The sequence below is a fragment of the Balearica regulorum genome, chromosome 13 (assembly GCF_011004875.1).
Source record: "Balearica regulorum gibbericeps isolate bBalReg1 chromosome 13, bBalReg1.pri, whole genome shotgun sequence".
NCBI lineage: Eukaryota > Metazoa > Chordata > Aves > Gruiformes > Gruidae > Balearica > Balearica regulorum.
In genome coordinates, this window is record NC_046196.1 from 15865992 (window position 1) to 15994686 (window position 128695).

General features: G+C 41.1%; 3 protein-coding genes and 1 long non-coding RNA gene across 8 annotated transcripts; 3 read left to right on the plus strand and 1 right to left on the minus strand.

Moving 5' to 3' along the window:
• Positions 1-22955: 22955 nt before the first annotated feature.
• LOC142603674 (uncharacterized) lies at positions 22956-37530 on the minus strand. The gene is made up of 6 exons (XR_012837562.1): positions 36982-37530; positions 32616-32691; positions 30438-30564; positions 29780-29950; positions 26580-26801; positions 22956-23093 (listed from the first exon to the last, which is right to left on the minus strand). It is a non-coding gene; the product is annotated as an uncharacterized LOC142603674 (long non-coding RNA).
• Positions 37531-37720: 190 nt separating this feature from the next.
• CNEP1R1 (CTD nuclear envelope phosphatase 1 regulatory subunit 1) lies at positions 37721-44622 on the plus strand. 2 transcript variants are annotated; one of them, XR_012837649.1, is made up of 7 exons: positions 37721-37838; positions 40067-40138; positions 42378-42451; positions 42794-42903; positions 43028-43082; positions 43339-43439; positions 43871-44622. XR_012837649.1 is itself a non-coding variant. In XM_075765980.1 (6 exons), the coding sequence occupies exons 1-6, from the start codon at positions 37814-37816 to the stop codon at positions 43378-43380; spliced, it is 378 nt and encodes a 125-aa protein (XP_075622095.1). In that variant the 5' UTR covers positions 37721-37813; the 3' UTR covers positions 43381-44622. The 2 variants fall into 2 exon arrangements, 1 of the variants encoding a protein (XP_075622095.1); XM_075765980.1 differs by having other exon boundaries at positions 43339-44622.
• Positions 44623-44683: 61 nt separating this feature from the next.
• On the plus strand, positions 44684-68539 carry HEATR3 (HEAT repeat containing 3). Of its 4 annotated transcripts, none has more exons than XM_075765977.1 (15): positions 44684-44817; positions 46781-46953; positions 47736-47823; positions 48770-48882; positions 50709-50818; positions 51562-51702; positions 52457-52740; positions 53465-53555; positions 56577-56734; positions 57662-57744; positions 58002-58138; positions 60591-60679; positions 61493-61636; positions 61739-61915; positions 62857-68539. In XM_075765977.1, exons 1-15 carry the CDS (start codon positions 44737-44739, stop codon positions 62974-62976), a joined length of 1989 nt encoding a protein of 662 aa, XP_075622092.1. In that variant the 5' UTR covers positions 44684-44736; the 3' UTR covers positions 62977-68539. The 4 variants fall into 4 exon arrangements, with proteins under 4 accessions (XP_075622092.1, XP_075622093.1, XP_075622094.1 ...); XM_075765978.1 differs by lacking the exon at positions 44684-44817 and adding an exon at positions 45149-45317 and having other exon boundaries at positions 58044-58138; XM_075765976.1 differs by lacking the exon at positions 44684-44817 and adding an exon at positions 45150-45317.
• Positions 68540-71011: 2472 nt separating this feature from the next.
• On the plus strand, positions 71012-114996 carry TENT4B (terminal nucleotidyltransferase 4B). Its single transcript, XM_075765255.1, has 12 exons — positions 71012-71695; positions 93208-93331; positions 99048-99094; positions 101928-102048; positions 103059-103166; positions 106365-106493; positions 107774-107987; positions 109437-109563; positions 109665-109768; positions 111510-111697; positions 112264-112428; positions 113721-114996. Exons 1-12 carry the CDS (start codon positions 71154-71156, stop codon positions 113898-113900), a joined length of 2049 nt encoding a protein of 682 aa, XP_075621370.1. The 5' UTR covers positions 71012-71153; the 3' UTR covers positions 113901-114996.
• The last annotated feature ends 13699 nt before the right edge of the window (positions 114997-128695 follow it).

Consider the following 128695-nt stretch of genomic DNA (forward strand, 5'->3'; position numbering starts at 1 on the left):
AAATGTTTTTTGTGGCAGAAATTTAAACTGGTTTGTTCTGCAATATCCACATCAAGGAAACCCATTGTCGCCGCGGTGCAACAGCCTGCCCAACAGCAGGATCAGGGTGACTGCTTCAGCACCCATCCCTCTCCTGGGACCCCCATCCCATGCAAGGTGCTGCTTTCACTCTTGGCTTGTCCTGTGGGCCAGGGCCAAGCACCTGCCCTGAAACAGGGAACGAATTTCAGTCCTCAAGTACACTCAGTATTAAATAAAATGACTTTCGATGTCACCACAACTTTCAAGTCAGCTGGCAAATTGTGGTTATACATATGAGAGCAGTCACAGATGTACCATTTCAGCAGCAAAAACATAGAAACTAAAATTAATTTTTACTGCACCACATTGTGATAAACAGACATCATGTTAATTTCTGGAAACCTTCAGAATAGTAAACGCATTTGTTCTTTTTGCACATCCTAACATCCTCAAATGACTTGAGATGGCTGTTCAATATATGTGGCTTGGCAGAAAATAAAAGCTAGAAGAGAAGATATAATGCTCTCTTTTTCCAAGACATTCCCAGGTCAACCTCTACACTTGTTCATTGGGGTTTTTTCTATATACCTTTCATTTGCAATTACCAGCCAGGGCTCCAGCACAGTCAGGCTGTTCACCCATACACTTGCAAGAGCAATTTCAGTGCACAGATTTAAAGGTTACTTTTGAAAACAGGTCTAGCAAGACTGAGTGTAATCTCCTTAGTAGGGCCAGGCAAAGCTCTTGCAAGCTACTAACAAGCACAAGCATTAGGCTAAATATCTTACAAACACAATTTAAATACATCAGGGTTTCTGTGCAAGATGATGGTGCTGGAGCACAAAGAATGTGAGAGCTGGAGGAAGACACAAGGTACCTACGTGCTGTCCCGCTCCCTGCGGAGGGGACCAGATTTGTTTCACCTCTGTGCAGCTCTGAGAAGCCAGCTATGATGGCATTAATGCCAGCCACCAACAAGGCTGGGTCGCCTCACACTGGATGGCAGCCAGCACACGCCCAGGAAGCGGGAAGGTGCCAGTCCAGCCCCAGTTACACTCTCATTTTAACTGCTGGAGTTCCCTTCAGTGGGAGTGAGGTGAAACCTTTGAAAAAGAGCTTGAAGGAGGTGGGGGAGCCCCAGACACAGCCCCCATCCCTGCTGAGGAATGTGAGTGGAAAAGTCACCAGTGGGTACAGCCATCAGTGGCAGCAATGCCAGGCACCAGCACAACCACTCACCCACCGTGAGCTGAAGAAAGTCTAGAAGAGAACAGCAAAAACCATGAGCAGCTTAAAAAACATCACCTAGGAGCACAGATTTAATAGCATGACTGTATTTGGTCTACAGGAGAAGAGGCTCAGGAAGGACACACTTACATTCTCCCTGGATGTAAAAGGTTTTGCAACGAGGAGCGAACCAGTTGTGCTCCAGGTCTAGGGCAAGGAAGATGCACTCTAATGGCAGCAGGGGAGATGTGAGCCTGGCATTGAGGAAGAACTTTTCCATTAGAAGCACAGGAACAAGCCATCTGTGGAGATGCTCCAGCCCTTTCATCTTTGTTTTTCCCTACCAGGTGAGGTAAGGAGCTAGTGATAGTCTAGATATGCCTGGTCCTGTTTCACAGTAGGGAGATGGACTGAACTGTTCCCAAGATCCCCATCAAACCTGCACTCCTGTGGTTATCTGGTCCTAAAGCTTCCCAAATCCTTTCATGTCAAAGTTTATCAACACAACTGTTTTAAGTGGATAATCCGCTCAAGCCCTGCCAAGCCAAGGAGCGCATTTCAGAGTGTTACAGGCTCTTCGTTCAGGAGTTTTTAAGACTGGCAGGTTCATGTGCTTTCTGGATAAGCAAGGTGGCAGAGACAGACAGCCAGATGTGAGGACATCACCAGCAATGAGCTCCAAAGCTCACCTCACACAATTTACATTTCCCTGCAAAATTCAGGTGCAGCCCCAGGTAGCCAGAACACCCCACTACCACCACCGGCCAGGGGCCAAGGCTTTATGAAGGAAAGGGATCCTGAGGTGGCTGGGAGGTTCCACATGTGCACAGGTGACAGGCAAACATGACAAATTTGGAAAAGAGCTGATAAATCCTCCTCTCCTTAGCATGGTTTTCTGGTTTGCCTTTGCAAGCTCCAGCAGACTGCCTCTCACATACAGTATAAACGAGTCTGCATTTTGGGGAGGATCACTGCAAATGAGCTGAGCATCTGGATCTCCCACGAGAGTCAATGGCAATCGCAGGTGCTCGACTCCTCTGGAAATGGACGGTGGTTTACCTTTCCTCCCATAAGGGCAAGAAGTTAACAGGGAAGCCAAGACAGTCCTTACGTGCTGCAAAGCGCATTTACAACCTGATGGACAGGGAGCAAACACAGAGGACTCCCGGCCTCTGGGTGCCTCCAGCCCCCAGGTGCCCACAGAGGAGGGGCTGCAGCTGTCACCACCAGCGGTCCTGCCACAGGAGGGGAGAGCACACTGCCTGCCCACCCACCCCAGCACCCCTCCCTGGGCCAGCACAGCCATAGTCCTATCAGGCACATCCTGCAGCTTCTTCTAGCTGTGATAGATCTGTTCCAAAACCACATTTCCTCTTTACAGAACTGTTTAGTGGTTCTGAGTAATTATTCCCTGTGATGCTATTTTCCATAGTTTTAAGAGCCAGTGATTTATTTAACTGCTGTCCATCTATTAGATTTTCATCTCCTTAGGAACACAAGCATCAAGAATGGAGACGGTGCAGGCTCCCTGTGATTGTACATGAAGCATCGGCAATAAAAACTTGAAGCAAGTTTTCATCTTCTGCTTTCTTGAGAACGGACATCCATTTGTCAAAAGGCATTATTATGAAGTGATACCTTTAAGCACTGATATTGACTCACTGTCTCTGTGAAATCTCTTCTCATCTCTTTCTAACAGAGCTGAACACAAAGCTGGCACTGTCTCCAGGGAGCAATTCAAATAAACTTTTAAGCTAGTACCAGTGCCCAATGCACCTCCTTCCAGGACTAGCAAGACTTCAAGAAACTTGCTGGGAAGAGCTGTGCAAGTGCTGGTGCGGCAGCTGCAAGATGCACTCCCCTTTGGTCCAGAGGGGATGCTGCTTTGGGGGCCATCATACAACATCTGCGCAGTGGTCACCCAGGGGACGAGTTATCACTTTCACCTACATGCAGATCTCCCAGGAAACAGAAAAACACCTTTTGCAGCACAAAAGCGCCCTCAAAATTAAGAAATTGAGCTGAAAAGGGACATAGCGTTTCCAGGACCTGCAGCCAAAGGAGGTGGCCACGCAGCAGAGGACAGGGGTGGCTCACAGCACACAGGTGTGTATTTTCTCCCCTTTTTCTCATCAGCAGAACAACCCAAAGCCTCAGCAGAGGAATAGAAAGCCAAGAGGGGGGCAAACCTAAGTTTGCCATCTGCTCCAGGCAGGCCGGGATAATTCGGTTGTGTAATGCTCTGCACTTTCTGCCATGTCCTTTGCATGGGCAGTGCAGGCAGGCTGCCATCCCCAGTGGCAAGGAGCAAGTGCACCCACGCACTGAGAGCCCATATTATGGAAATGTCAGTGTGTGATCATAGGCGGTCTCCTGTCACAGGGGCAGGAAAAGTTTTGGCTGTCTTTTTCCCTTGTCATCTCTGCCTGCCGTTATCCCTCCTTGCGCTGGAATAAGGAGGTCAGCCAGACCCACACAATTAGAGGAAATTGTATAAGGCTGACCTCGTACCCTGCCAGGTCCTTTCAAGCATGGGCAGTCTTTATCAGTAGCAGCATAGAAAACACAGAAGAGATGTGCTTATAGGTGGGAGAATGAGATTGTTAAGACATTTTCCCCTCACTCTCCACAAACTAAGATAGTACCTCTGCCACTTGGGTGAACTTAGGTTATTCCCACTCATATCTGGCAGCCCGTGGTTTCCTCCTTCATCTTGACTTCTGCTATTTTCATTCTGTGATGTCTGTACTTTTGCACTATTGGGAGTGGATTGTGTGTGGATCACTAACTTTTGGACAGGTCAGCTATCTCAGCCTGAGCACCACTAGATGGATACTAATAAGAGGAAACGAATACATCAAAGAAAATTCTCTCTTTTTCTCCTCATATCCCTCTCCCAGGCACGCTGCTTTCTTCTGCTCTTGTTGTTGCTGCCCTTTCTCACTCTGCATTTATGCTCTGATTTCTGCAGATGGTGCTATACCAAGATGAGGTGAAGACTGACTTTTAGGTCTGCTAGAACTACCCGAGTGAGCCCACGTGGAGCCTCCCTTTCAAAAGGGACAATGTAAAAGAGATAATGGATGCTACAAACTGCACACAAAATTTAACAAAACAATTAAAGCTGTGGCTGTTAGGAAACAAGTGATGGCACTGTGAGGAACGCATCAGCAGAGTGTGGAAGCGGCTGTTTGAAGGAGAGATCTAAACCCTGGAGCACGTGGGGGCTTCCAGACCAATTAAGTCATTTGACAGCTAGACATGGCTGTAGCTAATATTTGGCCTAGATGGATCTAGATAAGTGTACCATGTTTATCACTTCCTTGGCAGATGATGAAGTACAGGAGCCCCGTAAGAGCTGAGCAAACACCCCTTCATTTTGCACAGCTTTAGGAGACCTGAGAGTAGAAACCTGGGGGTTGCTGTGGTTGTTATAATAGTGTTTTTCTGAGGACATTGTCCAAACGTAAGATCAATTCCTCTTCATTTGTAAGCTGGTACAGGACATGGCTGACCATTTATCCATAACAACTTCACACTTACCCTACCTGCCAATAGATCATATGTTACCAAACCCAGTGACACTAGTGAGTTGATTATGCAGAAGTGTTGGGGACCAGAGTCTCTGGCAGCACTGATCATGGCTGGAGATGTACACGTCTCAGCTGCATTGGCATAGCTGTCTCTGAGGGCCTAATTTGGCCAGCAAAATCTTTGCTTCCAATGGCAATCCCTAAAAAGGAATTGCTCCAGCCTGACTACTGTGTTGGCTCACAATGGCCACAGTTAGGAAAAAACCATCCCTTTACCAGTAAGAGAAGCAAATCATAGGGCAGAAGGACTGTGCTGGGCAATAGCTCCCATTTCTGCTTCACTGGCAGATTACAGAAGACCAGGCTCTAAGAGTTGGCTCTGGGACCTTTAAGGAAGTCTACCTACATTGGGACTCAGGACACTCTCCCAAAGCAGTTTGGGTTACCTTCTGTCCTGGTTTCAGCTGAGAGGATTGATTTTTCTTCATAGTAGCTAGTGTGGGGATACGTTTTGGATTTGTGGTGGAGACAGCATTGATAATATAGAGATGTTTTTGTTCTATGGATTTATTGTTGAGCAGTGTTTACACGAGGCCAAGGCCTTTTCTGCTTCTTGCACTGCCCTGCCAGCGGGATGGCTGGGGGTGGACAAGAAGTTGGGAGGAGACACAGACAGGACAGCTGACCCAAACTGACCAAAGGGATATTCCATACTATATGACGTCATGCTCAGTTTATAAGGAGCTTGGGGGAAGAGGGGGGGGGGCGGCGGCGTTCGGAGCAATGGCGTTTGTCTTCCCAAGTAACCATTACGCGTGATGGAACCCTGCTTTCCTGGAGATGGCTGAACACCTACCTGCCCATGGGAAGTGGGGAATGAATTCCTTGTTTTGCTTTGCTTGTGCGCGCGGCTTTTGCTTTACCTATTAAACTGTCTTTATCTCAACCCATGAGTTTTCTCACTTTAACTCTTCTGATTCTCTTTCCCATCCCGATGGGGGGGAGTGAACGAGCGGCTGCGTGGTACTCAGCTGCCGGCTGGGGTAAAACCATGACACCTTCTTTGGAAATACACAAAGCCAAAAATTCCTCACGTGGCAAAGGTCTGCCAGGCTACTGAGGATTTGGTATGACCCAGGGAGTAGGGTGGCAAACCTGCTGATTTCCAGCAGCGGTCTCAGTTTGTGGGGTAGTTAAGAACACACAGAACACTTGACTAACCCCTTCCTGATCTCCCATTTTTTTGTTGGGTTTTTTTTTTTTTATTTTTAAAATTTCCCAAATTTAAGCAACAGCCATAGCAACAGTGGTGTGGCACAAGGAACAAGGGTACATGTACATGAACTCTACCCAGTCCAACCCAAAGTGCTCACCCTGCCTCAACCACATTATTAACAGGCCTGGGCACAGCAAGCAGTTGCTGGAGGTGCCGTGATCTGCAAAGGAGCCCTGAGACACAACTCACACCAGAGAGACGTTCCCAAGCTTGTGATTAGACACAGTGGAGAGAAGCAAACCAGAAGTGCATGACAAATTAATGGCTTTGCAATTTGTCACTACACCAATGGTGCGAGTTTGGGTATGCAGATCAGCCTGGTACCAGCCTCAAGGTACACTGGGCAGATAATATATGCAACACATGCTTGAAAGACAGACTTTCAGAAATAGCTTTCAAATCTGTTTTCAAAAAGCATAAGGCCTTATTAAACTGATTCTTTAAATTAGCTAAGCATCATTTGTACTATCTCAGTAACTGAATGCAGAAACACTGCGGTTTGGTGCCCAGTTACTTCCTAGACTCCTTTATGCACAGGGTATTTGTTTAAAGCTGTTTTAATGACCATACCTGCCTGTGCTAAGTAAAATGGAATGATCCTTCCATTAGTGCAACTTGGAGATGGTATCTCACTTGTGGTTTCTGTTTTTCAGATGCATTAATAACTACAGCCCATATTAAATCCCAGCATGAAGGACTTGCTCCAGGTTTGGTTATTAAAAAGCCAGTGGGAAGCTCTGCTGACTCCTGCAAAGACAGCCTGACCCCCGCACGCAGTGGCAGTGGGAGATGCACCCAGGGCTGGTTCATGCAGCCCTGTGTCCCCAGGGCACTGCTGCAGCAAGCCTGGGCATCTCCTCGTGGAGCTACATGTCACCTTATGGACATACCCTTCAACAGGCAACGTGTATATAATTCTAAATACACATGCATGACCTATGGCAGCACAGGCTGGCAGGGGCATGGCTGCAGGTCAGCGTACTGGCTGCACTCCCAAGGAGGGCACTGCCAGCCTGTCCTGTGGCCATACGCTGGTAGAACCCGAAACCTCATGCCCATGCCGAGGCTGGGTGAGCAGCCGGTCACCAGCTCGTGCTGCGGCCACCTGCCATCACCCACTTCAGCATAATGGCCCAGCAGCCCCAGCCTTGGCTCCGTGCTCTTGGATCATGTTTGGGTTTCCAAATACACTTTTCATGCAGTATTTACAAGAGCAAACACACCAGTCACCTCTGATACCACTTGTTTTTAAAACCTCATTCGATATTTGTATGTGGGGCTGTATTTTCCCTGGTGGTTTTACTGAGAAATTATGGTAGATTTTCATTTTTCCAACACAATTATTTTCCTGAATGTTTTCTGGTAGCTGAAAAGTAGTGCATGAGGAAAAAAAAAAGCAACAACAACAAAAAAAATCAAAATCCTAAAGACACCAGGTCAGGAAACATCCTCCTGCATAGCGGGGTGCTCCCACCCTTTTATCAAGGAGCTCACAACCGCCCGCCCACAGCAGATGTCTCAGCCCAGCCATCTTCCTTCGGTCATGATCTAACATTGCTATTGCACCAAGTGTGAAATTAGGGTACCACAGTTCGCTGAAGAAGGTGATGCCCAATTTTGTCCACAGTGCTGGCGGAAGTGTTTCTAGCTCCAAAATTTTTCTGTGCACACGAACGCTTGCTGCCTAAAACAGGCAGGTCGATGCTGTTTTTCAGACATCTCTGGTGAGAGATGAGGCAGGTTGAGATGTGCAACCAGAAATGATTTTGGCGCAGGTGCCAGGGAGACCTTACCTCAAGGACTAGACCTCGGATGAAAAACCATCTCTGATCCCAGCGGTACCTGCAGGAAGCATGGCTGGCCTCGGCTGTCACCGTGCTGCCAGATCAGGCTGCTGGCTACCACAGTCCTTCACTGCCGAGGCAGAGACAAGCCAAAACTGATGAAAACTAACGCAGACCATTTTGCCCCAAAGCAGTGTGGGAACACTCATACATTCCTGTACATGATTGGGGTCCCTCTGGGGAAAGGGACATCAGGGAATGGGAACATAAACCCCACTGCAAGATGTCATCACCCGGGATTTGCCCCCATCCTATTGAACCACAGGTCACCATTTGTAGCAGTCATTTTTGGAGGAATTGGCTGTCTCAGGGCTGCCCACAGCAAGTCCTTGCCATCCTGCTGAGCCCCCGTGGCAGCACAGCGCTCCCACCCGCCTGCGCTTGGCCACCCCCGCGTCTCCGAGCTCACCCCGTTTGCTAACATCCCCATTAGCTGGTAATGACTAACATTTAGAAAACATATTTCCTCCCACATGGTTCCAGAGGGGTTTGCAAACTGAGCGACAGGCGCTCGGCACAGGGACTGCTCTGCTCTCTGGGGCGAAGTGCTGCAGCAGCTCCAGGGTGCACTGCAGCCCAGAAGCCCCATCCACCAGCACTGCCAAGGGACAGTGATGTTGCCAGCAAGGGGCTTGGCACTGGAGACAGATTCCTGCACACAGAGCCACCTCTGTGGGAGTGATAGTCCCCAAACCAGACCAGCACCTCCAGGCATCATCGGGTGCTGGTGTCCCCAGGCAGCACTGCATCTTGGTGTGGTTGGTGCTTGGTGGATGAAGGCTGCCCAGGGACCACCAGCACCGTGGGGGGCTTTGCATCATCGGCACCCGCTGCCCGACACCTGCCACGGAGGCTGGGAAAGCCAGTGAGACAACAACCGTGACAAACTTCTGCTACTTTCCTAATTTTCTAAATGTCCGGCCATTAAGCGTTTATTTCGAATTCCTTGCCACAGAGTCATTACGCATTCAGGTGGAGAGGAAAGTGAGCTCTGCAGGAGGCTGACAGTAATTCTGCATTAGTTAAGCATTAGCTGACAGATGTACAAAGCAAAGCCATTACTCCCGTCAGCTGCTTTGCCCCGACTCCTGTCCCTGTTGTGGGGCTCCTCCAACCAACAGCTCCAGAGCACGGCATAAATGCAGGGACGAAAGCCTGGTAAGGCGGGGGTGGGGTGGGGTGGGTATGCGTGTCAGTCGTAATTAGAGGTGAATGAAAGCGGGGGGAAGGATTTTGTCTGGAACACAGTTTGGCAAAGTGTTACCATTGCATTTATTTATTTCAGTGCTTCTCTGTTGAAGCGATGTCAGGGACACGTACCTTTCCGAATGCGCACAGGCCATTTAGAGTAAGCATGCCAGACGTAATGCTTGCATAGACTTCAGGCTGCTAAATACTAACCAAATTTGAATTTATTTGAAATCCAGCCCATTAGTAATGACACTGTGAAACCACAAGAACTCCCTAGAAAATTTGGCCTCCGAATAGCTTTTACTAAATCACTTACTACATACTAATCACTAGGTACTATTAATAGGAAAAGAAAGACACGAAGAGATCACTGGGTACCTTGCACTGAAACAGCGAGGATCCAGAACTGTATAAGAGAGCAGTGCTGCTTTTCTGCAGAGTAAACTTTAAAAAACATTAAATATATAGAAAATCAATGCAAATTACAATTCCCTAGATTACTGTTGTTGGGTAGAAAATCAAAGATACATGAAGCAAATAAATTAATTCGCTGTGGTATTTCTGTATACCTCCATCATCAGCCTGAGCCCTGCACAAGCCTGAGCGCTGTCCCATCACTGGAGACAGAGATCCAACGGTTAAGAAACATGCTCAGGGCTATTAGGAAGAAATTTCCAGTGCAGCAGAAAAATCCAACTCATGTCTCAGACAAGCCCTTGTCTGACAGGCAGAACAAGTCCTTCCTATCGCATACTACTTAATGCAAAATTATGTCCAGGAACCTAAATAGCATGTTATAAACTGCTTAAAGATATAAAGACAAAAACTCCCCCAGCCCTCTATTCTTGCTGTTTACCAGATAATGTCTATGTTAAAAGGCTTTTGCACAAGCAAGTGCAAAGGCACAGTGAGAACAGGACCTGCACTCCTTGTATGCCAGCCTGTGTGCAGTCCCCCACAACTACAGAGAATCAGGTACAGGAAGAAGTGAATGTACCACTTATGATCCTGATGACACTCAGTTGAATACTTATGTTCAAACATCCGAACAAGATCTGCTGAAGTTTCAGTGTAATTAATTCCTCCCCATACCAGTTCTTGCTATTTTTGCACCCAATACTGTCACTGCTGTGCAGTTTCAGTCATTTTCCTCTCTGAGGACGGACAGTATCAGGAGTGAAGATGCTTGCCTTTAATGCATCTCAGAAGAGTTTTTGTCTGTTTTTAGCTTCTTCCACAAATGGGCCGTACAACAAGAGGGAAGCGAGGATGGCCAGTGCAGCACCGTGAGCCGTGGTGCCTCAATGGCTACATGTGGCCAAGCCCCCTTATCATACTGGGCTACCTGCAGGGCTATCTTGGGGACACTCTGCCCCAAGTCCAGCAGCTCAAGCCAAACCAAACCCTTTCTGTGAACTAAATGGATAGCATAAGAAAAAAGAATGATGAATTTTGAAAACTAGAAACATCCTTTTGTATCTCTTCAGTTTTAAGTTTAAATCTAATTCACAGATGAAAGACCCTATAAGGCCCATTGTTCCCTTTAGGATCTGTATGGAAAGGCACAGAACAGCAAAGCTCATACCCACTGGACTTTCCAACAGTCTTGCAGTGCTTCTTGCCCAACACATGAAGCCCATCTCTCTCTCTCCTGTCTTCAACTACTTGGACATCACCATCTTTTAACGTCTAGCTTCAATATTTTATTGCCCTGTACCTCTTTCTGTTAAATCATCCTTTCCCATTTCCCTACCGTCCGTTAGACACTCCCCTTAATAAATTATTAAAGCATGTATTTAGATCACAGAAGCAAAGAAATGAGATTACATTGATCCACAGCAATTTGCTCCCACACTGTTTCTTCATGAAACAACACCCCTCTTGTGCTTCATTCATGTCAGTCCTTAATACCAAACTCTCACCTCCAGCACTTTCATCAGCTCAGAATGTGGCTAACTTGGGAGATGGGGCAGGCATAGGGCAGGGACACCCTGCATGGTGAGGATGCCTGGGGGCCGGCATGGCCATGTCCCTGATGGGCAGGTATTTTGCAGGACGAAAGGAGGCCCCCACAGAGAGGGTTATCAAACTTGGGAAGGGGTATTTCCTCTTTCTTGCATTCTTTTCTCTTTAGCAGCATTTTTCTTAAAGAAGAGACCAGATGGATTTTTAATTATTTTCAAGACTTTCCTGAAATACCAATGTCTCTGTACAGCCCTATGCACTGGCACAGGGGACTCGTGGTACCCTCCCAGGGACAGTGCATTGCCACAGATTCATGATGGTAGTGGCATAACTGTGTCCCAAGGTGCTGTGGTGGGGACATGCAGCATTTGGGAGCCCCTTCCACGGCATCAGGAAGAGGTTGTAAGGGAAATTCTATCCATTTCTTATCCATAGACAAAAAATTTTTAAACTCCCCCAAACGCGGTCCTCCTCCAAAACACTTTAGTTATCTCATCCTGCTGTGTCTCTTTTTTGACAGAACAATTTAATTTCAAACGGAAACCAACAAAACTGTTAGAGAAGTGTCACCTGCAGGGTTCCAGGTTCCACAGATAAACACCACTGGTACCAAAACCAGCCTGTGCCTCCAGGGACCTCATAGTTCTGCCATCAGGAAGGATCAAGGTACCCCATCCCATGGGGAAAGGCAGATTGGGGTGACCACTAGGACCCCCCCGGCTCTTTCTGCACGGGATGGGGGCCTGCACAGGTGCCAAGGAACACGGCTGAGTCCATTGCCAGCTCCCGAGCTAGGTGCTGCCCTGCTGGCTTATTGCAGACAATACACAACATGGGCAAAACCTGCTTAGTTTAAACAACTTGTCTCTGTGGGGAAATTCATCTGGATCCATCTCGGTGTATTCAAAGCAGAAGAGCTATTTCTGACCAACTGAATCCATTATCATCCTTATCCAAAGCTCTAAAATTAGTCAAGGCTGAAAGTACAGATGAACGCTAACATTAATCAGGTAACTTAGTTTGTGCCTAAGCACAGGAGGTGACTTTGCACACCAGTGGGACAGGGAATTATTTTCCACAGTGAAAAACTATTCCACTTCTGAGGGGATGCGGTTTCCCTGGGCAGACAGACCCAGGACGTTGGCATGAGGTGTCTTGCTCTGCCCAGGCCAGCACACAGTACACCAGCAGCATAGAAAGGTCCTGCCTTTGTGGGACTTTGGTGCCAGGTCTCAGCCCTTTGCAAGGGAAGATGCTGGATGTGTCAACCTCCCCAGCAGCCCCAGTGCACCCCTCAGCCAAGTGACCTCCCAATCACAGCCCTACTCCACTCTGTGGAGAAAGGAGCACGTATTTTTCTCCTAAGGGTTCTCAGTTCCCCCATAAGATATTTAAATTATCCGTTTCATTATCAAAATCAGCAAGAATAATCACACAGCTGTACAAAATTGCAGCAGCCAGGGCACCTCACTTGCACAGAGCCCAGCACCATGTGGCTGGCTGCCCCACACGGCACTCATGCTGCAAAACCTGCTAACGCTAATTTTGTTAACTTCCCACATCAAAAAATGAAATTAAACTCTTTACTTCAGAGCCTCATTTGAGGCTTGCAAGCAAAGAGTTTTCAAGCCTGCTTTGCCACTGTGGGAAGGCAGGAGAGAACCTGATGTGCAAAGGGGGCTTTTCCAACTCGGGGAAGTTTGGGAAAAAACAGCTGTTGAAGCGCTGCTGCATTTATCAAATCTTTCAGTAGCATATTTAGAAGATTCTTAATACATGAGCCAGCCTGTGTTTGCTACGTGTTATCATAGCAAATCAAGGTAACACACAATTTTCTACAGGTTCTGCAACGTCTAGGTGGGTGCTCCTGGACACCCGCCTGTCGGTCCCACTGCCCCTAAACCCTGGGGTCACCCACCTGGGGCAGGTTGGGGCAGTGGGCAGAGGCAGGGGTATTTGTTTCTGATTTGGGGGAATATTTGTTTGTTTGTTTTTAAAACTCAGAGGCAGCTGGCAAAGAACATTCCCCTTTCTGACCAAAATCCATTTCAACATTTGAATGGAAATTTCCACCTTTTTAACCAAATTTTTCATTTCATTACGTGTCCTCTTATAAACACTCCAGGTAGGACACAGAACAAAGAAACAGTAAGGAAACCCAGGAACAACTTTCTGCCCCTCTCCTCACCAGTTGAGCTACGCAAGCTTTCAGTGGCAGAACAGAGACAGAACACAGATGCAGGGAGAAGACTTTTGATTTTTTTCCCCAGATAAAACAACTTTAAATCAAAACTCTAGCTTTAATCAAGTGAGGGATAGCGATTTTCCTAGCCTTGTGGTATTACTGAGCCTTCCTGTGCCTCTTGCTGCCAAAGCACGGGTGCAGGCTGGCCAGGGAGCACAGCCCCTGCAAAGCTGCTCTCTGTGCCCTGCCTGAAGGCTGTGGCCCCCATCCAGCTCTCGCCCATCGCATCCCTGACCCACCACGCACAGCTCCGTTGATTCAGATTGCTGCTTTCAAACATACGGGAAAGGGATTGTGCGAGATACCCCTCAGTGTGGGGAAGAAAGTTCTCTGCAATGGAGCTCTACTTTTCCTTTTTGTTCTTTCCTTAATCATCTGCCAGAATAAGTTTCATATGAATGGATAAAAATACTGTACAATACAACGGTACTTATACAGATCGGTATCAGTGAAACGATCAACAACTTTAGCATATTTTTCTGACATAAACATCCCGACCTACGTGACAACCGTCCTGACCTCGCTGAGCAAGACTCAGATGCATTATTTTAATTTCTCTTCTTGCTCCCTCCCCCGTCCCTTCTCTTTTTGAAGGCTTCCAGAAGCAAACGCCGACCCACAACGCCAGGGTCCTGCAGACCCGCCCCTCCCCTGCCAGCACGGTCTCCCTAAGCCTTCCTTCCCCGCGCTCTGTTGCTGGCCGGGCCAAGCCCCGCCGCACGGACACCCTTCAAACAGCCCTGCCGGGAAAAACAAGATCTTACACCGCGGGATTTCAAACGCTGCCGGCGGCTCCGCCACGGCCCCCCCCCCCCCCCCCGCTGCCGCCGGCGCGACCCCCCGCTGCCGCCCGGGCCCCGAGGCCGCAGGGGCCGGCTCCGCCCCCCCGCCCCGCCGCGCGCTCCCCGGTGCGCCGCTGCCCCCTGGCGGCCACAGACGGCAGCGCCGCAGCGCTCCCCGCGGAGGCCGCGCTGGCGGAGGGGCCGTGGGGCGCCCGCGGAAAGGGGGGTGTGTGTGAGGGGGTGTGTGTGTGTGTGAGAACACTGAAACACCACCGCCGCTCTGCCCGGCCTGGAAAGAGGCGTGCGGGGCCAGGGAAGGGGGCACAAGGAGCGGGGCTCTCCTCTTTGTCCGGCTGCGAGGGGGCTTCTCCCTTCCCCAGGGCTGCATCCGTGGGCTCTGGGGAGCCAGTACACCCACTCGCGGCTCTCTGAGGACACGGGTGGTCTCTGGGTTTCACGCAGGTATCTGTCTCCACCAGCAACAGCTCAGGCAACTCAGCATCTCTGGGCTTTCTCGAACCCCTGAATAAAGCCGAGCCCACAGGGGTGCTGCTCCAGCCCGGGAATGCTGTCAAAGACTTTTAAGATAACCCTCAAACTTCCCATTTGTCCTAACGAGCCGCTCGCATCTCCCACTCACTTTAAAAGTCACAACTTTCCCAACCCTCATGGCCCCTTCCCACAAAGCTGGATAGCTGGTACTGGGGCCCCTGCGAGTAGGTCAGCTGGAGGAAGCAGAGCACAGAGAGGTATGTTTGTGGGTGAACAACTTAAACTTACAGAGCAGTTTGATGTAGAAAGGGCTGTTTTTCCCTTCCCTCACCCCTTACATCACTGCTTTAGCACTCAAGGCATGTGGCATGACTTTGAAGGAAAGGCTCAGCGCTGAAGAAACCATTCAGCAAGCTCAGGAAAGGTGTGACAACCAATAGGAAAGGCAGGAGCTGCAGGCAGAGGTGCTAGCTGTGACTGCTAACCAATGGCAGGAGTAATTAATAACACACCTCAGCTAGTGCCAGGGATGTAAGCCCAGAGCTGTTAGATTATCTACTCTGCCTGTTCACCCAGATTACTTCTGTAAAGCAATTAACTCCTTGGAGCACTAAACTGTAGTAAAAGCATCAGAGAAACCAACATATCAACAGTGGCTTAGGCAAGTCCCTACAAGGACAGAAGGAAAAAAAAAACCCAAAACAACAACAACCTCCCCCCCCCCCCCCAAAAAACCCCAACCCCACCCAAACCCACCCAAAACAAAAAAAACAACCACAAACCAAAGACAGTTGTTGATTCAACAGGTAAATCGCTGGAACTTGGGGCACGTTGCATCCTTGTCAGAAATGGTACCAAGGTTCCCAGTTATTAGATGTCTTTCCTCTGCCAAGGTACCTGGACACTCGTATCACATCCAATCATCTTTTTGTGAGAAAAATCAATCTCTTAAAACTTAACACCATGAGGCTTGTTTTCACAGCCACAGCTCGTTTCTGTGGTCTCTAATAGGCTCCCAATGTATCTCCAAATCCTCCCTAAAATATGGACTCAAAACAGGCAATTCTAGTATTTTTTCTTCTGAAAACAGCACTAGTAAAAGTCTTCTCCCTTCTGCTAATGGAACCAAAAGAAAAACAAGCCATGCAAGGATTGTATTTATTGCTTTCACTGCAGCACAGCACTAAGTCTTCCAGCTGCAGCGGCAAAGCACCATCTCCCATCTGAAACACAACTTGCCTTCTTTGTACCCAGATGTGCAGCAAGAGCCAGCTCTTGCCTGTGGCTGTGTTTGCTGATTGAGTCCACTTAGCCAACTGAGTCAGACAGAAACAAAGTCTTTGTTATTTACTACTTTGCTGCTTCGCTGTTTGAAAGTTTCACCAGAAAAAGGGTTTCTTTCACTTAGAAGTGCTCAATCGACGGCACACAGGCTGTGCTTGGCTTGACAAACCAAGTCATCCTGCCCACAGCCTGTCTCTGCACCCAACCTTTCCACACAGTTGTCAGTAGCAGAAATTTCAGTAAGATTTAAACCAAGAGCCTAAATGCTTACAGCAAAAGATGAAGAGGATTGAAACCTCACAGCTTCCATGAGAAACAAGTTATCTGCTGTTGCAATTTCAGTGTAGCTCACAAGAGGCAGCAGATACATTTCCAAAAAGAGTTTCTATTTCCATTCATCCTATTTGCATTGCGTCTTGCTTCAACACATCTAATTAGTTTACACAAATTACACAATCTAGCAGTCTTCCCTCCAAAAGTCAGAGGAGACCCAAGCAGACGTTACTACACCATTTCACAGCTGGTTTGCACTGAACTGCATAGGAAATTGCTACTAAACAAAGTAAGGCAATACAGTAAAGCAATACTGCTACTAAATAAAGCAATACAATGATGCTTCTGATTGCTTTTCCTGCCCTAGGAAGACTCACAAAGCTTTATAGATACAGAACAAAGCATTCAGGTATTAGGACATGTCCAAGTTGAAGGTGTATGGTCCACCATGAGGTCTCTTCAACATCCATGTGTAATATTGCACACTCCACAAGACTGCATATTTATACAAAGATACACCACATCTCTGACTATTTATTTGATAAGGAGTAATGCATCATTTTATTTACCACCAGGTTTTTTTTATTTGTTTTGTTTTTTACTATAGGGAGTATAACTATAGGAGTGCCTTCAGTTACCACCCAGAATTTAGCACACACTGCACGCAGCCTCCTGCTTCCTCCAACTTTTTTCTGACATTTGTCCCTTGTCCCTGAGGTCAAAAGAGTCAGAGGATTTGGGGTACCCATTGCCGGCATACCAAGTTGGGTACTCAAAATAAAGAAATCCTTACACAAACAGGAGTCAGTTACAGACACTTTTTACACGGTTTGCCTAAAGTTACACAGAAAAGATATGACAGGCAAAAAACTCCAGGAAAAGCATCATGATTTTTGTGATCTCTCAGCTCTCAGGCTTAACACAGCCTTAGAGGATTACAGTCTGTTGCTGACTTTTATCTATGAGGAGCCTTCCAACTTCAGCAACACCCTCTGCCTTTATTACATAAGGGGGTTTTGGTTTTAGAACACCCCAGATATATTGAGACAAACATTCTGCACAAATAAGCGAACAATAATCAAACACAACAGAGGACAACCATACCTAAGGAATACAGTGCAATCATTGTACACATCAGGGACGGGATTGAACTGGAGCCTCAGTTCAGCATCTTCTAAATATTTGATATTGCAGCTTTAGCATTGTTAAGGTAGCCCCAATACATAAAACCAGCACTGAACACAGGTTACATACCTTAAATCAATCAGAACTCAACAGTTCTCAGTTACTGACAATTAAGTTTAAGATTTAGCCAGCAAATCAGGAATTGTAATTACAGAGAATGCCAGAATTTGGCAGTGAGCATTTCTGAACGATTAGTTCTCACTGAAGGGATATTAAGAAGCTGCTAAGACATCAAAGTGGCTTAAGTACTGTCAAGCCAACACTGTACATAATTTCATTCATAACAGACCTGAGAATGGAAATTTCCTTCCATCTACATGTTCCACTTACATCCCCAACAGTGTTATACCCCATTAAACACTATAAAAGGATGATGAGGAAGAAGTACTGATGAGGAAAATGCCCAATAAAATATGTACTTTTACAAACATCATCAGAAAGTTTACAACACACAAATGAGCACAAAAGAAAGGATAAGGGCTTTAGACTCACACCATTTATTCAGCCCACAGACCAAGGAAAACCAAGCACCGTGTAAATAACTTCTTATCACAAAAGGAAGCCTCTTCTTGCCTTCTAGCCACACAGCACACTCATCTTTGGCAAAACTCATTAAAACAAAAAAGGCAAAATAAAAACTTATGAAAATATTTGTGCACGCCCAACCCTAAGTATCACAGGTAACCATGAAAAAACAGTCTAAGAAAGAATACAGAATTAAGAAACACTTAAGAGAACTGTATCTAAAACATTAAAATAGTTAATCATCAAGCTTTCATCATCATGTGCTCAGATACTAAAGCAACACCACTCATCACTCAGCAATTAACAAGCCAAGCAATATTTGTATTTTTCAACACATCTGTTGCAAAGACCAAAGTTTACTGCCACCATACCACAGTCAGGTACATAACTCCCAGCCTCCCTCTTCACACTCTACATTTGGAGAACACTAGAAATTGTCCTCATAAATCAGTAACTTTTCTTTCTCAATCCCACAGCTCATGAGAGTGCTTGAGGGGGACTGAGCAGGCAGGTTTCTCCACAGCCCACCCAGAATTCACACCAAATCTGGGCACTGTGAGGCACAGAAACAGCTAAGCCTGCTGTGCCCAGGTTTCTCCACAGCCTTTTAACAATATGCATAAGCAAAACTGCATTAATTGGCGCTTGCTTTTGTGGTTTATAGATTACTTTAGACAAAAGTATCATGAAGAAGTGCTTACCTGCAGCAGGGCCCTCCTCCTGACACACTGCCAGCAGCCCTGCCAGGTGGAGCAGATGAGCTGCCCGCCCCTGGCACAAGGCTCACCTGCCCATCACTGGCTGCCAGCTGGTGAAGCAACAGGATAAAAGAAGACACAGGCAAAGGGAGCAGAGCACTTTCCTCCCTGATCCGCAGCAGGTGGAAAGCACACCACACTCCTTTTGCCCATGGAAATAAAGGCAAAGCAAGGGTACTGTTTCCTCCCCCTTGGTTGGGCTGCAGCAGCTACTGGACTCTCTGTGGCACTTTGATCTGCTCAGGCAGGAGAGCGGCTTCAGATGCCTCTTTGCCCTCCACAATTTGTGTTGAATTCTCAGACTCACGGTGAAGGGCTGGCAGCAAGAGCTCTCTTTCCCCCTCAGCAGCTCCAACCAGCAAGGCTCAGCCCAGCCGGGGAGCTGGGCAACCTCCTGCTCCTCTGCCGCCTTAGGTGCATGGCACTAGGGCAAGCATGCGACTGAAATGCGGTCATGATGTTGGTACACCGCAAAAAGAAGTTATATGTCCCAAAATACACATTTTAAATGAGGAAGTCACTTTCTCTTGCCTTGGCTACTCAAACTTTGCCAGACTTCTGCAGAACCGCTACAGCTCAACAATAACGTTTTCATTTACTCCAGATACAGCATTTAAGTTCAAAAGCAGGTCAGAATAGCGCTGGTATTTGTCTGAAAAATACTTTAAATCCAAGTTTTCTGTCAGAAAAGTAAATCCAGCTAAAGATGTAAGAGTGCAAGATGAAAAATACAGTGCCTTTAAAATATATCACCACATGAGCCCTGAGGACATCTAAATCAATGGTAGTACTGGCAATATGAAAAGCATTCAATAATTCAAGCACTCTGGGCCGTATGTCAGCCTTAACTACAGATGAAAGTTATCTTTCCTTTTTCTACTTGATCACTGGAGCAGGATTCTGGTTAAAATCTCATCTGAAACATTTTCTTCTTTGTAAAACATGACATAGGCCTTGAGTGACTACTGCACAACTAAGCAGCTTAGAAAATAAACAGCAGGTTGATCAAAGGATGCATTGAAAGCAATTTGGTGTCCACAACACGCCTCCTGCGGGCCTCAGACACCCGTCACACTTTGTACTCATTCCCATACTCAGGTGTAAAATGAAGTTTTGAAGACTGGGATTCAGACAACTGGTAAAGCTTCAGTCTCCTCCACTCCCACGGCCTGAGCAAGGCTGCTGTTTCACACAGCCCTGTGCTCCCGTACCTCTGAGGAAAACAGAGACACCTCCAGAAATTCAGAGATGACTGAAAAGTGAGCAGCGAAGGCAGCCAAGCAGGAATTCAAGGTGTCTCCTTTGCTTTTCACAACCGGTGGCCTAACTCTGCGCTGGAGCGCTGGTACTCCAGGCCTGAGGAGACACCTCCCCTCCCGGCTGCACTGCGTGGGCAGCAGCACTGACCCTGCCAGGGACTGGCGCTCCACCTGCACAGCAGCCAGCTCTGGGACCCCGCTTCAGGTCAGTAACACGCAGATCAACCAGCTCCCCTACGCCACACCTCAACAACCAGGCTGTTTCTTCCATTAGGGAAGCAACATCAGCTGTTTTAAAATGCAGTAAGACTTCAATATTTACCTGGTCGAGGTTCAGTTTGCCTTTTTTCTTTACTCACCTGTCTGGTGCTGCACATCACTCTGTTCTTGCACGCTCCCCAGTACTGTGAACACTTGTTAAGAACCATTAGCCTTTTTAACCACTTTAAAATTGAGCATACCTCACCCGAACACCTCATTGAAGGAGAAACAAGCATTTTTATTTGTCTGTAATAAACTTTGAGACCATTTCTGAGAGTCAGCAAATAGCAGGTTAAAGAAAGAAGTATCTAAACTACTTGAAGCTGCTCAGAAGTTTCCTCAGGAAAATAAATTCCAAGTTTGCAATTCATTTGGTTGACAATGTCCTACAAGGCTTGGGTTTGGGCTTTTGTGTTTCAGGACTTTGTTTTTGTTTAGGGTTGGTTGTGGGTGTTTGTTTTGTATTTAGATGAGTGAAGATTCAAACATAGTTTCCTTTGTGTACAGACATGCTGAGTTTAGAACTTTTGGGGTTTATTTTTCTCTAATTTCACATTTTCTCTCAAGAAGTAAACATCCACAGAAACACTCCACTTTTATCCAAATAGAGGTGTAATCTAGTTTTGCCTTGGTTAGCTCCCTTAAATTTCTTTGTCCCATGTGAAGTCAGAGGCTCAAGGCGATTCCTAAAATGGCAACCTAACACCTCTTTTTGCTTCCTTTTACATGCCTCATTGCTGTTGTCCACAGTATAGGTATCTACCTCTTGTCCTTTATTCCCTTAGGACATGTAGTTTTAGCACCTTGCCCAGAAGGAAGGATGACAGTTTATGCACATGAGGTGCCAGCTCTACACCCACAGCAGGACCTGCAGGAACACCAGAGCAGCATGGCAACTGCCCAGTCCCTGCCCTTGAGACGAGAGATTTTACACCATGACAGGTAACTTTAAAGTTTACCTAAACCCTCAAGTGTTAAAAAAGAAAAACCCCTTAAATGATACAAGTTATTGCATTTAATCCTTTTGGGGGAAGTGGGGAATGATTTTGTGATTAAGGACCTACTGTGGGGCTCAAGAGAATTAGTTCAATTCCAGGCTCTGAAACAAGCTTCCAGGTTCCCCTGGGAAAGCCTAGGCAATCTCCTCTCTCACATGGACACCAGCAGGGTAATTTATAAGTGCATGCAGCCCTCAGACAGCATAGTAGCAACAGCCAAATAAATGCTTAGGTAGGAGTTAGGTGGGCTGCAATCATTTTGAAGACTGGTTAGCTATCAAGAAGGCACTACCATTACACTATCACTTACCACAGAACTTAATGGTTTATAAAAAACAGATATTTGAGGGAATCTTGAAAAATAATAATTTATATTACTTAGTCTTGGGCTCACAGCTAGTTCCTAATTGTTTTAGGTAATGCCTTGAATGAATGAAAAAACTGCAAGATAAAACTAAGTTGGCAGGCCTTGCAGAAAGACACTTAGTTCTCAAGCACAGGACTATTTTCCACAGTTTGCACTGCAGGGGAATTTTGCTTAAGATCTATAGTTGGTATTGTTTCTTGGCAAAATTAAATTTATGAATTGATTTAATTCATAGAATGAACAAATTCAATAATGAAAACTCATCTGGCAACAGTTATGACAGAGCAAATCAAGAAGCAGAAAATCTTAACACTGAAGTCACTGTGTAAGCTTCTAGATAGCAAAGTGCTCCACTACACAATCCACAGCAAAAGGATTAGGCAGCCTGTCTTGCAAAAAGAACAGTAAGATTGAATTACTCTGATATACTGATAAGCCCACATATTAGTCACAACAGTTCTTTGCTATTCAGTGCCAGCTGACATTTTCCCCTACAGCTACAAAAAGCAGCTGTCATACACCCATATCAGAAATATATAAAATAAGAACAACTTCCCATTTTTAAAGACACTGCGATCACTTTAAATCTGACTCCTTTCTGAAAGAGTATTGTGCCTATTATGGTTGCAAGTAATACCTACAATGTATTTAATGCATTGCAGAAGTTACTGAAAATAACTTATGTGCTTCATATACATCTAAACTATTTTCTTTAAGTAATTACCTCTTCCAGAAGATGGAAAAATCCAAAGTTTCAAGATCAGTGTTTCTGGCATTGTTTCTTTATGTTCTATCCATAAGCAATAATTTAAGTATTTTTGCAGAGCAGCTACCATTTATTTTGCACATATTAAATCCAAGTAGACTTAATATTTCAGTAGAATGGCTGTTAAATTTTTTAAATCTGATATTTGATTGGCTTGTATGTAACTACAGATTAAGGTGGTTCTTCACACTAATTTACTTGATTGCTTTTCTAACTACAAGTATTTCAATATTTTCCTTATTTTTTTCCACTGTTAAAATTGCAAGTTAATGGAAGTGTAAACAGTTGAAAATAGAAAAAACCCAATCGCAAGCAAATTCAATATTCAAGACACCAATATAAAACTGTTTCAAAGCTGTTAGTTAGGCAAGCGAGTAACACCAACAGTTCTGGTTGAGGCTAAAGTCAGTCCTTTCACCTTCATCTCCCTGTAAGGTAAAATGCAGAACAAACTGATGGTCTTTCCATAAATTTAAAGAAATTCCATCCATCCCATCCAACATGCACTGAAACCCAGGTCTGACCAGACCTACCCATTCTAACTTGAATAGTCAGATGAAGTTCAGCCACAAAGTGAAACTGGTGACAACTGTGTAAAACAGGTAGCTTTATTTTGACTGTTTACCAGCTTTTAGTTTAATATTACAAGAGTACAACAGTGACATTCATGAACATTTAATTAGAAAAGCCTTCTTAAACTTCCCAGAAGTTCTCACAGGCTGGAGTGTGACAGAAGGTGCAGTGCATGCGTGGTTACAGGACTTCTACTATTGCCAACTGTGTCAGCAGTGTCTTCTTAGTTAAGCTCCCCATTGGTGCTGTACTGGTTTAACATGAATAGCTGTGACAAAAACAAAACAAATACTGTAAGACAGTTGTTTCTGTATCTGGTCACCCTCTCCACATTTACTTACATCTAAAAGTCACTTCCCCTCTTCCATCACTGAAAGGTCAATTGCCATCTCAATTTTTCATTTTACTGTATTAAACCTAATGATTGCTATAAACCTTTGATTGTTCCATATCCTCAAATAGGTAATCTAACACTTAAATTCTCACTTCAATGCAAAATATAGTCTAATATCCTATTCCTTTTAAGTATCCTGCATACCTGATCAGGTTTCAGGCAAGGGCTCACTGCAAAGCTAACATACTCCTCCAGCTGATACTGTACTGCAGAGCTTGTTAAAATGAAAAGGTACATCCTGTCCTAATGTCTGATGCAGAACCACGTATACTCATTTTACCACTGATGACTGCACATCTCACCAATTTTTGTTCCTGTCCAAGCAATGTTTCAATATGAATTGGCCGCACACTTCCTCACATCCAACCTAAATCATCTTTACTGCAAATGAAAGTAATTACTGCTTATTCTATCTACAATGAACATAGAGAAAGTTATCTCTTCTTTATAGCCTCAAAAGAATGCACTCATGCCAAGAGGAAGAGCTTTCAGAAAAACACACGATTCCTCCAATAATCTTTTATAGTTCTGATAACACCATTCAGATTATGTCAGCTCACAGCTACTGCGCACTCTCCAATAACTCCATAGCCCCTGCATGCCTAATAAGCAGTAAAAACATCCACTTTCATTTCACAACAGAAAATCACATCGGTATATTATATTTTATATGTCTATAAAATAGAGGTATGGCAAATTACACATTTAACCATCATGGTTGGTTATTACTGCAATTCCTACCAAGGAGGAAAACCTTCATTCCTTAAAAAGACTGAATAATACACTCAGAGCAACAACCAGCTTGCCTTGCAATCAAATCAATGTGATATGTCACTCGTTTGCTCCTCTCTAAGCACTGGCTTTCTACTGCTAACAAGCTCAAGCTAACTATAAGCCCCTTCCCTCCTCTCCCTCCCCTTGTGTTAGAGCAGAGGTTTTGGAGCAGCCATGGTCACAACAGCCAAATTATTGACCAATACCAAGAAGCTCCCAAGTACAGAAGGCAGCTCTGACAGCCACTGTAGCTACATCACCAGAAACCATTACCTGCAAGAGATATCAGTCACCATGGGTCTAATCCTCTTTTAAGTTAGTGGAGAAAATTGTTTTCAGTGTCTTGGTTTCCTTCTCCCACACCATCTACAACAGCAAAGGCAAAGCCCTACAGAAAAGCTAGCTAGCCTTTGTACAAGCCAGAAGGTGTTTCCTTCAAGGTCCACAACTGTGCGAGCAGTGCACATGTCTGCTTAGCTGGAGTCATTAAGTACTTCTTTTAAACTGATTGTGATCTACCTTTTCAAATCTACTCTCAGTGACCAATGGGGATCCAGAAAATTATTTTTTCCCCAACCTGGAAGAGTTTAAAATCAGAACTTCAAACTCAAATAGTGATGTAAGAAAATTAGTTATTTCTAGTTTAGCTTTCATTTGTTTCTCCCGTTGTCTTAGAAGTCAGGCCTTTTTTCCCTCTCCCAATAAGAGATATTTGAATCAGGAAGTATGCATTATTTTTGTTTTACATTTACAGCAGTATCTGATTTTTTCTACCTTTTAAAAACTCTAAATACTCTAATTATAAAATACATTATTGTATTTCTATTGTGAATAATGTTTCATTTTGCTTGGATGACAACAGTAACAACCACACAGGCATCTATGTGTCAAGTACCCTAGTTATTATGAAAAAGCCAAAGAGACCCACTGAACTTGTATGCTTTAGAAAGCAGTATTAAATATTTCAGTATTGAAACAGTAACCTTTGGGCTGAGACTGGCTTAAAGATGGCCATTGTTTTAATTATTTAACTGAAATAAATATCTCCAGCTAGAATAGATGTATGGTTGTCAGCATCGTGAAGGTTTTAACTGGAAGTGATGTACAGTTATTAAAGCAAACAGCTACAGAGTTTTGCCACTCTCACCTGGCACTGGCAAGAGGCCAGGTGTCCCTCCAAGCAGTGGCCATTTCACAGGTTGATGTCAAGAATATCCCAGAAGTCCAAATCATTTATAGCAGGTGCTAAAAGAAGAGGTGGAAGACTAGCCTTCGCATCTGACAGTCCTGTTTGGAAATGGGTTTTGGTTTTTATTGTCAACTGTTTTAAAACAGTAAAATCTGCTCTTAACTGTGAGGGTCTAAACACCAGGCTTAAGAAATGCCAGTTGCCTGCCTCAGAACAGGTATAGAAGTAAGCATTGCAGACAAAGCAGTGACGCCACACACTAACAGCTACAAATGCCTTAGCCTTTATCATTCATAGTGCCCCTACTTGAAAAGACATACAGCCACTGAGCTACAAGTATAACCTTCCTGTACATATTTAACACAGCATACTGACCTGCTGCGTTACTCATCTTAGCATGAGCACACCACAAAGTCAAACTCTCCCTAAAAGTAATGTTAGCCTGCACACACAAGTTAAAACACAAGCTGACAAATTAAGTACAATTGCTGTGGAAAGTTAAAGCCAGATTTTCTCAGTGATTTTGTCATGACAAACATTAGATGGCATCTGAGGCTGGTTCTAAGAAGGATTTAATCCATGACTATAATGTAGGTCACTAGTTTTGATACAGTTTGTCTCTAGTATTCATTCCAAGGAATAAGACTCAGCACTAACATCAATAGCTGTCAAGAGCATACATGTGGTTTTTTTACACTACCATTTAATAAAAGAAAATAATCCAATTAAGCAGATGTCACAAAATTTTTTGCTGACTTCCTTATTTCAATCATTAAAGCAGTACTTAATTCACAACAAGGCACCATACTCTAATCCTGTGCATCCAGAAATATTCATGTTTAAAACCTGAACCGCCCTCACCGTTTCTGCTGCCCTTTTGGTTTTCAATGAGCTTCAGTAACTCAAAAGAATTGCAACCAACTTGGTAACTAAAAAAGAAAGCTTTATAGAATGGGAAAAGTTCACAATAGGGGAGGAAAAAGCCTTTCTAAAATAGCCAGGTGTTCACCTCAACCCATACCAACTTCAAACAGATGCAAGGACAGTAGCTGAATCTGATTTCAGACTAAGGACATGAAAGATGAGCTTTATATTCTTATGCTTTTATAATGGTAGAACGAATTCATTTTTAGATACAGAACAGTATACTCCCCTACTCTCCTATTCTTTCACATAAAGTTTGCTCTGAAAATAGCACAGCTGAGTTCCAGTCTTTCAACTATTATTTGATCACTGCCAAATATTTGCAAGTTCATATTTTTCTGCATCCCACCCATCTACTTGATTGCAGTTCACGTAGTATCTACTATGTTTTGTTCTACTTTTATGAGTAAATGTACTGTGGCAAGTGATCAAGTCAATCATGAAATCAGGATGAATTGCTTTGAAATACAAACCTGAAAATAGCATTAAAAGAGCCCCTGACAGTCTATCACCCAAATGAAGGTTTAACCTGAGGAAGAGGTGACTGGCTGAAGACAGTAAACCTGCTTGGCAGCAGAAGAGGTGGAGTTTTACTTGAGGTATGGGTGGCAATGCTTGTACATGGCCTTGCATCCTCATGACACATTGTGTCTTGAACTTCAGTTGAAGTATCAGTTCATTCAACAAGGCTTAGTCTAAATGAAGAAAAGCGGTAAGCAATTCTTCACAAGACATTAAGAGCACAAGTAGAAGCCTGCAAGAATCTCACTATCCCCTTATCACAACAGGATCCAAGTATTTTCTGTAGAGTAGCTCTTAAGATCAAAACAGCACCGATATTCCAAGTCTATAACATATATGTGGCTGGCTGTTTCTTTTGGAGATGCTTTGCTAGATTTTAAACTTTAATTGAAATAGGTTTATACGCTGTTACATTACTGAATGGATATTGCTAACTTAATGCATGTATGTTCACAGTGTTATTAAAACTTAAATACTCAACAGCATTAGGAGATGATCAAATATTCACTTTGCAACCAAAACCTGTGAGAGCAATTGCTCATTAAGGAACTTGTGTATATGTCCTTATAACACATCCAGTTCTGTGAAGAATATATGCACCCTACCTCAGGATGCACATGCCCATTAATACACACTGACATTTTATACATGAATTTTTGATCTTCAATGCCTATCATTTATTTACAGATTATGTGGAATGTACCAAGCTTATATCAGATTTAAAAGGATTCTTGAAGTTCTGTTTCAGTGGGAAAAATATTAATACCTTCAATCATATCTCTTCTGCTCTTTGCATAGTCACTGAGTTCAACCCCACTCAATCCAAGTATTTCCCCACACTTCACAGAAATGTGTCTAATGCTCAGAGACACACTGTACATCTCACAGCTCCCGTGCCAGGCAGTCATCCAGCAGATCAGCTGCCTTGTGTGAAACCCTGGTATGCTCCTGTTGCTCATGCTCAGCAAATATATTCCCAAAAGCTTTAACTACGCAAGCCAATGCATCTGACAGGCATGCTATGACGCACTACAGAGAAGAAATAGCTGGCTTTATCAAGCTTGTGTTTTCATCTACTTCACACATTTACAAAAAGATAGAATATAACTGTCAAGTCTGTGCAATATAACTGAGTGATATTTTTAAAGCCTTCGGTTCAGTATTGATACAGCTCTCCTGTAGCTGCAAAGGTCAGTTTTGTTTTAGCACCAGTATATGAACTTCATTGGAAATATAAATGAAAAGTTGTAATTTCTGCTTCCCATTGTCAAGACAATATTGGTCATTCATGATCTAAAGCTAAAACTGAGATAAAGATTCCCAATTCCATACAAAGACTTTTACAGACATCTATACCTGAAATAGGATTAGTACAGATTTTTTTTCTTAATTTCAGAATACTTTTTGCCTAACTAGAGAACTGGGCAGTTACTTTCCCTCCAGGAAAAAGCACCTTTTTACTATTGTTTTCTTGATATAAGAAAAGAAAAACTTGTAAATTTACAATAAAATCTGAAAGATACTGATAAAAACTTTAAGAAGGATTTTATTGATTCATTTACATCGAATCAATGCAAATGAAGTTACTTAAAATTTCTATATAACTTCCTATCATTAATTATATCTGACAGTTTGTTGCATGCATTTTATGACATTTAAGGAGCAGCAATTGAGGACAGATGTTTAATCACTCCATGTATTATGATTTATTATAAATTCATGTAACTATTTCAAAGATGTCTCATTTTAACTAGGTCAAATTTTGTTACCAAGTGCAAAAGTTGAGCATTTAAAATTTTAATGGGTTGAGAGAAATTCAAGCCATGGTTCTGAATGGGGACTATTTTAAGTGACATCTCTCAAACAAGCTATTGTTTTGACAGAATAATGAAGCATGATTACAGTGCAAGAAGAAAGTGTTACATCAGGCTGTTCAAGAATACAAAGACAATTTTTAGCTTCTTGAGTGCATGTGCAAGATCTGACTTAAGGTGTATTATTAAAGCAACATACTTGGTCTTAAAACATCTGAAAACAAATTGATTTGTCAGCTTCAACTATTTCAATTGTTTCAAAAAAATCAGAAGTCAATTTACAACCTGCTCTGATTATCCCACACAATCATTGCATTTCACACTTATTAACCAACCCAGCTGCAGCAGCTGTAGTTTTTCCTATCTGAATTTCAAGTCTTTCTACTACTGACTAAACATTTCAATAGAGCACTAAACCATGATAGTGGCAGAGAATTTCCAGCTCACATTTGAGGAGATTATGTACCACTACACTTCTGCAACACTCCACGAACAGAAACAGAAAAATCTCTCATGTATTCCCAGAGAACCAGAAGGGGATATGTCAAATACAGAGATCAGTGAGGAGGAAGGGAATTAATATTGCATTTACAGCACCAGAATCCAACACAAAAAGCAACTACCATAGCTTAAAATAGTTTTGTTGATTCTGTTATTAGAAGACATGTGAAGGCAGAATATATGGTCCATTTCCTGTAAGTTTCAAATGGATTAAATACATAGGAAAGTTATGCCAATAACAAATTTGGTATAAAACACTCTGCTATGAGGAGGGAGAGAGAAATGAAAGTTAGAATATCAAAGCAGCAGTAAGTAATTCAAAGGAGCTACAGTTTAGATTTCCAGTTTTCTAGACAGTCCTCTTACAAGAACTGATTTGTGTATTTGAGTTGTTAAGATCTCCATATTCAACTAACTTTTCCAGGATTAGACACACACTTGTGACAAAAGTTTGGTCTTCTGTTTAACAGAATGTTACTCAGAATTCATTTCTTCTCAAAGTATTCTTCTAGTTTTGATTCAAGTACTAAGAACTAGAGACTAGACAAAATAAAGTTCTGTGTACTTTAAAGAGCACCTAACTTTCTGTGCACCATGGTGGCCTTTAAAAGAAAAAAGAGAAGTTATGATTGGGTTAAGATCAGACTTAAATCTCAAGTAAATTTTTAAGAACCTAGACAGGTCCCTCTCATGGCTCTCATACTGCAAAGCCTGAGAGATGCATAAGAAATTTTAAGATGAACTAGAAGTAGTAGGAAGATTCAGAAACATAGACGTGATCTTCAAACATTATCTACATATTTGCAGCGTCACATTTCTGAATGTGTTACACTTACCTATGTAATTACCACCTCTGTAATAGAATTAGCTGAAAAAATCTTAATAGCAGCCTACTTTTTCTCCTTGCTGATGGCAACAATGACAGTCAGAAGGCATCTCATTCTTTCTGCATCTGTTGGTAACACTGCAGGTATAGCTTCTCTCTACAATCACCCTGGTGCAGTCATCTGCAACCAAGTGAAAAAAATCAATTAAGCAACAGCACAAACTGCAAAACTATATTAGAACATAACCAAGTCTTCACTATTTCATTTAACAATACCATCAAAATTGATAAAAATAGTTCATTGAAGCAAGGTGGGTTTATTCCTTTTCTTTTTCCCTGAAGAAGTTTGTTACAGACATGCAAGAAGGCATAAGAAGCATGGTTAAACTTGGCTGCAGATATCTCAGAATTAATCTGCTGAGAACAGCCCATTCATCTATTCCAAGCCACAGAGGATTACTTTTGTCCCATCCTCTCCTGCACTTTCTTTCATTTTGATGCTGAGACTCAAAATCTCACTGCAAGGGAAGGCAGTGAGACTAGGAAAACCCACCAAACTGCTTGGTTTTTGCTATAGCCAGACACTAGGAGCTAAACAAACATTTTTCAGCTGTGTTACAGAACACCTTCCCTAAATACTTTAAGAGCCACATTGAAAAGATACTTACACTGGACACACCAACATAGAAGTCACCAGAAATAAGCTTGCTTATCTCCAACATATAGCCACCTTACAATTTTTTTGGATCTGCAAAATACACACACAGTTCTTCTTCACAGGATGTTCTACACTCCCTAAGTAACTCAAGACATTTTTGTGGGTAAATATTCATTTTCCTCTCTTGAGCCGAGTGTAGCATGTTCACATTGCTAAGTCTCAAACACAAAAATCTTCTAGCTCCTAGTTCCCTGTCACATATCACATCTCACAGCTCCACCCCAAATAAGTGGACACGCATGAGCTAGAGCCCTGAGAAGTAAGCCCTACTGTCACAACCTGCTCTACAGCCTCAGTGCCAGATAAACCCACCAACTACCAGAAAAGATAATACTATAAGCAAATTTTTGGAGGGACACTGAGGGATATTATAAACTTGTCTATCAACTAGAGATGACAGTGCGTGCTCTAAGAAAGAACAGGAGCTAGTTAAAATTCTTACCTTTTTAGTAGTACCGGTATCTCACACTAATCTTCTTTCCCTGTCAAATGCTTATTTGCTGTCCAAATAGCTCCTCAAAGCTACAGAGAGAAAATATTTTGAATGCACTCTTCTCCAAGTTAAAATAAAAAGCCAGTTCATGCATATAGGCCTGGCACAAAGCTTTAACCCCAGACTTTAAATAATCTAGCCTTCTTTAGAAGGCTACCTTCTTCACCATTGAAACTTTCTTTTAGCTTACCAATTCAAAGACTTAATCAAAATGAGAACATTTAAAACAACCAGCAAAATCATTAGCCACACTTCAAGAAAGCATTTTGGCAAGAGAGATTACTCCAACATACCACCTACAGACACCTGTGGACTACCCAGTTAAATTGCTAAATAAAGTATATATCTTAGTAAGGTCCTTTTGCTCTTGAAATGAAAGTATCCTACTTTGAAAACCACTCCATATTTTGGATTGTAAGCACTTGCAAGATCTTTGGTAAACAGACAAGACAGAATGGGTGAAATAAGGTTTAGATTACATCCCTGTTTTTTATATCCATGTATTTTATTACTATTCTATGGATCAGAAAATAATCAGTAGTAATTGGTAGTTATTTGTTGTAACTATTTGTAATAGTAAAATATGGACAGGTTCATATGGTTCATTTCATATGGTTCTTACATTTAAATTTAAATTTTGAGTAACAATTTAAGCCAAGAAAACCCATAGATATGAAGTATTTTCTTTTGATTTTACATCACAGGTGAGAGATTAAGTTGCAAATAGAAGGCCAACCTGTTAAAATTAGGCCAAACAAGTTAGTTTTGTGTTCAGTACAGTGATATTTCTTCCTGTCAAACTGTGCATCTCATTCTTTTAAATAATCCCCAGCAGTTCATTAAAAAGCCTCACTTATCTTCCTACAAGAGTCACTATATCAAAGGTTCTTAAATGACCACATCACCTAACCCCATTGCAACATTTTCCTGAACTGTGTTAATAACAAATAACATGAAATTTTCTTAACCATAGCTTGAGCTAAGTTAGACATTAAAACTTTTGAGAACTTTCCTTCAAGCTTATTTTTAGAAGTATAAACCAGGAAAATCAAAAAGATAGAAAACAGCCATTTTCAGGCAATTTGATTATGCACTCAGCATCTTCTCTATAGCTAGATTTAATTTCTAGTGGAGAGTAAGTTTCCCTTACCACTAATAGAAAGAAGAATTACTTAAGGAAAAAGGTAACTAATTACAAAATCCTCCAAAATTGCAGGATGACTCCAGAACAGATAAAATATGCACTCTGAAAAATAGGAGAAAAGTCTTGTTTGCTCTTGAAACAGAGAATATAGGACAACATCAACTTTTCAAAAAATAAGTATCTAGAATCAAGCCTGTACACCTTAACAGCTGTCAATTCAAAGCATTACAAGAACATCCACTCTTTTTGCCACAGACTTAAACCCAGTAGCCAGGTACCCATGACAGTGCTTTGAAATTCAATCTCTGAACAGCAGAGTCTAGAATTTGGTATGCTTTAAGGCATCAGGTATTTTTATGTATTTATATTACCAGATGATTATTAAAATTAATATATATTCCAGGTACAGCATTACAAATATTTTTCTGTTAAACACATAGGATGTTCAAAGCCTTAGAATAATTTCTATTTATGTACTGAAAGTTTCTTACCTATTTAGAGCTTCAAAGTCCTTTGAATAATCATCTTGGGAAGGATGACTTCTGACATAATTCGTAAGGATTTATTCTGAAAGAGGTAAGAATATGAGGTTAGGCGTATATTGCCAGAAAAGTCTTTTAAAAGCTAGAATAATCCAAAGTGTTAAACAATGATAAAATAAGCTCATTTAATAGATTTTCACATTTGTTTTTTTAAAGAGTGTCATTGTATCAAATAAAAGCAATGTACTATTTCTCCTTCACTACTCTCATTAACAAACTAGGGAGATGTGAAAAGGTCATGTTTCCTTGTTTGGTTTGCTAACCTACCTAATGCCTTAAGATACAGCAGCACAGTCAGCTCCTCCTGACATTGTTTAAAGAAAGCCTAAAAGAGTACACTGACATCACAACAATCATCACAAAAATTTGCAATCACAGTGGGACATTTTAAGCCGAGATTTCTGCTTACACAAGATCCTTCTAAAGCTTTTGCTTCATCCATTTTCCCTTGAGTAAAGGGGTACTGAACAGTTTATAGTAGGAATAGAAGTGCTTTCGTTAAGCATCAGCAACCTAAAGGATCTAAGTATCTTACATTAATATTGTGTTTATTTGCTTCCCATAATAAGATGGGGCACTTATACATCACTTACATTCTCAATTAAGCATGTTTTTCAATTACAGTATTGAATATAGACTTTACTGAAAAGCTACATGTGAACTTGCCATAAGACAAACTTGTACATACTTCTTTCTTTGGCCTTTACCAAGAGATGTCTTTCATGAGTACAGATTTGTTAGGAAAGAAGTCAGTTTTATCTTCCCCTCCCTTTTTTTTTTATTTCTAGTGCAGTGGTTCTAAGGATTCTCCAAAAGAGAGCTCAGATATGTTGTGCTTTATTTGTACTAATTGCTGGACTTCCCAAAGATCCTATGTTCTAAGACAAGAGACAAAGGACAGTGCAGAGGAAGATTATCTAATGCACATACTAAAATAAACAAACATATGATAGCCCTAGGGATGTTTTTTAAAGGTAGTGATAAACTGAGGACAAATAATTAAGGACAAAGAATCCATTTAGCTTCTGTATTTGATCTAGAAACATTGTTTTTTCCCCCCCTCAAAAGATAATTAACCAAAAACCTCAAGAGAAATTATCTCCCACTTCTCTGGTATAACTACAATACTATGCAGAGAAAAGCAAGGGAAGTTCACATAACAGAGGGATCATCATGTTATTTCAGAACATGCTCTTTTGGAAGCAGGTATGGGATGGAGCAATGCAAGAGAAAGACATATCCAGACTTGCAGGCTTGATGTTGTTTTGTTTTTTATAAGGACTACTTATGCTTGGAAGGAATCGCTGTTTTGCAGAAGTAGTATCAAGCATTAAGAGTACAGGACAAGCAGAGAGCTGAATGCAAACAACCCTCAAAGCCCCCGCTGTGAATGGGATCTCAAACTGAACAAAAAAAATGACCCAAAGCATAGTTGGAAACAAGAAGAAATACAGTATATACTGGCAAGCCAACAGGGTATATGGCTCATCATTTCAAAAGCCAAACTTCCTTCTCCCATGTCTAGCACAAAGCAGACTGAGCAGAAGAGTTCAAGCAAGTGATCAGATGCTGACCTTCAGGAAACCATCAGCCATATGAATGTAGCTGTAACAGCACCACAACCTGTCCTCCTGCACTCTGCATCCATCACAGCTGGTATTAACACCTGCAGGCTACATTAGTCAGTCATGGCAGCTGCCAGCCAGGGAAGGAGATGGGGACACAGCCATGGGGAATGACCAGGCAGATAGCAACAGTGGCCTCACCACCTCTGTCTACCCACAGTAAGGATGTGACACTGCTATATCCAAAAGGAAAGAAACAAATTCAGCTTTCAGTCATGGGTTCTCTACATTGTTAAGAGCAGTTTGGTTTTCCTATGAGCCTTTATTATTATTATGGTGTAATACCTTTGCCATAAATCTAAGATTTTCAAATAAAATATCCTTGCTCTAAACACATAACTTTCAACCTGAAAGTCAATAAAAGAAAACAACTGTGTCACTCAATATTATCACATGAGGAAACACATTTGAAGAACTAAGGTACTCCCCTCAAAACAAAGAAAAAGCAGATGAAAACATCTCTTAGCTTTTTAGAAAACCAAACAAAGTGTGGGAGAATATGAGGAATAAGAGAAGATGCTGAGAAGACACTACTTGGGAATTAAATAGGAAGGACTAGGAACTGGAAAAGTTGAATAAATACACTATTCAAGACTGAACAAGAATCCTATCATAATACAAAAAATGGTAAAAAAGTGAACAAGAAGTTGCTGAGGGCATTTTGCTTAATTTGATATTACATGCCTAATATCCAAAGATTCACTTTTTTCATATACTGCTTCATAGCAACATTTCTGCTACATATTAATCACTTCAGAAGGCATGCAGTCTACCTGGATCTGTGCCTGGGCTGAAAGTCAAGAAAGTTTGGAGATTAAATAATATCAAAGACAAACAGCAAAGAACAGTCACTACAGACTAATAAAACACTGTGCTAATCAGAGCACAGAACTTGCACAACATTCTTTTAGGCTACCTTATAATGTGTTAAGAGGAACAATAAACTAAAAAAAGGAATTAAGTTATCTTGGATATAAGAAGCCTGTCTTCTGAAGTGCTAGAAGGAATAAGAGGGAGAGTTTTACTACTCCTAAGTACACAACAGCACACAAAAGCCTCACTCCAGTTGCAGAAAAGAACAGAGGAAGACAAGCTAACTTTACCAACTACTGAAATTAAAACCATTTTTAGCATCTCAAGTCATAACTTATCATATTCAGTGTGGCAGAACAAGCATCAAACTACAATTCTAAGAACTGAAAATGAATCTTCTATTACATCAAGACACACAAAGTTGTATATTTCTACACTATGCATACATTGTGTAGAGATGATCCTGTGGGTTTTGCACAGATGCCCAACAAAAGGCTCTCTTTTCTACTGAAGATGCTGCTCTTTGATAGAGCTTGTCTTTCAGGATGAACTTTGAAATGTTTTCTATAGGCCTGCTACAGAAAATGTAATGAGAGAAAAAAATTTCTGATCAGAATTTTTGTTGTCTAAACGAAGAAGTCCTGAATACAGATCTCCTTACACAAACCCCTCAGTAGTTCTGTGGATAAGTAACACTTCCCAGGGAAAATGAGATGGAATGAAAAAAGGACAGTTTCTTGATAAGATTTTAAGCTTCCAAAATCTACTTAGAAAAGGAATATAAGCATGTAAACACTGTCCTCGTATCACTAAATATCAGTTAGGATAATAAACTTCAAACTTAGAAGGTAGTTACTACAATAAACTGATTTATGAAAATACAGGATTAATAAGTTCAAAAAGACTGAATTTTTAACAGCCTTAGACATTAACACACTATCTCTGAAGTAACATGTTGCCTCAAGAGGGAGGGACTGTTTAGGGGAAGACAAGCAGAAGGGATTATGTAGAGGAAAACATGCAGGAGAAGGCTGGACATGCAATCAAACTAAGAAACAAGTGACCCATCCCAATTATCTCTGATAGCAGATGCTGCAAACAGATGCTCTCACATTATGCTCAATGTACAACTGTGAGAACTAGAAACAGATACTAAAGATGCTGAACTCAAAAAGATGCATCCCTTGCACCTCAAAAAGAGATATTTGAGATATCATTCTAGGCTGACAAAGCATATTTCTTCCAGTCATCTCTGCAGTATGAAGCAATCCAAATGTACAGTAGGCCTTTTTGCTTAAGCTGTTAAATTTAAGGCTTCACAGGTGTTGGTATAAAGAGATATCAAGGATTATTAACAGATGCAATAACCCTAAGAATCAGTTCATTTGAGTCATAGTTGTAGTATGACAGTTATACTGTCTTGTCTCATTTACCTCAGCTAGTCTCCAAGTCAACAGAATTGCCCAGAAGACATTAAAAGCTACTCAGAAAAACAAAAAAAATCAGGGAAATAAAAGCATTGAAGAAGTTTTATATTACAAACAATAAAGGAATTACAACTTACCTAACTATTGCAAGGGTTATTGCTCTCAATTTTTTTCCTGATGTAGGTTCAGCTTGTAAGTGCCACAAATCTTGAAAGCTTGAATAAAAACCAGCTTTAAGGTATCTGTACCTGTTCAGAAGTAAATCTAATAGCTGGAGCAAGATAAAAGAGATCAGCACATCAACAAACTTACAGAAATAGAAATAGCCTAGTGCAAATTACTTTCTGATACTTTCAGGATGCTAGAAATCTCCAAAGGCTATCCACAGCACTCCACTTTCAGAGTAGCATCTAACTTCTTGGGGTCTGATGAATTTAAGGTTCTACCAACTGCAAGAGTAGAGTTGTAGTAAGGAAGAAAACATCTACTTCCCAGACCCCAGTCTTTTGATTCAGTGGACTATTCTAGTGCTAACACCGGCTGTAGTCTTCCAGTGGGACACTTACCACCTGTAAACCCCCGACCTTTAAGCACTGCTCTCGGGCACTCGCCGTTCGGGATGTCGCCGCCCCCTCGGCGATGCTTGCAGCCCAAGCGCAGCCGGGACGAGCGGGGCCCGCTCAGGCGGTACGGCAGAGGCCCCCCGCACGCCGCTGGTGCTGCCCCCACCTAGAGGCCACCCCTCCGGTGCCACACCGCTCCCCGCCAGCGGGCGGAGGCACAGCCGCCCGGGGCCGCCACCGCTTCAGGAAAACCCGCTCCTAAAAGGAGCCGGGGCGGGGCGGGAAGAGCGACGTGCAGGGACACCTTGCACCCCTTCTACCACCGGGAAGCCGCCCTAGGAGGGCCCAGGCACCACTAGGTTTATGAGCCTCGCATCCTGAGGGGACTAAAACTCCGCAAAGCCCCCAGAACTTCCCGCCAGGCGCTACCGCGTCTGCCCACACTCATGGCCGCCCCGCCAGCAATGGCCGCTCCCAGCTCCGCACCGCGCCGCCGCCGCCCTCAAATAGCTGGGGGCCACGCCTGAGCCACGCCCCTTCCCTCTCCATAGCCAATGCGGACGGCGCTTACTGAGAGGGGCGCGGTGGGTGGAGGCTGGCCAGTAGGGCGCGGTGTTGTTGTGGGGGCGGGGTCGGTCAGTGTGCGGGGCGGGCTGGGCGGCGGGCGGCCGGTGGCTGTGGGGGGCACGGCCGGCGCTCGCTGCCTCCGCCCGCCCGCCATGAACTCCCTGGACCAGGCTGAGGGTGAGTGTGGCGGCCTAGAGCGAGCCCGGAGCCGCTTCTTCGGCGTGCTGGGAGCTTCCGGCTCCGTGCTGGGGCTGCCCGAGCGCGCCGCCTCGTCCCTCCGGAGCGGGCCCCACCGCGGCGCTGCCCTGAGGGGGGCGAAGCGGCCCCAGGAGGCCTCGGCTCCCTCTCCGCTCCGCTCCCGGGGCCGGCGCTCCTCCTCGGCCCAGACAGGCGAGCTGGGGCGGGGTCTCTGGGGCCACCTCCACGTCCTGCGGCTCGGGGGTAGGCGGCTGCTGCTGCTCTCCGCCCGCCCCGCTGAGGCGGAGCGCGGGGCCCGCAGGGAAGGCCTGTGCTGAGGGGCTCCGTGTGCGGCCCGTCAGCCGCCTTCCTTCCCCGGGGAGGAGGGAGCTGCCCTGTGGGCTTTCCCTTTCGGTGCCGCTTCTCGACATGGCTTCTCGACTTTAGCTTATTAAAATCCGCTGGTGCTGCCGTAACTACTTCCCCACTCATGGTTTTTACGTGAAATGCATTGAGTCCCACCTAGCACACTAGGCATTACACTATGCCAAGGCTCCTCTTGCATTTGAAGAACGTGACCTCAATAGCCCTCTCTTGTCTGAGAACGTTGATGGTTTGGGTTACAAGTTCTTTGAAGTTACAATTTACAGGATGTCAGAACCCTGAAAGGAATTTTTAGGGTCCCAAAAGAAGACTGGTAGAGATTTTTAAAATGCACCAGTGCCTCAGACTTAGCAGGTGTTTTGTAGCGTATCTTAGAGGTAGATGTGTCAACAAAAAATGATAGTCCAGTGTTGTCGCAGCTTTGTTGCTTCGTCTGTGCAAACTGTAGGAATCTAAGACGTGTGCCTTGCTAGTTACAGCTGCCAGGTACCAAAGTGATAAACTCAGAGGAGGTTCTTAGAATTATCAAAAAATAAATTAAAACTGTAAGTTCCTGTTTTCTCAAAGGTTTTTTTCCCCTATTCTTTATTTTAACATTGTCTACATTATATGAGTGTTTTCTTGAGAACTTTGTTATCAATAGCTTGATTTTATTGCCTACAGGGTGCTATTTCTCAAATAGCAGGTTTTCATGTGATGCCTCATATTCCCCCTCTCGCATCAGTGACTAGTTGTAGGGGTTTGTGCTAGTCAGGGAACAGTTAATTAGCTTTAATTGCTGGCAGTGGTTTAGCTTCCCCAGAAGGGAGGTGGAGGACAGGCCATAACTACTGGGCTGTTGGCAGTAATTAAGACTAGTTAGCTGTTCTGTGGCTGAAGTCAAGATGCTGTAATCTTCCCCCATGAATTCACCTGTAAACCGCTTGGGAGTAAATTTACAGTTTGGAAAACTGCATTAGTAATGGTCATAATAGGTATGTTTCTTCTAATCTTATTCTCTAATTGCTTTATTATGGTAAATAATTTAGCAATAGTTGCAAGTTGCTAATAAAAACTCCAAGCAGAATTCTAGCTTTGACTGGAATGTTGTCAACTATTGACCTTGTTGAACAGAAGCTTAAATCTAACAGACTTCAGGTGAAACAGCTCCTTGTAGACAAATATTAGGTGGCTAAGATTTTTTTTTTAAACAAATTAGGAGCATGAACTGAAATGGTGCTTGGCATTTAACAGCAATTTCAATGGAAAGACCATTGAAGAATGATGGCAATAAGAAGAAAGATCTATTTAAAGAAAGAATTAAAATAAGATCATTGGGCTAGTGTTTGCTGTGGATTTTTACATATATCATGGCACTAAAAGTTTCTATAAAGTCATGAAAGTCATGCTGCTGCAAATAATCCCTTGAACAGCTAGCAAATGGCCAACTTTTTTTTTAATTACTATTATACAGATAGTAGAACTTAATAGTTTCCTGATGTAGTTAATACTTCAAAATGTGATACTTTTTTCTGTGTGGAGGGGCTATTTAAGCTATTCTAAATCTAAATCTAGACTTTAAAGAGGTCTGAAATGCTCTGATTTCTCAACTATATTGATTTTCTTTTTCCATAAGTGGGAATGTTTCTTGCATTTAGTATAACTCCATCATTGTACTTTTTAGCTAAAGTTGTGTGAAACTACTACTGTGCTTTTATTACATCTAAATGATCATTGCATTGGTTTTCTCTGCCTGTTTAAGAAATGGGTGCGCACAGGGGAAAAGTGAACTCCTTTTGTCTTTTACATTAAAATTTGACTAAATAGATGAAGATCTAATTGTGCTTGATATACATCCTCCCCAGATCTCAAAGCTTTTGAAAGAAGACTTACTGAATATATTGCATGTTTGCAACCAGCTACAGGACGTTGGAGAAGTAAGTTTGATGTTCTAAGGGATAAATAGGATTCTCTCTTTCAAGATTCTTAGATTTACAAGTGTGTATCTTTGATTTATGTTTGCCCAAACAAAAGTCTGTGCTTAAACTCTGTAAAATTTCTGTGGCATACATTCAAGTGCTTTGCAACAAGAGAATACAAGATAGCAAAATAATACTTTAGCCAGAGCTAGAAAAATGAGGTCGAGATTGAATTGGCTCAAGGCTGAATTATTCTGGAAATAGTTGGGACAATAAGTTGTATTTGCTTTTGTTTTGGTTTGTTGTTGGTTTTTTTGGGGTTTTTGTTTGTTGTTGGTTTTTTGGGGGGGTTTGTTTGTTTGTTTGAAAGCTTGGACTTTCCAAACAGCCACTATAGTTACTTGAACTAAATATGACTGAGTGAGATAGACCCTATAAAATTGAAAGTGAAAAAGCTACAGCAGTGTGCCATAAGGGCAGAATATATCCTCATCACTGTTCTAACAGGAAAGTTTGAAGGAGGGAGGAAGGCAAAAAATACCGCAGATATGCTGCCAGCTTTGGGATTAGCAGTCCACGGTGGAAACAGACTGCTTTTTTGTTGTGAGATTCTGCTGAAGTTTCCATACTCAAAGAATACAGACACTTTTTCAGAACGTATAAAATAGTGTCTTTTCTCCTGAGAGGCCAAGAGGTTAATTTCAAATGAAGGAACTGGAAGAATGACTACTTAAAAAACAAAAACAACAAAAAACCCCACCAACCCCAAAACACAACCAACCAAACACCACTTCCGGCCCCCAAACTTCGTTTCAGAGCAATTGGGAGGGAAGCAGATATTTGTAAGTAGATTTGCCCAGCTTGTGCTCACCTAGTGTAGGAATGTATTTGGCTTCCAGAATTGCTATTTACTATCAGATATAATTAAAAAAAAAAGGAAACTTCTAAGCATATTTAAATAAAGTATTTAATATGTGTTCACTAGCTAACTTTTTTCCCTAACTGCTTGTTTTCCTAGTTTTGTAATTCACATAAGAGGGACTTTTTACTTCAATTATAATGGAGTATTTAACTCAATGTTAACTTTTCTTCCTGTTAACCTGGAAATAAAATATTTATATAGCGAAAAAGCTCTATGTTTTCAATAGATCTTTTCCATCTTTCTTTGGAAAACATAACTTGTTAGGGTTACTTTTAAATTTTGTAACATCAATAAGGAATATGGAACTCAATAGTAAATTATAGCAGCCTTACAAACCTGAAAGTAGTATTTCATGAATATCTGGGGTTTGTTTTCACATTTTTTCCTATGATCCTAAAGGCTGGTAAGTCTGGGTCTTCTCTTTTTTGTGCTGGGTTTTTTGTTTTCCTTTTTGTTTCCCCTCCCTCATGGTAAAAGACTTTATTTGCATCCAGAACTTCAGGCTCCACAGAAAACATTCAGAACTGCCAAATGTCCAATGAAAGCTGCAAGGCTTTATGGGTGTGCAATAACATATGAGCTTTCTCTATATTTGTTCTGTTTTCTTTTTCAATCCACCCCTGTTCTCCAATCCTTTGTAGCCTCTCAAAATCAGTCTAGTATCTTGTGTTAATTGAATATGTATCTAGCATTATCCATTTATAGTGAATTGATTATTTTTCCTAAGCCATTCTGGAGGTGTAGAGGTTTTTGTTAATCTTCATGTGCTAATGCTAACATGCCTTCTGACTCCTGTTTAAATTTTGTGGGTATTTTTTTCTCCGTGTCAGCTTTCCTTGCTTGTAATTGCATTGTATTGGGATGGGGAGCATAACACAACTTAAATGTGCCACTGAAACTGCTGGTTCTAATGCCTCAGGCTTTTCTTAGGTAGAAGGGCTAGTGAGATAGCTTTAGTTCTGCTCTGCAATTTAATGGTGCTGCATTTCTGTTGCCCAGGCATTTGGTACAACTCTTACTCTAGTCTTCCACCTCATATTTTTTGCTAACTGAGTTATTAGAAACTTAGATTTCTTCAAAGCACCAGGATGTTTTTACTTGACAGAATTTAGATTTTGGTACCTATTTGTCCTGTCCAGGAAACTTGTACAGAATCTTTATGGTTTCACATAATAGCAGTTCCTTTGCCTACTTTAATTTCTACCTTCCAGGTAGAAGCTTTTCCTCCTTCAGAAGCGAGAGAAGAAATAAATGCTTAAGAGCTGCTGATGAAAATAAATGCTTTTTAATAGGAGTGGGCATACTGTTTATCACTCTTGTTCTTTTCTTTATCAGTGATTCTGATAGTGGTATCAGTCTGCACAGCAACTGGTGCTTGGAACTGGTTAATAGACCCGGAGACACAAAAGGTAAAGATCATGCTAATCCCGCATGTAGTCTATTTCATAGCTTGGTGTTACAGTCAAATGGTACAGTATTTTGAAAACTGAAAGGCTAAAGGTGGTTCTCCCATGAAACTGGGACATCAGTTTTAGTTAAGCTCTCAAGCCATCTGGAATTGCTGTGGAGTAAGTCCTGGTACAATGCCTACCAAAATGGTACACCTTGAATGCTTATCTGAATAATTGTTCACAAGTACTTAGAAATGGCTAGGAGAAGTTTTTTTGTTTGTTTTAATTAAGTGAACTAGGCAGCAACTTTCTGTATGTTTTAGAAAGTACGTAATGGGACTAATCTGATTTCTTTCCTAGGTGTCATTTTTCACATCACTTTGGAATCACCCATTTTTCACAATTAGCTGTATTACCCTAATAGGCTTGTTCTTTGCTGGAATACATAAAAGAGTGGTGGCACCATCAATGTATCCTTTGATTGTGTTGGTCAGGTTAAAAGTGGTGTAGTTACTGCTGTTACTGAAGCCTTTTTCAGTTCTTTCTTACTCTGTGTACAAGTGTTAGCTGATTTCCTTGACAGAATCCACACAGTATAGCAGCCCGATGTCGAACTGTTTTGGCAGAGTATAATATGTCCTGTGATGATGTAAGTGTCAGTGGTTCATTGCCTAAACCTTGTTTTTAAAAAAATGCAAATAATTTGAAAAGGCACACAGTTTGGTTTTTTTTTTCTGAACAGCACTTGTATACACCTTAACAAATTCTGTGTGTCTGTAAAACTGGAATGTAGAATACTTAGTATTGTTCTGTGTGCCATTTTAACCTTAGCCTGTAAAATAGAACTTGACGTGCAATTGTTGGGCTCAACTTTCAGGGTCTAACTTTTTTTTTCTGTCTTGCAGACTGGAAAATTAATTTTGAAACCTAGGCCTCATGTTCAATAAGGGCTGTCTTCCTTCAGTTTTTTCCACTGCCATGGAAACCAAAAATGACCTTTTTTAAGGTAGTATGACAGCAAAAAACACAAACAGGACTGGTTGTCACTGCCTGGGAGTGAAAGTCTTACACAGTTGACAGTGAAAGTGTGCAATATTACTTTCTTGAATATTTATCCAAATTCTTTGTTATCATATTATCAGTGCTTTTGCTACTTCTGATTACCTCTTTTTCAGTATTAGTGTCACTTTTTTACTTCAGCTAGAACAGAACATACAGGTGAAGTATGTTAATCGGCTATGAAGTTGAACTTGAAAATCAAACCTCATTTGTGTTATGTGTCTTTGTAAGCTATTGTAAATAGCAGATCAATGCCAATGTTCGGGAAAAGAAGTAATATTTGCTGTATGGATTTTTTTGTTGTTGTTCTTATGAACAGTATTGAAAGGAACACTTACCATTCCCATGATGTTTTATTAGCACACTTACTCATTACAGCTGTCCTTGTCTCCTGGTCACTCTTTTTGGAAGTGGTTCAAAGGCTTGCAGAAAGACTGTCTGTCTGTGCTGGAGAAAACTGGTCTTACTGTTTAAGAACTTTGCAACTATATCAAGGATCACATTTGTCAAGTTGTGTATATATATATATAGTGCACCGGCCACTTTCATTGTGGTCATATGTAGCTCCTTGTTTGATCTGCTTCACAACACTGCTATTTTAAGATTTTAATATTTTAAAAATTGTCTTAAATATGCTTGTATCTTCCCGATTGTAAGGTTGTACTGTATCTTAAGTCCACATGATCATTCTGAGTGGATTTTTACGCTGTGATAGTCTGAATATGAAACTAGTATTGCAAATGTATAAATTCAGATTTGGTGAAGAAAATATAAAGAGTGCCACAATAAAATAACAAAATTTGTTATTCAGAGTGTTAAAAACAAGGTGTGGATGTTATATGCGTAAAGTGTAATTGTAAAGAGTTTTAAGAGTTTAAGTTGTTCAAGGTGCCTTTTTAATTGTTTCAAACTCTTTTAATTGACTAAAACTGCAAAGCTGTTGCAACTTCCGTAACTCCTACTACAAGGTAGACTGGCTTTTAAAGCAACCTATTGATGTACCTATCAGTTGAGACATTAACAATTGTCTCCTGTAATTTTTCCAGGAAGTCTTCTGCCCATCCATTATTTTTAATTGCTGTATATTTTGTAGGTAAATGTGTATAAAATAAATTCTTTGTATAAACAGATGTTATCTTCTTTTGTACTGTGCAAATACAGACCTCAAAGGAACACAGAAGAACTTCAGAAGTTTATAGCTGAAGTCTGTAACTTTCATACCGGACCAACATTTCCTATATTTGATGTGGTTCTTACACTCTCAGATACTGACACCAGAGAGAAAGTCCTTCCAGTTTTCCATCCTACAGCTCAATCCTGCCTCTGTAAGTGCTGTTAGAGGGAATTGTTTCATTCGACATTTACCTGGTTTGAGTTTCTGACCTGGGGAAACGGCCAGAGTGGACGTGATGCCCTCGAACCCACGTGAGGATACCGGTGACGCTTGGGTTACAGGGCTGCTGGCGTACCTGGCGCCTCTTTCGCTGATCTTGCCGGTCGGTGCGACGGGCTGCGTGCGTGCCAGGGCAGGCGTTGCGCTGCCTCTGTAGTTGGAAGACTCGTCGCCTGGCAGTAGGCAGTCCGGCTTGAGGGCTCTTGAGGAGCGGAGGCGAGGGCAGCCGCCCGGACGGGAGGCCGGGCCGGGGCTGCGCCTGCGCGGGGCCGCACACGTGGGTGCGCCGGGCGGCGCGGCGGCCGCGGAGCCATGGGGAAGAGTCGGGCGCGGCGGTTCCGCAGGGCCCCCTTCTCCCCCACCGGCCCCGAGCAGCGTCGCGACGGGGAGGGCGATCCCGAGGACGAGCCGGCCGCGGAGCTGCTGGAGAAGGTGCAGGCGGGAAGCGGGGGCGGGCGAGGGCGGGCTCGGCGCGACCCCCAGCCGGGGGAACGGGGCTGGCGGGAGCTGTGCTCGCCGCTACGGTGGGGGTGAGGCGAGGGCTCGGCCCTCCCGGCGGTGTCGGGTGAGGATCCGGGTGTCCTCGGGCGCGGGAAGGAGCGGCGGAGCGGTGCGGAGCGGAGCGTCCCCCGCCGCCCGTCCCCGCTGCCGCCGCGTCGCTTCTCCGGCGTCACGGCTGCGCCCGCGGGCGGCTCGGCAGGGAGGGGCGGCGGCGGTCCTGTCCCGGGCAGGCCGGCAGCTGCTGCCGCTCGCCCCGGCACCCCGTCCGGCCTCTTGTTCTCTTTCCTGACCGGTTCCAGAGGGGCTGTGCGGAGGGCTGCTCTGTGCCCCTCGTCCCAGGCGGCGCTTTGGAGCAATTCTTGCAGTGCTTGGCTTCAGTCTACCCCACTGGAGAGTTTTCCTCCAGGTAGCCAGAGCGATGAGTCCAAGATCCACGTGTAAGGAATAACTGATAGAAAATGCTGAAAAAGACTGGGTTTGGCCGCATTCCTGGTTTTGGTTTAAGTATTACAGATGAAAACTAGTTTAAACCTCTTCCTGTGCATGTGACTTTAGAATCAGAAGTAAAAATCTGCTTTCCCTTAAGTAAATAAATCCCCTTTATTTGCTTCACCTAATTGAACTCATTGAAGGAATCACTGCTTGATTATTCTTCTGGACTAACCTATTTAGTCTTCAGAAAAAACAGAAAGAGTAAAAAAAAAAAGCACAGGTGAGGATGAAGTGAAAGACCTCTATCATTTTCAGCGAGGCAGGACCTGATGTACCACTCTTCTCCACTCTGCTCTTCAGGAGATGTTTATCTTTTCTGTTAGGTTTTCAACAAAATCCATGACCTTCCAGGATAGGCACTTCTGCTGTTTTATTATTTTTATGGTTCACAAGTCTTACATCTCACCTAAACCTCTGTTACAGCACAAGTCAGCGTTGTCTTGTGGATGTAGAGAATGCTTGCTCCTTGTCTTTAAGCAGATGTTTTTAGTCTAAAAGCTATCGTGGTTTTTTGTATTTTTTGATTCTTCAGTTTGTCTTTATGGTGGCATATGTTGTACTTCCTTGATGCTATTCCCCCCCCCCCTTTTTGTCCATTTTTTTAAAACATGGTAATTGAAAGTAGATATGAGGTCTCACCAGTGCCAATTAGTGTCAAATTTGTGTCTGAACTATGGCTGTCTTGTTAGAACACCCAGAATAGTATTTATCTAGTCATATAGTTAACACACATAACCTAGGCAAAGATTTATAAACTTCCATGGAAGTTAAAAGCTCTTGATTCTATTCAGGAGCAGTAAAACAGGAGCTATGGTGCTAGGCCTGCAAATCAAAAGGCAGATCAGTCTTTTCATTCCTACCTTTTCCCTCCCCACTAATCTGCCCTGTTTGTGCCTCCCCAGCTGCAGCATCCAAGCGCAGAAGTGAGAGAGTATGCCTGTGCCAGCATTTCCAAGTTGTTGCAGCAGAAGCATGTAATCCCAGCCTTTCTGCAGAGAGATGTTGTCCGGTGTTTAGGACCGTTGTTGATGGATCACAGTTTAGCTGTTCGCGAGACAGCTGCAGGTGCTCTCCGGTAAGCAATTGTTAATAAACAGAGTTAGAATGAGATACCCCTGGCTTGGTAAAGAAAGAGTGGGTTTTGCTGTTAAAAGCCATGAACTTGAATGCCAACTTCTCTTGCTTCAACTCTGTTTTGAGTAAGTATGCCTACGTCAGTCAAAGTCCCTGAAAGAGGGGCTTTTCTTGCTCCTGTAGGTGCCATGAGACTTTAATCAGGAGCAGCGTTTAAGTTAGTTACTACTGTCTTATCTACTCCCAGTGGAACGTGCTGCTTTCCATCCTTATGTTAGGGGGGGAAAAACCCAGTAGTATGAAGGAATACAGGGAACTTGAGTGCTGTTAGTATGGCATTTTGTGTCTTGATAACGCTGTAGGAGCAGTGGGTTAGTTAGAGAATGCACTCAGCTGACTTTTTGAGAAACTCGTCAGTATTGAAGAGCAGCATTTTGAGTTGGTATTCTGCAGTCAGACCTACAGCTTTATTTGTACAAAAATGTAATGCTAATACCTGTTAACATTCATATTGTATCTTACACTGAGTAATACCTGCCAGTAGTAATGTTTTAGTACAGATAAGCTTTCTAGTTGTGCTAGACAAGTGAAAATATTTTTTTTTTTTCCTAACACCAAAGTTATTCTGTTAGGAAGATAAAACACTAAAGTTACTGATTAAGCAGATCGATTTTAAAACAAAAAATACAATGATCTTTAGAGAAGAATGCTGAATACATGTGGTTTTTTACACATTCCTGGAAAGTATTTTATCTGATCCAAAGCATTTATTTTTTTTCCCAGAAATCTGAGTGCTTGTGGGGGATTTGAAGTCTGTGATGACATGGTGACAAAAGACATCATGACACCTCTTGTTGCACTTCTGAAAGAGGTGTGTTTATTTTTATTCTGATTTTAAAACTGATCTAGCCATTGAATTATCCCATTTTCAAAAATAGTTCAATTTATGTAGCTATTATGAAGATAAGTTACGTGAAAAATCTTTTAAAAGAACGTTTCAGTAGGTTCAATAGTATGAAAAATATTCCAGAGATTCCAAACGACTTGCTTCTGCCTCCTGACCTGCTAACCTGGGCCCATGGTGAGGTTTGCTGCCTAGGATGAATTTTGCATAAATGGTCTGGAGATTTTGGGTCTGGAACATCAGTCAAGTCTATTCTAGGATCTAGATCCAATGTTTATGTTGCACCATTATTCTAGTGAGGGCTTTTTTGGTAAGCAATTTTGTCTAAATGAAAGCTTGGATTTACAGTTGGGTAGTTATTGCTATTGTAGAACAATCTGTACTGAATACCTATTCTTTGTTTGATCCAGGCGTTGCAGTGCAGTTTGGAAATTGCATTGAATTCTGTCACCTGCTGTCTTTGTATGAACAGCCTTGAGCAATACCATCATTTTCTGTATGTTTCTTCCCCATTTTAAAATGTGGGTAATAGCATTATTGTAAAGCACAGCAAGATATTAGCTGAATTAATCTTTGTGATTAGAAAGAACTGTTGAAAATTGCATACAGGCTGTAGTAGCGAGAAGCAGCATTTTGGGTTCTAAAATTGCGAAGTGTTTCTTTATTAAAAAGCTTCTGAAGATTACTGAATGCAAAGCAAGTACTGTAAGAGTCTTTTTACAAGAGGAAAAAAAATATCAATGATTCATTTCCATTGTAGCCTGGTTCTCATAGAGAATAGGAAACTAGTCAGGTTTTCTGGTAATAAACGCTTCATGAGAGATGTCTCTATTCACTCTGCTGCTAAAGTTTTGGTTTTGCTTTTCTCTTGGCTTGTTTGTTTCCCAACCCTGGCTCTCTTGTTTGGTTGTAGTGTAGCACTGGACTAGATGCTAACCAGCTCTCTCCAAAGAAATGCAGGGAGATGAACAAAAATTATATCGAAGACATAGCCAATGAGGCTATTAACTTGCTGTGGAATGTATGGTAAGTGCTGTGTAAACACTGGCCTTTTAGAAGACCTAAATTAAATTGTTCCTGAAAAAGAGCATGGGAATTGAAGCAGAAAAGAAATGACTGTCCTTGCATGGGAAGATGCCTGCAGCAGGGGGGTTGGAACTAGATGATCTTTAAGGTCCCTTCCAACCCAAACCATTCTATGATTCCATGTATTCATTTGCCAATTCTGATTTCTGATTGTGTTGCTGCTACGTGTGGCTTGCTTAATAAATGGCAGACTCTCATCTGATCTGAAATACAATTCTACCGTAAATTACTTTGTATGCTTTTAGAATCCTTCACATAGAAAAGTTGGCCATTAGCTTTAGGAGAGTGACAAAAATGTCTTTCTATTGGTTGTTCATCCTAAATACAGATACTGGTTTCTGAACATGTTCTGTCGTAGTCTCCTGCACAGTTTGGGTTGTGGTGTCCTGCATGCAGTTCCTGTAGATCCTTATCATGATACGGCAGATGGAGAAAATTAAATTCTGATCAGTGGACTCCCGTGCTCTGGGAATATGAGGAGTTTTTTTACTACTTCCTCCCTCTGCAGGTCATCCCAAAAGCTTGTATTATATGTTTGGACAAACTGTCCCTTAATGACTGAGGCACTGATAAAAATCTACTTAATTAGGTGAGAAAGAATGTGAATTGTTCAATTAGTAGTTTCCATTGGAAACACCAGGTGAAGAAAGAGAAATGGCAACACTATTAATACAGAAATGGCTATAAACATTGAAGTGATGCAAACCTGTTCTGAAAGTTCTCTTTGAATTGTGTGTTGTTTCTCTTCATTTTGTAACAGCTCCATGTCATTATATGCTTTGGTCCATACAGAATTTTGTTTTGTACTGTGCAGTATTTCAGCGGAGCTGCCTCTCTGTATGGTATGGCTGCTGGCCTGAGGCCTAATTTGTAAATTGGGGGTTTTTTTAAGGGATTGGAATCTAGAATAGTACAGAAACTGCTTGACACAGAATACCCTTTGTAACTCTGACTCAGCAATGTTTTGTGTTCATTTTTTTAATTGCTTTTGTAGAAATAAGAGCTTTGGAACATGAACTATAATCATTAAGTGTGCTATAAATCACTTCTGTATTTTGAACTTTGTGGCAATGACCGTGAACTGCTGACTCCATTGCTAGGTTTGGTACTGATAAAATTGGGGCTGGCATTGATGCTGAGACATACAAATTTTTTAAGACCCTCATACCTAATTAGTTCCCATGCTTTTTTAGTTTGAATTTGTTTTGTATCAATATATTAGTTTAAAAATGCAAATAGCTGTGAAAACTTGAAGAAACACAAATCCCACTGTTGGATAATTAAAGCATTTAGCATTTATTTAGCATGTGTTTCTGAATTCTGAAGAGCAGTCACTTTCTGGAGTAAGGAAGTACTGATGTGAGAGGCAGCAGCCTACTCTGTTGTCAGTGGGTTTGTGGATGAAGTCTTCATGGCTGCAGAAAGCCCTGGGCTGGCTTTGTAGCCCTATGAGCTGCCTTTTATGCTCTGGCTGGCTCTGGCTGCGTGAGACTATACTTAGGCTCCCAAATAAACTCCTGGATACTGTGTGTGTGAGGAAGCAGCTGGCAGGAGCCAGCTTTCCTTAAAGGTCCAGGTTATTGCAGTCACTCTCTCTCCATTTTATGTAGAGTTGATCATAACCTCGAAAACGAAGGATAGCTCTTTGACCAATGTGTAAATCTTAGGTAGGTTTTTAAACTGTGAGTAATAGTGAGTTACTTAAAATGTTGTTACAGTAATTTTTTCCTGGGAAAAGTGTTTTATTAATCTTTTTCATGCATTAGTGAATGCAACAATACTGCAGTATCCATATTCAATAAAGAAGGATGTCTGGAGTCTGTGTTACATTACATGAAAAAGTTTTCCACGAATGTGGATCTGGCTATTTCAGTAGGTAAGTGGTAAAAAGAGAAGATAATGATTTAAAGATTTTTTTTTTTCTTTACTATATGAATGCAACACTGATGTCCCATCCGTTGCATAAGGCACCTGCTTTAGCATTACTTAAACTTTACACTGAATGTAAGACTTTGAATTCCTTCCTGAACAGCAGGTCATTCAGAAGGTGACATCTGTTGTGCTTGTTTTCAGTCCAGAGGGGAATGGCTTATTGATAGTTACATGGGAGGAAAACTTTTGTGGAAAGCAAGCTCTGGATGGAGGCTGTGTTTTTAATTTTGTTTTCTGGTTTTGATAATGAAGGGTTTAATTTGTAGAGCAAAGGACATAGTCCGTCTAAAAAACCCCCAAACAGCTATCACTTTCAATGTGTTTTTACTAGTAGCATTGTTATAGTCTTATAATGGTCTTACAGGTGTATGTGCTCGCAACGTATTTTGGTGTTTTCCCTAGTCAGAATACAATGGAGAAACTGGATTTTGAGTAGCTGAGGTTAATACAGCTGGTCCCGTGTCTGATGTGGTGCTGTCCTCACCTGTTTTATGTAGAGGTTTGTCTTTTAATCTAAAACACAGTTTGTGAAGGACAGTGTCATACTGTTAAAACATGATGCTGCATGAAATGTTTTTTCTTGTGTCTGTTTCATTACTCCAGCTTTCAGGAGGATAATGCTTTCTCATTAGGAGAGTGAAATCTACTATAGGGGTTGTTAATTATCTTTGTTGTTGTTTGCTGCAGCAAACTGCTTGCAGGCAGTGACAGAAGATAATCCAGATCTTCTTTCTTCATTCAATGCTTCTGCACAACAAGTATTGGAAACCGTGATGTTGTGCCCAGAGACCACAATGAAGCATATCCTTCTGAGAACGCTGATAGCAGGTACGATGCTCAGGGGCATTCATTGCTTTGCGATGGAGAGCACAGTGTATAAAGGAGGGTGGGAAGGACAGAAGGCTTAGTCTTCTCTGATATAGTCTGGACAGCCTGTATAGCTGGTTCATGAGGTTATTTCTGCCTTTTGGGATTGTGTTTTGGAGTAACCAAATATTTGCAACTAGTTTTAAAAGGGTCTTAAATGCTTGATTCTGAATTCAATACCTGTTCAGGATGGTAACCTATTTTAAGTGTTCATTTGGGTTTCCACAGTGAAATCAGTCAATAATAAGTAGTACAGGAATTGTTTTGATCTTAACAGATGTAGGTTTTACATCAGATTCTCTACCTTGCATTCTTTTTTCCACCACAAATGCTCAACCATGATGATTTTTCGCATTGGAGTGTAATAAATTAATTTTGAGAATCCTTAGAAAATGGTTATCTCACGTGGATTTGTTACCACAGATAAAAAATGTCACCAAGATTGCTCTGCATAAATATTCTGTGTATCCTTACATGCTGAAATTTACTTAAGCTTAAGATGTGGGCATAACATAGTTATTACAGATGAGTATGTGAAATGCTAACCAGAAAAAAATACAAGACTGTAGAGAAAAGACTTGAACATTCATACTGAAATACAAGCACTGAGTATTTCAACTAGTGGAGGCTGTGTCCTTACAAAATATATGACTATTACAGAGCTGGGAATTGAGTATTTTAACAGATATTTATCTTTCAACTATCTCATGTTTAGGCACTATCTGGAATATCAAGGATACCATTCCGCCAGGCAGCCTGGGAAGCATGGTTAATGCAATCTTGAAGATTTTTTCAGAATCTTTAGCAATAGATGCTGGTGAAACAATTATTCGTATGAATGAAGCTGAAAAAAACAGGTTAAAACTTGCTGCAGAGACAGAAACTGAGGAAAACATGAGTGATGTTATAGACAACGATGTTTTGAGTGAAGATGATGACATGGAAGAAATACCAAAAGGAAAAGTCAGAAGAGAAAATGACATTTCAGACCTACTTCCAGTAAGTGTGGCTGGCTGGCTCGCTCAGAGAGCGCTTAGTGCGTTTGGCTGAGCATCTGACTGGTCTTGAGTGAAGTAGCCAGAGTAGCTGCCTCCTGGTGTTACTAATTCTAACTCCCAAATGGCTTGACTATTTTAGCTAAAACTTCAAAGCTGAACATGGAGAGTTTCAACTCAACTTGTTCAAACGTGAGCAAGTTGCATGGCACATCAGGAAAGCGTATTTCCATTTTTTTCCTCTAGTGGAAGGTATAGGCTTATCTGACACTTCCTGTAGCTACTGCAGGAAGTTCTGATGTCTGCATAAGGCAAGTGAGGCTTTCAATGGTTGTAACCGTTCAGTTGTGAGTGGAGATGGCACAAAGCTTGAGGAATGCATTCACTATTGTGTACATGAAATGAATAACATAAATGTTTCTGCTAGGGCTTTAGGTAACATTAGGTAATCTTGTCTGTTACAACTTTACTGCAGGGGGTGTTTCTTAAAGGTAAAATTTGTTCCGAAGCATCTGGCAGAAAGGTGATAGGGTTTGTTTGCTTCTTGGTTTTGTTTGCCCTTTTTTGTTTTGGTTTGGGTTTGTTTGTTTGTTTGTTTTTTTTTTTATGTGGAGGGATGAGATGAGGAAGTGGCTGGATTGCATTTTTAACTGGCAACCTGGGTGCTTTAAATCGCACTGAAATGTTATTTTACAAAACTAAATTTGATTCATATTTTTCTTTTTTAGTCTGATAAGTGGGAACTGAAAGAAGTGACAGCTTTACTGATGGCTCAGCAGACTGCTCTGGAAATCATTGTTAATATGTGCTGCAGTGAAGGTTTGTAGGAAATCTCTTTCATTGCAAGTATTGTGGTGCATTTTGTTTCTGGAATAGGTTATGTTTAGTTTGCTGTTTAGTGATCTTAGCTTTTAAGGGTGAATGCACATAGACTTCTTGTCCCTGATAGCCTCAGCTGGGGGGCAGATTTGATTGTAATTTCTATTACTAATTTAAGGTGGTTTTTTTCTCACTTAAATAGTTTCTATCGCTTACATGTTTTTTGCATGATACTACATGTGCCAACATTTAAGAACTAACAAAAAAGCACTTGTGCCAAAGAGATATTTCGTAAAAAGTATTATAATAAATTCTTTGTTCAGTTAGAGCATGGTCTGAGTGTTCATCTAATACAGTATGGGTGTGAATCGTTGCAGGATGGGGACATCAATTTTTATAAAGCAGATGAATCTTCTAGTTTTGATTTAGGTTTGATACTACAAGTGTTGCAAAAGGAGGAGGTGAGACAGCTTTTACATGCAAATCTGGCGGCAGTGCAGATTTAGGCTGTTCAGAGTTCCACCTTTGTGAGCTTTTTTGGAGGATAAAGACTGTTACTTTGGGGGGAGTAGGAAATAAATATTCTGTATCTTCTATGAAATCTGATACTCAGTTTTGATAGCTTTTCTCTAGATCTTCCGGAAAATAAATGTGTCTCAAATTCTGTTTAAAATGAACAAACAAACCCCCCAAAACCCAGAAAACTCCTCCAAAACATGAAAATTGTAATTGCTAGTACAGTTCGTAAGCCTGATGCAAAAGTAATTGTGTAGGAGATAACTTTGTAAGTAAATCTGTCAGGTTCTAATAAAATCTGCAGTAATACCCAGATATTCCCACTGGTGATTTTTTTATTTCTCTTACAGCGTAAGGAAATTCTGCACCTAGTATATGAAGCTCTTTTTAAAACTGCATTTCTCATCTAATGAGCTGTAATTGATAAGCTCTCCCCTTTAATTGGAAAATCTCTTGTGGATAAGCTGCATATTCTGCCATTCACTCAGTGCAATGTAAGGTTGATTGTGTTGTATTTCACTACAGTACTTTACCCATTCATGGGCAGACAGAAACATAGTCTGTAGAAATTAAGAGGAATCCAGAGGCAGCTGTTGATTTAATTTTCAAGTTATTTGAGGACTAAAATAGCTTTAGCCATTATGCTGAGCTCATAGAAACACTCGGCTTGCCACAGAACTGAGGGAAATAACCAGGCTGGCAAGAGACATGTTTTACTGAACGCTGGCCAGCGTTTGGAAGAAGCAGAGCGCTCTCCCCTTGGCAGGGGAGAGCCAGGAGACTCCAGCTTTGCTGTCCAGTCTGTAGTTTGTAGGTTACCAGCACTAGTTAAGATGGGATTGCCTTTGGAAATACTTCTGTATTTCCAAGAACGTTACAAGAAACGGTATCTAATCTTAGATACGGGCTGATGTTCCAGAGTGTGATTCCTGCTCTGCCCTGATCACTCACTGTGAACACATGATGACTGTTGTCTTTGTTGTTGCTGAATTGCTTGGTCAGCTCATTTAGCTATCATTTAATTTTCAAAGGAGATTTTTTGTTTTGTTTGCTTTGTAATTTTTTTAGAAGAGGCAAGAGACTGACTGAAAGGGGGATGTCTGCTTTGTTTTCATGCTTGTTGCTACTGTGGGTTGCTAAAACATAAAAGACAAGCCATTTTCTCCTGCAAGGCTATTAACATTAGCATATTATGGCTGTAGAATTAATTGCATATTATCATAAGCAAAAGAAGATGCCCGTGTGATCAAGTTGGTGCAGCCTGATGAGTTACTTTTGTGTCAGACAAACAGTAGTCATCACCTTCAAATGAATTCTTAAGCTGCTGTGCAGTGCAGGTGAAATGCCTTCATTTAGACCTACCTGTCTGTATTTTAAATGAATGAATTTACCTTTTGCCACAGAGAAAGTGCATGGCTATGACTGTAGTTACTACAGTACCTGGATCTGACGTGAATCTGTGTTGTCAGGCAAACTTATTTGGGGGTGAATATGATATTTTTTGATCACAGTAGTTCAATATCCTGCCTATTATGCAGGCAGAGGTTTCACCTGTTGTGAGGAGGATCAGTCCAACCTGTAGACTTAGGACTTGCGTAAATACCAGTGTCACACCAGTTAAAATGTAACCAGGTTTAAAACAACTTTATCTAAACTGGTGCAAACCCAGTGGAAGTAGGTATATCAGTTTAAATATAAATCATGGACTTAGTTTGTGTTTGTCAGGCCAAGTCTGCCTTAAGCCATGGACAGACGATTTGCTTTGGAGTAGCTGTGCTTGTTGGTAACACTACCTCAGCCCCTCTCGCCTTGTCTGCCCTTACAGATCTGCTAGTAGAGTAAATCATTCAGTTCAGGTTTATAACTATAAACATAGTTTAATTTACTTAAAATATGTTGCCTGAAATGGCTAACATAGATGAGCTGGCTTGCTTTGCTGTGGTCATTTCCTTTCAACTGGCCTTGCTGTGGAGACAGTAACATCTTCATCCAGCCCAGTTACTGCCCAGTCAGAGGACATCTGTCTGTGGCTTCAGTATTGCCCGAGAAAACAGTTGCCTTAAAGTGACTGCAGTTAGTAAACAAGTTAAGTGAAACTGGTGTATTTGCATGCTTGAATCTACCTCAAAAAGTAAAATGGTACAATCCAAGTAAAAATCTTAGTAAATGCTTTATGAAATGTTTCTTCTTTTCCTTTTTTGGTATCTTTATGTGAAGCATAGTTAATACCAGAGAATGAAGTATTAGTGTATGAAGAACCTCTCTCATAAGAATACTTGTTGCCTGAGTTAATATAAAATAATAAAAAAATTAAATAAAACAATTTAAACAATAGTAGTACAATATTTAAAACTGTGACTTAATGGCATGTGGTTTGTGTGGACTTCATTAGAGCCCAAAAGCTTAAAGACTCCTAAATCAAGAGCTGGAGCCAACTATCATTGAGAAGTAGGAGACCTATTGCATGAGTGCTGTTGCATTTGCCAGTCTGTCTTCTGTTCTCAGATCCCTCTGATGATGAATGGGAAGAACTCTCCAGCAGTGATGAAAGTGACTTGTTTATGGAAAACTCATACAATGAGGGGAGTGGGCTGCTGATGTCACCCCTGTGCCTCTCTGATGAGGTTAACTCAGCATTTCTGAACAACCTCATTCCAAAGAAGGTATTGTCTTTTCCAGCACATGGTACAGTCTTTTTCTTGTGCCAGATTTGTATCCCAGGTTAGGAAAACAAATTATCTCAATCCATCTGGAAAAAGGAATATTTTTTAAAAATCGCTTTAGCTTCCCTTTTTTTGGCCTAGAGGTGGAGCATCATCACATGAGCTGTCTTGACCTAAATAATTTCTTCATGTAAGTGGGAATAGAAGGTTCACATGTTTCAGAAATCTGGGGTTTGTTTTTTTTTTTTTTTTTAAATTTGTCTTTTCCAAAATACAAAGGTTATTATTCCTTGATTTGGACATGAAAAAGATTGCCTGCAAAAAGAAAGGTAACGTCGAGTAGAAGCATGACTGCCAGATTTCCATATTAGTTAAGTGAGGTGGAAGTAATGTATGTGAATGGCAAGAGTCAGCCCTGAAAAAGTGAGAATTTTTCTTTCTTCCTGTTTTACACATAGTGTCAGAAGTACAATATTTGACACTGACAAGAATTCAAATGTTCTTGTTTCAGAGTTGTTTTGCTCATTCTTATTTGAGGTTGTAAAGATGAAGTTCGTCATTTGAATAACTTATTATGCTAGTTCAGCAGCGTGGTAGAATTCTGACCCAAGACATCAAGGTTTGAGATGAAAACATTCAAGGCTTGTTGTACTTAATAACAAGCGGTCTAAGTTTCATGGCAAGGTCTTTTAGACTTGCAGCTATCTGCAAATTCTGTAGCAGAATCTGTAAGAAGAAAGATCTAAATAAGAAAGAGTAGCAAAGACCTAGAAAATCACCTTTTGTTCAGTACAGTTGAATACTTAAAATATACTATGCTAAACCCAGTGTATAATTGCACCATTTGAGTGACTGAGGAAGATTCTGGCATTTTTAGCAGGTGAGACACAAAAAAACCAGCTAAACCTTTCTTTTTCCCCTCCCCAGATTCTTGAAAAAACTGCTTTTCCGAACAGTGTTGCTCTAGACATCTGTATGCACAATCCGTCTTGGAAACCATTAATTAAAAAGTAGGAATTTCATTGTCTCTCTCACTATTTTTCATGTGTATTCAGTTGTTTTAGAACTCTTAGAAGGATTGTCCATCTTTGGGTTGCTTTTAAGATTTGCACAATAGCAGATCTGATACGTGATTTTGAATAAAGAGATACAAATGTTTGTGTAAACTGCATACTGGATCACAGCCTTATTTAATTCAAGATCTTTCTTTGTATTTCAACATCTGTTTTCAAAGAGATCTGCTAAGTGCATTTTTTGTTTGTTTCAGACTGAATGCAGTGCAGTGTAGAGCTTTAACATGTCTTCATAGCATTTTGTTAGTGTCAGATGTGGATTGTCTTGGAGGAGCTTCAGCACTTCAGTCCCTTGCAGAGCATCTCTCGCAACTGGTCTTTTCTAAAACGGGTAAGATGTAAAGGGGGCTTGCTGACCTATTTCATATAGATACAAGGTACATTGTTAAGTTTTAATGCCATATTATTATTAATTTTAGCCCTTTGATCTTGCAAAATAAGGATACTGAATGTTGGAAATGTGCTGACAAAACAGTGTATCCCAGTAAGATGTGTTTATCCAAACTGCACCTTGCGCAGGTATGCTCCTAATGCAAGAAGACGCTTTACGTCTGTGTGTGCGCACACAGGAGGTCACTAAGTTAGTGATGAATCCTGCCTTGCTGTGAGACCAGAACTGGTTGTTCCTTTTTGTGATAATAGCAGGTTTTCATCAATCAGACAAGCCATGAAGAAGACAGGACGTTTTCATTTTAAATGTGCAAACTAGCCTAAATAGATGTATGAAGAAAAGAGTATCTAGCACAGTCTTTCACATAATTTTTTCTAGGAAACTTATGAAACCAAAGGTGGTTGTTGCAAAAATCTCCAGAACATACGTGCTTATTACAGTAGGAAAGATAGCAGCCACCTTGTCTCCAGGACGTGCTTTATGCATATGATTGCATAGTTTTATTGAAAATATGTTTGTAATAAGAAAATGTGCAAAGTTCTTATGACTAAACATTAAAGCCACTTAACGTCCTCTTACAGTGGTGGTTTGGTTTCAATGGAGAAAGCAATAAATTTCATTTTTCTAAAAATACTATTTTAGAATATCAGATATATCCTGGTAAACACTATAATATGTCCATTGTATTTCTTCCAGGGCACATCATTTCATAGAGATACTGTGATGGTTTCCCCATAGATCTGCTAGTATCAGTATCATTGGATGGTCTAGTGTAGATATGCAGCAGTTAGCATTTCCAGCTACCTCCTGTAATCTTTCTTATACATCAGATCAGCATCATTCCAATAATACTGTTGGACCATTTATGCTATGATCTCTCTGTTACTGTCACTACAGAAGCTGAATTGAGATTAAAAAAACAAAACCACAAAAACCCCAAACAAACAAAAAAAAAAGTGATTCCAAGCTGATGATCTGGTTCCCTGACAGGCTGCTTCATTCAAACTATTCTGGTAATCTGTTTTTGGTTTAAGGTCAGTGATGATGGCTTTTCAAAAAATAAGAGATATTCTTAGAGGCTGGAAAAGCCTGCCAAATCTCAAAATTGCCAGAAAACATTTTTCCTGAGACAGATCTGTTGAAGTCTAACATATGCATGGCTTTGTCATTTCTTGTCTCTTAGAAGCTTGTTAAGCTCAGTTTTCTTCTCTTCCTTCAAGTGTCTTCATTTGTAGCCACAAGTGCGGTGTATGTAGTTCTTACTCGCTGTAGTGTATAGTATGACACTGCATTAATGATTGGAAATGCATCTGCCTGCAAAACATAACTTTTTCTCAATGTCATTAAAAGCATATGATCTGTCTGTGGGAACATTATTACTGAGAGTGTAGTGCTTGAAAAATGCAGGAAACAAAAATAAATAAGATGTGTGCAAGGAAGTTCACACAAAATATGTCTTGTGCTGGAAGAGCAGGACTTGAAGATTTCAGAGTTTACATGTTGTGCTTCACAATAGTCAAAGTTCTTAGATGAAACTGTAGAAGTGGCTAGACAGAGGGTGCTAATTAGTTTAATGGCCCATGTCCATTTTTGTTAACATACTATTTTTTTAATAGTTAAATGCTATGTAATGGAAACTGCCAGATAATGTTGATAACATACCAACATGTGGTTAGAAGGAATTCTGTGGTTTACAGGGTGAAAAAGAGGCATAATGATCTAGTTGCTTACATGGGAAAGGAGAAGATATGCATGAAATAACTGAGTTTCTGCCATCTGGAGTAGTCCAGAAAATAAGAACACATTAGAGGAAAATAAAAAGCTTCAAGAAATGCAGAACGTGTATTGAAGATGATGGCTGGTATTGACGAATTTGTGGTTAAACAGGAATAATGCAGTATTTGAATCATGCATTTCTGAAAGGTTATTAAACCATCAGAAAGCATGCTCTTTATAGGAATTGGAAAGTGTCCAGCGTTCTGGGTGTCTAAAAATCCTGCTTAGAAGACAGAAGAAAGGAGTTAAAGTATGCAGTCAGCTTCTGTGGTTTTCTCAGTTCCTGCATTATGGCCTCGATGTGATACCAGTTTTCAAGCTTCTGTTCTGCCAGCGGTGGTTTGTACCATGCGTTAGGTCACAGAAGTGACTTAACCAGGGATGTGCCTGAAAATGAGGACCAACTGTGGTCTAACCTCCAGATGCAATTAATACTGAATTCAAACAAATCACTATGGTTACAACCTACAAACCCCAGTCTCTGAAAATCTAGCTCTTCCTGTTTGTGGTAGTACCTGGAGGAACAATTAAGGGATTAAGGAATTTGTATTTCTTTGCTTCTTGTATCCTTCATCTTACTGTTTAACTCTTGGCTGTGGGTTCATTTCTTTGACAGAACTCCCTACAGACACAGAATTCCTGGAAGCCATCACCAGCGCTTTGAGGGCTCTCCTACAAACAATGGCATCAAAGAACATCTCCCAGGTAAAAGCTTTCAAACTCAAATGCTCTGGTAGGTTCAAATTCATGTGAGATTGTGCTGGAAAGTTTTTGAAACAAACGCATTCAAACAAAGTGCTAAATTTCAGCAACTGTGAACACTAAAAGAACAGCATTCACTCTTTGTATTTTTCATGGACCTTACAGGAATACTTTTTTAGATATCTCCTCCTTAACATATAAACAGGTGAAAGGTATTTAAAGACCAAAATAGCAATAAGCCACAGGTAGTATCTTTAGGAGATGGATATAATGGCAAGCATTTAGTAAATTAGCACCTGGAAATGTGGATTCTGTATTTCCTGATGTCATCTAGTTGAAGCTGGTTGTCCTTTTAGAATCTTGGTTGGACATGAATTGGTGAGCTAAATGAAGCATAATAGTTTGTTACACAAGACGTAATACTAGATGGTCTGCTGGTCCTTTCTGGCTTTAAACTGAAAAATGAGGTTCTGTACTATAATTCGTAATGAATTGGAAACAGGTATTGAGCTAGGTAAGTTTGTGAAAATCCCTTTGGGCTCAACTTTTTCCTTTAGCTTCATGACAGCTTTGGTTCTGAAAGAAACACCTTAAGAAGGTGAAAGGGAGAGTTTAACTGTTTTCTTGCTAATTACATTTTCAGACTTCATGTAGTTTTCATAATACAGGACTCTCTTTCTCTGCTATAAATTTGCCTGTGTTCTGTAAAAGCAAATGATCTGTCATATTTGAAAATTTCCATGAAAATGTAAATATTTCTATCTTCCTCCTTTTATTTTTTCCTTTTCTTTTTTTTTTTTTTCCCTTGCTAAACAGTGTATGACTCCTGAGCAGCTCTTGGCTTTATGTGAAGCTGGTATTCACAGCAGCAATGTCAGTGTTAGAGTGAATGTAGTGAGCATCCTTGGAATTTCTGGCAGCGTTCTGGCAAAAGGACAAGATACAGCTGAAACACTAAAGGTGAAAAAGCAAACTTTGCATTGCAAGCCTAAAACAGTTTTGATGCTTCTTTCCATTTTCTTAAGTATTGCTGGAAAAGTAATTTTTTCTTTCTTATTTCAGATGATTGGAAAATTTCTTCTTGAGGTTGCTATGAAGGAATCTTCTCTCGTGGTAGCAGGGGAAGCCTTGGATGCACTTTTTGATGTATTTGCAGATGGTAAAGAAGCAGAAAAAGCAGCGGTACAGATCAAGTTGCTTCCAGCCCTGAAAGAATTTCAGCCAGTGTTCAAAATGAGGGTAGGCATCAAATGCAGCCAACTCGGGCTCAGCACACAGTGTGGGTTAAAGCTTTGAGATTTGGGCTGCTAGAAGAGATAATTAAGCAGGAACATATGGCTTTATAAGATGACCATGAAAAGAACCAAATAATTGAATTCCTGATATTCCGCTTTAGAGGAAAGCAAATATACTTACCTTGCAGTTCATGGAACTGCCAGGGTAACAGCACAGCATCCTCATTGCAACATCTGCACGACACCATCAGCGTTATTGATGTCCAAATCACTGTATCATTCTGAAACCCTTGTAAAAAAAAAAAAATATATATTCTGCAGATGTGTCTGAAGAAGAACAGCTAAATTGGTGAGAGAGAAGTCCCTTCTGAAGTTACACTGACATCTTCTGTGTTTAACTTGCTTTAGTTGCAAGTGGACATTTTTGTTCTGTTGCTTGTTAATTAAAATAGATCACGTATTCTGTATTTTCAAGAATCACAAGGCCAAAATTCTAAACTGTAATTTTAGGTACATCCTTGTCTTAAATAGAGAATGACCTTCAATATGTTGTTTCTTTAGTCAGAGGAAGCCTGAGGAGTGACTTCATGGTCTTAAAACTAAACACTGTACACACAAAATACATACCTGACAGTGCTACGGTCGGTTGGTTAGATGTACAAGGTCTTTCACATAAAAAGCTACCAAGAGTAAGTGTATGTTTCAGATTTATGAGTGAAATAGCATGCCAGTAGTAGTATAGTTTTAGGCAGAGATCTATTATAGTAAATAGACTTGCAGAAATAATTGCTAGCTACCCATATGCACATGTGAACGTGTTGGAGTTCGCAAAAGGCATGGGTAACGTGTCTTGATAGAAGACCTATATAGAATTACTATAAACTTCAGGTGATCTTATTGGAGAAACTTTTCCATTAGTAAAGTATGTATTTTTTGGTCTTACAGATGCGAAAAGAAGGCAAAGGACAATATAGTACAGATCAACTGTGTGTTCTTGACAATGTGAAGATGAATTTGAGAAGATTCATTGCATATCAGGAGGCACTAGGGAAAACCCCAACTTGAAACATCGAGGAACTTTAAACTAAGGTTTCCCTTATTGAATAATGTTTTCCAAAAATATAACCATTTTGAACGTCTAAAATTTATTGAGCAGAGCAGTCTTGCTTTCATGTTAATATTGCATTTTTTTATGTTCAGTATTTTTGTACTTCTGGGTTGATGCAATATGAAAGTCACATCAGCATAAAAAAACCCACAGTATACTTTAAGTGTTAGCAGTGACAAGCATGTGCTCTTGCAGTCCAGAGGTCTGTACATAGCACCTCTGTCATTGATTAGAAATCCTCATGTATCCTGGTAGAAAGTTGTAATTGCAGGAAAAAGTAATTTAGAGAATATTCTTGGTTATGTGCCAGATCAAGAAAAAAATTTTAAAAGCCTAAGATACATTTCAGGGAATCAAGCAGTGGCAGAATGGTTCATATTTGCTCTTAACCTATTTCTAGAATTGCACAGGCACTTATGGCAAGCTTCCCAAGAGAAGTGTGTGACAAGTGTGTAGATTACTGACAGCACTTGGATCTGTTACTTCATGAGGTTTATCAAATAGAAAGCCGTTTCAGATTAATTTATTATATTAATCATAAATTTTCTGATATTTTTCAGTTTGATAGCTTTTTGCTGTGGAAATTGATAGAAGAGGATCCTACGCTTATACAAAGCTCCTTGGTTTTTACTTTATTTTGACTGGTATTTCTGAAAATTGAGTCTTCTGATTTACTTTCTTCCTTGTAATTCTACATGAGGATGAATTTGAATTCAGGGAAGTAGTAAACCTAACAAAAAGGGGTTTTGTTATACTGAGGTATTATCTGAAGCAACTTTATAATTGCTTAAAATATCTTTTTCAAATATTTGCAATAGAAATTTTTAAGCCATAAAATACAGAAACTATTTTAAAAAGAAGTCACTGATTCATGAAGATTGTCTGTGAACTTCCATATATCAAAAACTTTGGATTTATTTCTGTGAATGAGATCCTCTCATACACATTTTTTAAAGGAAAAAAACCTACAACCGAACACAAAAACATTTTGTTGTGCTGATTTTTTTAAATGGGACCCCCCCCTCCCCCTTCATTTGATGTGCTGCCTTAGCACAGGCATCTAGGTTTTGGCAAAATTTAGCCTATGATGTTTAGGCATGGAACTACAAAGACCAAATTTGCTTGGTTTGTTAGATTTCAGTGTCTTGGATTGCAAAGCAGGCTCAGGAACTGACTCGATAACTTGCAAATGACTGACTTTATGAAATCCTGACATAGGGTATTTTGTAAAATGCAAGACAAAGTGAAAAATTAGTTTAAGCAGCAATACTGCCTGGAAGTCTTGTTATTGCAATTACTTTACAGGAGTTGGATGAAATGTGTGATGTGATGCCATGCCTGCTAATCAAGTGACTGAGTTGAGAGTGTGGCATCGTGAGAGCTCAAGGGCCATTGAGCCTCTCCTGGAGAAGTCCTGAGGAGCACAGAGCAGTTGAAAGGTTATCCTGGGATTTGGCAGGGGCAGGCAGTGAAGAGGGGTGGACTGTAACAACTGAGGCAAGAGTAGCTAGGTGGATTATGGCGTAAGACTGCACAGTGTGTGGATTTGAATCCCAGTGTTATACGTGCTGTACGCTGAGGATAGTATAATATTAACCTGATAAAAGTTATTACTTTGTTTGGAGCACTTAAAAGGACTTTCACACAGAAAATTCTGCTGTCATTTTCTGGGTGCTACATGGAAGTGCAGGATGATCTAGTTTGGAAAGGATCTCTGGAGGTCTCTTAGTCCAGTCCCCTGCTCAAAGCAGGACTTGGAGTCAGATAGTTTGTGCTAGGCCTTGAGCATCTCCTAGGATGGAAATCCCACGACTCTGGACAGCCTTTTCCAGTACTTGACTGCTCTTGCTGTGAACACTATTTTTTTTTTTTCCTTTTCCCCTTGTAGGACTTCCCCCTGCTGCAAAATGTGCCCCATGTCCTTTGACTGCACACCACCAAGAAGAGTCTGGCTCCATCTCCTCTTATAACACCCATTTGGTAGTTGAAAACAACAGTTATATTCCCTTCTTCTCCAGGCCGAATAAACCCAGCTCCCTCAGCCCTTCTTTGTACATCGTGTGCCCTAGCCCTCTAAGCGTCTTGGTGGCCTTTTGCTTGACCTACCCCACTGTGTCTTGTGCTGGGGGGCCCAAAACTAGACACAGTACTCCAGATGTGATCTCATGAGTGCCGAATAGAGGGAAGTAATCAGTTTTCTTGACCTGCTGGCCATGCTTCTGCCAATGCACCCTGGTGTTTGTTGGCTGTCATGACTGCAAGCGTGCACTGCTGACTTCTCTTCAACTTACTGTCCTCTAGGACCCTTAGGTGCTTCTCTCCAAAGCTGCTCTTTGGTCATTCAGTCAAGAGCCTGCTGTGTTTCATGGGATTGCTCTGTCCCAAGTGTAGGAGTTTGCATTTTACATCGAGTGTAGCAGTCAGAATCTGGTTCCTGGGGAGTGTTAGAACAATGAAGTATGTTATTTTTTGTTTAGGGTTGGATTTTTTTAGGTTACTGATGAGAAGAAACTTTCATCTTCAAATATGAACCTGAAAGTTGCAGATGAATATATAGAAGATAGGGCATGCACTAGAGAAAAAACTGGTTTTCTTAATATAATCTATCAGAGCCTGGTTTTTTCCTTCAAGTGAAAAGACAGATTCTCATTTAGATCTTAAACTATTCCAGCAGTAGGAATGCTTGGATTATTATTTTTGCTATGCACTAATCAGTTGAATGTCTTAAAAAAAGAATTTGTGTCATAAGATAAGTGCATAGTATGAACCATATCGCTTGCAGAAGCGTATGAGTTTTAGTGCTTAAAGTATTTGCTTCTGTCTTCTGGTACACATGCCATTTCTAGCCAATAGGTGAAAGAGAAATGAGGACATGCAAAGGCATTTTGGTTTCTTGTGAGTTTTTACAAAAACCCTAACATAGAAAAACTAAAATAATGTCTTCAACTTTGTTTCATCTGAGGAGACCAGAGCACTTTAGTGGGCCTGTTTGGCTGAGGGCATGAAACACTGACAGGTTGGCAGCTCTGTCTCCAGCTCACCAGATATGTTTGGGTTGATGGAGAGGTAAGCTGTAGCTCTTGGGAGATGTTTGTTGTTTCGTTAACCTCATCACTAATATTGACACTTTCATATGTGATTTCCTAACATGCTGTTTTGTAAGATCTTTGCCAAAGTCTATTGCCCTTACCAGTGGCCCATAGCAAAATGGAGCCCTTGTCTTCCTTTCTATGATATTCTAGTTATCCAATAATGATTAGCCAACTGCATATTTTGATGTCCATACTTTCATTTTTCTGAATGCAAAAATCTTACTCTATCACCTGCCTGGCTACCAGTTTAGTATAACTTGCTCTTGGTGTCTAATGGAGGGCTTGTGACTGAATGAGAGTTAATAATTTTGTACGCTAATTTAGAGAGCACATTCTGCTTCTAAGGGACAAGATAGAAGATAATAGGAAAAGCATGGAAGACTTTTGTCTATGGAAGACAAGGCAAGTTATCAGTGATTTAAAGAAGTGTCAGATTGGGGCCTAAAACCAAATGAGATTTGTAAGTACAGAAGAGCTAAGCGGTAAGATTGGGGCTATAAAAGTCGTTCTGACACAGTGTTGTGGTTTAACCTGGCCTGTAGGTAAAACATTGCGGGAGAGAATCAGAAAGAAAAAGGCAAAACTCGTGTGTTGAGATAAAGACAGTTTAATAGGACAGAAAAGGAAGAGAATAATAATAATAGAATATAAAAAACAAGCACAATTTCTCACCACCCAAAGTCCATGCTCAGGTAGTTTCTGAGCCACCCTGGCTGCCGTCCAACCTCCCAGTTATATACTGACCATGACGTCATATGGTATGGAATATCTTTTTAGCCAGTTGGGGTCAGCTGTCCTGGCTGTGTCCCCAGCTTCTTGGGTGCCCCCCATCTTCTCATTGGCAGTGCAGCGTGAGAAGCTGAGACGTCCTTGACTGCTTGGCAACAACTAAAACCTCAGTGTGTTATCAACATTAGTCTCATCCTAAATCCAAACCACAGCACTAGACCAGCTGCTAGGAAGAAAATAAACTCTATCCCAGCCAAAACCAGGACACACAGTTAAGGAAAGTTAGGCAGCAGAAGTGATGTGGTGCAAATTAAATGTTTTGGAGCCTCTTTTGGCACTGGTTTATTTAAATAGGTTTAGGGTAAGCTTGACACGAAGACAAGATCCTTGACAGCCTGCAACAGCAAAGCCAGATCTTGAAGATACTTTGAGGGTGGCAGAAATTGGACTCATCTAGACTGTGCAGCATAAGTAAATAGATGCTAAATAGATGTAAGTGATCTTCATCAGTTTATGTAATCACACAGATAAGACTGGTATCAAAACAGGTATCTGAAACTGAATTTGTTTGCTTATCCTGGTCCCTAAGGCATCATCTGTCTGTGCTTCAATTCAAAACTGCAATCCTTTGAAAGTATGGATTGGTGCTTTATTTGTCTCCCTGTCTGACACCTAGCACAACAGAATCTGCCTCAGAGCTGAAATTTTATACCAAAATAGGTGCTGAATTTAAGTCAGCGGTGTTAAGTAAAGAGCGTAGAGAGCGTGGTGTGCTCCCCTCCCTGTTCAGAAGCTGTAGGACCGGCAGCATTTGCTGCTGCTTTGGCCTCTCTGCAGCCTGCAAAATGTTGAATCCCCAACTGTGTAGATAAGGAGCTATCATTGCTACGTGGTTTTATTTTTGCTCTCTATGAAAAGAAACAAGTGGCAAGATTTAAATAAGCATTTGTTGTGAAGTACTTCTTATACGTCATGCCTTGACATTCAGAAGATGGCTGTATACCATATTATAGTCAGTAGGTTAACTCTTTGGGGTTTGTGGTGTGTCTTTGAAGGTATTTTTTTTGCACAGTATGTTTTTTTTTAAAGATTGTCATCTTAGAGAAACAAGAATAACTTTAACCAGTACTACTTGGCTTTGTTTTATGTTTGTATTTTGCGAGAAAATATTAAAAAAATCAGAGCACAGTAAAATTACAAAGAGAACTGTGTCAGAGAACAAATTAATTTAAAATCTATTTGTAGTTAAGTATTATTCCACAAGATATGCATTTCATTTATATTAACATAAAACAGCCAACCAAAAATGTGCGTAAACTCAAGTTCTGTTTCCTTAGTAATTTTCAGTAAAAGCATTCCCAGAGGATTGGATGGAACCATCTAGTCTTACATTTACTGTTGCAATTCAAATTCAGGCAATGGTAGTGGTAATTGAAAACAATGTAATTGTTCCTTTCTGGCACAGATGAATTAAGCAAACAATCTAAATATAGTTTATGTTGGACATACTGTTAAGATATATAACATTAAGATAATTGGCAAAAACTGAAATTCTGACAGTCGCAGCAGATAAAGGAACCTGAAGTTTTTCTACAAGGGCTGAAACGTGGTGAGCCTTTCTGTTTGAAGCAGCTTTTACTTGAGTGGCGGTTTTCTGTCTAATTTCCAAATAAATTCACACTGTTAAGTTTTGTACCTTCTGGGAAAAATAGCATGCATTTAAATCAATTCATTCCAATTTTATGTTGTTTCTGTATTCGTTTCATAAGTTCCGTGTTTGCGTGAGAGGCATTTTGTCAGACATAATTCAGTGACCATATAAAAACATAGATTGAGACTTACACACAAAGGATATGGTAAGACGCTTTTTTTTTCCTTTCAAATCTGGGTGTCAGGAACTCCTTGCATTACTGTTATATTAAGGGCTTAAATCAAACTGCTTGTGAACTGAAATAAGATACTATTGTAATAATCTGTACATTGTTAGAACGGTTGTGGCTGCTACATGTTCTCAACACAGCGGAGGGTCCCGATGCAGCCCTGGGGTTGTGAGGTACTCCCATAAATACCTATACCAATTTTAAAGGTGCATTGGGATTTCAGTATACCTTCTCCTGGTTTTGTGTTCCTTTTTTGACAAAAATCCTGGTGAGGATTTTTTTTTCTTTTCTTTCTTCTCTGACACATGAAATTTTTTTTTTTGAACTTTTAAGGAAAATTGCATTGGCCTTTTCCTTCTTCCTTGCCCCATGATGGAGAGTGAAAGGCACTTCAAGTGCGGGGGTTTTTTGGGGGTTTTTGGTTTTGTGTTTTTTGTTGTTTGTTTGTTTGTTTTGTTGGGGTGGGGTTGCCTTTTTTTTTTTTTTAAATAGCCCGTAGCTATACTCCCTAAAGCCTTTGTGGTAATACGCCACCCGTGTTGTGTCCTGGCTTTATTTGCTTGAGACTAGGGTTGCTACTGAGGAATCCTGTACATTAATAAACCTCAGACCTACAACAAAACTTGTTTACATGTATGTGCTATGAGTGTAGAACAAATCACTGGGGTTTTTTTCAGAATTAGTTGCTTTTTAAAAAAAAAAAAAGCACAGGTATTTTTTCTGTTACTGTTATATCTTTAGGGATAACATGAAATCCTTTATTAGACTTACGCTCACTTTTCTGTGTTGCGTTTAAAAAAATAATTTATGGATTGAAACCTTTTTATTTGCATCTCTGATGTAAGAGGAACATCAGGCTAGTAATTTTCTAGTTACCTTTTTTCTGGTATGTTTATAATTCTCAGAATAACTGAAGAATGTGGGGTTTGAAAATGGGGTTATTCAGTGCGGTTTTTCTCCAGTTCCAAGCTGTGCTCATGTTTCACCAGTTTCCACTTGGCTTTTGATGGTAGTTTTAGGTACAGATCCTGATTCTCAAGGCAATTAAGTCTGTTAACTCAAACCCCAAATTTCACCCTACAGCTGGGTTTCTCTTGGACAATGCAGATCAGATACCTGTGACAGAACAGAGGAGGGCTGGGGACAAAACGTCCTGCTCTGGGATGGTGGGGAGAAACCAGAACTTTGGTTGTCATGAGGAAGCGGTGCTAAGACGACTTTTTTGCAAACTGCCCAATTCATGGAATACTTGGAATTGAAATGCAGCTTTTTCATTCCAAAACCTCCATCTTCCTAAAGAGAAATCCTCTCCCATGCAATTCTGAAACTACGGGAAGCACCGGGCCCTCCATGCAGTATGCTGGAAACTTTCTAGCTGATATTATATTAAAGATGTTTTAAGGCTGTAGTATGAAAACGCTAAAAATAAAACTGCATCTGGTGAGAACTTGTACTACTAAATGTTGCTGTTTGCTGTGTCGTGCATGTGATGTGTTTTTCCATCTGCAGAAGCATTGGCTATACAAGTATGGCACCTAGGCTATCTTTTCCTCTCCTTTAGAGCAGAGTGAGATGCAGAAGTATCTGTAACCGTCCCCAAAACAGTTTTAGGGGAGCGCAGTGGCAGCTGACGGTGTATGAGAAGGGCAGCGTGACCGCAGCAGGCGCCGTGTACCGCCGAGCGCTGGTAGGGGTACGCCCGACGCTCTCATTTAACGCCCCCCGGCCCCAGCCGTGCGGGCTGGCAGCAGCAGCACCCCGCACCCCCAAAGCGGCCCCGGACCCTCCCCGCAGCCCGCCCCCCCCCCCCCGGCCGGCGGTACTGCCCTCTGTCGCCCTCCGGCCGGCCCCGGCTGCACCTGCCGCCGGCGGGGCTGGGGGAGCCGGGGCGAGGGCTCGTCCTCCGAGCGCGGCTCCTCCCTGCAGCTGTCCCGCACCCCTGGAGCGCCGGGCCGGTGGGCTCCCGCCGGCGGGTCTCCCGGCAGCCTGCGCCCCGCTGGGGGCCCGCCGGCACCGGGACGGTTCTGCCGTGAGAGGAGCCGCCGCTGTCGCCCGAGAGCCGCCCGGCCCAGGGCTCCGCTCCTCAGCGTCCCGGGGCCGGCCCGGCGGCAGAGGCGGGAGGGAAGGCCGGGCTCCGGGCGGCGGGTGACAGCCCGGGGCGGGGGGGTGGCCGGGGCCCACCAGCGGCACCGCCCGCCCCGCCGCCGCCCCCCTTCCCTGCGCGCGGCCCGTGTGCCGGCGGCCCAGCCGGGCCCCGCCTCGCCGCGCTCGCCAGGAGGGGCGGGGGCTGTGGAGCGACGGCAGCGAGCAGGCAGGCGCGGAGCTGCCCTTCCATAGGAGCCGCCATTAGCGCTGGGACCCGGTGACAGGGTCTCGGCGTCGGCGGCCGGCGCGGCGCGGGGAGCGGAGGCAGCCGGGGTGGGTCCCCGTTTGATGGATCCCCGGATTGCCTGGTTCCAGCCAGAGCAGCTCGGCCCCTCGAACCGCCTGTGGATGCAGATCTGGGAGACCACGCAGGGGGTCCGCAACCTCTACTTCCAGCAGCAGCAGCAGCAGCAGGAGCAGCAGCAGCAGCAGAGCGCCCCCGCCGGGGCCGGCCCGGCCTCCCCGCCCGGCATGTACCGCGCCCCCCGCGCCGACCCCCAGCCCGACTTCCTGCCGCTCGAGAGCGCCAACAACCAGCACAACCGCAGCCACCACCAGGCCTCGCCGCCCCCGGGGGCCGCCGCCTGGGCCCGGCCCGCACGGGGGGGGCCGCCCGCCGCCGCCGCCGCGGCCGCCAGCAACAAGAGGAAGCGCGACAACAAGGCCAGCACCTTCGGGCTCAACTACAGCCTCCTGCTGGGGCCCCCCGGGCAGGGCCGGGCCCCCGCCCTGGGGGACGAGCCGGCCGCCCGGGCCCAGGCCGGCCTGGCCGAGCCGCTCTACACCGGCACCCCCTGGAAGAAGAGGAACTATAGCCAGGGAGTCGTGGGGTGAGTGGCCGCGGCGCCGGGCCGGAGGACGGGCGGGCGAGAGGGCGCCGGGCATCGGCCAGCGCCGGGCCTGGCCCCGGCCCGGCCTCCGGAGGAGGCGGGGGCCTCGGCCCTCCCCGCCCCGGGGCCAGCGCGGGGAGCGGCAGCCGCACGCCGGGGCCGGACAGCGGGTGCCGCGCAACGGGGCGGCCGTCGAGGTGCGGCGGCGGGGGACGCTGGGCCGCGGCACCTGAGGCGCGGCGGCGGGGCGCGGCCCAGGCCCAGGCCCCGGCCCCGGCGGGTGGCGCAGGACAGCCGGGCCGGGGCCGCGGGGCACCGCTCGCCGCCGGCGGGGAGGGGGCAGGGGGCGCCGGGCCTCTGCTTCGGCTGTCAGTGCCCGGCGCGGCACGGGCCGCCGGGAAACGGCCGTGCGCACCCGCCGCGCTGGTGCCGGGCGGCCTGCGGCGGGGCAGCCCCTCGTGCGCCGCGGCGCTGAGCGTCCCGTCCTGCGGGGCCAGCGGCGTCGGGCTGGGCTGGGCTGGGCCGGGCCGCGCGGCCGGGGCGGCCGCTCCTCAGGGAGCGGGGAATAAACGCGTTTGGCGGCGGGGGGCAGCGGGTGCCCGTGTGCATGCTAATGGTGCGGGCACGCCTATCCGCAGGGGACGGGAGCTCCTCGCAGGCTCTTCTGTCACCGCGTGTGCACGTGGGGCGCGTTACACGCTCCTCGCCCGGTAACGTGCTTTGCTCCTCGAACACGGGGGTTCCGCTGGTACCCTGCCGCTCGCTTTGCGGTTATTCTGGGGTTTGTTGCTGTTGACACGTCTAATAGCGTTGCTGCTCACGCACACGCTGCGGGGCCGGACGAGGCGCTTCGGTCGCTCGGGGTGGGGGGGTGGGTGCTGACTGGGGGGAGGACGGAGGGCGGAGGAGAGCAGGCAGCAGGCTGTCAGCTGGGCAGGTCCTGCACGCCTGCCCGCCGCAGCCACCGTCAAGCGCGCTTAGAAAGCTTTGTGCTACGTGTGGAACAAATGCACGGTAGGAACTATAACTTAAAAAACCCTGATAATCTGCTGCCGTTAAAAGAAAGTGCGTAGACTAGGTAATTACGTGGGGAGCGTGTTTTTAAGACCTGACAGAGAAGGTATGCACACATGCTGGCACCCGCTTTCAGAAATAGAGCTGCATGCATGTATAGAGCATTATGGATTTCAGTATGGGATTATTAATGGTTTTCATGGAGCTCTGACTGTGGAATGCGTGTGCTGATCCGAGTATTTTGTTCGTAGTGTTTTGGTGTTAGCTTAGGTCTCATCGGTTGGCGTTGCACGAGCCCACAGAGATAGAGGACAGGCAAACGTTTACCTTCTGTTTACCTGAAAACTGTTTTGAGGCCTCTCTCCTTCCTTTTTTTGAAGCACGGGGATGGCTTTTGATATGGGTGATGCCCTGGATAAAAGCCATTCGGTAACTTCTGCGGCCTTCTTTTTTTTTTTTTCCAAAGTTCATACTTTACTTTAAAAAATATAACCTTTGCCTTGACCCATAGCATATCCCTCCTCCCCGTGGTGAGAGCACATTGACGTATATTTGACTTACTAAGTCTGGATTTCTGGTGTGGTGCGTGCAGGTGTAATACCCTTTTTCCAATCCTGCTCCTTTACAAACACATCTGGCTTCGTTCCAGGGTTCAGATGGCGGAGGTGTATGGTGACAGTCGAAGGCTGGGAATAGCTCATTTTAGAAATCAGTAACGATTTGGGTGCGTCAGTTTTTGTGTGCCGAACTCGTACCTAAGGGTCCTTCAGCTGCCTCCTGCTAGAAAGCATTGACCTCTTTGCCTTCTGAAATCACTGTTCTGTAAGATTTGCCAAAATTATTATGCAAATTTTCTGGTTACTTTGGAAGACAAACTCTCACCACCTCTGGCTCCCTATTTTCTTGCCAGTTCCTATGTTACCTTCACTGCTGGGGTTATAATAATTAATAAAATGACACTGCAGAAGTGTGCTATTTTAAATTCTGTAGTCACTAGACATTGGAACCTTCCATAACTTTCTTCACAAGTCTTAAAAGTAATGTGTGCAAAACATACCAAGTACTGAATTTTTCTAAGTTAGTTTTTGGACTCTGTTTATCTTCTAGCTTGTCACTTATTTACTTGAAGGTTGAGGAACGTTTTTAGAAGTGGCTTTCTCTATTGTAAATCCATAAACCTTTTCCCTATATTGAAGATATAGAGGGGAAAAAAGGGTGAGCTTCAGCAAGAGATTAATAATAATAATAAGAAAAGCGACAGCAACTGTACCAAAGTATTCAAGGTGATGTCTATTGCTAGAGTAGAATTTTGTTTAATCAGCTTCAAACTCGCGGAAGCACATTGTGGACTTTTTTTTTTTTTAATAGTATCAAAAAGTACTCAAATATGTTGGTCTGCATTTGGCTTGACTGTCTAGTTTGTGGCATGTATTTACATGATGCTGGGATTCTGTTTTAGCTGTTTCCTTTGTTCAAAGCAGGTTAAGGTAGAGTGTCTCTAAGATACACCCCTACGTTGCATTGCCTAAATAATGCAAGTGAGTGGTATTTGCTTCTAAAACACTACTTATTCCAAAGGTATTTAGAGGCAGTTGGCTAACAAATCTTGAATGAAAAATTGCAAAATCAATTTCTAAAAGGGGCTGAATCCTCTTAGGAAAGCACAGAAAATGCTTAGGTCTTGGGGAGGTTGCAGTGTGACCGACTGGCTACTGGCAAGGCTGCAGGAAGCCTCCTGTGGAACTGCCTGTGGTGTGCACCGAGGTGCTGCCATCGCTCCCACGGACGAGTTTCTTTTTAATAAGGCATCTGTCTTGGCTCTTGAGACACCGGACAGTAATGATGGATAGAGAGGTTCGTAACCCAGCAAATGAGGCTGTTGCTACAGTAAATATTTTAAATTAATTATTTCCAACGTGAATTCCCAAATTTGTGTTGACTAATTCTAACAGTTACTGGGGGGGGAAAAGGTACCTGCCGTTCTCTTACAGCATTACTTGTGTGTTCACAGTACCCTTTTCTTCCCTAACTGTTTCAGTGCACATTGTGAAAAAATAGTAAAGGCTTTCCACACTTTTCCCTATATACCATCCTGTAATTTTCTTCTGTTAATCACTTGAAATTTTGAGTCTTTTGAGTGTTGTGGAACAGTCCCATGTTCAGAAAGCTTAGGCCTGACTCGGTGGCACACACAGTTGAAAGCTGACATGTGGCATTCATTTTTCCAGTGCAAGGATGTCACTTGTGTGTACAGCTGCACACCACCAGCTCTGAATACACAGTTATATTGATCAGCTGTCTGGAAAAACAGTCCAATAATTTTTAGTTAGTTGGACAGTTTATGTAAACACAAAACAGTGGGTACTAGCTGTCTAAAGATTTAGGTAAGTAAAATATGTTGAAATAGTAGAGATTTTGGTTAAAAGCAAAGTATCTGTTCAGTCAAATCTCTGAGATTTTTCTTTTCAAGTTTTTATTTTTTGTTGAGAAACATACTTTCTTAGTTAATGCTATTTATACATACAAAGAGATAACCAAATAATTAAAAATAGCCCACAACAATATTGGTTTTTATTTCAAGATAGATTTCTTATAAAGCATGCGCAATATTTGCTAACATTCACCAACGCTGAAATACTGACAGTTCGACACGTGGCCAGTTTATACTCCCACAGAGCTACTAGTGCTATTGTACACATTGTGTTCTGGCCCATCTTTAGTATTTTCCCTTATTCTAAGTTTTCGGACATGCAGTTCTATTAATAATGCAGATGTTTGCATTACAAGTACTCTTCTTTGTTGTGGCACTCTTTGTGAGTTCTGAAATAGTGCTGTAAATCAATTGTCTAGTGCTACCTGCAGGTTGCTTTGCACCAGTCGGATTCAACTTGTGTATCTTACCTCCTCTGGGGACTTGGTCAACAGACAGTAGTGCTGAAAAGTCCAGATAATTCAGAAAATGAATGCAAAGTTTTCCAGCGTGTGTATGATGTTATTTTTGACTTCACACATAACATACCTTTACAGAGTTTAATTGGATATATCTTGACAGGGTACTTCGTAGCAAAACTAAAGGCTGTAGAAGGATACGTGGATTGGGATTTGGAGGGGATTCTCTCTGTGTGTGTGTGTGTATGTCCGGAAGGCAACAGTGAATAATGTTAGTAGTGTCATAATTAAAAAGGAAGAAAAAATATTTGGGATATGGAAATGGATGTTTTACAGCTGTCACTGAGTTGAGACTGAGCCTAGCTAAAAGGTGATGCAAGAAGAACTGCTTAAGCCAGAAGCCTTAAGCGTAACAAAACCCCAAAATAAAGACTTGCGCCTGACTTTGGCCTGTCTTCTCGCAGGTTTCTGTGATTCTTGTGCAAAGGAAAGAGTCGGGTTGTGACGTAGTTCCCAGGTAGGATATGTGGATTTTGGGACTCTGTGGAGACCTGGTTAGTTTTCACAGGAATCTGCAGCCAAAGGCAAGAACCCAATTAACGTGTGAGTTTAAGGAGGGAGAACAGTAATACGTACTCCTGAGGAGGAACCTGAGTTAAATAGAAAACTGTATTTTGAAGTATTGAATGTACAGTGTTTTGAAGTACTAATGGAAACTTCAAGATGAAGGGGAGAGAGAGTCCTGTGCCCCCCAGAGGAGGGCTGTGCAAACGGCCCTGCACACGCTTGCAGGCTGCCGAACTAGTTGGTAGAGAATTGAGCAGGCTTCAGCTTACCTGACATAAGGGTTCCCAGCATGTTGCCCAGGATTACAGAGGATGCCATGAAATAAAATCATAACTACTTTAGGAAGAAAATAGCTTGAAGCCATATGTCTTTGCTACAGAAGTTCTATTATGATTTTTTTCACGTGAAATTTGTCAGCCTCTCAGGTCTTTTAATCTCTTCTTTGAAAGAAACTAAGTACGTTAAGGCAGGTGCAAGCTCATTCTCCACAGGCTTTGAGCTGACCAGAGCACGTGTAGCTACAGTAACGCAGCCGTCTGCTTGAGATAACTTACTCTGTGTCTCTTCAGCTCTTACTTGCTCAGGCCCTTGCATGGTATCGGCCGCAGTGGCATGATCTCCATGTGCCGGGTGTACAGTGAGCAGAGCAAGTATAGAATCATTTAGGTTGGAAAAGACCTTTAAGATCATCAAGTATGTGTACCTGCAGCAAACCGTCTAGCCAGACCGAATGCCTAACTTAGGGAAATCTGATAAAATCCTAATCAATTGTATTGTTGTTCATCATGTAGTCTTAAGTGCTGCAATCAAATGAATGGTTGGTGCTGGATTTGTTGTTGCATTACTCCATACACGCAAATGCTTCACATAAGTAAAACAAGGACTTCTGTGCCCAGACTTCTGGTGAAACAGTGAGGTGTGTGCATGACTTCTAAATGTATCTTCTGTTAGAGTAGTGGCACGCATTTTGGATTAGAGAAGACACGTACGTTAAAATGCAGGTTGCGGTTGAATTCACTGTGTACATCATGCATAAAAATGAATTATTCAGGAAAAATTCATAGACACAAATCTGCTTGCTCCCCGAAAAAGCCTCTTAGAGCAGTACTCTCTCCTCACTGTAGCTGCGTGTGTAAGCTGTAAGGTAGAAGTGCAAGGATGTGACTCAAGTGCAAATCCTTGTCTTGTATCTGTCTGATAAGATCCACCGCCGCTCTCCGTCTCGTCCTGAGTCATGCCACAGCACAGTTCTGGCAGTACCCTTGTGACAGCTTGTGCAGCTCTGGAAGGCGGTCGTCTGGCTTTTGTGGAAGCGACATCGGCTATTTCCCCAGAGCCTCCTGCGGAACAAAATTCCTTCTTCTGGAGGGGTGGGGAGGGAGAAACAAGTTTACTGGGGGATGAACATGTTGGACTAGAGGCACTTTGAGGAAACCTTTAGGAAATACACTGTAAATATTATATAACAGTATTGCTTGAGCTTGCAGAATTTTGGCACGGTGCCACCATTTCGGCATGTTTTGTTTAAACAATTTAAGGAGGGCTTCAGAGGCCTGCTGATTTCTTTAGGGGCAAGGAAACAGCATGTGAATGTATCTTGTGAACTGTTTTGTTTTCTCCAGCTCTTATCTTCTGTTTGGGACTTGGGCACCTATTTACCTTGGAGTGGCTATATAAGGAACAGAAGTTTGGCGGACTTTTTTTGGTAGATAGGGATGTCTATATTAAGTAATAGGAAGAGTATGTCATTCCCTCTTGTGCGCTTGCTGATTCCCAAGAGCTGATACATGCTTTCAGTAGCAGTATGCAGTTGAAAAAAGAGGATCTCACCCAAATCTTTATTAGTATTATATTAAATGATGTTGGGTTTGTAGCTCTTATTTTTTAATTGGCAAACTGTTAGTATAAGGTCAGTTTTAGGAAGCCCGAGATTGTATTGTTGGCCCTAGCAAATAGATGGGGACCTGTACCATGAAAGCATACTGTTGCTTAAACGATCTTACTGTTATATTTTGTTCCTGGGCAGCTTATACTCACTTATTTAAGTTGGAATATGAGGTGTGTTTTTTTACTTTGGGAATCTGCAAAACTTTGAAATGTGGTTTTGAGAAGTTGTGTATATAACCTTGCTATCGAAATAGCCAATAATATAATACTTCACATTTCTTTTTATAATTTGGTTGTTCAGAATACATCTCTGAATATGGAGCATGTGCTTCAAAATAGTGCATGTGCCAAAATTAAAGCGGTGACTTTTACCGCAAAGTTTTTTGTTTATTATACGTGATGTAAAACAATGGTTCCAACGCTCTTTGCTGGATGTCAGAACAGGCAGCAGCAGCAGAATGCGGCCCAGAGCCAGGTTAGGTATTTTCTTGAGGTGTGTGTGTGCTGGTAGTGATACAACGACATAACCAGTGAAAATCTTGCATAATACATATTATAAGCAAATAAATACTATTGCTGTTCTAGTGAGCAATTTGCGTGCTAATTCATTGTTTGAATGTGCTTGGATTTCTTAAATTATGAGCATTCGTCTTTTTGAATTATCTGTCTGGATGAACTGCCAAAGAGTGCTCAAGATGTTAGTCATATTTGAATATTGCATTCTGTCCCTTTGCCTAGAAATTGGGGCTAAAGAAAATATTCAGATAAGCAAGAAAAAGGAAAACTAGTGAGCTGGATGCAGGCTTCAGATATTTTTCCTAGGCTGCTAAATAGCTTTACAGAAGGAGCAATTTGAAGTTTAATAATTTTGTAACTTTCCCTACAAAAGATAACGCAGCAGGAATTTTTTCCAGGAATACTGTGAATTTAGGATGTCAAAGCAAGATGTAGACATGGATCGAGGCCACAGAACTCTTGTTTGCAAGTTTGTACAAAAACCTCTCCTATGGATCTCTAGAGCCTGTTTAAATCTTTTCAGTGACTTTGTATTGGTGATGCTCATGTGTTGTATCATAATCATGCAATTAATGTATTAGTATTGCTTTTGATACTAGCTGTCCCGATGGTTATCTTTCTGACCCTTAAAGCGTGGCCACCTACAGGGATGAGAAGCTCTGAGGGTGGGTCACAGGTAGGAGGCACCTGCCTCAGGGCAATTCCAGCACATCAGCTCGGTGTGAGGATGAACTGGCTGCATGACTGGGTCTGAGGATGTCTTATGCTGGTACATCAGCAGCATCTGTTAATTTTCTTCCTCCCATGGTGACAATTAAGATTATTTGGCAGTCCTTATTCCAGATCAGCCTCTCTGACAGTCTCGTAATGTCCTCCATGGCATGAGAACTACGTCTGAATTATTCAAAAGCGATGTGCAGCTAGAGAGGCACAGTCTTACTACAATTGGTTGAGAAGGCTTTACAGTGTGGAATTCTCCATCACCATACTGCATTGCATACATCTTGCAAATTTTTTTTTTTGCATTGGGTTTTACAGGATTTTTACTGGAAAACAATGCTAGAAGAGGCTCAAATAAGCAGAGGCTTAGGATCAAAGAAAGTGTCTGTGCATCTCCACTCTTCCATCTTATTGGTGTGATTTATTAGGGAGGAGATAAGCAACACAGTATTGAAAATGTTGTTAGACAGCATGGAGGAAATAGTGTTGTGATTCTATAAGTAATGGGATATGACAATGGGCAAATGCAAGCATTAAAGACCTCTAGAAACTTGCAGATCAGGGAAACGAGAGTGTGTAGGTGAGCAGGAACATTGGCTGATCATCTTCACACAGTGTGGATTTACTTCCAGGTAGATTTAAGTACACGCATTTAAAGTGTCGCATGTTTTCTTACAATTACTTTGTTTATGTACCCAATAAAATCTGAAAGAACTTGCATTAACCATTAACCTGTCACAAATATCAAGTATAGATAAGCCCTTTATATAGTGTCATGCTGTAATTAGAATAAGAATACCACTACAATACAGTGTGCAGGAATATCTTGCAATAGTCTGTTGACTAAGGTGTTGATCTCACTGTTTTGTGTCAAGGTGTAGTCTGAAGATAGCAAGTCCTTAATCAAAGCTTATTGACCTTGCTTGACCTCTTGATGTTGTGATTGATCTAGACTGAGGAAGTGTGATAACATAACTTTCTTCTTTTCTCATTGTTAATTTTAAAGCTATTCACTTCCTCTGTTACTTTAGGAGCAGCTTGTATTTTCTTAAATACTACAAAAAGCAAAAGTTTTTTGTTCTGGTTTTGGAGTTTTTTTGTTTGTTTCATTTCAAAGGGATTGTTACAAAAAGCATACCTCTTTATATGCATTTATGTTGCTCCCCCTTCTCCCTCAATGAGATTTTGGCTTTAATCTAAAATAAGTATGCATATAATTTCTGAAAATTTTTTGAAGTTTTACTCTGGACTTGTGCCTTGCACGATGCCTTTCTCTCTTACGTATTCAGAGGTACTCCTGGTTGGCAAGCTTTCCACAACTGTCGGTTAATGTATTGAGTTAAACATAGGGCAACGATGAACTATCTTGATATGAAAAATGATCGTGATTGCAAATCAGACAGTCTTGGGTCAGTATTGAGCCAGGCTGAAACAATGAGCTCTTGATTATTTTATTTAATTTTTGCTTTATTATGTCGCACTCTTTTTCAGTTGAACGATTCAACTCACGTGCTTGAGGATCTTGTATTTACTTAGGCTTCTGGTTGTGTTTTGGACTCAGTGTCTTACTCCCATTCATCCATGGGGATTTTTCCTTGTAGTAGTCATACTTGGCAGGTGCTCACAGGAGAAGATTTTCATGTTGATATTTGCCTTGAAGAGCCAGTTCGTTATTTGAGGTAAGCAGCTTCTGTGCCCGTACCTCTGCTTCCAACATTAGGTGGAAGAGAAGTTTGTCTCATCGAGCTGTTAGATTTCCTCTTACGGGATAGTTTTTGAGATTAGGCAGGAAGGACAGTACTGTCTTGCTTTTGTTGCTGTCTTGTCATTACATTATACATCACCTGCAACTGTTTTTTGGGTTGCGTTTTTTTTTGTTTTTTGGGGTTTTTTTAGCGAAAATCTATCCAAATTTGAATTAACTAGTCATCTTCTGAAGCTGCTTTTGTTACAACTGGGCCAAATGGGACAGGGCACATACAGCTGGCAGAAGATAATGTTTCAGTGACAGTAAGTAGCAGTGTCAGCTCCCGGCATAACAGCACCTTGGAGCAAACGAAGAGAATAACTCTGTAATACCAAACTTCCTCTCTCATTCCTTGTATAATGCGGTATTTGCCTGTAGGCATTAAGTCACTGAACATTATATGCTGGAATAGTTCACTTCAGCCTTCACTCCTCTGAAGCGTACCTGCTTCAGGCATGCTGAAACGTGCTCTTTCTAGTTGCGATCGATTCAGCAGTTTGTAGAGCTTGCAGCGACCCTCTTGTTTTTCTCATAGCTGGTCTCCACTGCTGCAACTTCTACTCATTTTTTTGGTACACTAGACAGATTTGCTTAATCTTCAAATTATTACTGAAATTAATTTGAGAGAGTGGTTTCAGTGAGTTGCATGACTCTTGAGTGGGTTTCTGAGAGCTCTGCACAGCCCCTCACTCTCTGTTTGGTACTTCTGTCAGAAGACTGTGTACAAATGTGTTAATGCACAACATGTGGACGGCATGAGGGCGTGTGCCGTGCCAGGGATGTCCCATCCTAGGGTGGGTTCCAGCATTCACCTACATGACATACAGCCTGGGTCAGTTGTGAGGGTTTAACTCTCAAACTGTTCGAAGTCCCATTTTTTCACCGTGTGGTGATTCTTTTGTCCTTATGTCCAAGCAGAACCCAGCAATTGAGGTAGTCATATGAAATCTTTTATAAGTCATCTTTCAGGATATACTGATGTTGCTGAATTTTAACATTTTGGACTCATGGGAAGTATTTCAGTGAAGTATTTTCTGGGCTTATATTGGTGGTTTTCTGGGAGATGTACTAGCTGAAGCTTCAGGGGAAAGAAGATTATAAAACCCATGATTTGACCTATAGGCTTAGTCAGAGACCAGCTTCTCCAAATACTTGGATGAGACCAGTCACCTACACGGGAGGAAGAAGCATTTCTTCCAGTTCCTGACATCGAAGCTCTTGAGTGTATCTCTCTATCACTGGGCTAATAGAGCTGACCTCGGGAAACAGTTTTCTGTGATCTGCTTAGGCATTGTCCTTTTTTGACGGTTATTGTTGGTAGCTTTCTAGCCCACAGTGATAAGCAGAGCAAAAGGAGGCTGGTGACTCTCCAAAATACTTTGCAGATTGAATACTACTGCTCCAGGCCCGTGGTTTTCCTAGTACCCAGGCATCCTGCCTTACAAGTGGGAGTATCTGAGCACAAGAGAACAAACCAGAATATGAACAAATAGTTTCTAATATATGCTTTTAAGGGAGCATATTACTGCATCATCAGTCCCAAAATGAATAGTGTTGTTTAATCTGAACATGGTTCACTGTGCACACCCTTACTGTAAAGATAATAAATCATCAAAGTAAAAAGTTACCTGAAATGTTCCTTGTACCTTGCCATAGTATGTGTGATTGTTGTTCCTCCTCCTCCTTCAAAATGTGCCTGCTCCGGTGACTTTTGAGCATTTGTAAGTGAGAGGGAGAACTGCTTCTGAGATTTGAGTTTTGCCTGGATATGACAGCAGCACGTCTAAACTTGTATTAATATTGTAGCAGAGTGTCACCAAAGTGCAGTAAGAAGTAATGAATGGGTGATAAGCTGGTTCTCACCGTGTGTTAAACGGGTAAGTTGGGGTCACTGTCCATTTTGCTTGAAGAATACAAACTTAACATACAAACTTAAAACCTTGTGGGTTTAATAGTAAGTGCTAACTTCAGAGCTTTTCATAAGGAGTTTTGAATACTTCTGATATAGGAGATGCGACCAAAGTGACTTGTGGCTAATTTTTATATTCCTTAAATATTCCAAAATGCTGTGCAAAATTCTCTTCTATCAAAAACAAACAAACAAAAGCCACCCAAAGCTGTGAATGTTAGAAAATGTTGGAAAGCTTTGGAAATCTGCATTGACTTTCCAGGTGGCATACTGGCACTACAGATTTAATTTGAAAATGTTACTGAAGCAGAGGTATTTAGAGTTTTATTATGTTCTTGGTTCTTCTGGCTACTTGGCAGCTAAAAATCAGGCTTGCAGCACAGACGGACACGAGGTGGCTTTGTGGAGTTAGCGCAGGGCGCTCTCAGGTGTGTGTTACCGATCTGCAGGGACAAGTGTGTACACACTGCCGGCTGCAGGGAGGAACTTGGACTTTAAACAGCTTTTTGACTGGTCTTTGAAGTAGACAGTGTAAGCCTGGAATTGTGGTAGTGTCTCTCTTCATTCTTAGGGATTGGCATGGGCTTCTTTAGGGTGGATGTTGAAAAGTTTAAATCAACTCTGATGGAAGGAGATAGGAGTTAATAATTACATTGCTCTCCTTCCTTTCATTTAACTAATCTTTCCAGTCAAATAATTTATCAAGTCATAAGCAAGAAGGTTTGCCAGGCAGAAATGCATGTGAAAGTAGAGGACTTTTCTCCACTCTTCTGCGTCAGAAGACCCTGTGAGATCCGCCGCACACGTGGCCGTTTACATGGTGACAAAGGTCTGTGGTGCGAGTTTTTAGCTCCGATCAGAGTCTTCAGATGGAGATTTTTTTCCCAAGCACGCGTTATCTATCAAAGTGCTCGTCAGCCTGCAGGGAGTGTGTCAGTCTCGCCTCTGCCCAGGCAGCATACGCTGTCATTTATTGGCAGGTCACAGAGCGGTTGTTCATGTGATAATTACTACACTAACAAAATAGTAGCTGGGCATCAGTGGTCTGCAGGTGGTAAGTGTGCTGTGCATCACTCGCTTCGTATATGCTATTATCGTTATTATCATTATTAATTATCATTATTGTATCTTCCTTTTCTGCCATAAAACTGGCTTTATCTCAACCCACAAGTTTTACCTCTTCTTTTCGATTCTCTCCCCAATCCCACTGAGGGGCAAGAGGGCGAACGCTCCCTGGCTGTTGTAGCTGCCGGCTGGACCTCGCGGGGATTTGCTGGCTGCGGGGTTAGTGTTAGAATTGTAAGAAAACCTAATGTTACTCTGTTATTGGCAAAGTTCAGGTAATGTAAAGTGAACTACTATTGATAGTTACTTTTACTTCTTGGTAAGCTCTTGTTTAAAAAAACTTGTAAACTATTGTTTGATCTTTTTGAGTGAGAGCTTTTTCAGCACGAGGAATTGGCAGGCTGAGGAATTACTAATTCCCCACTATAGGAAATAGATACCTTTAACTTCTCTGTGGTTTTAGCTGTTTGGAAATTTACCTCAAGTTGTAATTACGGAATCTATGAAGTGCATGCTAACAGTTGCACTTTAAACTTAAAGGCTTTTAAAAATATGTATCTGTATTTTAAATTACGAGGTTGCAAACTGCATAGCTGGTCTGTATATGTAACTGTTCCAACAGACTAGTGCTTTTCTACAAGTGAGCTAAAGAGAAACCTTGCAGTATTTGATATGAGATGTTGGAATTACTGGTGTGTTTCAAGAAAATTAGATATTACTAGAGTTGAAGCCTTTTTGTCATTATGAAATAAACCAGCTATTTCCCATCTCTGCTCTTCCCACTTTGTTTTTCCTGCACAAAACTTTTCTCTCCTGCTTCATCTTGTTCTTTTGTTAGTACTTTATCTTTCAGCTCAGTTGAGGTACCAGTTTCTCGCAATACTTTTTTTTCTCCACTCCTCTGTTAGCAAAAGACATGCCTTACTTTGGCACTTGCTTACAGAGTTGGGAAGGAGGGATGATAAGTAGATAATTTTCAGGGAAGAAATAAAAGCTATTCCCACACATGTAGTGATTCAGCTAGATTGTTTTCATGTACAGTATGATTTAAAAAAAAAAAAAGGCAATGGGAAGTAAGGGTACTTCTCAAAGTGCTCTTTTGAGTTGGCATTTGATGTTTTTGCTGGAAATGCTGTAAAAATAGAGAGCAAGACTGCGTATGTATATGGCATGGGGTTAAAAGCCCGTGGATGGGTTGCAGAGTTATACTTCAGATTGCCTGTTGGTAGGACTAATTCAAACGTCTGATTTATAATTAAAGTTCAGTAGGACTTTTTTCCTCTTCAGAGACAAATTTCTGTAGGAAAAATTGTAGTACATCTGAGTGTATTTTAGAAAACAAAGCACACATTGCAATTTATAAACAGACAAAAAGTGCTCAATTCTACATTGTCAGGGAAAGAGAGCCTCTTGCATTGCTTCTGGACTAAAGAATATGCTTGAGAGTTGTAATGAGAAATAACCTGAATCAGTTTAAAGAAGATTGAAGCAAAGGATCTAGAAAATAAAAAAAACCAAAAACCTGAAAAGATGGAGACAACAATTTAAATAATTGAAAAGAACTGCCCACATTGCTGCTTTCTCCTGTGTTTTAATATGTCTCTACTACTCTTTGGCTGTTTCCATTAGACAGTGCTATTTTAGTGCTTTTTTATGATACATTTAAACCAATAAGTTATTGTTAAATCCAGAACATAAATAAAAAGCTGCACTAACTTGAGGGGTTTAGGGGAATGGGTGTTGATTGGGAGGAAGAAAGAGGGAGCTATTCTGTATGTTTTCAATTATTTGCACAGGGTAGAAATTGTAGGTCTCTGTAATACACATTTTTGTGGAATCTTTTTTTCGTCCACAGCATTTGAAGAAATGCGTGTAATCAATCCACCATAAATTGTTGAAGCGAACAAGCTCCATTCAGAAAAGTGTTTTCAAACTCAGTATCAGAGTGATTAGGTTAATCCTGAAAGACATTAGTCCTGAAAACAGAATCTGGGTTCCTGAATCATTTACATATTTGTGAAAATTTTGCCCTCCCTCGGTCCTAAAAGACAATTCTGTGAATTACTCAGCAGACGACAAACGCTAGTCAGAAATGTCAAGCTGTTCTTGGGTAAACACGGAAAGCTACTCAAATACCGCTTGGTTGCTGGAGGTGGTTTTCAGGATGTAGATACGCCACTCGAAAGCGCTTCTTCCACTGCTGCCTTTTTGCCCCTTGCCGTCTGGGTGGAAGCGACCGCTGCTGCCGTCCTCGAGGGCTCCTCTTCGGGCTCCCTGCTCCGCTTTGGAGAACTGGGCTGCTTTAGCTGAACCGATGAAGGTGGTGGGATTTAACTTGGCTAACTTCGCCTTAGACGGATTAGGGAGGTTTGTGTAATCCTGTTATAAAGATCTTGTCGCCGGGGAGTGGTAACAAACACCTGGGCTATAATGGAAGGGGCCAGAAACAAAGCTGATTTGCCTGGCTCTTTGCAAAGTGAAGTTCTCCATTTGCATCTTCGGAAACTGCTTTATACAGTAGATACCCCGATTTTTTGTGATGTTTAGTAGTCATATGGCAGTGGAATACCTGTTTTTTCTGCATGTCTGTTTTTAGGTAAACTGTGAAAAGATGGTCTGTGAAGCTGTATTTCAAACGAGTGAACTGAACTGAAGAAAAATGTGTGTGTGATGAAAAACCCAGCTCCTTAAGCTTTCCTGGTTTTGTTAGGTTACTAATACGGACACCTTTTGGAATGTTTCATTTTAAAGCTCCCATAGGGCATATGTGGCTCAAAATATGGTTACTACGTGACCTATAATATATTGATATGGTTCACTAACTAGGGGTATAAAAAGTGACGGTCAAAATCTCAGGCTTTTGAAAATTCTTTGTTTTATTATGCACAATGTTAGTTTCATATGAGGACTGATGTATCAGTCACCACAAAACTGAACTGCCTAGTAAATCACCTGCAGGTGCAGTTAGGTGGGTTTTAGTAGCTTCAAACGTAGCAAATATTGAATGAATTTGTCTGCTACAGAGGCCCAGGTGGTAGGGAGAGGACCTCAGGAGATGCTTCATATCTGCAGTTCCCTTTGCTACTCTAATGTTTGGTTTTGCTTGAGTTTGTAGGTGGGAAAAATAATCTGTGATCTGTAGTGTCTGCTGTTGTTCCTCCTTCATTATTCAACACATGTAGATGGTAGTAGTAATCTAGAAATTATTTTATTAAGCTCGTGGGAGATTAATGTTAAAATTGAAAGTTAATTTGGGAATCTGTTGGATTCTCCATCTTGCAGAGTGTCAATGTTGCTTTTAAAATAAATATTTTTAAAAAAATAAATAAAATTGGGGGGGGGAGGGAGGATTGGGCGCTTTGTTTCTTTCCTTTGCCGTAGGTACAGTTTTATTCAAAACCGCTTCAGGACCAAGCAGGTTGCAGATGGGAGAGGGCAAAGCTTTGTTTAGTTCATGAAACTTCCGAAGGATCAGAACTTCCTACCATTATTATTTATTTTTACTGTTGCAAAAACAGTACCATCTTTTTATTAAGAGAACACCTTGGGAAGCTTCAAAATTAAGTTATTCTCTCTCCTGTGCAATGTTAGCTTTCCTGTTGGGAGTGGAGGGAGGGAGGGAGGGATGGATGCAGTTATGCAATCTTAACTATTGATGCTTTCAAGAAGCTAAAATACCTCAGGTTACTCCTTCACATTCTTCCCCAAAGACAATTATAAACCTGAAATTCTACAATATTTTTCTTTTTGCCTTTGATTTATTTATTTTTTTCTCCAGAGGAGACTTAAAATGGTTGGGGCACTGTCCTATAGGAATTACTCATCCAAAGAAAATTCAGATACAAAAGGCTTATTTGATGCTACAGGGGTACATTGCAAATATCCCATCCAAGTGTGGATATAAAATCAATAAACTTAAATCAGAAGTGATTCATTTTAAAGTATAGAGTTTGGGAAGGCAAGTGTCTTCTGTGTGTTTATTGCTTACTTCTGCCCACTGTCCGCAGAGGATCTAAATAATTTAGATTTTCATCATTCTGAAAATGAAGCTTCCTTCAGAAAATCCTGCCAAAGAATAAATTCTAGTGCATGAGCACTATACTGTGCTTTTTGCATATGGTTAATATCCATTGTTTGAAATTACCTTCAGTGACGTTGCAAATAGCATTTCCTGTGCAAGGGAATATGTGTGCCCAAGGCAGAGGAAGCTCTTTGGGATGGATGAGCAGAATTTTTAACCCAGTCTTTTTTAACAGTTGGAGCAGAAGCTATGGGTAACACCCTGGTGAGAGAAGTTAGACCATGCGTGCCTGCATAATTTCTCCTGTGAAATAAAGATTGAAGAAGACCCAGAGGAGAGTGGAAGTATAACACAATTCCAGAATGACAAAAGCAGGAAACTTTTCAAATAAAACTTATTGCTCTGGTTAATATGATACTGCCTGTTGGTATGCTAAGGCAACACTTAATTGTTATCCTGTGATTAAGCAAAACCAGTTAGAATTATCTTCATCTGGCTGGCTACTCTGCTTAGCAAGACTGTGCTCTGCTTCTAGCCGCTCAGGGCAGGCAGGGAAGGGCCAGGGTCTGGTCCCAGCTGGTGACTGGTGAGCACTGGGCATTGCTTGTGTCGGGATGGCTTCCTCCGAGCTGCCGAATGAAATCTGTGAGCACAGTGAGCTGGTCATTTAGTCTGCATCAGGATCCTAGTGCAGAAGTGAAACTTGTAGCATCTCCAGTTACATTTCCTAAAGCGATGTGCCTCCCAGTATCATTCTTGGTTCCAGTTCTGGACTTAAAGCAATAGCGAGTTGTGCTGCTTTATGTGTCAGGTAAGCGATGTGTATTGTCAAGTGTACGTGCTTGTCCACATATCTATCTGTGTGCTGTGCATATAAAACAGAAATAACATTTTGTTCGTACATGATTATTTTTTAATTGATTGCAGAGGTGCAGTAAGATTCATGCTCCAGAATAACAACATCTTGGATATATGCAAACTAGTTTGAGAATCCTGAGTTGAACGTTTAGAGCCCACAAGTTGTGCTACAAAGTAAAGTAAGGCGTGATCAAACTAAGAAAGAAATGTAATGCACTGTGTTCCATCTGCATAAAAGCTGTGGCTTTTCACCCAAACGGCTTGAGGCTAGCAGAGTTGTGTTCCTCGTAGTGCTATTCACTGATGTTACAGTGGGAAGTCCTTTGGATTACAACTTTTGCAGCCATAATTTATTTTTTAATGACACATCACTATCTCTGTCAGATAAACGTAACAGACACTATAATCTACTAAATTTAGTGGCTACTCTTCTCTATAATTCTGTTCTGTCTGTGAAATTCTGATGGAATCAGCTTACCAAGCTTGAAAACAGGGTATGATGCAGCTAGTACTTTGTTTTAAAACATACTCAGAGACTATGTAAGAGACTACTTTATTTTTCTTTTGCCCACGTGTTACAATTTCCTGAAGTACAGGACAAAGACCCACTCATTTACAGCTATTTACTGTAATAAATACAGTAAACTAATGCTTTGATGCATTGCAGAGAACTCTCTCTCCATACATCCTAAGTAGGTCTTTGGTGTTGGTGTGCTTCAGTATGACTATAAAGCCAAATGCAATATCTCTCTCTAATAAAATCAGGTTTATTACAGTGTAATTTCCTTCTAAAAACAAGTCTCCTTTTAAGGACTTTTATCTAAAATAACTAATGAATGTAATGTCATTAAATAATAAAATACTGTTATGATGCCAAAAATAACTTCTTGGTCTCTTTGATCTTCGTTTTGGCTAAAGATATAAAATTCCACTAGAGACTCTTGTAAATAGACTCCATTAATCTAAACAAATTGTTTTGAAAAAGCAACTATAATAGATGTTGATTAAGACAGTGAATAACCTTGAGTTTTAATTTTCAATACAGCTTGAATTAACTCCACATTAATTGGAGTCACGCTTCTAAGTCATGTTGTACCGCTCCGAAATCTGTGTGTGGCTACTTCTGTTTGTCTTGGCTTTAATTAATCATTCTCTTATTTCTTGGCAGCAGCTGTTACTGGGCAGGGAAATACAATTCCAGGTGTAGTCTTGAGTCTTTACGGCTTCTGCCTGCCTTCTGCCTGCTGTGGCTCTGCAGCACAGGTGGTCCTAGCAGCACGGAGTATGGGAGCAGATGAAACGCAGATATATGTCTGTAGTATTTCCAACCGGCATGCTGATAGGGACTTTCACTAGTAGTCTCTAAGCCTTTCTTCTGTCGCTGAAAAGGTTCAAATTTCAATTTTTCTACGTCTGCATTGTTTAATAACATTCAGTGCACGTGTAGTGTAAGTTGTTGTGTGTTTGCACGCTGCTTAATTTTTTGTTTTGCCATAAAGCTTTACATGACAAGAAGGATCCCATTTAAAGAGATGCAGACATATGTTATTTATGTTTAGAAAAAGAAATACATCTGGTTCTGACAACACATCATTATTTTATGCGCTTCTAAAGAATGCACCAGTTGATACAATTATCTCGATTAAGAGTGTCAGTGGAGTTCATAAAGAGAAGTGCCCTGAGAACTGCAGCGTCTATGTGACTTGGCCCTTGGTGCACTTTGGGGACCTCATTTCTGATTGCCTTGTTCTTTCAAAGTTCCCTTATGGGGCAAGGGAACAATTAACTCCCGTAAAGTGGAAGCCCAGGAGCAGCTGAGTCCACTAATGACGGGCAGTATGGATTTGTGCTGTGCCATACATGAATTTCTCCCGAGGGATAGTCCCTCGGTATTACCCCACCACGTCCTGTGCTGTTAAGTGGTGCCACTCCTCATGGTACGCAGTGCCTGCGTGCACTCAATCTTACCTTGCTGAAAGATTGCTCTGGGGCAAATCTTGTACCTTGTGGATGTAAGCAGTCTGTTCCAGCTAGTCCAGAGGAGCACAGGCTGAAACGGGGCTGTGTTGCTTGATCAATTCCCCACAACGTAGTCTGCAAAGAAAGTAAAGATTTTGCCAGCCATGATGGGAAGCCTTGGGCTGACTCCCAGGTCTTCCTGTAAGCTGGGTCACCAAATTACAGTTGAAAAATAACTGATGTTTTCTAGTTTGATGGTGTTTATCCTTTTTTGCCTGTTTTCCTTGTTGTTCCTGTTTTTGAATGCTACCTTAATGGTCAAGCATATGGAGACCAAATTAGCAATTCAGTGTGTGTGACTGGCAGTGGGGATGGAGAGTGAACTTGGTTGTTGGAGCGCTCAACTTGTTCTTTATTGCGTATTTCTCATCTGAATTCAATTTCTGCAGTGGGAGGATAGCGGTAAGAAGGTTTCAGTGCCAACAGGTTGAATAGCAGTGAAGAACAGGAGATGGCTGAAAAGCCAAAGGCGGAGGAGTCAGTGCCCATGTAAGGGATGGTTTGGTGGTTTGGAATGTGCACGTTAACCCCAGGTTGTAACCTGCCAAGGGAAAGTAAAAAAGCATCCGTAGGAGGAGGTAAGAAATTTCCTAGCAACGTCAAAATAAATGCTGAAGGCAGCGTTTATCGGTATGAATATTGCAGCTGCGTTGTTCAGAACATCCTTGTGGTACCCGAGATGTGCGTGAACAGGGCTTGATGCCAGCGTGGCAGTAACGGGGCGGGCGGGGGGGGAGGAGGGAGATGGCGTCTTGTATTTTTACAGGAGATCTTCTGGGGGATTTGTTTCGTTTTAGTTTAAGGGTTTGTAAGGCTCCCTCTGTAGGTGTCAAAGGAGGAGCCGCTTCTCCAAAGGTTGATTTAGAACGGCTAACTCTGCTATCTGTCTGGATCTCCCTTTGGAGGAACTCGTCAGAGGAGTTTTTCTCTTTGCGTTAGGTATAGAGAGCCTGTGGCGATGGCCACCTCACATTGCTGGGCTTTTGTGACTATTCCCCTAACTGTGTGTGGGAAATTCCAATAAATGCTCAGTGAAAAGTAATGTAAATATTTTATTCCTCAGTCTCTGAGAGAAAGAAGCTTGTGGTGTTCATACCGCTGCAGTATTGAAGATCATAATGCAGACAGTTTTGAGTTCTGTCCCTACCCTGACTCTGTTAAGTACAACTTTCAGATATTTTAATCTGTTTTTTTGACACCTGTGTACAACTTCCAGTTATTAACATTTATTTAAGTGTGTGTGCAGTGGGGAATTATTAGATTCCACATCTCATCTAAGGGCTTGCTCTTAATAAATTGCTCTCTTCTGATGGTCCCTGAGAGCTTTAAGGAGGGATGCAGTTGCACTTGGTATCTAGAAACAATACATTTTTAAAAAATAACTAGCTATTACTGTAATGGTCATTGCAGGAAACAAATGAAATTAATTTAGCTACTCTGTGCCAGAGTTCCTCTGAATTTTGCTGGAATTAAAGGGTTGTGTCTGGCTTTTTTTTGAATACGTTGTTAGTCAAGATGACGATGTGTTTATGGTACTACAGCAGCATAGAAATTTGCGGCACTATATGAAGACATTTTTATTTCAGGTCTAATCATAGGCAATCTAAACATAACTTAGTGACTGCGAGAAGCGCGTGTAATGTGGTAAACTGTCAAATATATGGGTTAACTGTCTGTCAATCGCTTATTCTTCTGAGCCACCGCTGCTGCGTTTGTACTACTTATTTTCTTGTTATGAGGAGAGGGTGCATATTTAGTTTATGTGTCTTCTCTAAGCAGTAAAAGAAGCAGGGGTTTTAGCTCTAGCACTGGCACAATTACTATCAACTTTTAAAAAGCTTGGTGCTGAATACAGACTGATGCCTGACGCTACCGCGCTGGTGCCAAGGGGCTGACTGGGACACATTGGCTGAAAACCTCCTGTTTAAATTTTTGCGAAGTGTGTACTCGGAGCTTACGGCTGCGTTTGTAGTTGAAGACCGAACTGTTTCTGTGTGACGCTGGTGTTAAAATACAGAGTGTGACTTTCAACGTGAAGGCGCTTGGATGTAATTTGCTTCCACGCTTTCAGCAAATGCAGTGAAATATTGAGCTGTGATATAAGAAACTAACATGAAACTAAACGTTACTAAGTGTTGTGAATCTGGATTATTTTTTTTAATTACATGCTACTCTTAAACTGCTCCTTAACTAAATGGTAACTAGGAGTTTAAAAAGCATATTGGGTTACAGTAGTTGGTATTTCATTCTGCTGTGGGTTTTTCCTGACTTTCTGATCTTTTTTTTTTTTTCTTTCTTAGTCTTCATGAAGAAATCATTGACTTTTACAAGTATATGTCTCCCAGACCTGAAGAAGAAAGAATGCGGATGGAAGTGGTGAACAGGATAGAAAACGTTATAAAGGAGCTCTGGCCTAATGCAGATGTGAGTACGACACTGTTCTATTTCTTTATATATAAAAGCAATATTTTGTGCCTGTTTATTTTGTGCCTGTTTACTTTGTGAAGTGTTGAATAATGAAAATACTGATTATTTTTCCATATTAAAAAAAAACTCAGAAGGATTTCTGGTCAAATGAGAGAGATGATTTTTATTTCTAGAATAGTACAGGTCAACATTTTCTGTTACACATAGGAACAAAGACAAGCTAGACCTACTGTAGTCAAAGAAAAGGCATGAGGATTGGCAATATTTAGTCTCATTAGTATTTATTTACTAAGATTAATGGGAACAAACCAGGCATGCATGCATGCGTGTAAAATACTATGTTTTAAAAAACCCCAAACTTCTGAAACTCATGGCTTGACTGAAAATTCTGTAGCAGGTCTTCTAGTCCAAAGACCTGCAGTCTTGAGTAAGTCTGTTAAGGTGGAATGCCAGCAGTGCCACGTTAGGCAGACCATGCTATTTTTAATGGGCAGTTAAACTAAATTGAAATATCCTTCAAATGTAAAGGAACCAGGTTTTTGTACAGGAAGAAACAAGTCTGTAGATTTCTCTCTATGTATCTCTCTACTCTGCTCTTGTGAGACCCCACCTGGAGTGCTGCATCTAGCTCTGGGGGCCCCAGTACAAGAAGGACATTGACCGGTTGGAGCGAGTCCAGAGGAGGCCACAAAGCTGATCAGAGGGCTGGAGCACCTCTCCTATGAGGACAGGCTGAGAGAGTTGGGGTTGTTCAGCCTGGAGAAGAGAAGGCTCCAGGGACACCTTGTAGCAGCCTTCAGTACCTAAAGGGGCCTGCAGGAAAGATGGAGAGGGACAAGGTATAATGGCCTTAAGCTGAAAGAGGGTCGATTTAGATTAGATATTAGGAAGAAATTCTTTACTGTGAGGGTGGTGAGGGCACTGGAACAGGTTTCCCAGAGAAGTTGTGGATGCCCCATCCCTGGAAGTGTTTAAGGCCAGGTTGGATGGGGCTTTGGGCAAGCTGGTCTAGTGGAGGGTGTCCCTGCCCACAGCAGGGGGGTTGGAACTAGATGATCTTTAAGGTCCCTTCCAACCCAACCCATTCTATGATTCTATATATATTAGATACATAATGCCTCTTTCCACCAAAGATAGGTTTTTGCTAGTACTTTATTCAGTGAAAACAAGAGTTTCTCCTGTGCAGAGCTATGCTCTTTTAAGTAACGGTTGAATTAAAGAGAAGCTGGAGAAGTTGGTTTTACAACTCAAGATGGTTTGATGGGGACACGGTTGGATTTTTAGCATAACTGAATCTAGTTTAATTGTATCCCTCTACCGTCATGGTGTTCATTTCCAGAACGCTGATTTGTAACCGTAGTCATCTATCTGTAGATAACAGTAGTTGAAAATAAGGACTTGTTAGCCAGAATAGCAAACTAAATTCAGACAGCAGAATCTTTAGTGTAAGGAATGCTCTTTGATCCTGCTACAGTAAAAGATAGTGTTTTGACATGAGTGACTTAAACCCACTGTTGATTTCAGATCTTCTTAACCTGGTTTTTGGAATGCACTTTTAGAAACTGACAGAATATGACAGAATATGAATTCTGTATAAGCTATATGTATGTGATGTGTGGTTTTGTGTGTAAAATACACTCACATTTTCAAGATGATTCACATTGTTACGGACAATGTATTAGTGATATATAATCTCGAAGGAGCACGCTCCACACAGTGACGGCCACCTTTGCACAATTATAGGGAGTTGATAGAGTCAGTACTACGTGTGGCTGGTAATTTTCTCTTGGAGCAAAACCAATAACCTTTCCAAGGAAACTGCATAAGAAACTTCAGCATCTCTCATAGGTGTTGTATAGCACTCCTCTAACCCAGTGAAACAGTGTCGTAGACCCTCAGCAAGAGCAGAAGCAGTGGGCTGCCAGTCTGACAGGCAATAGTATCGCAAACAGTGCAGGTATGAAACAGTCCTTACCGTGGTACACCCTGCCAAAGTCTTGTAGTGGGGGATTTCACCAAAATAACTGATTGCTTCAGCCTAGAGAAGATGCCACTATTTCCTAGACGAGGTTGTGTGCTGCAGACTTACCTAGTGTAAGGAGTGAGTGGGTTTATTACCAGGGGGTCTGTCTTTGTTACCGCTAACACTTTGGATGGGGCACAAGAACTTAGTGCTTCCAGAGGTACTCTCTTTGCGGGACAGACTTGGTCTGTAAAAGCTAGGTCTTTTATATTAAAAATATTTTACATATATATATGACTTTGGACCCTTGAGAAAACAGTCTTTCTTTAAGCTACTGTAACTACTTTTTGTAGCTATAATCTTTAAAAAAAGGGGAAGCAAATTCTAAGCCCTAGCACACAGTGCCAGCTGACCACTGGGCTTTGCCATAATGTGACTGAGAAGAAGCACACACCGTGCAGTTGAAAACTGAAGTTCACTTTTCAATTAGTGCCAGTTAAAACTGCCATAACCGTCTTGACAATGTTAGAGAGCAAGAGCATGCCAGTTCCTTTTTCTCAAGTCAATAACTGCTCTTTAAAGCCTAACTCTGCATTTTGTCTACTGTTGTTATGTCGGGGAAGAGCTCTTCTCCTCCATGCCCTTCCGTTTTCTGGAGGCTAGAAGGGAACTAAACGGTGACAACAGCACGCCCGGTTATAACCTGGAAATTACTGTAATGTTCTTTTTCTAATACTTACTGTACAGATCTACTGGGGAACTGAACTGCTGAACTCAACTGTGTTCAGCTTTGACAGTCGTTTGGTGTAATTTTTCAGTCATTTGAGTTAATCACTAACCTTTGGAAATCTGTGTTGGTTTAGCTACTTGTAAGATTTAAGTTTTGAGTACATGCTCTGAGAAGGTGGAATGTTATCTGGTCCAATGTCCTCGGTTTTAGCTGTAAAGCGCTAAGTTAATGTTTAAGCTGTTCATTTTGAGTCATAGATGTAGTGGATCCAGCTAAAATAAACTTGTAAGTTAAACATACACGTTTAGTTTGGAGTTTCTCACTAAACATGTAGGTAAGACCTACTCTAGAAAAATCAGATACCAAGAAAAGGAAAATCAGGCTTCATGAATCTGAATGTATAGAGAGCATGTGGAATGTGTCTGTGCACATACTTTTTTTTTTTTTCCCCCTGTTCCAGTTAGGAAAAGGCTGAAAAAGCAGATGGGGGGGGGGGGGTAAAACTAGGTAACCTAAACTGTTACTTTATTTATAGAAGTTAGCAATTGTGTCATTTGCTCTCTTACTCAAGGGAATGTGCTTAGAAGGAAACATTCCTAGTAAGTGAGAACTGTTCTTGGCATCAGCAAGGCTCTGACCATAAGAAAGGCTTTAATTACACGGAAACTCAACAACCCAAAACATTAAACAAAAGTATTTGAACACAAAGTTTTTTGACCAGTTGAATATGAAAATTTGGCTATTGAACAAATAAGTACTTATACAGTGGAATTGAGGATACATTTGTCATAATGTCCTCAGCTTCGTGTCTGAGTGTTATGTGGCCTTGTAGATCTGAAAAGAGGTAATGTTGCGTACTTCACGCACTTCAGTTAGGAAAATACTGTGATTGGGAACGGAAATAGAAAGATGAACTCTAATTTGACAAACTTCAGAAAATTCTACTTAACGATGTAGAAGAAAGAGAAATTTAAATTGGCTACAGATAGATTTTTTTGTTTTGATGGAGGGATTTTGGTAGGAAGGACTTTCCAAGCTTTTTTGGATTTCTGAGTTGTGTTGTGCATAGTGAGGACATATTTGGACACATACCGTAATTAAAGCTCCTTCAGGAACTTTGGAATTTAATATGAACAAGTTTGCAGAAATGTAGGATGAATAGTAACAATAACATGGAGGAGTAGGAGTCGTCCACTGCAGTACTGTGAAATCTTAAGTTATCTTATGAATGCAAGTACAGATCTCTGTCCACATAGAATAAAAACATAACTGGCAGTGTTGGCACACCACAACAACTGATGCTCACATCTTTCAAGTCGTAACAGTGTCCTGTGTTTGGGATGCTTTAAATAAGTACATGGCTGCAGAGCTTCAACAGTTTAAAATCTGATTCAATAATAAATCAAAATCCTTTAAAGTTTCTGTTCTGATTTCCCCACTCTTCCATGTTACCAGATTTGACGAGAGAGGGATTGAAGTGTGGGTGTGGGTTTCTTTTATAATAATTCAGTGTTTCTCATACTCCAAATTATTGTACAATAGCAGATGTTGTTTCATTCCTTTCAGTAAAGGTCATATATGTTGTATCAGTAAGTTTATGAATACTTTCAGGGTTGTTTATTCAATAAAGGCTCTCTTTGCTGTTCAGCTGAACACACTATTTTGATAATGTGAAAGCACATTTATTTTTTTCCTGAGCCCATCAGTGGTTGTTTTATTGTGCAAAAGCACTTCTCAGACATTTTTGGTGGCCAAATAAATCCTTGTTTGACTGAACCCAGCTTCACAGAGGATGCTTTTATTACTATCCTGGATTAAAAGTAGTAATAATTATTATTATTACACTCTTAGCTTTGTGATGCCTTTATTCTTTTGTCAAGATCTAGTACAATATTGATACTAGTTCTGTGGCATCTCTTGCAGTCTTTTCTAGTTCAAGAAGCTAGGAACTTTCAGCATTAAATTTACTGCCAGCATGTGCTTTCTGGTGGCGGTGGGAGTGAGTGGGTAAAAAGAGTGAAGTGATATATGATAGTCAAGAGGAAGCACTCATACTGCTTCTTAGTCTGGTAAAGTATCAAGACACTTACTTGCAAAACGTCATTTTTTCCCGTCTCCCCCTTTTTCTTAGCCCAAAGGGCAAAACCATAAAAAGCGGGTCACTTGACGTACACTTGCTTGATTGCCACCTATTTGTATGAGGCTCATCAAAGCAGAATACACAAGTCTGTAAGGTGGCTCCAGGAAACATCAGAAGACTGGTTGAAAATTAGTCCAAAAGTGTAGATATTCTTACTTTGAAGTCTCACCAGTCCCTCTTTGAGACTTAGTGCATGAGTCTGACCTCCCTGTGAGACTTGGCTAAGTTAATGAGAAGGTGGTTTGGGACAGCTTACCATGGAACCAGATCGTTTAAACCTCCAGTGCTAGTGAAAGTCCAGCACAATAAACTAAATCTATGGGATGTGAAACTTTCTGAAACTTGTTTGTTTGGTTTTTAAGCAGAAATAAATAGAGTTGTGCTACTTGCTGTGTAATTCAGAAAAAAAAATGGATTGTGATTTAATTAATTTTTTAAAAGTATGCAAAGCAACAGAAATATATTAAACTTAGAAAACGTGCTTAAAAACTGAAGGGTATACTTTGAGATAAGAAAGCAAAAAAATAAAGTGAACTGATACTGGGGGGGGTTTATGTTCCGTCATTCGTAAGTGTTTTAAAATCTTTTGGTTTATGGGTTCTGCTAAGTTTGGTCATGGTGAAAGTTTTTAAATGACACAGAAGGTTTTGCAATAGAAAAGTCAAAGTTATTAATGTTTTGTGGGTAATAACGATGAAGATTAGCCATTTAGCCAACACTGAAGATGTAAATGCCTGAACAGAAGAGTACTTCTGTCAGCAATACCAAAATCTGCCAATGGAGGGTAGCAATAACCAGCCTTTACAAGTGACTTAATAGAACTTGTTTGTCTTGTGAAGCCTGAAAATTTGTTTTCATATACCCTGTTCTTGTGTTGCAGGTGCAGATATTTGGAAGTTTTAAAACTGGTTTATATTTACCTACAAGGTTAGTAACTTTTCAGTGTATGTTCTGTACAAGAGAAAAACTAGCCTGTGGAACCTGGACACCTGTCGTGCTTTATCTGATCTCCCAATATCTATGTTACTTGTGTGTGTGCTTGTTACATTAAGAAAGTGTTAAGCTGTTAGTACTCTGCAAAGTGTACAGAAATATAGCAATTAAGACTATTAAGTATAATACATGTCTCTATATAGATTTTGCGTGTATTGGTAAAAGATCCGAATCACCATGTTGTCAAAACCGGCTTACTGTGTGATTTGGCTTCATTAAATGAACCAAAACAAGAGGTTGGCCTTAAAAGAAAATCTGAATTTTATCTCCGCAGACAATTAAATTGAACCATTTAACGTTACCTTGTTAATGCTAATGTTAGCACCAAAGAGGAAAGATTGCATACAGAACTGTTTTTTCTGTCTTCTTTTGAGAAATCTGTACAATAGTCAACCTCTACCTTTTCCATATTTATTACTAGTTTTCATAAAGAAAAGTCATTATTCAGTGACACTGGTGTCTTCTGTGTAGAAATTGTAAGTATTTTTGACAGTTAAATAGAAATAGAATGAAAGGCTTAAATGGCTGCAGGGGATAAACACATTTAAATAGCGTAAGTCTGAGGTTAACACTTGAATTGAGTTCTGTACTTTGGGAACACGAGGAATTAATATCTAGTACTGACTGCAGGTGATGGATACCTGTGTTGTTGTTTCATCTCTTTTCGAAAAAGGAAGTATCAGAGAGATACTTGAGTAGCTGCTGTAGTCCAGGAAAGCTGAATTGCTCAGTTTGGAAAGTCGGAAGAAAGATGTACAAATACACATTGTTTTCACTTTTGGCCTTGTTCTTGGCCTTTTTTTCATTGATTTTAAATAGGCTTGATTAAACTTGGTTGAATGTTGATAATACAAGAAAGATATTCCTATCCACATGTCTGCTAGCAATAGTTATTTGCTATATTTGCTTGATTGTTTTGAAACTATTGTAAAAAAACGGCTTTGCTGTTGTCTGTCTCATTCCATATATTGCCTTTTCTCCATTTGTTTCAGCTGAGGTTTTGGGGGAGAACAAATGCTTCAACTTTAAAACTAGTACATAAACCCACGACAAACCTTCCTGTGGCAGTACTTGCCACACTTTCAGAATTACCAGCATTTACGTGTTGGTAATTAATTCACTATTGCCTTCTCGCAAAGCTTCCCTTTGCCCTAGGTTTTCCCCACCCATCAGTGACTGTATAATTAATTTAGATTTCACATTCTGGGATTCAGAAAGATGTACAGTGTGTTTTTAAGTCTGTCACTTTGTGTTAGAATTTGCCTTTTACTTAAGCCACTGTTGAAGGTGTGGGCACACGGTTGTTTAGCTGCTGGATCTCTGTGTTATTGTGCAGACAACACCACAGATGCTTTTTTTCCCTTGGTGTGCATCAGAAAAATGTCTCCCGTTGTTAACTGTCAGCAGCAGTAGTGGGTTTAACACTAATTTAGTCTAGAAGAGAAGTGTCCAGCAGCATTTCCTGCTCTCCAAGCGGGTTTTGAACGTAGCTTTCTGAAACTGGCTGAGTACTGCCTGTCCTTGTCAGCTGAATGGTATGCAGCTGAACTGCTGCTGAACCTGCCTGCTGCCGGCACTGCTGGGCGGCGAGAGATGCTTCATCTGTCGCAGATGTAGTTTCTTTGAGATTGTTAAAATGGTGGTGTTTGTGAATCAGCAAACCTGTAGAATCTATGGGGTGGGGGGGGGGAAGTATTCCTAAATTTTGTGGTGTTTTGTGTTACGCAGTTTTCCATTTTACTGAAGTGGCCTGCTAGTATAACTCTAGGGTCATGTGCTCGCTGCCTTTGTGTTCCCAGCCAAGCAGGGGAAATCCAAGAAGTTGAGGAGCAAAGAGGAGAAAGCTCAGGATCTCACAGTAGCCTTCACTGCCTTCGGTTTGGACACTGGTCACCTTTTGAATTTGAGCTTAGGCATTGATCGGGGCGTCAGCTCCCTGTGTAGTCAAATGAATGTGTATGAACACAGAGGGGAAGTGTAGCGGTCTGGAGATACCTCTTCAAGGAGCTAAGTTAATGAGTGAAGTTAATTAGATGGTTTGATCTTATTTAACAGCTTATTGCTTCCTGAAGTCAAAGCTGCCACGTTTTCCTCTCTCCTTCCCAGCTCCCAGTTCTTGGCAGCACAGGCCAGCTGCTTACCGTGTGCCCACTGGTGCTCCCGTCACCCAGAAAACCAGCTTTGAGTTGCCAAGCAGCAGGGGATTCCCCCAGAATGTTTTGGGGTTTTTTAAACGGGTGGGGGGATTTGGTTTCTGCCAGGCCCATTAATATATTGAGTTGGTTTGCTGTGGGTTAGACAAATACCAGACCTAGAGTCAAGGAGGGGACAGGGCCATGCATCTGGGAGGAGAGGATGGGGAACAGGACTTTCCCTTTCAGTGACAGGCTGCTAAGTCGGCGTTACTGATTAATACAGCCCAAAGGTGGTGATTCACAACAAGTTAATTTCTTGCTCTGAATCACTCTGGAGAAGCTGATCCCTCTCTGCTGACAGTGTGGCTTGGGGAGACTAATCTCTGGCTTTGCAGGCCAATTGATCGGTGTGTGTATCTGTCCCCTCCCTTGGTAACCTGCAGTGTTCTGCATTTCCCCAAGTGTGAGAGTTCATCCCCACCCATCCCTTTCCTCAGAAAATTAAGAATAAATTATTTGGTTAAGCTACATTCTGTCAGCTTTATTCTAGTTATGTGTGGATGTCCGATGTTTCTGTTTTAAATATATTGATCTTTTAATTTGAATAAATCTATATTTTCTTTCCATTGCAGTGATATTGATTTAGTTGTGTTTGGAAAATGGGAGACGTTACCTCTTTGGACCCTGGAAGAAGCTCTTAGAAAGCACAATGTAGCAGATGAAAACTCAGTGAAGGTTTTAGATAAAGCAACTGTAAGTTTGGGGGAAGAGGGTATTTCCTTGTTCTAAGCTAAATTTCTAATCAAAGATCTTTGTTAAAAGGATGAATTTTCATAAGCAGAAACTATTTTATAGATAAAGTTGAAATAGAACCAGTAGAACCTTTTTATTTAGTATGGTTTTTATTGCTGATGCTAATGCTCCAACAGAAGCATTTCAGATTTTCCATACTGCACGACATACACTTGCTTTTAAGTGAGGTTATACTAGTCATTGTTGTGAGTTAATGTGATTAGACTTGTGAAGTTCTGGACTGAGTTTGTACGTAAATAAATGATTTATTTTTTCTTATTGCGAGTAAGCAGACATAGTATGCTTTCATACAGAAGTAGTAAGTGCAGCCTTGTATAAATATGTAATGGTATGTCTTGTGCAGGATAGGATTAATTCCATTATACCTTCCTACCTTCTGCTAATTGTGAGTATGGAAGAGTGTTGGAGTTTAAGGAGGTGTCTAATTGATGGCTATTATTAGTAGAGGTCATTTGGAAAGCACTCAGGTGGAGATACGTCAGAGTGTTCTCAATATCTTCTGCTTTTTGTTTGGAGATAATTTTGATGAGGAATCAGCGGCCCACAATGATAGGAGTGTGTCTTTTCCTGAGTATCTGTCTATTACCATTTATCTTTATTTCTTAAGCATTTGTCTCCCTCTGGTGTTTGTTTTTCCCACTAGAACTATACTTCTGCACCGGGAACTGACTAAAAACAATTTAGAATTAATCATTTTGAAGATGAAGTGTTAAGTTCTGTTAAACAGAATAGTAAATTGAAAATAGCATTTATGAATTAGAAAAGCAAAGTTCATGTAAACAGATTGGCAAGGAGAATGAATTCATAAATAGACGTGAGTCCTGTTTTCTCTGTCTGCCTCCTCTCTACAAATTCGTAAAATGTTTCAGTTTTACTGGTGCATATAGGTATGAATGAAAGCAAAGGTGTCTTAGAAATCTGTATTGACTTACTCTGTCTTTCTTTTGCAGGTACCTATTATTAAACTGACAGATTCCTTCACTGAAGTTAAAGTTGATATAAGCTTTAATGTACAGAACGGGGTTAAAGCAGCCCAGCTCATCAAAGATTTTATCAAGGTTAGGCAACACTATAACAGAACTACAGAGCTGAATATTTGTTGACTTAATTTGATTTTCTGTTTTACTTTGCATCCTTACGAGAGATACATGTTAACTCTTGGTTATTTTTTCTGTCTGGCGCTGTTGTGTGATGTTCTCAGGTTTTAGATATATTGCCCTAAAAGGCATAAAGAGAGTAAAATGTACAAAGAAAGTACGGAGGAGTTATAATGATATAATGACTAAAGAAAATGCAGTAATACCTGTCTTAAGTATTGTGCCCTTCAACCATGCTTCCTTGAACTTACGATTCATAATAAACACAGATTCCTGCAGAAAGTAGGAATCATCTTGTTCTAGACTGAATGTTGTTTCAGCATACAAATGCTAATTAAGTAGAATAAGTTAAATTTAGTAAGTTATTGTTCAGGGATTCACTAATACCTGTATCGTAGATACATTACAGTTATTTTTGTTTAGGATCATTTTGTTAGGATTAAAGAGCTTTTGTATTTAAAGTTTTGAAGTATCATTACACTCTTTTCTTTTCCTTCCCTTCCCCTCTTCAGTGCATTGGACACTTACAGTAAATGTCTCATAAAAGCAGTAGAAAAACTTTCTTGAATTTTCATGTTCTGTGTAGGGACATGAAGTGCAGTTCAGTCTGACTTAAGTGCTTATGTATTACTGTTCTACTAACTGCTTTGGGTTTTTTACCAAAACTAATGGACAAATCAAAATATTTCAGTAGCTAGACAGGTAAAACTCCTTCAGAAAACTCTGTAAATTGGAATAAAGCATGCACTTTCAATTATAAGGGTTAGAAATCATATACATCTGCTTTAATAATGTCATCAAGTTGCCAGAAGTCTTTTAAATTTGGCTGGATTTTCAATTTGTGATGAATTGAATGTATGGCCTTCAACTTGTTAATCTTCAGTTCCTTTATGTATGTTTAGTAGAAAGTATGAAAGTAGCTCAGTTTGCTTCTACAGTGTCGATTTCTTTAACCCGTAGAAGGGCATAGGAGGAAAAATATCTCCGTACTTAGTTCAGTTTCAGTAGGACGGTGTGAGTGCTTGTCTGCGTGATCTCACCTGCGTGGTTGTAGAAGCCTTCTGCTTAAACCTTGTGCTGGTGAGGCCTCTTGCATCTGCCTTCCGAGTACAAGGGTGGAGCGGGTCCAGAGACCGACCTTCTCTCAGCCTCTCTCTGATGAACAGAACTCAGTTGTGTTGGCCAACTGCTTGCTGATAAATCCAGAGCAATAGTTTTGTGCTACGTAGCAACTTGTTGGGGACAGAAGATGCCCAGATTCTCTGTCATGAGATGCCTACCTGGAATTTGGTAGCTAACTTCAGTTTTTACATCCTGTGCATTGTCACATTGCCTTGTGGTGGACAGGCAGTCTGTGTTTGGTTTTCTGCCGCAACACAGGAGCTCTATTTCTCTTACACTCCGCATATAAATGTATTTTTAGGTAAGTCCCTAAAGCCTTGCATGCTTGCCCAAAATTGCCTGTGTACTTAATTTCAAGATAAGAGGTAGTCTTCTCTTGAGGGCCTGAAGGCATTTTTTTGTGTGTTAGCGTGTTCCTGTTGCCCGGGTTATTTGTAACCCTGTGCAGAGGCTGCTCTGCCCTTGGGCCAGGGCACGACAGAGCGGGCTGTGTCCCCGGGGAGGGCGGGAGCGGCGTATCGGGGCGGTGGCCGTGAGGAGCAGAGCAGCTCTGGTGGCAGTAGTCAGGGTCGGCTCGCAGCCCGGCCGGCAGCTGGCAGATGGCTTCCCCATGAGGAGGTCGAGGCCGAGGATGCCAAGTCTGTGGTTAGGGTCAGGGTCGGCATCAGTGCGCAGCAGCACGGCCCAGGCAGACGCCAAGGGGAGCAGCTGAGATGAAAGGCAGCTCTCGAGTGAAGCGGGGGGACTCCCAACAAGGCTTCCCACGTGGCGCCTTCCCACACGGCCTAAGCCGAGGCCGCGCAGCTGTGCCGCACCAGAGCTGGCCTTGAGCACCCGAGCTGTGCCTGGTGCGGCGGGGCAGAGGTGGCACTCAGCCCTGACGCGCGGCAGGTAATAGCTGCGCTACCGTGGAGGGTCATTTGTTTAACTTGGAGAAAACTTGATATGTGCTTGCCAAGTGACTTCACTGGTGTTCTTGAGGAGCTCTCCGTAAAACACTTGCAGGGTACTCTCTTGGGTTTTATTTTATCCCACGTAACTTTGAGTGCCTAACTAGGTGTCGTGTTCAGTGTTACACTTGGAAATGCCTTTTTCTTGTCATCCAGTTTATTTAGGAGGTCTGAGGCAGCTGAAGCCTTAATTAAGGGGTTTGCAGTTTCCTGAGAAAAATCCTGTCTTTGAATTTTGGCATATACTGATATGCAACACTTCGGCTTGTGACTGTAAGTTCTTGATAGTTCGGAAAGGTGATCTTGGGTTAAATAGGGCTCCTGATACCCACCGTAAGACTCGTGCAGAGAAGTTCTTGGAGAAATTCTTCTTTCCTTTTAATCTTTTGCAATCGCAGTTACTATGATCCACGTCTCTTCTCGGACACTAAGGAACTCTTTAGCTCTTTGTTGGTAGGAGGAGCGATATTATCGAGCCTCTCTTGCCCCCTCCCCAATGAGTGCAGGCGTAGCCCCAGCCTCCACTGCTCTCCAAAAGGTCCGTGCACGCACGGCATACGCATGCCTCTAAGGGAGCCCGTGCGGACAAACCTATTGAAGGACCCGTTACCCAAAGGTAAGTATTTGGGTCCTTTGACAATGTTATCTAGGTGTAGTGATTTTGAAGAACTGTTTTGAACTCTGGGCACCTGAAGCACTTGCTGGACAGAAGTCTCAGTCCACTTTGGGATATCCCCTTGGTTGTAGCAGGAGGGTTTTGTTACAGACATGGATATCTCCATAGTTGTCCCTTCACTTTCCTTTTCACTTGTATGAGAAAAGCAAGTGTATTTATATATTCAAACAAAATCATTCTGATTTTATGAAGTAATAATTTTTTCTATTAATATTTGCCACCGGAGTTGAAGAGGTAAAATAACTGGCTTGATCACAAGCAGAGCACTTGGCTTCTCCCCTGTTAATAAAACAACGTTAGAATTATACTTAGCTTTGAAACTTAATATAACAGCTAGCTTCAATGTTCTTTTTTAGCATCAATTGTATGTATGCATCACAGTATCCTAACGCCTTTGTTTTTCTCTTTCAGAAATATCCTGTATTACCCTATCTAGTTTTAGTACTGAAACAGTTCCTGTTGCAGAGGGACCTTAATGAAGTATTTACAGGTGGAATCGGTTCTTACAGTCTTTTTTTAATGGCCGTCAGTTTCCTTCAGGTAAGCTTAATGAAATCTGTTGATGCCATTGGTGAAAAGGGGACATTACATTAAGAAAGAATTGAATCGATCCTAAATTTAATCATTTAAGCTATCCTGTTTGTGGTTTTGTACCCCCTTTTCATTTAAAAATAGACACATCCCACCTGTCTTCTGTTCTTTCTCCCATACTAGTACTTTTGGTATTAGAGATGTTTGGAACATCCATTGGTGTATCAGTACCAGGCACATGTGTCATTCATGGCATAACAACTTGGCTATTGTGTAACTTGTTTGTAACAGGCTACATAGGTCAGTCTTAGATGCAGCTGTCCTTTGTAATACTTGTTTTCCAGGCCATACACCCTGTACATGCTTTAATGAATGCAACAGAATTTTGCTTGTTTGTCTAGGTTTTTAAGCTGGTATCAAATAAATGTGTGTTACTGCTTTCTCTTAAATCTAAGAGAACAAAATACACGAGAGAAATCTATATTGTTGTGCTTAGGAGAGAAAGATTTTGTAGAAACATTAAGTAGCCAGGTTCTGGCTTTATCAACCTCGTTCTTGTTCTTGCACTAAACATTATTGTAAAACTCTGTGTGTATATGCGTATGCCCGTACTTTTCCAGGTTGCAGTTACTTTTAAACCTGAGCCTTGAGCTGGAGCTTGGTGTTTGCTGAGTGCTATTGCAGTTGCCTGCTGAGCACAGAAGAAATGACGGCAACAGGCGTATAGTTTTGACAGAAACCAAAATCTCTCCTAACCTTAATTTTTTTCTTAGATTGACTAATAGTGTTTCCATTTGCTCCTGCAAAATAGAAGTCAAGTTTTATATCTGTTACAATTATGAACTGGTTTTGTTCAGAATCTCTCAGGCTGCATACTTAGCAGTAGAGGGGATCATTTATATAGCTGTGTGCATTAAAAGCCCGTATTTGTATTGTAAACCCAGGTTTGTGAAGTGCAACTATCTTTGTTTTTTTACAAGAAGCTGCCATTAGTGCTGGAAATTCACTTACTGAACTGAAGAGTTCAAATACAAATACATTAATACTTGCCAGCCTTACTTATAAGAGGCAATTAGTTTATAAAGTTTTGATAGCATCTTGTTTTAAAGATGCAGAACTGCTTTATCAAGGAAAAAATACTGTATCTAGTCATGTTTGCTTTATATATTATGTTTTATTCTTTCTTCTTGTTGTATTTAGACATGTTTGCTGTGAAAAAAAAAGGCACTTAAAGGGACTTGAAACTTGAGGTCTGAAAAAAAAATTTTTTTTTTCTCTCTTCTTAATAGCTGCATCCCAGGGAAGATGCCTGTATGCCCAATGCCAACTATGGTGTTCTTTTAATAGAGTTTTTTGAATTATATGGACGTCACTTCAATTATCTGAAGACTGGAATCCGAATAAAGGATGGTGGCTCTTACGTTGCCAAGGATGAAGTGCAAAAAAGCATGCTGGATGGCTACAGACCATCAATGCTGTATATCGAAGATCCCTTACAGCCAGGTATCCTCATAAACCAAGATTTAATGTAGCGACTAAGAAAAAAAGTTAGGGGCATGCTTAATCCAGAGGAGTGTTGTGGTTTAACCTGGCAAGCAGCTAAAACAACCACCCAGCCTTCCCCCAGAGAGAACTGAAAAGAAAAAAAAAAGGTAAAACTTGTGAGTTGAGATAAAGGCAGTTTAATTGGACAGAAAAGGAAGAGGATAATACTAATAATAGTAATAATAGTAATATTAATAATAGAGTGTACAAAACAAGTGATGTAGCACAATTGCTCACCACCTGCAGACCACCGATGCCCAGATAGTTCCCAAGCCGTGGTCTCAGCCCCTGGCCATCTCCCCCAAGTTATATATGGAGCATGACGTCATATGGTATGCAGTAGTCCTTTGGCCACTTTGGGTCAGCTGTCCTGACCATGTCCCCTCCCAGCTTCTTGTGCACCCCCAGCCTCCTCGCTGGCGGGGCAGCATGAGAAGCTGAAAAGTCCTCAACTTGGTGTAAACATTGCCTAGTAACAACTGAAATATTAGTGTGCTATCAACATCATTCTCATCCTAAATCCAAACCACAGCACTAGACCAGCTGCTAGGAATTAACTCTATCCCAGCTGAAAACAGGAGGAGGAGTTAAATCAAAGGATAGTGCAGAATGACCACCAAAACCCAAACAGAAATACTTCGTTCATGTCTACGAACCCAAGATGCACTCAGAACACAATGATTTTCTTTAAGACATGTTCCTAGCAGAAGTGACTGTGCTGCCCAAGAGCATGCCCGTTCTGCTGCCGGGGGTGGGATGGGAGGGCACACGAACAACTGGCACGTGCTCTGCTGTAACAGCAGTAAAGCTACGCAGCGAGGGCCTGAGTGTGGGCTGGATGTGCCTGGGTGTGCGCGTGGTCCCTTTCAAGCTTGTGCTCGCCTGTATCACGGTTCCGCTTTATAACGTACAGTCATACACTCTCTGCTGTGTGGTTCTGTAAAGTCACATACTGACGTAGTGATTCATTCTTTACTGTTACCTTTACATTAAGGTTGATTGTTGACTGGAATGGATGGCTTCTGAAATGGCGAGTCAAGTACTGTGTTTAGAAAAGAGGGAACATATTCCTGATTTAGAAAAATGTCAGCTGGGATAGTGCTGTTATATGTGTAATATACATAGTACAGGATTTTTTTTTTTTTTTTTTTTTACTTTTTTTTTTCCCTTCATGTATTGCACTTTTACCCGGAGAATTGCTGTTTTGGACTTCAGTGCCTGGAAATATCTATAGGTCTTTCAAGCTCTTTCAAATCTTTATGCTTCACTAATGCTATTCTACAAGAAGTAACTGCAGTGAGTTGGGACTTAAGGGCAATTTAAAAAAAATATTACTGTCTCCTGTCTGAAATGAGGTAACCACGATCCCATTCTTATTTATTTCTTTAATTCTATTCTTATTTTAAGGTAATGATGTTGGGAGGAGTTCATACGGTGCCATGCAAGTGAAACAGGCTTTTGATTATGCCTATGTTGTTCTGAGCCATGCAGTTTCCCCGATAGCTAAATATTATCCTAACAATGAAACAGAAAGGTAAATTTTATGAGTCTAAATCTCAGACATTAATTGCTTATATTTTGGTCTGTCTGAAAACTAATTGTGGTGACGGTTTTGGTTTTTTTCCTGGTTTCCAGTATATTAGGTAGAATAATTAGAGTAACGCAAGAAGTGGCCACATACAGAGACTGGATATCGAAGCAGTGGGGAATGCAAAGTAGGACAGAGTCTTCGTGCAATGGTAGGTTTGCCTAAGCATGGCTGGTGGTGGGAAACTTTCTGTGTGTCTTGATCATGCAAATTTTGTTGTTGCTTTTGCCCCACATCAGGCAATGTATGCATCTTAATAGGAATTCACTTTTTTGCTCAGTGGTGATGGGCTTTTTCTTGTGTTCTCGTCCAGAAAATTTAGATTTGTACAAGAGTAAAAAGGCCATGCCACATCTTTATTCTGCTGCAAGAGATTTGGTCAGCAGAGAGGTCCGTAAAGAGTGCTGCCTTGCAAAAGGAGGCTTCTGAAAAACTTCCAATTTAAATTACACGTGTTGTTACTGTCACAGGCCCTTTGTCCTTTAAATGTGGACAAGGTTTTAAAAAGAATTACTGGGAATGCTAGTTTAAATCCTTACCCTTTGTAGTTCTTTTATTTTTCATTTTAAAGTTTAACATATTGTCTGTGTATGGACACAACATTTAAACCAGGATTAACCATATAAGTGGAATAAGTCTTCTAAACAGAAATATGCTGAAATACCAATCATAATTCTTCTTACTAACAGATGGAAACACACAAAATCAAGCTAGAGAACTTGCTGAAAATGGTCTAAAATTATCTTTATTTTCATCGCACATCTTCTGACTTGACCAGCCAGTTGCCACCCTTTCTTAGTGTAGGTGTATCTGCTGGCTGGAAGTTTTCAAATTGAAATTAATTTTAATACTCTGCAATTAATTTTAGAATGTTAGCTACCAGAAGTCTTCTGTTGTTAGGGATTAATCAGAGAAGATGACACAACTACCAGTCTTTAGGCTAGGCTGGGATTCTGTTTATTTGGTTTTAAAGCTTTTGTTAGTGATTTCCCTCTCTGTCCTTGTAAGTTGAGCGTGCTTCTTGGCCGGTGGTGGTTTGTCGGCGTATAGACTCTTGTGGTGCTGCCGTACCCCGGCGATGGCAGACAGCCACGGTTCGGTCCTGCAAGCTCCCGAGTAATACTTAGCTACCTATTGTGATGTATGTATTAAACTCTATATACAAATACAGCCAGTGGGGGTATGTATATTACATAAATCTAGAGGTAACTCCTAGGTGTCTTATGTGAGATAAAACAGTAATTAAAAAAATAACAGTAACCCTGTGTCAGGAAGCTCATGGTGAGTTACAGTGGTCGTCTTGTAGATTTAGTTTAGATTTAAGCTCTGATTTTTTTTTATTTTTTTTTTTTTGTAATTAAGATAGCAGTTAGTGAGATATGAGAGTTCTGTATCTCATATTTTCAGCATAGGGTATCACACAAAGCAACCAGACTTACTTCAAGTTCTTACGACCCTAAGAGCTCTGGCAGAAGAAAAATGGGAGTTGCTGAGTATTGGGCGTATAGGAACAGAATTTAAACCTATGTATTTGAGCACTGTTGAAGTGTGTCATGTTAGTTAGCAGCACATCTGAGCGCTGTTAGTACCTTGTTCCATGTCTTACCGCTCTAATTTCCATCTTAAGCTGTGGTTTTCTTAGTGTGCATTAATGGGTCTTGTCAGGAAGCCACCGCACCCTCTGCGAGCTGTTGGCTTGCTGCGTGCAGTGCACACACACAAACACATGCACACAGGTGCCTGTGTGTAGTAGAAGTATGTACGTGTGCAAGTGTCTGTACATGTCCTGCTGGATATAATAGATATTTAATACCTGAGTGGGTAATAAAAAATAAAAGGGAACGTATTTTAGTAGTTAACGTGTGGTGATGCTTCTGTTTTGTTTTCAATAGGTAATGGAGTAACCTTGATAGTAGATACTCAGCAGCTAGACAAATGCAACAATAATCTTGCTGAAGAGAATGAAGCACTGGGAAAACCTAGAAATAAAACTTCAGAAACACTTAGTAAACATTCTTCAAATTCTTCATCAGGTCCTTTATCATCATCATCGTCTACACTGTCCAGCTCTAGTGATGTAGTAAGTACTGGAGGTTTTCTGATTTTGTTTTCTGAATTTGTTTGAATGTTTGTCCTGATTTGTATTGCCACAGTACATTTGGAAAGCTCAGAATCCTAATTAGTTATTTCATCCAGAATCCTAACTTGCATAAGATGTTACCTCTTATGCAATTTCTCCACATGTAAGTTGCAGTGTGTTTGGACACAACACATGTAGAAAGTGAATACAGTAGTTACAAAGTTACATAGCCCTCTTTTCTCTGGGAAAACTGTATTTAAAAAAAAAATAAAAGACTGGTAGTCTTAAGCCATATGCTTTTAAAAAAAAAGGCATATTAAAAATAAATGTTCAGGAAATCTATTTAAAAAACAAAATACAAATCCCAAAATCATAATCATGCATCCATAAATCTTTTAATCTATTTACTCAGTAAGAATTCTGGATTGAAGGAGGTTTGATACCTAATAGAATAAACACATTTTAAGTTTTGTCCACTTTAGCTTTTTTTTTTTTAAAGGGAAAACTCACTTTTAGAAAAACTCACTCTTAAGAAAAACTCACTAATACTTTAAATTTTCCTGAAGGATTCTGATGGAACACCTTGCAAAACCTCTAAACAATTGAGTTGTCGTCAGTCTACCACAAACAGAGTGGGGTCACAAGAAGTGTCACTGGAATCCTCCCAGTCAAGTGGGAAAACACAAAATAGCCAAACAGCCAATACATCCAGCAACACGAACAAATCTCAGGTTTGTGAAATGTTTGAAAACAACAACTGTATAGATTATTTGAGTATTACACATGTCCTCCATGGAAGGGTGGCTTGTTCTGGAAAGGAAACACTGCATTTTTCTCCTCCCTTTACCCCACTAAAAAGCTTTGAGCACTGATTGTACCTAAAATCATCTGGTTCTCTGTTTAGCTTACAGAGATGAGTTTACAACAGTGGCTTTCCCAGCCTTAAACCAGATGAAATTGGATTGACTTTATTTTGGGAAATCTAGATTTGCCAGAAGTATACAGTTGTGTTGCACCCATTTCCTTTTGGCAAAAAGCACGTCGGTCCAGTCTTTACTGCAGAATTTGAGAACTAATGAGACTTTCCTACACTTTAGCACAAACCAGTTAGTAAAAATGTATGTTTAAACCCATGACTGGCTGCTCTGTTAGCTGTTGATACTTGTTGAACTGCCTTTCATTAAGGGAGATGAAGATACCTTGCTGATACGTGAAATTCCCTCCCATTTCCCCCTAAAGACAAGTATCTTTATGATGAGACCTACTAGTGCTTACGCACTTAAGGGATTTGTCATGTTGAAGAATGTTTCTATGACAACTCAGTAATTTGGAAATACTATATGCCTCTATATACAACAGACTTTAGGTATATGCAGTTTAAATTTTTATACTTTTTCCAAATTTAGGAAAATTATTCCTGAAAAGTAGTTCTGAAGACTTGCTGCCTCCTCCTTGCTGACAATGTATCTCTAACGAGGCAGTTTACAAACTAGGCCTTGGATATACCATGAGTGTGCGTTTGTGTTGTTACACAGAGCTAATTCTGGTGCTGCAATGTGAATATGCACAGTCTGAGATACTCAGTCTGTAAAAAGATGTGGTATAAAATTAGTCCTGGTCTTAAAAGAATGCCGTTTTAATTTTGCACAGAAGATGAGATTTGAGCAATCTCCATCTGTCGCCTTGGACTATTGACTTCTGTTTCTGTAAAACACTTTTTGATGGTTGTGAAATGGGAGCAATAGAACAGTTCTATCCTTTTCATAATTCAAAGTGCTCTGCTCTTCTCTCTTGACCAGCATGGTTTTGGCTCTAGAGATGAACGTTTGTTTGCAACCACCACAGTGAAAGATCCATGCTACTGTGCTGCTGTCTAAGCAATGGCCTAGCTTCTTTTGCCATATCAATTTTTTCAAGTGTGACACTTTCATGAGTTAACGTCCTCGTTATCCAGACATAGGGTTGTGTAATTCACGCTTTTTTCTTTTTAGCACTGATTTACCATGTTTGCTTTCTTTTACAGCATGGATCTGCACGGTTATTTCGCTCTTCTAACAAAGGCTTCCAAGGTCCAACAAACTCAAGCCACGGTACCTCAGTCACAAACAAACAACATCAAGGCAGCAAATCACATCATCAGTTTTTCCACGGCAAAAAGAGGAAACACAAGAGGGATGCGGCCCTTTCCGACCTTTGTAGATAGTTGCCTATTTTATGACTGTTCTTCTGTGTGCAATGATCTCATGCTACAGGATAGTTTGATAGTGACTCCTTGGATCTCTTCCGGAGCTTCAGACTGTTCAGACATTGATTAGCAACTGCATTTTTTTTTCCCAGCTCGCCACGGAACGGATCATGAAGATTGATCACTGAAAAAAAAAAAAAAAAAAAAGAAAAAAAAAAAGGAAAAAAAAGAAAAAAAAGAAAAATAAAAATTTTTTTTTTAAAAAAAGAGGAAAAAGGCTGCTCATTTGATAAGTCATATGCTACAACAGGGTCATTTAGGATATAAAAGCTTGAATGTAAAATAAATGTATTTCCCATCAGCTCATGCTGACCTGTAGAGGTAGTACTCAGTGTGTCTAGGGGGTGGTAACAAACAAATAAAACACAAAAAAAATAGGAAAAAAAAGCAAAAAATTGTATTTTGAGGGAAACCCAGCCTTTAAAGGTGAAAGTAATTTGTGCATGATTTTTTTATTATTTTTGCATATACTTACCATTTTATTGTGTATATATAGATGACCATATAGGAAAACTGACATTTGTAATAGTGGATTTGTTAATACTTTTTGCATAACATTACTGTTTAAATTGTAAACATAAATTTTTCTCAGGATTAGTTTGGAAAAATAATCTGAATTGTCATCTTAACATCCATATAAAGAGACATTACTAGTTATATTGCTCAGAATTTCTTTTCTTGGCATTTAAAAGATTTAATAGAACATTTGATCTGCAAAAGCTGTTTCTCTGAAAGAAAGGTTTATGGTGGCAAATGAAGTTCTTCATTTGTATAAAGTGTACATGTACTTTGTGTAGACACTGAGCTTGTCATCTCGGAGAAGTAACCTTCACCTTGTTTTCTAGAGTGCCATCATTTCAGGCAATGGGGTTTTATAGTTGCATCCTTCTCTTCCTCCCCTTAGTGGTCTCTTCCCAACCCTTTCTTTTTTTTAAAGAAATATAAAGCCACTTGGGTTTTTTTTTTTGGTTGGTTGATGGTGATGATTGTTTTCTTTTTCTTTTTTTTTCTTTTTTTTTTTGTTTTTAAAAAAACAAACAACAAAACTCAGTTTGTTACAGATGTTTGCATTCCTGGGCTGCTTTAATCCTGTGCCTCTTTGTTTGTGCCTTCCCTCCCTCTTCTAGGTCTGGGTTTTTTTGTCTTTTATATTTTTGCTAACTCCTGTAGGAGATGATAACTGTTGAAGCTTTAAGTAAATTTTACAATTAAAGTATTTTTTTTCTCACTCCCCTCTTAGGCATTTTTATATTTACATTTAATTATTTTAAAAAACAACCACAAAACAACTTAAAATAAAATAAAATAATGAAATATATTTTGTATTGCCTTAAAGACCCAAACCTTTCATATCTCATGGTATTTCTTCATTGACCTAGCTATCAGTTAATTTAAACTCCACATTTGTCTGGTTCAGTTGCATTACAAGTCTAGGTTGCAGTAACTTTGATGCCATGGATGCAAATTCATTGTGTAATTACACTCACAGGCATAGCTTGGAACAGGAGTTGGGACACTTCAGTGGTAGAGAGTTAAGTGGCATTTACTTTCACATATTTCTTTAAAGAGGAAAGTCTGTACTTGGCATACGTGGCTGTATTTAATGCAGCTGTTCTGGAGATGATGCTTTTATAAAAAGTACTATTAGCTTTTAGAAACTTTTTTTTATGTACATTTACAGAATACTACAGACCAACCTGACCTTTAATGGGCACTAATGAGTGCAATGATTTTTAAAGTAAAATAATGCTAAAATAAGACCAGAACTGATGTCATCACTTAAATTAGTAAACATTTTCAATGTGTTAAAGTGTTTTACTTCAAAAAAGAATATATATATTCAAAAAAATACGGAAAGTCATAACATTTACTCTAACACTAAGCTTAAGTGATGTTAATTTGACAATGCTTTTTTAAAATTTTAGGTTCATATTTTAATTTGATCAGATAATTTTATCGACAAGATGTTGAGCTTTTGTTCATAGAAACTAGTAAAAGTTGTACCACATTATGCATAATCACAGTATTTATTTTGTTTTAGATTATTGTGAATGTGTAGACTTATGTTCACCGCTTAGGGAACAATTATTTATAAATTATATTAATCCAGTATTGTTAGCTGCTATTAGCAAAACTGTTCCAAAACTTAATACTTGCAAAGATCTGTATCGCATTTACCACACTGAAGTGTTTTTAAAAGAATCACCCTCATCGTTGAAAGCAAATGTACTCTTAGGGTGCAGATATTAGTGTTCCAATAAGCATGTGATAATTTTAAGGTGGTGGTAGCGGGAAGATAATCTTGATTCCATTGGGAATCTTAGGTTTGCCTCAATTTATGGTTTTCATAAATTTAATGGAAAATAGCTTTTCCTGGACTGCTCAAGTTTCTTTTTGGTAAACAGTATCTTTCTAAAAGAAAAAAAAAAAGCATGAAGGAAAAATTGAGGTATTTTACATTGCCTCAAATGACCAGCATTGTATTCATAAAATACTGTATATCTTGCAAATCTTTATTTAAACAGAACAGTTGAACTGTTCGTTTTTCAATCTGAAGTAAAATACTTTCAAGACCTTTTAGTTTGCCTGCTCATTTGTCTTGTACATTTCATCTCTGTATTTGACTCAAGTCTAATTCCTTTTTGAGTTTCAATACTTTTGTGAAGATTTTGTGAATATATGAAAAATAAATGTTTAATCTAACTACTGCAGTTTATCACCATTCTTGACACTTACGCTCTTTTTCCCTTCGCAGTACTGCAGAAAGAGCAGTCTCAAGGCGCTTTGTAGCATTTTTGTAGTATCTGGGTGCTTCCCCCGCTGAGCACTGGGCCTGGAATTCCTCTGCCTGGAATTTGGAAGCTTATTTTGTTCAAGTGGGCCTGCTCTGCCGTGTTTCCCTCCAGGAGAGCTGCAGCAGAGTCTGTATGCCTGAGAATAAGTGGAAGAATATACACATATAAAGGGGTTTTAATGTATTATTTTTCTCTAACTTTCCCCTGCATTATACATAGGAAATTTGTGCAAGGATCTGTTTACTTTGCCTTCTGAACTTGGACGAGGTGTGGTGTTCCCGCTGCAGGGCAGCAGCTGTTTGTAGCTGCCACGCTGAGGAGGGCGTTGTAGAAATATCCAGAAGCTGATTTGAGTTACCTTCAGCTAGAAACCCTCTGTAGCGTAGTTCCTGAAACACAGCTGATATTGCTGAAGTATGTTCTTAACTTTGGTTATCTTCCTTCCCTGTGTACGCACACTGAAAGTTCTTGTAGCCTTGCTGCTGGTGGTCTACCAAATACCACCTGAAATACACTAATGAGCTGCAATGTTTATATCTCTCCTCCTTTTTTAATGTACTTTCAAAATGGACCTTTTCCGTTCTATATTGGAGTCATCATGCATTCTAAACACAACACGTAAGCAAGTGATTAGAAAATAGTCTCATATTGAAAATTTATTGTAAATAAAAGCAGCCAGCCATTCGACATCTCGATGGCTGTTAAAACTTGTGATAGGTGTTAAAACTGAATGTGTGCTTCCAACTTTATTTCCTGAACAGTAAAAGCTGTAGATTACAAAGTACGTAATAACTCAAGAAGGAAGTATGTTTACCCATTTAGGCTCTGTAACAAAAAATTGATTGAATCATTCCAGCTACTGTTAAAGTGCAGAAAGTAGCGATTGACTATTCTGCGGATTCCTAGAACTTTATTCTTTTGCTTAACAATGCAAAATAATTTTCTAAGAATCAAGTTCACCATGTCTTGAAAGTGCAGAATTTGGGAGCTTTATTTTCTAGCTGATTTGTAATGTTTCCCCAAGTTTTCCTTCAAAAATGTTTTCCAGTTACAGTGACCTAAATGTGCGTCTTGTCTATATTTCCGTGAGTATTTACCAGCAGTTCTGACAGATACGTGTTCATGATTTCATCTATAAGTTGAAACCAGCCATGAAAACATGCAGTTCTCATGATGCTTAAGTACCTTGCAGTTGTAGATTTTTTTTCTGTGCCAGTTACAGGGCCCTTCCTCATAGTAATTTGCTCTGAGCCTAATTAACTAATCTTCAAAGGTTGGTTGTCAGGATGTTTGAGATGATCCCAGAGAAATTACACACCACCAAGAATCTTTGCAAGTTACTTAATGAACAATGTCCTGAGTAATAGAAGATTTAAATCGCAAATGGCCTTATTGGGTGTTTACAAGCCTGAAGTTTCTGTCAAGAATCTGCTTGAAAAGGAAATAGGAATAAAAGAGCCAGAAAGTGGCTGTTACCTGTGCATTTTAGCATGGTAGGGCTATATCAAATTAATCTACATTTTAGATGACTCTCAAATTTAGATCAGTTAATTTTGAACAGCTTTGATTTTAACTTAATATATTTAGTGATTTCCCCACCAAGACCATTTTATTGATTTGTGGACTCCAAAAACTTCTACCAGAAGCGTGGTACCTTGACCATAGCCTTGGTTGGGGTACAGTTCAATAGGCCTCTCTCTTGGCAGCAACTAGCTTAAAAATGGCCTGTTCCCATTTGCTCCTTCCTATAGCAGTGCAACCAGTGATCAACTTGGATATTTAAGAAGCTTGGGAAAAAAAGGAATGTGAATCTTCAGTTTGCTGTAAATTAATTGGTAAAAGCTGATGGGATCCTGAAAATCACTTATGTACACAAGTAGGTAAGGGAAGACGAAGAAGAAATCTTGGAGATCCTCTGCATAGAAGCCATCTGGAGGAATGCCATCTTTCTGCCTTCCAAGATGCATGAACGATGAGGTGCCATGAGCGTTCTGGTGAGTCAGCTTGCTTGGACACTACAGTTTGTCAGATACCGAATGACCTGAGTGCTGAATCTGCTCACCATCGAAGTATGTTGAAGGTTTCTACCTTCTGCAGCAGGTTTAAATAGCTGCAAAGGTGTTTATCAGCAGTTGGACTGATAGTGGTATGTCTTGGTTCTGCTCTTTCCCACTAGGAGTCCTTCAAAAGGTGTCTTTTTAAGGTGGCTCTTGGTATTTTAAGCTTGCTGACTTGAGTCTCCTAATCCTTTTTTAACACTGAGTCTGCCTTTTTTTTTTTTTTTTTTTTTTTTTTGTGGCCCAGAGATTTAGTGGTGAATATGGCATTTATCAAATCCTGTCCAACAAGCTATAGTGAAGCAGGAAGGGGATGGAGATTGATAGTGCTTTAAAAAGAGTATTTCCTGCTGCTGCAGTTGCTTTTTAAAGTAAAATAAAACCCCACAAACCCCATTAATTGGGCAGGCTGAAGTAGGAATATGTCCCCCTAGCCGTCATACATGCATATTTGAAGCTAGTTTCTGTGCAAATCATTCAACAATCTAATGTTCAGGTGCTAGGTTGATTTTTTTTTTTAAATCCTTCCATATACTGAAGTCCTAATTTCCCATAGTACAGAACACCTGCGGAAGAAACCATTTGGCTGTATGCAAAAGCTGGCTTGTAAAGAATGCATTTATGTAGTGGTGGAGGAAGTCTGAGGAACCATGGGTGCAGATTTGGTGAGTATTCTACTTGTTTAAAAAATAAAAAATGCTCTTGTACTGGTATGTAAAGCTACTTTTGAGTATGTATGACGCAATGTTTGACTCTTGAGCTGAAAGATCATTAAGCAATCAAATGCTTCTGAATAGCTATTAAAGAAAGTGATCCATGCTTTCAGCTGCAGTTTCCCAGGTTTAAAGCTAATTTACCGTACCAGATTTGGTGACAGTGAAATCTGAAAATAAACCTGGTTCAAATTGCTTGTTTATGCTGCCTGGCAATGTAACACAACAAGATCTTTCTTGAATTTAAAGCTCCCATCTTAAAAAAAACCCAACACAAAACAAATCCACCTTGCTGGTCTGTATATAACAGATTGCTGCACCAGGAGTATGAAGAAATATTATTCCTACGACAATAACATTATGTCGTTTCTGTGAAATATGCATTAATGGTTGCTGTTTGCATGTCCCTCCTTCTGTGGCCTGTTTCCAAACAAGACTGTTGTTCATTCTCACAATAAGTAGGGGACTGATTAAGGCTGGGTTGGGTTGGGTTTTTTTTTCCTTCCTCTTCACTAAAGTGGATCTTGAATCAAACTCATTTGTGGTTGCCTGGTAATCAGTAACTATGAAAAGACCGTTCTCAGTGAGAAAAATCAATGGCTAACCCAACAGCAGGTAGAAATCTTTCATATTGTCTTCCTTCACTGCTAGCTTGTTTGCTTTTTCTCTTTAAAGTTTTTGACAGTGCAAGGGAGGAATAACTTATAAAATGATGTAATCTTTTCTATAAGATTTTTATTCACCCCAAAGCAAATCTTACTAAATCTATGTTATGATACCAACTTTTATCCATCAAGTTAACATAATAAAACAATCTAATTGCTGAAAGCTTCAAGGATCTCTGAGCTGGAGTGTGTGCCATCTAGTGAATCACTTCTGTGCAGTGTCTAAGCAATATGCTCCAACTACAAAAGGTAGTTTGAAGGCTTCTCTTTGATAATGTTGTTTGTACGCAGAAACTAGCACCTTCGGGTAGTAGTACCTTAGCTGGTATGGCTGAGCTACTACCTGCACTTATGCATCCTAAATCCCACAGATTCCCACTGCTCTGAGGGTATAGCTGAGAAAACTGAATGTTGCTGCCTAAAAACACAGTTTAAACAGTGTTAGTAGGGTCAAAAGGCAAGGAGGTAAGAGTGGTACCTGCTACTAGAAAGAGTAGCGGGTGCAGCTGGTTGCCCGGCCACCTCCGGCTGGGCAGACAGGCAGCCTTCGCCTCCTCCAGCAAAACGGGCCAGAGACCACCGCGGCCCACTCTCTGACCCGGACCTGCTTTCCTACACAAAGTGCTTTATATAAATACATTTAACAACTAAGTACTTCTAAATTTTTCAGAACAAAGTCACACGATGGCCTATCAAAACCAGAACAAACTTCTCGGAGAGTATAGGCAAATGCAGAAGTTGGGAATATGAAAGCTAAAGCATTAACATAAAAGGGAAGGAATCCAACTTTTGCAGTTACGGAGAGCACTGCTCTGGCAACTTTACCATGCTCTGATTTTAAAAAAACCAAACAAACCAAAACAACCCCTAAATCTTTAAATGGCATTGCTGCACTTTATTTCTATTGAATAAAGTAATATTTTAGATTACAGTGGTGATTTTGGAGGAGTATTTTTGAAGTAAAAGCAATAGAAAAAAATAACAAGTCATGAAATAATACTAGTTCTATAGTTTCTGTGTTATCTACTTTTTTTCCCTAGTTATCAACCCCTAGACATAAAAATCTGTCCATGAAAAACAGTAGCTGTGAACTCTAATTACTGTATTTGTACATTTGAGAGAGTCTGAATGTTCTGGTGCTGCTTAGTAAGGGAAAACTACACTTAACAATTGGTGCAATACTAAAAGGACATAAATTAGAACTGATGTTGACTTTTCTGATGTCATTATTTTCATTTCTTGTTTTGCGTCCTCATCGATGTCTCAATTTTTATACACTTTTTCTACCTTTGTGCCTCATCTGGCCTATGGGAAATCACAGCTGCCCTGTATCCTAGCTGACTGCTGGCATCAGTTGAGATTTTATGAGCTGGATGGATCACTGTTAAAGAACAGCAAGTATCCATTTTTTTATAGAATCGTGTTAGAAGTTAGCTAAGTTTCTCCCCTGTTCGGTAGTCTATCCACATGGAAAAATTTTATCATAACAATACCAGTACAACCCACCTTCATGTGGACATGTTAAAGCACTAGACACTCCTTATCCTGAAATTAATCACTTCCCAGGTGATTTCAGTTAATAATGTTTTGTACGGGAATAGTGAAGATGCAGTATGAACACAATTTTAATGTACTATATCTGTAAAAATTCTTATATTTTATTGCAAAGGAGAGAAACCTTTGCTGTTGCAAATTTGAGTTTACTTATTTGCCTTACGCTGAGAATTACCACTAAAAGCCTGGTTTAAGAATTTAAGGGGAATTTTCTTACTGATTTCATTAAGATCAAATTTATCCTGCTTTTTCTCTGATTTTTTTCAATCTCTTGATTTCAAAGCTTCAAACACTTTTAATTTTTTTTTAGGCAAAAGCAAATGCACATACATCAGTAGAGTGATTAGAACTATGCAGACATCTTGCTCAGTTCTAGACCACCCATTAACATTTATTGACTTGTCTTCAATCAAAGCTTGTTTAGAAGGCAACAAACACAACCGAAATGCCAGAAACCGTGCCAATCAATCAACAGAATAACTGTGCACAGGTTGTGGCTTCCTGGAGGGGGGTGGGTGAAAGAGAAGCTGGTGCTAGAGACCCTTCCTCCAGCTCTTGGTGAGTGGGGAAGGACTTCCAGTACCAAAGACTCCACCAGGGATGGGGTCTCAGGGACTAGACCTTGTTTGCCTTCACAAGCTAGATTAACCAGCTGCCCGCTGTTCAATCTGCTGAGGCAAGACAGACTCTTAAAACCTCCTTGCCCCACATTTAATAGCATCCTGATGTCTGATTGTACCAGGATGGGTTTTGACATTGGTCTTGTGAGGAATTAAATGGCACCATCTGTCACTGCTGCAGCAGAACTCGGTGATTTCAGGATAGTAAGAAACTAAAGCATTTCCCATCTTAGTCCCTCTCAGCTTTGGGATAGTTATTGTATCATTTTGTGTGAAAATACCAACTACTTGGAGGAAAACACATTCCATTTCTCAACATAGAGGAAAATAAAAGGAAGGCTATATACTTGCTCTGTATTGTCTCTTGCCATTTAAATAATCTGATCGTTAAGAAGTCAGCTACTTTCTTAAGCTCAGTACGTTAATATAGAAGACTAGATCCTCCAGTAAATGAACTAATTTTTATTCCAATAGCTTCAATATAATAGGGCTATGTTGATTTAACCAGATAAAGTTTGTCCATACATGTTTAAAATTGCCTTGTAAGAGACTTTACTTTGTTTTGTTTTCTTGGTTTTTTTTGTTTAGTAAATCCATGTTTCCTAGTGGATTCTCTAGGAACTTTCTGTTCTAGAATTGCATTCCAATTTACCTAAAAGCATTTTTCCCTAATAACATACATGATCCATTTGTTCCTTATTTATTTTTCCAAAATATTCTTCTTTTCTTTCCAATATGCCCTCCTGGCTACTAACACAAAGATATTGGAAGTGCAAATTGAAAACGGTTAGCTAAATAGTTTCATCATTCACTGTGAAGATAAAATGATCTGTTCTGTTCTGTGTTCTTTAAATCAATAACATCTTCCATTTTGTTATAAACTCCACCTGAAGTGGTATGGTATCTAACAGAGAAATGGCCTTCCTGTCATTTATTTGCTTCCTTTGTGTAACTTACCAATTAACAAAAAGAAAGAGTGACCCCTTAATAGGACCATCTAACAGTTTTGTAGGAAGGCACAGACCAGTGTTGTTGAGAGTAATTCAATTTCTAGAAGAAAATGTTCCATTTTAATATACGTCAACTTGAGTATACAGAGAGACTACAAAACAAGTCCGATCTATAGCCCTTCGTGCAGTTCAAATCGCACCTGCAAGTACAGGTAACAGGCTTAAGCAATTAGCTAGGCACAGATTTTTCAAGGTACAATGCATGTTCTTGCTCTGGAGAAAGAAATCTGTCATTGTTTAACCCCAGCTGACAACAAAGCACCACACAGCCGCTCACTCACTCCCCTCTGCTGAGATGGGGGAGAGAATCAGAAGGGTAAAAGTGAGAAAACTCATGGGTTGAGATTAGAACAGTTTAATAATTGAAATATATAAACTCAATAAAATAATAATTTGTAATTAAAAGGAAAATAACAAAAAGAGAGAGAAATAAAACCTAAGAAAAACAAGTGATGCAAATGAAAAACAATTGCTCACCACCTGCCAACTGATGCCCAGCCAGTCCCAGAGCAGTGGCCACCCCTCCCCTGGCCATCTGCCCCCAGTTATACACTGAGCATGACGTCGTATGGTAAGCAGTGGCCCTTTGGCCAGTTTGGGTCAGCTGTCCTGGCCATGTCCTGTCCCAACTTCTTGTGCACCCCCAGCCTCTGCGCCGGCAGGGCAGCATGAGAATCTGAAAAGTGCTCAACTTGGTGTAAACATTGCCCAGCTCGGTGTGTTATCAGCATTATTCTCATCCTAAATCCAAACCACAGCACTAGACCAGCTGCTAGGAAGAAAATTAACTCTATCGCGCAGCCCAAACCAGGACAGCAAGGGAAGAGGAGAAATTTTTCTGATTCTTAATCCAAGTCAAACAAAAGCTCTAGGCCAAGGCTCTAGAGCTGCAGGCAGTGGGACGTGAATTCTTAAGTCCTTCAGTTCCACTAGAAAACAGCATATTAGCTCCTCAGTCACATACCTTTTTTGGACTGTTGGTACTTTTCCTAATTTCTTCCATCATTTCACAGTGCTGTGGGTTTGCATTGGGCTTGAAGTTTTCTTTGGAGAAATTACTGTTGTAGAATTAAGTCCCATCGACTTTCACAAAATCTGAAATGCTAGAAAATATGATCATGGTTCCAAGTCAGTTAGACTCTTGGACAACTTTAAAAGAAATACCAGTTAGGGCAAGAGACCTGAATAGCTCTTCATTCCCCTAAAGAAACACGTATGGCATTTATGGCTTTATTTACAGAAAAGCAGCAAATGATTCCCAGAAGTCCGTTCAATTGATGCAAGGGCTTAGAAATGCAAACTACGTGACAGCAGTGAAACTCTACCTTCTCTTTAGCCTGGCTGATGCAGTAAGATATGTCTGCATTTAACAGCATAAACTTAATGGTTGTCCTGGTTTCAGCTGAGAGGATTGATTTTCTTCATAGTAGCTAGTGTGGGGATATGTTTTGGATTTGTGCTGGAGACAGCGTTGATAATATAGAGATGTGTTTGATCTATGGACCTATTGTTGAGCAGTGTTTACGCGGGGCCAAGGCCTTTTCTGCTTCTTGCACTGTCCTGCCAGCAGGATGGCTGGGGGTGCACAAGAAGTTGGGAGGACTTCACAGGATACACAGACAGGACAGGTGACCCAAACTGACCAAAGGGATATGCCATACTATATGACATCATGCTCAGTTTATAAGGAGCTTGGGGGAAGGGGAGCATGATGGAGCCCTGCTTTCCTGGAGATGGTTGAACACCTGCCTGCCCATGGGAAGTGGGGAATGAATTCCTTGTCTTGCTTTGCTTGTGTGTGCGGCTTTTGCTTTACCTATTAAACTGTCTTTATCTCAACCCACGAGTTTTCTCACCTTAACTTTTCCAATTCTCTCTCTCATCCCGATGGGGGCGAGTAAACGAGCGGCTGCATGGTGCTTGGCTGCCGGCTGGGGTAAAACCACGACAATGGTCTTCAGCAATTGATTCTAATATTGTCCTGTAAATATTAGGACAATATTAGAATAGCAGCTCAAAATAATTTATTACATCCTTCCTAAGCACGTACTGCCTAGCACTTTGGGCTTGTTCTGTTATTAAATATCTTGAACTCATAAATTTACAGAAAATAGAAAATAATTTACTCAAGTTATTTGTGTCATTCTCTAAATTGATCGGTGGCCACAGAGAGTATTGTGTGCATACGCACACTGGTAGATAGATGCTAAATCGCATCCAAACCAAAAAGATTGTTCTAATAAATACTTCCTACTGTAGCGTCCATTAAAGACGACATTTCACTCCCGGCTTTCTGAATCAGAATCATGAAACTAGTGTAGAAAAGCAGAAGTTAAGGTTGTCTTGGTCACTGTTTCTGGACATTTGAGGAGCTGCAAAAAAGACAGCATGGTAAATCATGCTTTCCTGAATGCTATCTGCTGTGGTATTGCAGGATGTCAAAGGAAAATTTAAAAGCCTACCTGATAATTTTAAAAGTACTACTTAATGTATTGTGCTATTTAAGATCATATTATGTTTAACCCATGAAATAATCTACTGTATGTCAATTTTCAGATTATTCCTAAGGATTTAAAATATTTTTTTCTGAGGTTATAACTACATTTCTGATTTGCTTTTGTCACATATTTATTTGGTCAGCAACCACCCTCTGCGTCCTAGCTGATGCATTTATGGAAGCCACTGAAAATCTGAATGTTGAAACATTTTGCAAACAAAATGATTAAAAGTAACTTGCTGGGACCAAATGCTGCCATCCCATTTACTACTGTGAATAGTACAAGCACACATACACTGCAGGCAGATTCAACCCACAATGACTTACTAAGAGGAAAATGTAACCCCCCACATGAGAATTTTTCTGAAGATTACTATGTTTTTCTATTTCTGCTTCTTTTAAAAATAGTCATCTTTGCCTATTTCGTAATGATTCATGGCACTGGGTACTATGGCAATTTACATTGAAGCATATATCTAATTGTACAAAACAGACTTCTGTAATGCTCTGTAACTCAGTTTGTAAATTACACTGCAAGTATATTTGGTATAAACACCCTACCTACAAATCAATTAATAAAATTCAAACTATTTTTCAATTTTCTATACTAGTTTTTATCAGCTAATGTGTTGCATTTTAACTAAAAATCTGAAATTATTTATGATAAATTATGGTTATCCAATTCAATCCTTGGAAAGATTAGTGTGTTTAATACTCTGGTTTTATACATTAAATGTGTATCACTGTAGAGCTGCTGGACTTTTTTCTAAGCAAGAGCTTGAAAATAATAATGCTTGCTTGTCTATGAAGAACACTTTCGCAGAAGCAAATAAAACACTAGGGATTGCTTTATTCCAATTTGGACACCATTTCAGATGGACCTTTGATTAAAGGCTACATTTTCACAATATCAAACATTTGCAGTTATCATATACACATAGGAAATTTATTTTAGATCAATCTGTAGGTGCAAAAAGATAAGCCATTAAAATGACAGATTTGGTGCTATAATTTTTTCTCACCCTGGACAGAGCATCATGCTTGGGTAGGTGCTTTGAGCAGGGCTCCCAGCAATGTCAGGTGCTTTCCAGTAAGGGGTGGTAGCATCTGCATTGTAAAAATCAGCCCTGACTACTTCAGCTGCATGGCACTCGAAAGAGAAAATATCAGCAGAAAAAGAGAAGGGGGAGTCTATACATAGCATATACAGCAGCTAATTAACTGGATGTTAATTTCCATGTGTTACTTTTTTTCCTTTTACATCCATTTTGCTAGAAATCTGTTATGGTAATTACCAATAGCTTAAGAATAATCTGCACAACAGTGTACATGCGACACTTAGAGTGTTTTGGAACTGCTGCCATTAAAAAAAATTACAATGTCGATCGCATTGAATCATGCAGGAATTTTAGATCTTAGTCTGGGATAGCAAATATTTGTGGGTATACAGAAATGATGTTAAGCAATCTGTGTACTCAGAAGGTCCACAAAATTTTGATGAAGTGGTAAATGGAGTCCATCTGTTCTGAAATGACTCCACTTATGATCTCAGCAGAACAATGTATTTTCCATTTCCTGCAGTTTTTAAATCTTGTTATCTAATCCAACTGTCAGTGAAGACAAGGATCCTTTTCCTCCTTTCCCCTAAGAAGCATTCTGAATATCCTATGCACTGCTTCCATCTGAATGCTCTGATAATTTCCTAGTGCTTTTCAGATACACGATGTCCAAAATGGGAACAGGAAGACCTAGGTAAGATTAAGTAACTTGCTCAAGACTGCGCATAAAAGTGTCGCAGGGCAGGGAACAGAGGAGCAGAGTCCAGCTCACCGCTGCCCAGTCCTGTGCCTCAGGTACGTAATTGCTTCAGCTCCAGCTGAATTCCTTATATACTTGTCCCAGACTGCTGAAACTGGATTTAACTTCTTTCCCAAGATTCCCAGTTCTAACAGCCCAAAAGCATCCTAATGGCTCAGTCTCAGAAAATACATTTCCTATTTGCCCACCAATATTCAAGGAGGAGCTCAGAGAGTCAAATGAGGCTGTTGTGCTCGTGGCGTGTGTGCTGAACTGCTGCTCCCTCCGACAGGGTCAACTCAAGCACGTAACTTGGGCCTACAGAGTACAGAAAATAGCAGCTGGCTAGCAGTACACAAATAAAAATTGCTGTATTTAGTTACGTATTATCGCAGTAATGGTACAACCGTGGATGACTAAGGTGTGGTTGTAGCTGCAGGTAGCTGGGCACACGCCTGCCTGCCACGAGCTGCGTGCGGTCACCCATGACTAAGCCCTCCCCAGATAAACTTAATCCAAAAATCCATGGAAATCAGCATTTCTTTCTATTACCTGCAATGAGCTTTGGATCAGATTTATGTGTGGTAGAGCTAGGCTTGGTCTGATCTAGTGCCCAGACGTTCAAGGCTTGAAACACTGAGGAATCGTTGCCAGGCTGGTGAAACTTGCCCAAAACACAGAGAGGACTAAAGCAGTAAGTAAATGGAGGAACGGGAAACTGGTGCTGCGGGATGGCCTTGGTGATGTCCTGTGAGGGACAGGTCCCGTGTCCCCGGGTGTAGCACAGCTGTGAGGAAGTTCAGAGTCTTGCCAAAACACCTGAACAGTGGCCAGACTTTAAAAAGCTGGCTATAAATCTTAGTATTTTTTTAGGGTCCCGGGCAGAAGTTTGTTTCCACACTTCCACGGTGTAGATGCTGATGGCTATTCACTTTCCCCCCGTGAATCAGGTGGGGGGACACGGACACCCTGGCAAGCTGTGCAGGACGGGGTGCTGCAGACCCTGCCCGGACCCCCTCCGGCCTGAGTGGGAGTATAGCTGAGG

Excerpts from the sequence above, each read along its gene's own strand:
- CNEP1R1 (XM_075765980.1), top strand. The coding sequence starts at position 37,814 with ATGAACTCCCTGGACCAGGCTGAGG. Across the intron at positions 37,839-40,066 it reads CTCCCTGGACCAGGCTGAGG|ATCTCAAAGCTTTTGAAAGA; the intron begins GTGAGTGTGGCG and ends CATCCTCCCCAG. Across the intron at positions 43,083-43,338 it reads ATAATATGTCCTGTGATGAT|ACTGGAAAATTAATTTTGAA; the intron begins GTAAGTGTCAGT and ends TCTGTCTTGCAG.
- HEATR3 (XM_075765976.1), top strand. The coding sequence starts at position 45,198 with ATGGGGAAGAGTCGGGCGCGGCGGTTCCGCAGGGCCCCCTTCTCCCCC. Across the intron at positions 60,680-61,492 it reads CATCAAAGAACATCTCCCAG|TGTATGACTCCTGAGCAGCT; the intron begins GTAAAAGCTTTC and ends CTTGCTAAACAG. Across the intron at positions 61,637-61,738 it reads ATACAGCTGAAACACTAAAG|ATGATTGGAAAATTTCTTCT; the intron begins GTGAAAAAGCAA and ends TTCTTATTTCAG.
- TENT4B (XM_075765255.1), top strand. The coding sequence starts at position 71,154 with ATGGATCCCCGGATTGCCTGGTTCCAGCCAGAGCAGCTCGGCCCCTCG. Across the intron at positions 103,167-106,364 it reads TCATCAAAGATTTTATCAAG|AAATATCCTGTATTACCCTA; the intron begins GTTAGGCAACAC and ends TTTCTCTTTCAG. Across the intron at positions 106,494-107,773 it reads TGGCCGTCAGTTTCCTTCAG|CTGCATCCCAGGGAAGATGC; the intron begins GTAAGCTTAATG and ends TCTTCTTAATAG.